The 125313-nt window shown below is 40.4% G+C and overlaps 1 protein-coding gene across 3 annotated transcripts; it reads left to right on the forward strand.

The window, feature by feature from the left end:
- Positions 1-1520: 1520 nt before the first annotated feature.
- Positions 1521-105465, forward strand: Kiz (kizuna centrosomal protein). Of its 3 annotated transcripts, XM_076929917.1 has the most exons (15): positions 1522-1707; positions 6391-6453; positions 9092-9254; positions 16612-16692; positions 32593-33238; positions 34245-34548; positions 69755-69836; positions 70043-70093; positions 76440-76605; positions 77280-77342; positions 83832-83897; positions 86546-86632; positions 89666-89762; positions 103609-103652; positions 105325-105465. In XM_076929917.1, exons 1-15 carry the CDS (start codon positions 1586-1588, stop codon positions 105426-105428), a joined length of 2139 nt encoding a protein of 712 aa, XP_076786032.1. In that variant the 5' UTR covers positions 1522-1585; the 3' UTR covers positions 105429-105465. The 3 variants fall into 3 exon arrangements, with proteins under 3 accessions (XP_076786033.1, XP_076786032.1, XP_034351910.1); XM_076929918.1 differs by lacking the exon at positions 16612-16692 and having other exon boundaries at positions 1521-1707; XM_034496019.2 differs by lacking the exon at positions 70043-70093 and having other exon boundaries at positions 1523-1707.
- The last annotated feature ends 19848 nt before the right edge of the window (positions 105466-125313 follow it).

Here is a 125313-nt window from a genome sequence, read left to right on the forward strand (position 1 = left end):
ATTTGATGGCTCCTATGTAAAGCTTTGTGGAATACCTAACATGTACAAGGCTCAATTAAAAAAATTAAAAAGAACATGATATTTTTTTAAAAGGTAAAATTCCAATTTCAACATACCCCCAAAAGCCATGTCCACACTTCATTAGATTAGAATAGTCTGGGGGTTGAGGTTGGGGCCTGGTCACCCACAGGCCTTGATGGGCTTACAAAAGTTGTTTAAGACAAGACATGGATACATGCTGCCAGAAGCAACTTGGATTCATTATGCTTTGATTTTCAGTTGAGTTTTGGTCATTACACATTCAGGAATGGTTTACCATTGCTGAACTTTTTGACACACAGCTCCCCACCCTCACCCCACTCAGATATGGAATAATCCCCATGGAGTCCTGACTCACTATTAAAGAAGCTTTGGTTTAAGTGACGTTTTGCATGAAAATAAAACTACTGACTTGAGAAAAGAAACCTTAAAAAAATGTCTAGAATAAGGGAACCACATTGACCACAAGTACTTGTGTACAACATTTTTTTTTCTCTTCCAAGTGGGTTTTAGAATACAGTTGTCTTTCTTCAGTAAGCTTTTTGTCATGTTGATGGAGGCAAGAATAAAAACTGATACTATGTTCTGGGCCCATAACCACTAGTTCCTCTGAAACGATCTAAGGTTAATTAGTCCCTTAGTCTTACCGCAGAAGCCTGTCCAATTCACTCTGGTGCACCCAGGCTTCTGTATGGTCACAGCTGAGCTGTGGGACACAGGGTTTGTGCCAATGCAGTCTGGCTGGGGGCCTTGTTGGAGGATTGACTGCAGAAGTAAATGGTTTGATTCACAAAAAACTAGTTAAGTAACTAGTTAGAAACCAAATCTTTCTCTCCTAAAAAGACTGATGGCAACCTGAGCATCGAAAACCATTCCAGTGTGGGATGGCATATATCTGAGTATTTGTATTTGGGTTTTTTGTTTGGTTGGTTGGTTTTTCTTTCTTTTTTTTGGGGGGGGGGGGTTGGTTTTTTGAGACTAGGTTTCTCTGCGTAGTCTTGGTTGTCCTGCAACTTACTCTATAAATCAGACTGGCCTCGAACTCTGAGATCCTACTGCCTCTGCCCGGAGTGCTAAAATTAAGGGCCTGTGCCACCACAGACCCGCATACTTGAGGTTCTTAAATTTTGTTTCCTTCTAGTTTTTTGTTTTGCTTTTTAAAGTGCTGGTATCAAAACAACCTTGTCACAAGGTCTCTCACTGCAAATTCTAGGAAGGTAAATAAGAAATTGCATCTGATAAAATGAATGCAGTTAGGACGGATTCTGCAGCAGAAGCAGGAAAGAGAAACACAGCTGTAGCAGAGAGAAAGTGACACAGCTCTCTTGTCTTCTCGTCCCTAAGTAGACTGTACCTCCTGGGCAGCTGCCGCCTTGCCAGGCTCTCTGCCTTCGCCCCTCCCGGATCCACACCGCAGCTAGCCCCGCCTCCTCGGCGCCCCGCCTCTGCCCCCGCCCTCTTCAGGCCGCTAGGCGCCTTGTTTACCCGCGGTGCATGTCGGGGCGGTCTCCTTGGGCAACGCTGGCCTGCCAGCTCCCCTGTGGCCATGCCGCGAGGGCGCGGTGGCGGTGGTAGTGGCCTGCGCCAGGCCCCCACCTTATCTGCGCCCTTGGCGAGCCCCAGCTACTACGAAAGGGTGGGCCAGCTCCAGCAGGCTCTGCGGGACAGGTACGGCCGCGGGACGGGGCAGGGAGTCAGCGGCGCCACTAAGAGCATGGGGTACCGTGTCCGGCCCATTTCCCGCCAGTGGTTGACTTGGCTCGGGACTCGCCTGCGACCCCCAACTAGCCCTAGATGGGGTCGGGAGTACAAGTTTACCTCAGATGCCCCTTGTTGATTAGGCGCAGAGAGACTATAATCTCTCATGGCAACCAAAGCCAGGTCACTCAGCCTGTGGATGCGGCCGGAAGTGAGAGTGGGGGTTCTTTTCTTTTGCCTGCCAGTCTTGATCAAACCTTGTGAATTTCTCTAGTCCTCTCTAGTCCTACACGCCCTCTCCTCACTCTCTCTTCAAATTGTCATCCTACTTTGACAGCCACACTGCATCAAAGATGACAGGTCTAGGAACGCAGGCTGGAATGGTGTGTGTGTGTGTGTGTGTGTGTGTGTGTGCGCGTGTGTGTGTGTGTGCGTGTGTGTGCGTGTGCGCGCGCGCGTTCTGTAGTCTTCTAGCAGTGTCTGGGGCTGCCCAAATTTCTAGAAAAGGAACGAAATTTTCGACGAGTTCAGCTTCGAGGGTTGGGATTGCTTTTGATTAAGACATGAAAGATGAGAACCATTGGAAACAGCTAGTTCTAAGAGTACATAAGTAGAAAAAAGAATAAAGCAATTGACTATAAATAACCACATGGAAAGATAAGTTATTGGAACACTTATTTAGCTGCCAAATTAATTGAACTTAGAAATCTCATTAGTTGACAAGAAAGGAAATAGATTTTTGGATCTCTTGATAAACAAAACATTTAATGAGTGTTAAAGTTACAGAATCATTCAGATGGAACAGAAGGGCTGTAACAATTCTAAGATGATAACAGTAATTGCAGGTGAGGTAAAGTGATTTTTCAAAGGAATTACATTTTACTCTAGACTTATTTTTTTTGTCAGTTATTTGTAAAGTATCTCCCATAGGCCTTAACTCTTCTTTCCATGTTTTATCTTCTTTCTGAATCCTGTTTTCTTTCTGACACAGTCCTGCTCACTTACTCTAGGGATCTCTTAATCTCCCACTTAAGAAAAAAAATTAACCAGTTGTGGGTATGCCAGTGGTGGTCTATGCTGAAGAGACAAAGATTGGAGAACCACAGGTTCAAGGCCAGCCTTGGATACGTGAGTTCTAGTCAGCCAGGGCAGTATAGTGAGACCCTATCTCAAAAAATATACACACACACACACACACACACACACACACACACACACACACACACACACACACACGCGCGCGCAGCATTTTCTACAGAGCTTTTTTTTCTCTCAATACTTCCTAATGATTGCACCTTCAGTGTGCTTACTGAGATCTCAGGGAGAATACAATATACTGTGTTTGTGTGTGTGTGTGTGTGTGTGTGTGTGTGTGTGTGTACATTCGAGCTCAAGTGTGCCTACACTGAGAATTTTAGTCAAGAAGAAACAAGATCTAGGATACTCTTTTGCTCACTGTGTAGTACAATGGTGGTGGTGGAGGAGTTTTGTAAAATATTTGAATTTATGGGTGAAATCCAAGAGTCAATTAACTAGTGTCTAGGTATTACGAATGCCTTATGTAGAATGCTGTGACCTCATTTTGTCACTAAATAATGATCTTTTTTCCAGACACCCAAGGTGATATTAGATCTCTACATACTCTATCAGATAATTTAAAAGCAAGAACTTTAGTTTCAGTGCCTTATTGTCTGTTGTAGTTCAAGAGTGGTGTAGTTACCTTGGGCCTTTACTTATTTGTGTTTTGTAGCCAAAGATCTGCTCTTAAAATGTTACTGACTTAAATGACATTCCTTTTGAACTAGGTTAACAGTGAGTTATTTTTGCCTCCTATGCTAGGAACACCTGGTTCTTTATGGTCCTTATGGCACAGTAACTGTGTAATGATTATCCACTTTATGTTTAGTACTTCCTTGCTTTAATTATTAAGCAAGGTAAGGTTGTTGAAGTTACATAAGAAATTGGAGTCAGATTTTATGGCTTGTTCATGGTCCTGCATTTGAAGATTTGTTTTATTTTTAAGTCAGTGTAAATCTGTTGCTCTGTGTGATCATTTTTCATTTTAAGAATCTGTAAGTAACTCTAATTAATGCATGCTGCCCACAAGATAGAAGCAAATAACTTTAGAGAAGGCGCTGTAGTAAATGCATAGTAAATAGTAAATGTATAGGAACATAGTTCTAGCCGGTGACAAATCATGAGACTTTCAACAAGGGTCATACACACATAGCACACACACACACACTAAATATAATAGTTTAAAAATTAAAGGCAGTCTCAGCATAGGGACCACTATTTCCTGAAAGTCCATGGTCATCTTAAATATTGTGAATTTCGTAGCAGTTGAAAATGCTTTTATCACTTTGGAAACTTTGGGAAATCAGGAGATTAATAGCAACAATAAATACAGGTCAGCCTTCTTGGCCCTTTTAGAGGCAGTCATTGAAATGTTAGCTGATCTGATAGCTGGGCTTTTTCATCAGAACTGTTGTATTTTAAACTCTAGTCATTTTCTGTGTATTCACACATAGGTGTAATTTTATAGCTGGAATGTTTTTCTATGTGTATTTAGTGCTTTCTCTCCATTGTTGTGAAAGTCAGTAATTGAATCTGAAAGAGTCTAATGGAGTGACATGTTGCAGTGTGTATAGTGCTCACAAGTGTGGTAGAAACATATAAGTGCAGCTGATACTTAACAATTACTGTATATAAAAACATCCTTTGAAAGGACCATTAACCAGCCCCGGTTTTTTTCAATGGTGATATCGATTCAGGGCAACATATCATAATGGTCCAGAATTGACACCAAGATATTAGTTGAGTACAGTTGAGAGTGATGGAAAATTGTGGTATGGAGGCACAAACAGAATAAGTGCCTTAAAATGTATAAAATTCAGCCTTGTAAGAATAGGCCAGCTGTAAAACCCAGATGAAGGCTACAAGTAACTGAAACATAGACTCTATAAGTATTTCAGGTTTGGGCATTTCAGAGATTCTGAAACAGAGATTTGATATGTAGGCATTACAAGGTGATTCCCACCAATAAGCCTTCCCTCTGACTTTTCACTGAGGTAAAGTGTTTAGGCCTTATGATTAAAAGTCATATGAAGCATTACCATTTGGAGATACAGCAGCATGGAGGAGGAGTCAGACAAGGAGTTGACAGGATGAGCACCATTTTTGCATGGAATAGAGAGCCACGATGTGTCTGTGGTTGCTAAGATATGAAGTGTTCAGAGAGGGACCAGCAGTGTGATCAGCAGGTGTCTGCACCCACGAGAGAGGGAACTGAGAACAGAGATCTTTACATCGTTATTAAAAAAGAATTTGCAATTTCGGAGGTGATGGAGTTTCAAAAAAGCAAAACAAACAAACAAACAAACAACAAAAAAAAAACATGCCCCCTTTCCCCTAGATTGAAAATTCAGTTTAAAAATTATCTTAAAATAAAGTCAAGTTTATTGCAAAGTTGACAAGTTTATGCAAACATGAGACAAAGACTCAGCATTTCCCTCACTAAGATTCTCCTGAAGTTCCAACGAAATTTTATTTTCCTTTCCCATATACCTATTTAAAATCAGTGCTCTTCTGTTAAATACTCGAAGCTGTGATGTGAGTATGTGATGGTCCACATCATGAAAACCTTCACTGTACTAAAAAAAAAAAAAAAAAAAAAAAAAAAAAAAAAAGACAAGGTGCTCTTTATCTAACTGTGGCTCAGCTCTCACAGTTACCCTTCAGCCTTGCTGTGTGTCCATCCACACACAGTGCCAGACACAAGTTGTCCCAGCAATGTCCCTTTTTCTTTGTGGTCCTTTCTGGTCTAGGGTTTAATTGAGAAACATGGCTTACATTTGGTGTGCCGTGTTGCTTCTGTCCTCTTGGAATAATTTTTTGGTCTGTCCCTGTCTGTCGTGTTCCTGACAATTTCTTAAGTATAACATGTCTTCTAGAAGGTGACCCCCCCAGGCTGGGCCCTTTAGTTAACTCTGTTTGATGAGATGTCAGTCATTCAGTCTTGCAGTACTACCATGGCAGCAGAGAGTCCTAGATGTACTTAAAGATCTTCCTGTCCTTTAATTTAAGCACAAAGTCCCTGTACCATCTAGCCATTCATTTTTCATGAGTTAGGCACCCAATTGGTTATAAAACTCATGTAGGTTTAATAATCAAGATGCCAATCAAGATTTCTAATGTGGAAATAAATGTACAATGTTCTTTCCACTTGTATTCTGAGTTCAGTCTTTTTGTTTGTTTGCTTTTTGAGACTAGGTCTCATGTATCTTTGGCCTCAAACGTTTTTTCTTACTTTGAGAATCTTTCTTAATTTTTGTTTTCCAGATAGGTTTTTCCCTATGTAGCCCAGGCTGGCCTCAGTGTACTGATCCTCTTCCCATAGCCTCTGAAGTGTGGGTCTACAGGCATGTATTACAGTGCTTTACTGATGTTGAAAGTCTTGACTTTTTGCTTCATACTGGTGTTCTCTTTGTTTCTTCTACTTGCTTGTTGATAGGTCTTTCAGCCACCTATGACATTTTCTCCTTTTTTAAATAGATGGATGGAATAGTCTAATAAAGATGTGGTTTCAGGGGACACCATGGTCTAAATCCATTAGTTAATACAATACAGTGACTTATATTTTCTGTATTACAGTGAAAAGAAGAGATTGGACCTGGAAGACAAGCTTTATGAATACAATAAGTCTGATAAGTGCAGGTAAGAGATGACAGTGATGGTTGTCCAGTTTTGTTTGTTTGTTTGATTGATTGATTTTTTTTGGTTTTGTTTTGTTTTCTGGTTTTTTTTTTTTTTTTGAGACAGGGTTTCTCTGTATAGCCCTGGCTGTCCTGGAACTCACTCTGTAGACCAGGCTGGCCTGGAACTCAGAAATCCGCCTGCCTCTGCCTCCCAAGTGCTGGGATTAAAGGCGTGCGCCACCACTGCCCGGCTGTTTGGTTGATTTTTTTTTGCAGCTGTTAGCCAAAATTTAATTGGTACCACAAAGACAGGTAGATCTCTGTGAGTTTGAGGCCAGCCTGGACTACATAGTGAGCTCCAGGACATCTACAACTACATAGAGAGACTATTTTTAAAAATACAAACAAACAACCCTACTATTATATCATAGTTTTTATAGTTAGAGTATTTTTATTATTCTTTTATTTTTAATGCATAATAATTTGAAGAAAATTCTATAGTTTTATATAACTTTTTAATAAACATTTTTATTATTTTGTTTTTATATTAGTTCAGGAATGTGGTTTTGCTTAAATATTTTAAAATGAAGCAGCATAGTCTTTCTTTCTTTCTTTCTTTCTTTCTTTCTTTCTTTTTTGGGTTTTTGAGACAGGGTTTCTTTGTGGAGCCCTGGAACTTGAGCAATAGACCAAGCTGGCCTTGAACTCAGAGATCCACCTGAGTTTGCCTCCAGGTACTGGGACTAAAGTCACACATGCACCCCAACCACCAAGGCTGTCTTTTTGCTTCTTATTTCAACATGTTTAGCTTCAGAAGAGAGTAAGGCATGTCATCATTACAGCTGATCTGTTAGCTTTTGTCCATCTTTTAGCCCTTTCCTGAACACTTGCTGCTGCTGGGAGGGCCTCCATGCTTCTTCAGCTAGGACAGGCAGGTTGTTTTGAAAGGCTCCTTTTACTTTCCCTCAGAGCATTCATCACACTGCAATAGCCTGTTTTCCTGTTGACTGTGGGTAGACAGTTTTTATACTTGCACAGCAGAATATATTAATGATTGCTTGGACAGATGGATGCCGCACATGGGCAGCTTTAGCAAGAATAGCAAGAATGAGGGCAAGCATTTGGGTGGAGAAGTCATGGTTACTAAGCAGCTTTACTAAGTACCTAGATAAGAGTATGTCAGGGTCTTCTCCACTACTGTCATTTGAGTCAAAAAAATGCAGATATGGGCAGCAGGGAAAACAGTGGCAGATTGTATTATCCATAAGGAAAACCAAAGTCAGCCAACCATAATCGAAGCACAGTGTCATTAGCATGATAAAAATTTTGTGGGCTGGGGAGATGTCTTAGTGAATAAGTCCTGGCCATGCAAGCCGGAGGACTAAAGTTCAGATCCTCAGAGTGCACCTAAATCTAGACATGGTGGTGCATGTCTGGAATCCCACATGGAGATGGTAGGCAGAGACCAGAACATCTCAGGAATTTGTGAGTCAACTAGTTTGTGTGGTGGTGAACAGCTAGAGACCCTGTCTCAAACAAGGTAGAAGGTGAGGACTGCCACCTGAGGCTGTCCTCTGACGTACACTGGAAAACACACACACACATTACCCCCCCCCCCCCCGAGATGGGGGGGATTTCTTAGAGCTTGTTAGCCTAGAGTTAGAGGCTTAAGGTCTGTTGTTGATTAATTTTAGAAATTTCTAGCATCTTGAAAAATTTGCTTGGAAGGTGAATATATATGTGATTGAGAGAATATAAAATATCTTACTGGATCAATAATATAAATGCTCCATAATAGGTGCTCATCTGTGGTTCAGATAGTTGTGAAGAAGGAAGAAAATTAGCATATTGGTCTGAGGAGAGAAGGTTGTGTACTTTGAACTCTTTAGTATGTCTTTTAGTATTACAATTTGGATAAGAGTCTCCAAGGTTTTCTCAGAGTTTATATATTATTACAAAATATTTCAGTAGTATGTTTGTTGTAATGTCTAATACATTTTTACATTATTTAAATGATAGATTTTTTTGTATTTTAGATTTTCAATTTTCTTGAATTTATGGACTATAGTTTATAGTTTCATTTTATATAAACAATTTAAAAATTGATTGTCATATTAAAACTGCTCATAGGCTATGTTTGCCTCTGAATATGGCCAAAGAGATGTCACTCTTGAATCCCTATTTCAGTTTAAGAAATAAATCTAGATCTGGGCATGGTGCTACACACCTTTAATCCCAGCCATCCCAGGAGGCAGAGACAGATGGCCAGCCTAGTCTACAGAAAGAGTTCTGGGACAGCTAGGGCTGCACAGAGAAGTCCTGTGTACAAGAAAAAAGTAAACCAGACAAAATAAGAAGATAGAAAGGAACCCAATCCATGTATCTGGGCATGCTACAGTTGGGCATGATACTGTGTACCTGTAATCTGTACACTGGGGAAACCAAGGAAGGAGGGTTGTACCAGGTTGTACAATGAAACCTGTCTCAACATTATCTAAGTCTTTATTGTTACCAAATGGTACTGTATGCATTCTATTTCTTGGGCTTTGAGTAAATTTCTTAGATTTTTAATTGTCTCATTAACACTTTTGTTAAAGAAAATTGTTTTTAAGTTTGTTTGAATTCTGTTATTAATTCTGTTCTTTTTTTCTTTTAAGAGCTAAGCTGAAATGTGCAAAACTAAAGAAATACCTGAAGGAAGTATGTGAGTCTGAAAGGAGGGCTCAGGTTCGAAACCAAGGATATTTAAAAAAGTTTGAGTGTGTCCAGACGTATGTTGAACACTTGACCACAAATACAGAGAAGCTTCAAAAAATGAAGGTAACATCTTGTTTTCTGCAGTGCATTTTGAAAAACTTTTCCAGATCAGTAGCAGGCACCACTTTCAGTTGTCTGAATAGGGTTATTTGTTGGTAGATTGTGTGGATTTAAGTAGCATTAAGTTCCTTTTTGAAACCAATTCCCCTAATATTGTGTCCTTGGGTTTGTTTGTTTGTTTGGTGTTCTTTGTTTTTTTCTATTTTTTGTTCTCTTTTGTCTGGGCTGCTCTCTTCAGGGCAGGAGTCCATCAGGGATGGGGAGCACTGAGAGTAGAAATGTTCCTGGGATATCACCTTCTTGCTCTGGGCTCTGGGGGTACAGTGACTGCTGTTGAAAGCTCCCTTTCATTCTGGCCCCTCAGTCCTTTCTATGCATGCCTGTGTGACCTTTGCAACTTACACCATCTGGAGGACCAGATGTTAAGACTTCTTGCTTGCTGTCTGCAGTGGTGGGGTCATTGTCCAGGTTAACCCAACAAAGTACTCAGAGAAGGTGGTTTGAGTGGGTTTTCTTTGTGCTCTATCAGTTCCTTCCTAGCCTATTATATTGCAAAAAATTCAAATAGGACTATGTGTAAAACTCAGAAGTCTATTTCATTACTAGTGACACAGAAGCTTTGGGATGGGCATGGTGGGTCAAGGTAGGAGGCAGACAGGGGCCTGAGATGGTCTAATGGAATCCATAGAGCCCAATTTATAGAAAAAGGAAAGGACTTATTCTAATGGACACTATCTCCACTAGATACAACAGTTATAAATATGCTTCTGTATTTGCTTTGTTATATTACGTTATCATCCTTAAACTAAATAACTAATCCACAGTGTCATTAAAAAAAAATATTCAGCTCATATTCAGAGTTTTCCATTTTCCTTAAAAAGTGAACCCATTAGAGTTTATATGTTATTTGAGATATATATTTGTTATCATCATGATCCTTTAAAGTCTATTTTAATCTAATTTCAAGTTTTTAAAAAACTATAAGATGTTTGTGGATTTAAAAGAAAATATAATGGAAAAGCATAAAAATCACGATAGGACATCAGTAAATCACTTTTACACATAAAGGAAGAAACATACACGCATATTTTACTAGCATGAACAATTATATTAATGACCATCACACACAGGTATGACAACTACCAACAGACAAACCATATTCATAATGGAATTAGGTCAAAACAAGTAGAATAAAATGACTGTGGCTTGTGACTGCTTTGAGCTCTTTTTATTTTTTTAATATTTATTTTTAATTAGGTATATGTGGGTCTTGGTCTGTGTGTGGGTTTGTGCATGAAGGTGCAGGAGACTAGAGACATTGGATCTCCAGGAGCTGGACCCACAGGTGGCTGTGATTCTCTCAAAGTAGGTTGTGGGAATCTGGGTCCTGTGCAGGAATAGTATCCACTGCTAACCACTGAGCCATCTCTCTAGATTTGTGACTGATCTTCTAGGTGACTGTGATAGTCAGCCTAAGCACTGGGAAGAGATCCCTTAGGAATCACTGTTGGTGACCTTGAACACATAGTGTTCAGAAAGCAAGGATCTCAAGGAACTGGGTTCTTTATAGAAGGCTGTCCCTTCCTTTATTAAGAGGATCTCAGTGTTTCTGTGGGTGCAGAATGCCTGTGCACAATCACAGGGCTCTGATAATGCATTTAAGGAGTCAGGCTTTTCTCATAAAGAGAAGAAAAATTACAGGGGCTTTGTTCATATGCTGATGTGCTAGAATCCTGATAGCAGCCCCTGAGAAAAGAGAACTGAGTATAAAAGCCAGCTGCTCCAGAAGTTACCGTATTGTAAGAAATAGAGGGGTGGGGGGTGGGGGGAACGACTGTCTAGTGAAATAAAACATATTCTAGCAATTTTCTTAGTTTACAAAACACAACTATAGGCTTCTCCATTCTTGGATTTTGTGTTATTATCTCATACATTTAACACCATTTATGTTGAGGTTTCCTGGTACAGAATCTGCCCCCACCTCCGACCCCATCCCCTGTGAACTGGAAATGAGGTTTAGACTAGCACTGCTCAGCAGAACTTTCTGCAGTCCTGAGAATGTTCTGTGTCTATGCAGTGTTCTCTGATACAGCATCAACTTAGCCAGCAGTACATATCTGTCAAACCTGATGGAGTAGCTTGCCCTATGCTGCAGCTTTAGTTGATTTGGGTTAATAGTCACAGGTGAATTATGCTTCCTGCAGTGTCCATTAAAAGAGTCCTGGTCTCGTGGTCCTATATGAGTGAGGCAATCTTTGAGTTGTTGGTTAAGATGGTAAATCTCTAGAGACCTGTTTTAAGGTCCCTTAGAATGTAGTAACTAGTCTGTGGAGTGATGGCTTGGCATCACTGGAAGATCCTGTTTCCACTAGCTTTTTACCCACTGGTTTGGGGATCTGTAGATGGGCCTTCCTGAGAGAGTTACTGTAATGGAGGATGTTGGAGTAGCAATTTTCAGTTGTACTTCCATTAACTGACTTTCTTCTGTAACAAAGAGAAATTACCTACTTGCTCCCTCCTTCCTTTTCAATAGCATGATGAACATGTAAGTTTTTATTTAATTAGCATATTATCAATAGTTACTTTTATTCCTACTGATCTAAACACTGCCAGTGGAACTCTATTTTTGGTCCCTGGGATTGAAGCTAGTACCTTAAACATGCTCAGCACATGTGCTGAGCAATACCTGCAGCCACTGGGAGTCCTTAGAAGGCTCCCGTGCCCTTTCTGTATGACCATTTGGATTCTGAGCCTTCTTTTCTTGGGGGCATAGCAAGATGCTCTAAGTGTGCCTCTGTCTTCTCTGTTTCAGACAAACTTAGCCTTTACCCAAAGAGTTGTAGTGTCTTTAAGTGGGGAGCAGAGTTTAGAAACCAGCTTCTGGGATTAACTGTGTTTAAACTTTAGCAAGTTTTGCCTCTTAGTATTCCAACCACATGCGTAAGGTTAAGAAGCAGTTTCCATTATCCACATTGTAAACTACTCAGAGATTTCACATAGAAAATAAAGCAGTGGGCAAAACAGGAATAAAGAAAGTAAAAGAAAATTCCCTCTTATTTTTATATCATGGCCTTATCCATTATTGATTTCTTCTTATAATCAAATGTAGGAGGAAAGATTTGGAATAATCTTTTTAAATATTTTAAAATTGAAAGTATTAGTTATATATAACAGATATGTCTTAGAAACTTGTATAATGAGCTAAGAAAGAGTATAAGCCCAGGGGACCATTTTTCAGAAAAGAACAACACTATATAAAAATATGGAAAGTTTTACTTATAAGATGCTTCAAAAATCACTTAGATTTATGTTGCTTTGAATTTTGGGTAAGAATTCCTTTTTTGAAACAACTCTGTTGATGAGATAAAAGAATAAACCATGTAGCTACAGATGGAAGGACTTGGTATTCATGTAGCACTGGGCTTTAGCAGTCACTCTGAATCCAAAGCTGTGTGCTTGCCACGTGTCCATGGAACCCAACACTAATGTCAGAAACCCAGCTAGTGACATCGTTAGTTTAGCTGTAAGCAGAGGTTTGTCGTGGGAGATGTTGATCTTTTAGGCCAGTCCCCAGCATTAGCCATAGGTACAGCACAGCCATCTGTTCCTTCTTAATGCTTTTCTACTTTGACGTCAAGATCTTTACCTCCTTTGCTGAGGACCTTAGGTAAATTTCTTAAAGAGAAAGATATGCAGAGCGCACTGCCCACATCTCCAAATGCTACAGAGTTTGTCCCCGACAAAATAGAGGACAGTTAGTGCACATGAACTTCAAATCAGTAGAATGCCAGGAAGGAGATATGCACAGCCTACCACACTGTACCAGATGTGGCACCAGCATGTCAGAGAATTCAGGAATGGTCATCACCAGGGCGAGACTCACCCGATTCCGTTTGTCCTCAGGTAGCCCAAGTGTCTTAGGACAGAGCCTAGGTGCTAGTCTCTCCTTGCACACTACCTCCAGCCTCAGCCTATGATGAACACCCCCCCCCCATACTTACATACACATATTCTCTTTCCCCCTCCCTTTCTCTCACTACCTTCTCTCTCTCTCTCATCCCTGTGTCCTCCCACTTTTTCTCTACATCTTTTTCTACTGGACATGTGCACCCTTTTTCATGGTCACACATACCCACAGCTTTAACCTGCTGAGCAATTTCCATTTCCTTGAATGTCCCGCATTATCTCATACCTGCCTTTGTTTCTTTGTCCTGACTTAAGTCTGTGTCACCTTTGTACTTCCTTCATAGTTTTCTAATTGTTGATGTATCTTTTTTTATTATTACTTCACTGTGGTTTCCTTGTCTTAGTATGTCAGTGCTTAGTATGTGTCCCACTCAGAATGTTATTCACAGTGAGCACTCAGTAAGCAATGAGACTTGATTAAATGTTAACTATTCTATGTTGTGGGGCTGATGCTCTTATGGATTGTAACCACCTATGTGGGAACGAATGTGGTGTTAATTACATCCTATGTATACCTTCCCGGGAAGCATTTATGTTTAATATCGAGTTATTCTGAAGATACAGTCTCATTGTTTAGAGATGTAATTTTCCTGGACAGTTATCAGGAGATTATTGTTGAAGAGGGAAAACATTTGAGGACAGATCTTTTGAGTTCTTACTTAGTTCCTGACTAAGCATGTAACAAATACTGTGGGCAAGCTATGATCTTAAGGGTCCTATAAGGCGAAATATGTAGCAAAGCTCATTTTCAGCAACCATAACGTCTTTCTTGTTGTGTTAGTTGAATGTTCTCTTGTGTCTTCTAGTGAGATTGCACTATCTAGGAAAAAGCATGCATAATGGAAGAACTAGTGGGAGAGAAAGCCAAAAATTCACCTAAGAATCAAATTGAACAATTTGTCACTGTGCCCATCTTGAGTTATAACATGTGGAAGTGGTCCTAAATATCTGTGTAGTTCAACTGTCCCCTGCCACCCCCAGTCTGTAACTGAGAATCAGCTGTGCAATTTCAGAAACCAGAGAGAGAAAGGAAGTCGTAAGGGAAAAGGGCAGTGAGTAATAGGTAGTGCAAGTGAGGATACAGAGGAGTGCAGTGGGAAGTGAGGTGTGCTGTGGGCACGGAGGGATATCTCAGACCTGAAATACCTGTAAGAATGCCTGTCTCTCTTCCCCGTGGTCCATCCTGTTAACAGCTCCCAGTGATCCAGCTGAAATCAATTGCTTGTGCATATGTGGAAGTGAACAGAGAGGTCCTCTTAAATTATGTGAGCAGCATCACTGGTACCATGTCATTCCCTGACAGAGTGAATCAGCACATGGGTTAACTCAGTGCTGTTCATTTATTAAAACAGGTTTCTCAGGTTGGAGAAAATGATAACAGGATCATCCTAGGGATTCTGGACTAGGCGATGCTACTGGAACATGAGTTTCCCTGCCCGTCAAATCAACAAATCTAACCATGAAAAGTCCATGTGTCAGAAAGAAAACAAAGGCTGCAGGGGTCTCTATTAGAAAGGATATAATTCTAAGCTCTGATGAGAGAAGAGATTGGGAATAAAACAAGAGAGTGACAGTTGGAGAAGATGCAAACAATGACATGTCCTCTGATGTCACATTAGACACTTTTAGCAAGAAAAGTCTTGGGATAATTAATTTGTATAATATTTTAGGACCAACCTAAAAAAGCAAAAATAAAAACAAAACTTTTCAAGACATGTCTTGTGCAGCCCAGGCACACTTGAATCCACCATCTTCCTGCTTTTGCATTCCCCTGAGTGCTAGGATGTGCTGGTGTGTGTTCATCCTTAAATGAGCTTTTAAAAAGAGTAGAACCCTTTGCTTAATTGCAGTGGGAGAGAAGGTGGAACTAGGGAGCTCATAGCTGCAGCTGGAGACTTTCTAGCATTCAGAAGATCTGGTAATTACTAAATGTCCTATAAAGGACAAAGAAAAAGAACAGAATATTTTAGGCGGTGATTTTTCTAAAGGGTACAGAGATATAGTTTATATTTACTGTCAATTTATGGTAGTATCACTCTGGTTTCAAAATTTATTAAACAGTTTTTGATCAATAATTTAGAAAGAGTTCAGTTTAATTTTCAAATGTGCTGAGAATAGTCTAGATCATGCTCTTGAGGATACATTTCTTACTGTTGTTTTGAAACTCTTATGCATATGCATTTTTCATATGCATTTTTATCATATGCATTTTTGCTTCAACATAGTAAATCAAATAAAAATCCTTGTGAGATAAACTTTCCTGTGAGGAAGTTGTCTGTGTTTGGGAGGTGTCTTTGAAATGATTCCCTAATGACCAGACAGGTCTAATACTGATCAAAACTGCCTTCTTTCATGATCTTTGTTTACTTTGTCATCTTACTGTATCATTTGTCCTGGTCCTTTTAAAATTTTAGCTACGTATCTATTTGATCATTACTGTCCTCTGTTATGTTAATAGCACCTGTTAGGAGAAAAAGTTCCTACATGTTATTAAAAAATGCAGAAATGAACACTATCATTTAAAATGTTAAGGCAAATGTTCAGTTTGGGTTATTGTTGCTTATGCATTTTTTTCCATTAAAATAAATTTCAGACCTATTTTCTGTTCAGACCAAAAGCTAAGAAACCAGCCTTTAATTCATTATCTCTTAGATATGTTTCAAATTGCTTGTCTAACTGCTTAATTCAGAAACATTCTGATACTTATCTGTGATGGGCCGCAATCAGTGGCTTTTTAAGGCTTTGAGTAGTAATATATTGAATCAAAGTACTTTTCATGCTGTGCATTTTGGAGAAAGACACTTTGTGTTTGAATCATTTTCATCGGTTATATGAGGTAATGATGCAGACCTCTTGAAGTTACCAGTGCCAGAGCAAACTTGATTCTGATGGTATTGGTGACTACTTATACTATAATCTTATTCTTAGAAAATAAAACTGATTTGCTATGACTTTGAGGATCATGATAATGTAAGATATAATATGTAATAACAAATGGTAGGACTTACTTTTTTCTTTTTTAGGCTTTGAAAATAGATACCTAATATCTAACTTTTATAATCAATTAAAGGGATTTTCATGATAGCTTAAAGAAAATATCAAGCTATTGGTATGTGTGTGTATTGAGGATTGAGGTTTTTATTTCATAAACAGATGGAAGACGAAGTAAAAATCCATTAAGCTTTGTTTTACTTTAAAATGTATGTAACATTTTATAGAGTTCAACTCTTGGTATATATTGTTTGAAATTGCCTGTTTTCCAAGGTAAGCTGAATTTCTTGGCAATGTCAGCTCTTTTTACTCTGTTGTACCTTTTATGTTGCAAAGGAGGCAAGATATAGGTGGGTTTACTTGCAATAGCATCTGCCACAAAACTCGACTGTTTTATATTTAGATGGAATATGAGGCTGAAATGAAGAGGATGCGCCTCCTGTCAAAGGACAGCCTGGGAACAAGTGACGAAGACCGAGCAAAGGTAGCTCAGGGAAGCGGGAAATTTTATGTTTCCAGAAAATTTTTAGAATGCTTATATGTTGAAATGTTTAAATAAAATCATCTTATTATAGAATTTTTTGTTTTTTGATAGAACCATGATTATCTAAAGAATTTTTACTTACAGGATATTGTTTTAATGTCTAATTTAATTAAATTTGTCAAAAAACAGTCACTTGGACTTAAGAGTTCAAAGAAAACCACAGGGTTGCAGAAGGTAAAATTGTATTTTCATGGTTAGTGTTTTGTAGCTACTTTTTATTGGATTGAGAAATGCTTTAAATGAAAATAAACTAAGTGTGGTGCTTTGATTTTTTTTTCCTTTGTATGTATAATTTTGTACATTTGAACCTTTTCACAGACAGAGTGGAAAGAAAAGATTGCATATCTAAGCAATAGACAAAAAGACCAGCAAGGAATACTTAAATAAATTCTGCTATATATCTGCTGTAATACAGGCTTCTAATCCTTCTGCCTATCTCCATATAAATGATTCTGCTCAAGACCATAGATGTTTTCTTCACTAAAAGCAGTAAAGCTCTTTTAGATGAAATGTCTAAAAACATCTTGTAATAACTTGGAGCATGCTGGCAAGAGTAGTCACTTGTGACTATGTGTGAAACCCCCTCAGCCAGTCGATATTGTAATAAGCAGAAATGGTAGCATCACTCCATTATTCAGAGAAGCCAACAGCGTGCTTGTTCCTTAGGCTGCAGCCTTCATTAAGAAAAGCTTACTGGGCTGAAAGCTGGAAACAGATGATAACGGGATATGATTTTCATATTTAATGCTTTCCTTGGAAGAGTATGTGTGCTACAGATTGATAGAAGAATCAACTGCTACTTTACTAAAAGACTTTCAGGTTTGCCCTATAGCTACCGATGGAATCATTCAGCCAAGAAATTAACTTTTTCTCCTTTTACCTGCTTTATATATCTGCTAAGCAGGCTGCCTGGCTGCCAGGAAATGTTATTATGCAGTTAACTGTTTGGTATTTAAGACTCTTATCAGAAAAGAAACAGAGGCCACACTATTTTGTTTTTATGGTAGAAGGAAGGTTTAGTTTTCCTTTCTTCCTTGCATTAGCAGGCATTAATCTGAGTTTACAGGAAGTTTTCGTTTTCTTTTCCCATAGATTAAAAAGTTAAAAAGCTAGAATTTAGAGCATTCTTTAAACAGTAAGATACAAAACACCAAGCCCTGCAACCTTGACCTATATAAAAAGGCCTTTAATGATAAGTGATTCATACACCATTAGATGTAAGGCAAATGTGGTGTGATGTGATAGACTTCTAAGCCAGACCAACAGAAACTGTTTGACGTTTGGTTGGGAAATAATTGACATACTTTTAATCTACAAACCAGTTTCTTCTTTCTCTGCTGTTCTTAATAGACATATTCCATATTCCAGTTTATTCTTTCTCTGTTGTTCCTGATAGACACATTTTTAGTGTGGCTGTATCAATGACACTTAAGTAAAATGGGAGAGAGCCTCCTCACCTCCCCCCCCCCCCCCATTTGCACTACTGACTCCTTACCTTGCCTGTAGTTATGGGGTCTCCACTTGATAATTAGAACAGGATATTTCCTTTGTACTGAGAGCTGTCATCTCCTCAAAAGCTTAGACTATTGGCTGCAATAAGAATCAATTAGATAACATTTCGAGGAACTTGTATTTCACCTTTTCTAATTTTCCCTTGATATCTAATCAATTAAAAGGTAAACACACTGTAGCAAAACATGGCTTAGTTAATCCTCATTAAATGCTAATTCCTGAATGAGTCCTTATCTTATGAATTAGGTTGTACTTTTTATTGGAATCCAAGCTCCTCCCCTTTAGGCAGTCAGAGGAATTTGTCTCTGTGCCCAGTCACTGGTATCTGGGACTTTCTAATGCACAGCATAGTTGTTATGCAACTGTTCTCTTGAGAAGCCATGGTAGGTGTCTTCAAGAATGTCTTAATTCTTGCTTTTAAGATGTTTCTCACAAAGCAGTGTTCTTTCTTTTTTTCTTGTGGTTTTTTTTTTTTTTTTTTTTTTTTTTTTGGTTTTTTTGTGTTTTTTGTTTTTTGTTTTTTGAGACATGATTTCTCTGTGTAGCCCTGGCTGTCCTGGAACTCACTCTGTAGACCAGGCTGGCCTCAAACTCAGAAATCCGCCTGCCTCTGCCTCCCAAGTGCTGGGATTAAAGGCGTGCGCCACCACTGCCCGGCAGCAGTGTTCTTTCTGAGGCACAGAGTTGCACGCAGTAAATGCCAGTTAGTTACGGGATGAACTTGAGCTGTAGGAGAAAGATGAGGCTGCTTCCTCTGCAGTGTGTAACACAAGCCTTAGTAGAGGGAATGGCGCTTGGCAGGCCCTGAAGAATGAGTAGGACGTTTGTCTTTGGCAATGTGTGGACACTATTGGTAGTGGTAGCACTACCAGTAAAAGAGTAGGAACAGGGAAGCCCAGAGGTCATTGCCTACCTAGTCAGGCTAAATCTAAAGAGATTGTAGGACACACTAGAAAATGAACTTGGACAGGTGTACCATGAAATTCAGGTACCCATAACTAAGGCTTCATGTTTAAGAACCGAGCTTTGCTTCTAGAACGATAGATAATGTGTATCTGTGTGTATACTTTTATGTGTTGGGACAGATAAGGAAGCATATCACAGGAGTGAAGCTGGCCAGGACAAACCTGGGGAAATCAGGGTCAGATGAGAAGAATGATCTGAGAGGCATTAGGGTAGCCGTTGCAGAGGAAGTCATTGGTGGAGGAGAGATCAAAGCTATAATACTATATCATAAAAAAGATGGTTTTAGGGATGCAGCTCAATTGTTAGAATGTTTCTCAGCATCAATACTCCCTGGTTTCAATCTACCAATACCCCATAAATTAGGTGTGGTACACACTGGTAATCCCTGTACTTGGGAGGTAGAGGCAGAAACATCAGAAGTTCAGGCAGTACAGATGATATTCTCCAGGGCTGGAGAACTGCAGAGGACCTAGGAAGCTCATCACAGGACTAAAGGCTACGTGGGGTATCAGCTCTGCTACTGTAGGGTTGTGGGAGGACAGCTCTGCAGATTGCTCCCCCCAGTTGTAAGAGCAGCCTTTGCTCTTCCTCCATGCCGACTGGGGTGCTGCAGTGGCTCTTTCTCTGCCGAAGTTCATTTAATCCTTTTGACAGCCATGGTCTTAGATGTGGTTGTTATCCCATTTTATAGCAAGAGTAAGAAAGGTTAGTTAACTTACCCAGGGCTATAGAGCTGGACTCAAAATTCAGACCCAGGGCATTTTGATATAATTCCTTCCAACAAAGTTTGGGAAAATGCTCATTGAGGTTAGGGCAGATTCTCAGTGAGATAAAGGAAGCTTTTGTGCTGTATTTTTACCTTAGGAATGAATTGATCTGTCTTGGTACTGTAAGTTCAACTGTATAGGATGAACTATAGTGAGCAGAGGGCCCACCTCCAAACTGTTGATGTTTCAACAATAGGATCATCTGTTCTAGTTGACTTGATTCCACAGAAGAAAGAGTTTGAATGAAGAAACGCTTCACTGACACCAGAGTCAAGGAGAGCCTGCTGGGCATGATAGAGCATTGCAGCAGCTTTAGCCACTGCCTTGAGCATATTAGCAAAGGTGACTTGCCTGCTATTAGGAGCAGCCCCACTGTAGGAGAGGCAGCACCTTAGTGTTACATGGTGAAGACCATTCTTTCTTGTTTGAGGACTGACTACTGTTGTGAGCATCTGAGTAGTGTTCATAAAATCAGGACAGTCTCTGCAGTGCCAGGTTCATCGCCAAGAGGTAAGGGAACAGATGGATACCTTGTGGAAGGGAAACTGGTATAAATACCCTGGGAAGAGGGAAAGGAATCCTAAAGCTGAAGTGCCCTCTCGAAAGAGCAAATAACTTGGGAATCCTCTGGAAGCAAATCCCAAGACAAGGATTTATTACAAGGAGTTACTTAAAGAGGTGGTTCCAGAGGCACAACTAAGGAGGGAGGGTAGTGACAGAGGGAGGGAAAGCAGCCAGTGGGTGTGTGATTGAATAGGTTATCACTGTGAGCACCTGGCACTCAGCCCTACTGGGGACCCTGGGAAGACTGAACAAAACATGTTCCAGAAGTATCCTGAGTATCCTGCCCTAGGAGAAGGGAGGGAAGGTATTTGTCCTCCAGCTTAGCCACTGAGCTGTGTGTTTGACTCCACTTCTGGTTGCTACGTAGCTGTCAACAGAAGCTCACAGGCCAAGAAGCATAGGTATGGTACAGGATAACAGTAGGCTCATACCTAGGATAATGAGAGCCCAGGACTTTGGGGCTGGCCCTCTTCTAGCTGCTGAGGAAAATAAGCAGAGAAGGTTACTATCAACAGATATCTAGAAAAGCCAGTTTCTTACCTACCAGTTCACAGTGCTACCCTCATCAACGGCTTCCTGAATAGTCACTGCTCAAAGGGAAACATACAGACTCTTTCTAGAGTGAGTCTCTGAGCAGTTGGTCTTTTAGGGGATGGTGACCTTCCCTTATGTCATCCTAAAAGTTAGAATGACCTTTGACTCTGAGCCATGATGAGTAAAGATAGTCATTCTGTGTTCATCTTGGTGTTTTTTCTATTAATACTTTTTTTGGTGCGAGGTCTGAACACAAGTTCTTAGAAGTGCTTTGGGAGCACACTGCCCCTGAGGTACTCCCCGGCCCTTTTCATAGCTTTTTAATTTGTATGCTGGTAATTCAGAAAACAAGATTGAGTTATTTAAAGAAATCCAAAGCCTTCTATAAACTAAGTACACAGACCCGTTTTTCAGGGTTGTGTAGGAAATGTTCTTCTGCCAGCACACAGACAGAAGGTGCTAATAGCCCCCTCAGAGAAAAGGAAAAAGTTCTGAGGGCCATTCTCTCTGTGTAAAAGGTGTGTCCTGTTTCACCTTAGTAACAGGCCAGATGGAGCCTGCACTATTGGCACCCTGCTTCCTTTTGGATGTGCCTACTGTGAAGTGTCTACTGGGGAGTGTGGGTGTCGTCAGAGCTAACATTTGCATTGCTCTTACTTTATTTCTGCTCTTGTTCTAGGGATTTGTGTGTGGGTATGTATCATTTTGTGTGTGTGTGTGTGTGTGTGTGTGTGTGTGTGTGTACACATCCCTACAAACAGCCTTATAAAACCCAAAGTATTTTACTATTTACTTTGTAGATTAGGAAATGACAGCTCAAAGCAGTTAAGTATCTTGTCCCCAGGTCCCACACTGGTGAGTGCTAGAGCCTGAATCCAGATCCCAACAGAACAGACTCATCTGAAGTCTAAAAAGGAAAGAAAGAAAAGAAAGAAAAAAACATTATTTTTGTTTTTAAAGTTTATTTTGGTCAAGAGTCTCAATATGTCCATCAACCTACTTTTTAGTTACTGTATAAAATAATTTGCTTGAGAAAACAGTGGGAAAGGGCCACTCTTAAAGGAACTTCTTTCCCACAGTGCAAACACCTGTTGTAGGGACTTTTTGCTAGATAGTTATCTTCCTTTGCTCACCTCAGTGGTGGGAATGTGTGGAAGCATGTGAAGTTGCAAAGGCTCGTACGAGTGGGAAACTTACTCTCATAGATACAGGGCGTGTCCTGTGGAATGAGGGGAAAGTGAAAAGAGTGTGGGGAGGGCAAGGGAAGCAGGAGCCAGCCTAACAAAGATAGCTGTGTGCTGTGGGAAACTGTTCTTTCCTCTTCTGACCTAGTACAAGGGAAGATCTATTGTTTTGTTTTGTTAAATAATTGTTAACAATTTGTTAACAATTAACAATTGTTAAATACTTGCTGGCTTGGGTGTAGAACAGTGAAGCCACTTTAGGAAACAGTTTAACAGCTCCTAAAGATAGACGACTGTTAGCCAGAAATTCCACACCTATTTACATATCTTCCCTAGATCTTGAACTGAAGTGCACAGCAGCAGCATTTTCAATAGCCACAATAGGAATGACTCAAATGTATATCATTTGGTGAAAGGACAAACAAAATATGATATACATATATATGATACACACACACATACATATGTTGGTTAAGCCATGAAAAGGATTGAAATACTGATACATGTTGCACCATGAATGAAACTTGAAAACATTGTTCTAAGTGAAAAAAGTAAAAAAGATTATATACTATATAATTTCATGTATACAAATTGCCCAGTATAGGCAAATCCATAAAATGAGAAAAGTTAACTGTTACCAAGGCAGGGAGCTGGGTGAAGAGTATTGAGGAAGACTGCTAGAACATGTGCGGTTTCTTCTTGGAGTGATCCAAAAGGCTCTAAAATTATAACAGTAGTTATGTAATTCTATGAAGACACTAAATACTAGACTATCCGAATGTGTAGATTTTATGATATGTAAGTTCTATTTTGATAAAACTAGTTTTAAAAGTTCAAATCAAGTTGAATTTATTAAGTTGAAAGAACAAGACAATAACTATATTTACATTCCTGACAGTCTTACACGAACACATTTTATTACTGTTTAGAATGATCTTTACTTAGGTACAGCTTTGTTTCTTTGTTGGTTTTCATTCACCACATCTGAGCATTTTTCTCATTATTTCATTAACCTTTATGTGTCTCATTTTGATATCATAATGCTTCCTGATCATGTATTTATAGGTTGTGTCCAAGTTCTCTTGATTATAAATGATCTCTATGTGAATTAGTATGTCTCTGTAGTGTTTTTTGTTGTTGTTTTTGTTGGTTGGTTTTTTTGTTTGTTTATATGGTTTTTCTGTTAGGTTTGTTTCCTTAAGAATTTTCACATTGAATTACTGAATCAAAAAGAAGTATGTTTAGGACTCTCAATGCTAGATTTTTTTTCAAATATAAATGCATGTGGGGTAGGCCTCAAATTTACAGTCTTCCTGCCTCTACTTCCCTTCCAAGTGCTAGGAAATGTTACAAAACATGATTATGGTCATCTTATAATTTAAAAAATTTTCAGATTTTCAGAAAAGTTACAGAACTAGTGTATGGAAGGCCTTTGTTCCTACACCCTGTTCTTACCACCGTTAGCATCTCATGTTACAGTGTCAGAAGCTGCTGATCTAAGAAACACAGGACCATGGTTTGCTAACAAGTAAACTTCTGACTTCAGTTAAATTTTTACCAGGTTTTCTGTTAATATCCCTGGGCCCAATACAGTATTTAACATAATCTTATTTCTGCTTGCTTATTTATTTATTTATTTATTTATTTATTATATGTATGTGCATGTGTTTAATGTGTAAAAGCATGCATCCACCATGGTGCACATGTGGGAATCAGAGGATAGCTTATGGGAGTTGGTTCTCTCCTTCTACACAGTGAGTCTCAGGGATTGAACTTGGGCTATCAGATTCAGTGGCAGGCACTTTTCCTCAATATGATTTTTGAAAGTTTAATATAACACAGATAAAATGGTTTTACATTGTTTTCAGTCTTGTTTAATACTTTAGACAGTATTTCTGATTATTTTGTTTACTAGTAAGAAAACTAGGACTCAATCTCTCTCTCTCTCTCTCTCTCTCTCTCTCTCTCTCTCTCTCTCTTTCTTCTTCCTTCTTCCAAAGTAGAAACAAAATGCATGTAACCTTAAGGAACCATCAAATACACTGAGAAACAATATGCAGGCAGACAACCTATATTCTTGAACAATGTCAAGGTCAAGAATGAGATAGAAAGGCTAGCCATCTACTGCAGATTAATGGAGACTCAGGAGACACGAGCCTAAACTGAGTCTTCAACCTAGAACAAAGGTAACTAGCTATATAGGACATTATTTGGGCAATTGACATGAACTATGAACTACAAAATAATATCTGCATTAAATTTTCTGATTGTAGTAATGAAGCCCACCCACTGGGACAAAGTGCCCTTGAACACAGAAGTACCTCAGGAAACACAGAGCAGACACACACACGTGTGTGTGTGTGTCTGTGTGTGTGTGTGTGTGTGTGTCTGTGTGTCTGTGTGTGTATACATGTACATATGTACAGAACATGGAAGAATAGCTAAGAAATAAGGAAAATGCAAACAATTGGTCAATCTTGTTAAAGCGTGTTAGGCTACTGTTTTCCAAGACTGTTGTAACTCTTCTGTAAGCTTGAAATTGTATCAGATTCTAAAATCTCATGTAGATAATACATATGCAGTCACACACTCACTTCAAATGGACAATGACAGCTAGACATTCAACAGACCAAATTAAAAACTTAGGAACTCCCTCTTGAGGCTTCATAGATCCTCAAGAGTTGCCTGTTTGAATGATGTCCCACTGTGGACTTTCATTTTTATGAAACTCCTAATTTATCACAGGCCTCTAAAATCTGATATCTTCATTCATTAGTATATTGCTAGAGTTTGTGAAGAACTCAGAATTCAGTATTCTGGGAATTCTGGCCATGCTTGGATGAATCAGAGAGCACTGAACCACTGCTGCTGTGAGCTGTGGCTTCCCTTTGCTAGGAGTAAACTTCTGGTAACAAGGCATTCATTGCTTTCACTTCCTGCGCTTCCTTCATGTGCTACTTTCCCTCATTGTACAATGGACATCTTGTTTCTGGCATTTGGGTTGGTTCTCTGGGTTTTGTCCAATGGGAATGGACCTGAAGTCTTTTATTTCTCTTAGTGGGTCAGAGAGAGATTTGAGAATCACTGGTTGTGTGGAATTACTCAGTTGACACTTCAGTTTTGTCTTTGCCATGTGACTTTTTACACCTGAGGTAGAGTTGGTCTTTTGTTTAGTGTCTTGGTCTGTCTTAGAACCAAAAAAAAAAAAAAAAAAAAAAAAAAAAAGAGAGAGACCATTAGAACTGCTGTATCCTCTGTGTGTCCTTGGGTTGGTAGACAGTCTGGTAACTCCCTAAATTGGTCTTAAAAGTGAAAAACCAAAGGCCTCTGAGACTTAGATTTGCAATCCATGATTTGCCTCAGATCACTGTTAAATAGCTACTGCTGTGCCTCCAATCAAGACCTTGGCAAGGCTGGTTAGTAGTAGCCCATTCCTTGGAACCATCTATTTGAACAGTTTGTTTAGAATAAGGAAAGAATTTGTTGAGCTAGAGTAATAGTAACAGGTAATTTTTACTTACCAGGGATGCTGTCTTTGGGTTGAAACTGAAGAACGGAAGGGAGACTTTTTCTCTTTCTTCTAGACAGCTTGTCTGTCCCACATTTTCATATTCTTCCACATCATCAATTGGCACAAGCATACTTTTCCTAATCTCTCTTTTTTTTTTTTTTTTTTTTTTTTAGATTTATGTATGAGCACTCTTTGTGCATGTCCACTTGCATGCCGGAAGAGGGGATCAGATCCTATTAGAGATGGTTGTGAGCCACCATGTGGTTTCTGGGGATTGAACTCAAGACCTCTGGAAGGGCAGACAATGCCCTTAACTGCTGAGCCATCTCTCCAGCCATCCCCTCCCTTTTTAATTTATATATTATGTATACAGTGTTCTGCCTGCATATAGGCCTGCAGGCCAGAAGAGGGCATCATATCTCATTATATATGGTTATGAGCGACCATCTAGTTACTGGGAATTGAACTCTGGACCTCTGGAAGAGCAGCCAGTGCTCTCAACCTCTGAGCCATCTCTCTTTTTCTAATCTTAAATTAGATATACCAGTTGTTTCTTGGTAAGATCTTGTTTCTTCACCCCTCCCTAACTTTTTATCTAAGGTGGCTGCACCTTTTTATATTCCTCAGTGATAACTCTACTGTCCTCACATCCTTAGCCACACTTGTTATTGCTTGAATTCCTACTGTAGCAGTTACTGTGGTCTGATTCTTTGTGTTCTTTCCCCAGTGCATATGCTGAAAACCTTACCCCGAGACCATGGTATTGAAGGTGTGGTTAAATTAGGAGTGCAGAGCCTTCATACTTGGTTCTAGTGCTCTCTTGAAAAGGCCCCTCAAGAGTTTGAGCCTTGCACCATGTGCAGACACAGTGAAAAGGCACAGTCCATGAAAAAGAGAAGCCTTATTGGACCCTAAATCTGCTACTATGTTTGATCTTGCTCTTTGCAGCCTCTTTGACTGTGGACAGAGATCTGATATTCTGAGCTCCCTACTCTTTTTTTATGTGTTGCTTGGTTCCATTTGCTCTATTTCACTGGGAATTATTCACCTACAAGCATGGTAGTGATCTTTAGTTTCTTTGTGAGTCCTTGCTTCATTTTAGTGTGAAGAATCAGCTTCAGAGAGTGAATATTTCTTCCTTGTCTGTTTTTACAAAAGGTTGGAAATGATTGGCCTCCTTTAAACATGTAGTAAAATTCACTGTTCCTGGATTTGTCTTTGTGGGAAATTGCGATCACTGAGTCAATCACCTGACTTATAAGTCTGTACAGATTCTGTACTTCTTTTTGAGTCAGTTTTGGTAGTACCTTTCTAAGAATTTATGGAATTCGCTGCAATGTTTCTATTTATTAGTGTAAACTTACTCCTGAATTTCTCCTCTAAATTTTTTAATGAAAGATTAGTAGCAAATTACCTACCCACTTACATTTCTGATTGTAATGAATAGAGTCATTGCTCTTTTCTCTTGACGAACCTATTCAAAAGGTTTTTAATTGGTTGATCTTTTCAAAGACTCCCCATTTGGCTTGCTGCTTCCCCTTTCGTGTCTTTGTTCTCTGAATGACATCTTTGCTGTTATCTTTACTATTTCTTGCCTTTTGTTTTGCTTTGGATTTAATTTTCCTTTGGAAGCTAATGAGTATAGATATTTTTTTTGGTTTATCCTTTGTTGAGCTCTGTTATGTAGGGTCATGTCTTTCATCTTATTTGGGAAGTTTTCCTGTTATTTCTTCAGAACTCTATTGTTGGAAAGCATTGTGTGGAACCGTGCTGCTTGACCACCTTCAGAATAGTGGGTTTTCCTGGCCTAGCTAAGCCAAGTCTTTTCCTGAGCCTGCAAAGAAGACTGATTCAGTTTCAGAGGGAGATAGAACAGGTTTGCCAATATTCAACAAAGCAGAAATATCAAGAAAAACATTACTGGGGCTGCAGAGATGGCTGTCAGAATACTTGGTTGTACACGTGAGGCCCTGAGTTTAGATCCCTTGTATCTAATGTTAAAAAAGCCCACACAGTGCTATACATGTGCAATCCCAGCACTAGTGAATAGAGACAATGGAAATCCCTGGAGTTTACTAGTCAGACAGTCCCAGGTTCTGACAGACTTTGTCTCAAAAAAAATAAGAAAAAAAACAAGGAAGACATCTGACATCGATCTCTGGCCTTCTTGTGCATACATACATAGGCACACAAACATGTACACATATGCATATGACTCCCCCATTTCCTAAGCAAGCTGGAACGCCTCCCTCCAGCACTTCGTAAAAGCTAGATCCATGCATATTTCTCCCACTTTGGCACTATTACAAGATTCAGACTGTCCAGAAGTAAAAGGATTTGGAAATAGCTGTAGCTCTGCCTTTGTGGAGTGGGAGTCTGAGGATGTTGCCAAGATGGTTGTGGAAATAACGAACAACTACCGTTTCGGTGAAAGACTTCAGCTGTGTTGTTTTATGCCAACAGAAAAAGTACATGTAAGAGCTTTTTAGAGAGTAGAATGTGCTATTTCCTTCGCCATCATATCCAGCAGTGAAAAGGAATAATCAGAATTGGAAATGTGGGCCAAAAATAGAAGAGTGATTTAAAAGGAAACAAAAGTTACTCCGGAAGAGATTAGCTGAAGAAAGAATTCATTATAGTGTTCCCCATCTGCTTTACCTTATATGAAAGAGGAGGCTTCAGGCTTCTAGAAGGAAAAAGAGAAAAAGGCTTCACAGGGCGCTCCTGACCCTCCTGTGAAGCCCTGCGTCAGCCAGGGCCCAGCCAGTTTGTATGCCATTTTTAGAAAGACAAAAATCAGAAGTGGCTGAAACAAATGATGATGAAGATAATGGGATTGTTTTTAAACAGTCTGTGTCCGTTGTAAAAGAAAATGTCCAAGAGCCTCCACACCTCTCCACTCAGAGACAGAAAGACAAAGAGAAAAGGTCTTCAGAGATTCTGAGTGCATGCATATAGCATGTATTCTGAAAAACTGTGATGCTCCCATCATGGGGGCAAACTATTTTGCTACAATAAAAGACAAGCATTGACAAGACTTTTGAGGAAACCATACTGTTTGTTCTTGTGAGGAAGGAGAGTAGAGAGTTTTGACTGCTGCACTCCTTCTGAAGTCTAGGGCCGGGCTGTGTTCCAGTGCAGTGGTAGGGCTTGCTTTGTCCTTATCCTGCTATCTTCTAGTTTTCAGATGTCATAGTTCCCCTTAAGCCATAAAAGGATCAACAATAACTATAACCTTTCATGACCAGCAAGGAAAGATCCCCAGTCCCCTTTGACCATCACTGCAGTGGTTGTGACTACTTAACCCAGAACCTATTGAGATGTCAGCACCTGGTGGCTGGAGCCATAAGGTATGTGGGAGTGAGAAGACAGTTCAGATGTTAGTACAGTTTGATTTTGTAGTCAAATACTAATACAGATTCAGAAAGAGTCTGCTTTCAATGAAACATTACTTCGAGTTTTGGTGGGCTAGCCTGATTTGGTAACTATCATATTGTGTCAATATTGTTAGTATGGATTGTGCTTTAGATTCAAACCATGACTGAAAAATAAACATTTTTCATAAGATTCGTATACTGGTCAGGCTTAAGGTTTGTAGAAAATAATACCTATTCATTTGTATTTAAGTTTTTGGTACCCTTGAAATGTGCTTGTTCCAAAGTTATAAAGATTATCACTGCCTGATTCCCCCATAGCCTTTCCTTTCATCTGGATTTTAATGTACTTGATGTTATAAATGATGTTCTGAGGCTCGAAGTTTTCTTTGTCCTTTTTTGTCTCAGATTACATAATTTCAATATACCTATTTCAGCATTGCTAATTCTGTCTGTTTAGATCTGCTGCCGAGCCCTTCTAATTCTTCATTTCAGTGATCGGACTTTCCTTTTTAAGTGATTTATGTCTCTTACATATGGTTTAAACCTAGGTTTTACTCACACTTAGCAAGTAAGCTATATCTCTAGCTCCATAATTTATTTGTTTTGAGACAGTACTTCACTGTGTAGACAGTACCTCACTGTGTAGGCCTGGCTGGCCTGGAATTCTCCACATAGACCAGGCTGTCCTTGAAACCACAATCTGCCTGTCTCTGCCAGAGTGCTGGGATTAAAGGCATGTCCTACCATACCCAAGCTAGCCCTAAAATTTTTAAAAATTCTTTTGAGATAGTATCTCATGTATCTCAGGCTGACTTTTGAGTTCTCTATGTAGCTAGACTGGCATTGAACTACTTATTCTCCTGCCTCTACCTTCTAACTTCTGGGATTACAGATATACCTGGCTTCAGCCCTAGAATGTAAGCATCTTTATAATGTTCTCTACTTGAGAACATTGTATTCTCATATTTAAAATCTTTGTCTCTCCCTCTCCCTCTCCCCTGTTCATCCCACTTTTGAGGTAGGTTTCAGTAAACATATCTACTGGCTCCAAGGTCATTCATTCATCTGGGTGCCTCAAGAGTCAGCCTCTGGATGTTAGGATACTTTAATTCTATGGACATGATTTTCTTTAACTGTTTATGCTTATTTAGCTAACTCTAGATAATTTAATGTCTTTATCTAGTAAGTTTAACACCTGGATTTCTTCAGAGATAGTTTTTATTGATCATAAATGCCCACTGTCTGTATTTATTTATTTATTTATTTATTTTTTCATTTCATTTTTAAGTAATAATTAAATGTGGCAATTGTGACAGTTCTACCCTCTCTGAATCCTTTGTTAATTGCTGTGACCTAGTTATGTTGAATGTGTATTATTTTTCATGTATGGTCACTGAGGTTTCTGTTAAATTTACTTAATAACCATCAGCTTTCTTTGATGCCTGAGCCTATGATTCTTATCGTCTTTGCCAAGAGGTTCTAGGTACACATTGGACATACCCACACTCCACTGAGCAGTTCACAGCTCCACCTTGGCCTTCGCTTCTTGCTTAGAGCCTCAGACTGAGCTAGAGGTGAGAGCTCAGGCACTTACTTCATGGAAATTTTTCTTCAACATTTCCTACAGCTGGGGCATGTAGTTGGTCATCTGGATAGAGTCCCAGGAGTATACTAGAACCTTCCAGGGTTCCTTAAGCCAATAGGCAGCACTTTGACCAGCTTTTTCTTTAAAATATATGTAGCCTTTTATTTACTTTGAGTGGTATTGCCTACTTTGGGCAGCTTCCACATTTAAAAACTGGTTCTGATTATTTTCAACAAACTTGGCTTGGGATCACAGCTATTTGCACTGGGTCAGTTCAAAGCTGGGTCAAGTGAAAACAGTCTTCTGCATAGAGTACCCCAAGGAGCTACCAGATAGTCAAATGATGACTGTTGTCTGGAAATGGGACTTCAAAAGAATTCTGACTCCATTCCTTTTCCATTGGCTGCCTGGCTGGGTTTTTTTCTGTGAGTACAGTGGTCATGTTGGCCAGAACCTGAGAACCCAGAAGCTTCCTGGTTTTTCAAGATCTAACTGGCTCTCTTAAATAAATGCTTCCCAGATTTCTAGAAAGCTGGTCAAGTTCCAGAGTTCTGAAGAGCTGTTCGGGGTTCCTCACCTCTGCTACAGAGCAGAGGTTATCGGTGCTCTTTATTCCATTGCCTTGCTCTGGCGTCCTTGATTTGTTGACTGTGTGTGGGGTGGAGGAACTAGTGTTGTTATTCCAGGATTAGAAGAGACAACATTTGAAGAGAAATATGGCCTGGATTCTATTGTTGTTCTCTCTTGACATTTCTAATTTTTTTTATTAAAATCTCCTTAATGTATATGAGCATCCTGTTGCTGACACATCAGAAGAGGGCATCAGATCCAATTACAGATGGTTTGAGCCACCATGTGGTTGCTGGGAATTGAACTCATGACCTTTGGAAGAATGGACAGTACTCTTAACCAATGAGCCATCTCTCCAGCCCGCTCTCTTAACATTTCTTATCTTGCAGTTTGGATCTTGGTATTTCCATCTGTGGAAGAAAGGTGCAGATACATTTTACACATCCCCACCTACAGTGTGAGCCTCTGGGAAGGAGTTCACGTGTGGGAGTGCTCTGCTCCTTCTGGAAGAAAAGCACTTAACTTCTGGAAGACTTCAGCTTGTTACTTCTAGTTCAGCTTGGCACCATGTCCCCAGTCCCAGCCATGTTCTCTGCTCAGCTTGCCTCTGTCTTCTCTCCTTTCTCCTACCCTTCAAAGACCAGGCTCAGATTTTCTCATACTAGTAAATTTATCATACATGCTAGTAAATTAAATTATTTAAAAATTTCTTGAAGATGTTCAGGAAATTTTGATGTTAATATCCTATATATGTTGTGATATGCTTTACTCTCATTATGAAGGTCACCACTGGTAGTTTTTATTTTCTATATAGCACTGGAAATAGAATTTGAACCCTCTTACTCTCTGTCCTATATATTCCCTTGGTTTGCTTTTTTCTTTTTTTTTCTGTCAATTTTCTTTATAGCAGTGCTGAATGAGTCTGTATAGAGTGCATTTAGAACTCACCACTTTTCAGGGATTGGCACTGGGGTACGATGTGCATAACCTAAAATTTACTAATGCCATTTCCTTTTAGCCACATACTTCATTCAGCTGGGCTAAACACATGCATTTTGTTCTTCAGAAACGAGTTCCATAGTTCATTGGCAATGGTTGCTGTGTACAGCAATGTTGTTATTACAGTAACAATCTGGGTTGTAGCAGAGCTGGCTAACTCATGAAGTGGGAAGGAATGTTTGTCAGTGGTAGGAGTTGATATCCGTGGTCATGCTTCCTCTCCCTCCTTCCCTCTCAACTTCACTGCTCATATGCAACATGTCTTTTGCAGGATGCAGTGCAGGCAGGAATTAACTCGGGGACAGCTATGTCAAGAGGATTGTATCAACCAGCAACAATCTTTATGGGCCGCCAAATGTCAGCCATCTCAAGCATTGAAGATTTCAGTACAGAGCAGAAATCTAACCAACCCACAAAGAACTTTTCAATCTCTGACCCACATTCACACCAACAGACAGCCCAGAACAGCTGTGTGACAGACAGCTGTGTAGTGCAGACTAATGGTGACATACAGTGCTTAAATAAGTCTGACAAAATACATGGAAAGACATCTCTTCAGACTGGTAAGAAAACGCCAGTCACAAGCTGTGTATTGTCTGAGAAAGAACAAACTCATTGCTTGGAGATAGGAAGCAGCACACGTCATAGCAAGAGTAATTTATCTGAAGGAAGAAAGTCTGCTGAACTCCATTCCTCGTTACAGGAAAGATTAAGTCCAGAGAACAGAATCACTGATTTAAAGTGTGACAGTTCCAGCAGATCAGAGGGATCAGACAGAGAAATACTGACACAAGAACATATTGAAGTCAGGGAAGAAAGAGCCAGCCCGCTGGTCCCCGTGATAGCAGTTTCAGAACACTATACATCTGCAAATAAGTGGGCTAGAGAGAAGCATTCTGCTTGGGAAGCTTTTTCAGGTGAGATGACAGACTGAGTTTGTTTGTTGATTTTTCTTAATGCCTAGCTTTTCTCATCGTGATCTACAAATTTATCTCTTTGAACAAAGAAGTAACTTCATCAATGAGTCCTATCCAAATGACTTCTTATATGTGTTTATGGAAATGTTTCAAAAGATGAATTCACTAATTTTAAAAATCATGTTTAGAAAGCATTTAAAATATTTTTGAGAGTTGAGAGTGTTCAGCTCAGTGGTATTTATTATGAGGCCCTGAGTTCATTTGATCTTCACTTTCTAAAAGAGTAATTTTTTAAAGATTTAAATACTGTTAATTGTAAATTGTTTCTACATTTTTAATGCATTTGTATATGTGTGTATAAATATATTTATCTGGGGGCAGTACGTGTGTGTGTGTGTGTGTGTGTGTGTGTGTGTGTGTGTGCAGGGAAACTAGAGAACAAGCCTGCGTGTTAACTTTAGAAAGAAAGGCTACCTAGTTCCTTTGAGACTGGGATTCTTATTGACCTGGAGTTCACCAGTTAGTCTAGACTGAATGGCCAGTGAACCACAGAATCTTCCTGTCTCCGCCTCACCAGCGCTGGGATCATAAGCATACCATGGAGCCTGCATCTTTATGTGCATGTGCAAAGTATTGAACTCAGGGCTTCATGCTTCTGAGGCAAGCACTTTGTTGACTGAGCTGTCTTCCAGTCCTGTGCTTCTGCATATTTGTTGCTTTGGGGTTTTTTTTGTTTTGTTTTGTTTTATTTATTTATTTTTTTTTTTGTTTCTGGTTTTGTTTTTTTCTTCTTGCAACAGAGTCTCATTGTGTAGTCCTGGGAGGCCTTGAACTCTCTAAGTAGACCAAGTTGACCTTGAACTCAAAAAATCTTCTTGCCTCTGCTGAGACCAAAGGTACACCAGACAGGTTTCTATAAGTTTTTTAAAGGGATGAAATTCTGTTCTGTTTTCTTTGGACTCTGAGAACTTTGTGACCAGCAATGCCCACACTTCTCCTCTTGCAGATGATCTTGACCATGGGGACCAAAAGTCACAGAAGGCCTTCCCAAAAGTTCAGGAAGAGCAGGAGGAGGAAAGCTCATGCAGCAGCAGTGACCTCACAGTCTCTGTAAGTGAAGATGATCTGATTTTAGAGAGTCTGGAGGCACTGTCGAATCCTGGAGCCAAGATAGCTGGTAAAGATGGAATGCAGGCCTCACGATCAGTCTACACTGAACCGAGACAAAATTCACTCTTCACTGAATGTGTTTTGCAGACCCAAAGCTTTCCTGGTTCAAAAAGTGAACCCTCCCCAGATTCACCAAGACAGTAAGCCATTCCTTTTTGCATAGTCATTGTTTTTGTGTCTTTTAGAGTCTGTTTCGAGCGGAAAATATTGAACACCCAGCAAAGCTCGTTTAGGTTACCTAATCTTATAAGTAGGCTTTTGGGTAAACTCTCATTTGCTTTCTTTCCTTTTTAATTCCTTTCCTTTTTTATAAGTTTTAAGGTAGCTTTTAAAAGTCAGAGTGGTGATTCACAGTTTATAATTATACCCACGCAATCCTAGTAAATGTACAAGTCACTTGACCTAACCCTTACTTACCTATTTTTTTTTTTCAATCCCTTACCATTAAATGTTGACATTTACCCCCAACAAAAGAAAAAAAGTAACCTAACTTACTAGGAAATTTAACTTTGGGAACTCAAAGCTTTATACACTTTATATACTTTATACTTTATAAGTGTATCTAAATATACACTTAATCTTTGTATTGCTTCTCAGGATATCTTTTATTTCCCCATGCCATTAAATGAGGTAATACTTGGCCAAAGATATAGCTCAGTGGTTAAGAGCACTGACTACTCTTCCAGAGGAGACCCAGGTTCAGTTCCCAGCATCCACATGGCAGCTCACAACTGTATGTAACTCCAGTATCTGACACCCTCACACATACATCAAGCAAAATACCAATGCACATAAAATAAAAACAAATTATTAAAAACATTGAGGTAATACTTATCCTTGTTTTTGTAAGTCAGACTTCCCTTTTTGGGTGTAAATATGAGAATCCCTGGTATTCAATTAGAGCTTCAGTGTGATACATTTTGAGCACTTAACAAATGTCCAACTCATAAAAGGCAAGGTATGTGTTTTTACAATTAATTGGAAATTTTGGACCAAATAAAAGAAGTTTTTCTGTATTCTCTGAGTAGAAAACTTACTAGGTATTGAAGACAAATTCTCTAATTGAAATCAATCAATCAATCAATTTTCTTTTAGGAGAAGAAAGAGCCTGAATAAATAGCTTAAGATAGGCCTTTCTTTTATAAGTGAATAAACTAAGACCAGGAATGCAGCAGTGTCACATAGACCTGGGAGCAGAACACACACACACACACACACACACACACACACACACACAAAGAGAGAGAGAGAGAGAGAGAGAGAACTTACCTCCCTAACTTCTATCCCCAGCTTTCAGTTGCACCACATGTTGATTGCCTTCCGTCCTAGCAGTGTGGGGCAATGAATGTCAGAGTGAATCTTCTTCTAAGAGCAGGTACAGAATACAAGCCCTATGCACAGAATTAGCTGGTTGCTCTCCTTGAGAAACTGGATCCTTAGAGAGAGAAGCCTGGAGGATTTTTCTATTATTGTGCTTCTCACATCAAAGAACTTGTAGGTGTTACATCATATAGAAGTACATGAGAAACTTTTTGATTAGAGAGAGAATGTGTCTGTTTTGTGTTTGCAGGCTCTTTCTTCTGGTAACATACTGAGCAGTGTTATACCTCAGTAGGCTAACTTAGGACTGTTAAGGTAACCTTTTTTCACATTGTGTGAAGGTGTGCCTCTATGTTTTCAGTTGTAAATTCTAAATGCTAAATGTTAGCAGGATTTTGGTATTGTCATTTCTATGTCCCATCACCAGATTTTCTATTTTGTAAATATTTGTCCTTCCTCACCTGCCTAAGGCAATGGTCTGTATCAGATTGTCTCACTACTGATTGGTTGTAGTAAAGAGTTGATGGCCAGTAGCTGGACAGGAAGGGGGCAAGCAGAACTTTCCAGACAGAGAGAGTGACACAGGGGAAGAAAACATAGTTAGAGATTCAAGAACAGACAGAGAGGAACAGACACCAACTGCAGCAGAACAGAGAAAGATATAGACCTAGCCACAAGATAGGTTGTAGACTAGAATAGTTTAAGTTAAACACTAGCTGGAGATTGTCTCAGCTAAAGACCTGAGCTTTACATTAATAGTCTCTGGGCCATTATTTATACCAGTGGTAGCTGGCAAAAAGCCCCACTATATAGGACTTGATAACTTTCTGAGGTAAAAGAGTTGGAAGATGGTAAAATCAAGAATATTCTTTGTCCTAATCTCCTGCCCAAATGACTTTTTCCTATAATTCAAAATCTAAGTACCTGAGTTTTTCAAGATAGTTTTCAAATAATTGTTGGAAAATATGGGCATTTGGTGAATTTTTCAGTATTAGTGCTGATAACCTCCCCTCCTCAAAATGAAGAGGTCAGTCATTTAACAGTGGTCAATTACTATCTGTGCTGTTAAATTTGAGACTATTGATTTTTGGTGGTGAAAGCACTTTCTAGAAATTAGGTTGAAGGTTGTTTTTTTTTAATTACTTTTATTTATTTAGTATGCATGTGGAAATGGCTTGCACATGCTATGGCACAAATATAGAGGTCAGAGGACAACTTGTAGGAATCAGTTCTTTCCTTCCATCATGGGGGTACTGGGGGGTGAACAGGTCAACCATCAGGTTTGGCTGTAAGCACCTTTACCCAATGAGTCTGGTGTGCTGATTTTTATGCTTTTAATTAAAAAAAAAATAGTTTTATTAAGATATAGTTCACAAGCTATTCAAGTCTCCTGAGTATACAGTTCAATGGATTTGAATATGTTACATCATTAATTTTAAGTCCTGTAAATAAATATATAACATAAAATTTGCCATTGTAAAATATACAATTCAGTAACACTAATTACATTCATGGTGTATAGGTAAAATTGGTACTCTAAATAATTCTTGTAAGTGCAGTTATTCTTGCTCCTTTTATGTCTACCTAATTCTAGTTAGTGTATGGTTTTGAGGTTCATCCATGTTATATCATGTATCAAAATCTCATTTCTTTTTATGGTTGAATAATATTTCTATATATGGACATACCACATATCATTTGTGTATTTAACTCTTAATGATACTTGAGTTGGTAATCAAGTGCTTTGAGAGTCTGGAGAGATGGCTTAGTAGTTAAGAGGATATAATGCTCTTGCAGAGAACCCGAGTTCAGTTTCTAGCCTGTTTTAGGCAGCTCACCACCTCCTGTAACTCCAGCTCCGGGGTATCTAGTACCCTCTTCTGGCCTCTATAGGCACAAACCTACACAACAGGCACACATATACATATAAGTGGAAAAATAAAATAAAATCTTGCGCCAGGCAGTGGTGGCGCACACCTTTAATCCCAGCACTTGGGAGGCAGAGGCAGGCAGATTTCTGAGTTCGAGACCAACCCGTGTTGCCGCCCGAGCTACCCCAAGTCTGGGGACCAAACTGTTGAGGACCACTCTATTAATGTTTTAACCCGCACTGCCAAAAGCCTTGGGGGCTAAACTGTTAGAGCCTGCACTACCCCAAGCTGCTCTGGTCTGCAGGTCGGGGTTCAGCAAGAGAGAGAGTGAGGACGGACTCGAAGAATGGAGACCAGAGAGAGTGTGATTCAACCCCATTTATTCTTCAGTCTCTCTTTTCTCTCCAAGTCCCAAGTCTTGAGTTCCTAGTCCCTAGTTCCTAGTCCCTAGTGCCTCCAAGTTCCAAGTTACTTCTTCCAAGTGCTAAGTGCCTAATGTCTAATGCCTAATTCTCTGTTCTTCCTCCAAGTGCCTAGTGCCTAATAACTAATAATGATAATCTGTTTTCTTCCTGAGTGCCTAATTCCTACTCCAAGTTGTACTGAACTCTTCTGTCTGCCTCTTGCCTTTTATATGTCTCACTTCTAAGCCACTCCTCTAAGTCACACCTTTAAGTCATGCATTAGGCCTTGTCTCTAAATCTGATCTCTAAGTCACACCCTTAAATCTAAATTACACCCTTAAGTCTCACACACCCAAGGGAAGATCCTGGGTATCTAAAACAAGATGTTATCAGAGTGTGCTCAGCTGTTGTAGGCTGATGTAATCAAGTCTCTTGCCAGGGTATATGGCTCAAGATGGCTGCATTCTGTTGCTTCTGTTTACTTTCTGTTGGCTCCCCACAAACCTGGTCCACAAAGTGAGTTCCAGGACAGCCAGGGCTACACAGAGAAACCCTGTCTTGAAAAACCAAAATAAAATAAAATAAAATAAAATAAAATAAAATAAAATAAAATAAAATAAAATAAAATCTTGCTGGGTATGGTAGTGCACACCTTTAAATCCAGCACTTTCGAGACAGAGACAGATAAATCTCTTTGAGTTAGAGGCTGTTCTGGTTGATGTAGTGAGTTCTAGGCCAGTAGGAGCTACATGGTGAAACCCTGTCTCACAGATAAATAATAAGCAAATAAATAAAATCTCTCTTTTTTTTAAGCCAAGTGTTTGGGTAAGTTTCCAGACCCAGTTCCATAGATGCTTTCAGATATTAAAAACTGGTTCATACAGTTTCTTCAGCATAAGTCTAATGAACTTACTCTTCTTCCAAGAAAACATGCCAAAGACTGGACAGATAGGGCCCTCACCATTAAACTACCTCTGCTATTGCATCAAGAAGGTCTCTCGTGTGTCTTTGGGTGCGCGCTAATCCAGACTTGAGTGAGGGTCTCCCTTTGGGGGTCTTTCAGTTCAGCATTTAAAGGTGCTTGCTCTAAAAGCCTGACAATCAAAGTTCAATCCTTGAAACCCACCTAAAGTTGGAAGGAAAGGATCAGCTCCACAAGTTTTCCCCTGACATGTACATGCACTCTGTGTCATGCTATCTTTCACACCATACATGCATGCATGTGTGCATAAACACACACACACGAATAGTAAATAAATTAAAAAAAATAAAATATATACTAAAATGAAACAGTAAAGTAATTGTTACTAAAAAGGGTGATTTTGAATCTCCTTATTTTAAAGAATAAATAAATTGAAGTACAAGTTGGTATATAACCCCATGATTTGAAGTACTACCTTTGTTATTTTTCATGTGACAGACCCATGGTTACTTGGGGGCCACAGGAGTGACTTGGCCTCATGTCTCTCATTATTTGGAAGGTCAGTATGGCCTGTCACTAATGGTGGCATAGCCTCAAGACAGCACGAAGGAAAGCCTTATTTCCCCAGTGCTTGCTTTGTCTTTGTTCTGTGCTTTTGGCTAGAATCTGGCCTCTTCATGTTAGGCAAGTGCTCTGCTACAGAGCTGCACTTAGCCCTGCACAGGTGCTGTGCAGGTGTCTTCTTGCATCATGTTTGCTGACATTGCATTGGATAAAGAGTCACATGATCCAGTCTATCTCTTAGGCTTTCAAAGTTGAGTTGCAAAGGCATGTGCACATGGGATGGGAAGTGTATGGTTTTCTTTTTCAGTCTGTTTTAGTACTTCAGAGCAAACTCAGATGAAGAAAAGTTCAACAAGGATCCAGAGTCTGGAAAGCTTTTGTAGGAGGCTCAGTGAAGCTTCTTGAAGTCTGAATAGGCTTTAAATTAGGAGGGAAAGAGTACAGACATAAAGGACACTAAAGACGTGGGCTTAGTCCCACTCCTGATTCCCTGTGAAAACTCACTGCTGAGGGATTCTGGAAGCTAAGGGTTCCAGCATCTACTAGGACAAGGGGAGATGGACCTTGAATAATGAATTTGGAGTTCAATTTCTGCGTCATGTGCAACAGTTGAAGATTATTTTAAAAGGACAGTGTGAGGAGTGGCCTACTTTACAAGGGTTAGACAGCATTGACTTCCTCAGGATTAGTTCTCTACGTGGTAGGCAGAATTCTAAGATAGCTCCAAGTTTCTTCTCCTGTGCTGCACATCCCCTGCATAATCCCATAGCCTCAAATGTCAGAGAGTTTGGTAGATTTTATTCCTGACTGTTCTATATTATATGACAGATAAAGGGTTGTGCAGATTTCCTGAAAGTCCTGAATCAATTGACTTTGGGCTAATCATGATTATTCAGGTGGGCCTGCCCTAATCAGAAGAGACTTTAAAAGAGATTGGATTTTGAGCAGGTGAGATAGACAAAGAGAAGCAAAATGCCATCTAGTAGCGTGGGATAGTTTTTATGCCTTCCAGGCATACAACATTTCAGTTCTCCAGAGGTAAGAAAAGGAATTCATGGATTTGGACCTTGGATAAGATTGCAACCCCAGCAGACACCTTAGTTTCAGGCTGGTGAGACTTGAGCAAAGGGCCTCAGTCACCCATATCAAGATCCTGATCCATAGAAACTGTGAGCTAATACATTTGTGTTAGGTTCCAGAGTTGTGATAATTTGCTACACAGCAGTAGAAGGTAAATAGAAGAATTGGAAGTGAGATTTGCATCTCTTCAAGGATTGTGTGAGCAGAAACATCTGTCCATAATGACAGAAGGTTGAGTCGTATGTTTAGGCTTCAGTGTGAAACCTGTGAGAGCACATGGTGACAATGAATATAGTCCAGGGGAGCCCGCCCTGTAGCCAAGATAACTCGGACTTTCCCTCACCTCTCATCGCCATGGTCAGATCTGAGTGAGTAGAGCATGGCAGGTAGAGACCAGAAAAGTAGTTGTGCACATCTGCATCAATAGCAGTTTTTCTCCTGTTGTGCTTCTCTGCTTTGTCTCTAGGAGGTGTGGTGTGTATTGAGCTTCTTTGTATTTTATTCTTCTTACAAACACATATATCCACAACATAGGAGTATACAGAATGAGTTAGAATACCTTCATTGTCTAGAACCCCCTGTGCTCCACCTACACAGCTCTCTTCTCCTTGAGCCTCAACCGTTGGCAAGTACTATCCATTCTTAAATATTGAATTTTTAAACATTTTTTGAGGTTATAATATAATTACACTATTCCCTTCTTCCTTTCCTGCACCTCCCATGTACCCCTCCCCTTGCTCTCCTTCAAATTCATAACTTGTGTGTGCCCCGGCCCGCGGGATTCGACGAGACCTTAGGAAAGGGGGCGAACGAATGAAAGGACAAGAGACATGAGAGCAAGTCTGGGTTCTGATCAAGCTCTGAAACTTTAATTTTGGGGGCAGGTTATAAAGACACAGCAAACCGGGAAGTTTGGGCGAGGGTCATTGCTTAGGGCTATCCTACTATGGAATCCTTATCGCCCTAGACCTTCCCACTGTCATAATCTTATCACCCTAGACCATCCCACTGTCATAATCAGCTCCAAGGAAATGCCAGACGTTCTTTAGGTTCCTAGGACCTGAGACCTGTGAATGTCCTTTCTTAACCTTGTACTGACTAGACTTTCTAAAACAGCAGGTAATTTCCTGAGTTTGGCTCCCGGCATATGTGTGTGTGTGTGTGTGTGTGTGTGTGTGTGTGTGTGTGTGTGTGTGGTGTATCCCTAAACTCATAAATATAACCTATTTTGTCTGTATAATGTTAGTTCTCTGTATGTTTCCTGGGATGACCATTTGGTGTTGAATAACCAATTGATCTGGTCTTCCCTGGGGAAGACTGTTTCTCTCATTTTCAGTATTCCTTAGTTGCCTGATGTTCTTAGTCTAGGAATGAGGCTTTGTGGGCTCTCCCCTGACTACTTTGTCATGTATATTATTGTTCTTGTTCAGGTCATATTTTAACAGCCATGTTGATGAGACATTGTGGGTATAGCTTTGAACATTCCTAGGAGTCACTATCTCATAGCAAACTCCCTGTTCTCCCAGCCCTTAGAGCCTTCCTGCCCCACTTCTGCAATGATCCCTGAACCTTAGGTTCAGTTACTGTGTTGTAGATACAGCCATCACACTAGCTATATCTGTGCATTCTGATTGGTGTGGTTTTCAAGCACTGTTCTAACTATCTCTATAGTTTTGGCTATTCAGTGTACCAGAGGCAAAAGAATGTGGCATGCAGCCTTTCAGACTGGCTTTTTGAGCAGCATTCATCTTAAGTTTCTTCTTGTCATTCTGTGGCTTTCTGGCTTATTTTCTTTCAAACAATGAATTATATTCTAGTATATGGATATGTCACAATTTATTTGTCCACTTACTTATTACTGGACACTGTAATGGCTTATAGGTTTTGTCAGTTATAAAGAAAACTACTGTGAAAGTCCATGTACAGTTTTTTTTTGTTTGTTTTTTTGTTGTGTTTTGTTTTGTTTTAGACATACACACTTTCAACTTAATTGGGTAATCAAGAGAGCAACCACTGGGCTGTTGAGCTCAGCTAAGTCTCTGTTTAGCTTTAAAAGAAACTTCCAAATTACTGTACCAGTTTACATTATCACTATCAGTGAACGAGAATACTAATTGCTCCAGTTTGTATCAGCATTTGCATTTGGCTTTCTTGTATTTTGTTTTGTTGGTTCTGTTTTTAATTTTAGTTATTAAGTGGATGTCTAGTATCTCATTAATTTGCAGTTTATTAATGTGAAATGATATTGGGATTCTTTTCATTTACTTATTTTGTACCTAAGTAACTTTAAAGAATCTATATAGATCTTTTGTCCATTTAAACTTTTGTAATTTAAAAAAAAATTATACGTATGATGTTCTGCCTACATGTATGTTTCTGTATTACAAGTATCCACACAGAGGCTAGAAGAGTGCATTGGATTTCCTGTAACTGGACTTACTGATGATTTTGAGCCACCATGTGACCACTGAAAATTGAACCTAAGTCCTCTTGAAGAGCAGCAACTGCCCTTAACTACTGAGCCATCTCTCCAGCCCTCTCTGTTCCATTTTTAATTCTGACTTTATTCTTCTTATTGTTGAATTTTAATTAAAAATTTTCTCTTTTGAGTACTAGCTTTACATTTGAAGTTCTAGTTCTTTATGAAAAGGGAGTATGTCTTCTCTTGGGCTTCGGTGTTCGTTTGTTGTTATTTGTTTTGTTCATTATTTTATTTCCAGGAAGAGATTCTAGAGACTTGGTAAAATTCATTTTCTTACTGTTTGCTAGCATTCACTAGTGAAACAATTTGGAAGTTTAAACATTGATTCAGCTTATTCAATGGCTGTAGGCCTATTTAAGTGACGTATTTCTTCTTGTATGGGATAGTTTCTGTCCTTTAAGTCATCAGTCCATTTTCTCTAATTATCATATTGGTAGACATATACTTGCTCATATTCTGTTCTCTTATTCTCCTTTTGATATTTGTAACACAGAAATAAATGACAGAAAAGACCTGTCATTTATGAATTTTATCTGATGTTTTTTTCCCTATCCTCTGTTAGCCTGATATAAATATTTGTCTTCTAACTCCCCCTTCCCACATACCAGTTCTTTTGTTGAAACTCTTAACTACCAACATATGGAATAAGGCCTGTGAGAAAGTCCCAAAGGTTACCTGAGGTCATAAAGGTGGCACCTTAATCTCAGGGCTGGTGCCTTTATAGAATACCAGAGCTCTCTTCTGCACATGGGGATACATAGAAGGTGGCCACCTGCAGGCCTTCTCGGGAACTGAATTGGTCACCATGATCTTGGACTGTCCATCCCTAAAACTATGAAAAATACAATTGAGTTATACCCACCAAGTTTTTAGTATCTCTCATATTTGGCTTAAAATCATACTTCTTAATCATAATAATTATTTTATTATTTTAAATTTGTCAAGGTATGTGATGTTCTCAGTATATGCTCTATGCGAGTTTGAGAATGACTCATGGTGGTGTTGGATGAGTCCACACATTTTGGTTTATGTCACTAATGCTGCTGTTTAGTTTGTCCACGTCATGACTGACTGCACACTGGGCCAGTCCGCTACTGGATAGAAGTGGGTTCAAGTCTTAAACTGTAATTGTGGTTTTATCTTTTTAAGATTCTGCCAGTTTTAATCTATGCATTCTGATTTCATTAAGCATGTATACATTCCTATGTGTAGAATTTTTTGGCATTTATCTTGGCATTCTATGACTTTTCCAGATTCTGGTTTGAGGTGTGGTAGTTATTTTGGACTTCTTAGCCATTGTTACTTAGGTATTTTCTCTTTCTCTACTCATTTGCTCTCCTCCTGTTATCTTCACAGTGGGCATACATACCATTTGTGGTAGTTTCACAGTTCTTGTATACCCTGTTACCTTTTTTTCTTCTTCTTTCTCTTTACATGTCAATTCTGGGTTATTTTGATGTTATCTTCAAGTTCACTGAATCTCATGCTTTTCCTTCCTGTCTTCTCCATTTTGCCCATGTTGACTCCAAACTCTGGTGCTCAAGGAAGAGAGAAGCAATAACCTTTGTCTTGACATCTCACTTGGCCACTGATTGCTTGCTTTCTTTCTGATTATTTTTATAATGCTAGGAATCAAACCTAGACCATGTGCATTCTAGGTAAGCTGCCACTGAGCTACATCTTTAGCTGCTTGGATTTTTTTTTTCTTTTTAAAAAACATGTTAAAATTTTTATTCTCCACCACCACCCTGTGTATGTGTGTGCAGGTGTGTGCCAGTGCCACTGCACACTTGTGAAGCTCAGAGGACAACTTTTGGGTGTTAGTTTTCCTCCCCATTGTGAGATCCAAGGATTGAGATCAGGCAATCAGCTTTGTTCAGTGGGCACCTTTACCTTTGAAACCAGCTTGTAGCACCTCTTTTCCATTTTTTTAAAAAATTTTCTTCTTTCTACTAGCAAGCTCAGCACAGACTTTTTTAAAGGCAGAGTTGGGGCTTCTCACAAAGATTTTGATGTAAAGATTTAAGCATGAGCATGTACATAGAGGTGCTGGGGATAGGATAAAAGAAACTCAAGACTCAAGTGCTTCACAGGCCTCCCGCAGTGAGTTTGCCTCTTACCTAAGTTTCCGTTTTGAAATTATGTAGATGAAGTGGACATGGTGTAAGTACTTGGGAGGCTGAAACAGGCAGACTGAGCCAGCCTAGAATAATAATGTGGTGGAGGGTTGCCTAGGCTACACAGTGAGACCATGTTCCCATAAGTAACAGTAACAAAACCAAAGTAGTGGTGAGGAGGAAGATAGATCATTTAAAATTATTCTATGTCTATATATTAAAACTAAATTATTCTCTCTTCTAGTTATACTGTCATAATTAAAAGTTTAGTTTCTTTAAGTTTTTACTTTAATCTAACCAAAGTTTCCTGACATTTGCTAAGCCCAACACTCTGTACTGTGAGCTATGGGGTTTTGTGACTGTTCAAGCTGGCTTCTGATTCTTCAGTGTTCCTTTGAATCTAGGTGGCCTTATGTCTTCTTTAGACAAGTAAAGCATGATGGGATAGCTGCTACATGGCTTATAACAGCCATGTTTAACAAGCAGCTAAGTTATAATGGGCCATCCACCTTTCTACCATGTTTTCCAGAACACTCAGTTTTTAAGCCATGATCCATCCTATTAGAAATCTGACTTGTGATGCTGCTGTGCTAAAGGAATGATGATGTCTTCCCAGCTGAGCCATTCCATTTCAGCTGTTCCCACAAAGGTGCCAGATACAAAGGAGAAGCCTTCTGGGTCTTGGTTAACAGGTCACTCTACAATAATCAAATGATCTCTCAAGATAATGTCATACAAAAGCTCACTTAGCCAAGCTCTGACTGGTTCCTAACTTACAAAATTGTGAGATACAATAAGTTCTAGTTTTAACCTACTGAGTTTTGGGTGTAGCTGGTTAGGAACCTGTAAGTAACTGAGAAGGCAGTATGTTAATTGAACAGTAAGCATGAGCCTCTGATGTATATCAGGATTGTTTTTACCCATGTGTTAGTATTGATCATGTATGTATAGAAGTGGGAAGGTTAAAAATATATATGGGTGAACATTCTGCATAAAAAGTATTATGAAAAAGAATAATGATGCTGAGTAGCTAGGAAAGACATGGGCACCTTTAATAGAAGATAGGAAGAAAAAGTCCGTCTCTTTAGGCGGAATTTGAGTAGAGAGACCTGAAGTATATAGGGAAACATATTACTTGTGTTCAAATATTCTCTGTCCACTTAATCGCTCTGTTCTTTATCATTTTATTTTTGACCTATTGTATTTTTTCCTTTGTTTATAGTCCCTCTTTCCACATATATTGAGAAAGGGAAGGAAGAACATACCAAGTAAAAGAAACCACACAGTCAGAGGCTGTGAAGTAGAGTATTTGGGGTTTCCAAGAAGAGTAGAGACCAGTATAGCTGGCCCAGAAAAGGTGAGGGCAGAAGAAGCCAAGCAGGAGACAGCACCATCATGAAGGGTCTTATTGGACATGTGCAGAATTTTAGATTGTACTTTAGTGAAAATGAAGGACCACTGTTACAGAACCCAAATAACTATTCAAGTTGCCCGGCAATGGCTGTGCTGTACTTACTACCTGCCCCAATGTTCTAGGTCCCTGAACAGAACACACACACACACACACACACACACACACACACACACACACACACAGCTCAATGGCTGGAAGTTCCAAACCTCAACATGGCTAACACTTTCCTCTCCGATATCCCTAAGTTATTACTTACTAAAACCTATATTCCATCTTAGCTGCCCAGACCCAGACCTGCAGCCCTCTCTGGCTGAGTTCTATAGCACCTACATAGTTGCTGTGTTCTCTGTCTGGCATTTCTCAGGCGTGGCCTCTTCTCCTTTCCCAGCATGGAGGCTTTTACTATCTCCCTGCTCCTTTCTCAGTCCCTTGCCCAGGAATCCTAAAGTCCTGCTTCTGTCTCCCTGCCCCAGCCATTGGCCGCCAGCAACTTTATTTACTGATCAAACCAACTGAGGGTAGGGTCCCTCAATGTCTTATGTGCGGATTTTCATGCAATTTTGGGGACCAAATTAACATAATACATGTAGCATTAGACCAAATCCACAACCAACTACTGTGTTAGAAAGTAACTGAAGAAAGGGTACAAGCAGGGAGCCCTGTGGTCCAGAAAGAGACACTGATCTCGTGGACTAGGATCGCAGCAGAGGAATGGTGTCTGTCTCTGCCTCCCCAGCACTGCAATTGCAAGTACATTACTACCTTGGTGCTGGGGATTGGACCCAAGCCCTCAGGCTTGTCAGACAATTTACTCATCAAGCCATTGTCCCCAGCTTCCTCACCTCATTGCTTGATTTTTGTATGTTGATTAATCCTTGATTAAATTCCATTGAATATTGGTATATGGTCTTTTTAATATGTTATTGACAGTTGGGAGGGGGTTTTGTTTTGTTTTAGTTTTGGGGTGTTGTATTGTGTTTTGTTTTGTTTTGTTTTTGATGTTTTGAGATAAGGTTTCTCAGTATAGTCTGTGCTAGTTTGGAACTCTTTAGATGACCAGGCTTGCCTTGAAGTCATAAAATTCACTTGCCTCTCCCTCTGCTTCCTGAGTGCTGGGATTAAAGGCGTACACACCACACCCAGCTATTGACATGTTTGCATTAGGAATATCAGTTTGTACTTCTCTTTTTTGTTGTTTCTTTGTCTGGCTTTGGCATCAGGGTAATGCTGGCTTAATAAAATGAATTTCAGACTTTTCATTCTATAAGAGTTTGAGAAGGATTGGTGTTAAAATGTTTTGTAGAAACTACCAGTGAGGCATCAGGTCCTCAGCTCATGCTTTAGTGGGAAGCTGTGAGTACTGATACAGTCTTCTTACTGGATAATCTAGCCAGACTTTATGTCTTTCACGATTTGATCTTGGTAGTTGTCACACTTCCTCCTTTATTACTAATTTTTCTTGAGACTTTTTTCAATGTGGTATCATTGTTTTACTTAAAACATTTTAATAAAGTTAACATCTAAAGTATTAATAATACTCTTAGCACTTCTGCTCATGATTGCAGAGAGGATCTCACTGTATATCACAGGCTAGAGTTGAACTTCCACATCTTCCTTCCTTAGCTTCCTGAGTACTGGGTTTACAGGCATATATCACCACACCTGATTTTTAATTCTTTTATCTTTAGCTGGTGAATAATTGTAAATATTTTAATGGGTACAGTATGATATTTGAATATATGTAATGTTATAATATCAAGGTAATTGACATCATATTAAACATCCCTTTTTCTTAATTTACCTAGTAATTTATCAGTTTGGATGTATGCATGTGTGTGTGTGTGTGTGTGTGTGTGTGTGTGTGTACACACGTGCCTCGGAGTATGTAAATGCACTCTGTGTGTAGGTGCCTATGGTGGGGCACAGAAAAGGTTGTCAGATCCCATGAAACCAGAGGTATGGATGATGTGAATGCTAGGAACTGAACTAGGTCCTCTATAGATCAGCAAATGTTAACTGGTGAGCTATTTTGGTAGAGCAATTCTCTAGCCTCTCAGAGAGGTGTGTATATATATATATATATATATATATATATATATATATATATATATATATATATATATATATATATATATATATATCTGCATTACTACTGCATTTTTATTAAAGTACTCCATGCCAGCTTGAAGGGAATGAAGAGAAAAGGAAGAGAGAAGGCTTAAGGTGAACAAAGACCAGAGATTAATGAGTGAACAAAGCTGATTTCTATCTCTGTCTAACTGTGAACTAATCATCAGGCCAGATTCTTTTAGAGCTATAGCAAAAGTAGGCTTTTTCTAAAACAAATTTGAGTCTAAGAGTAGGAGAGAACAAAACATGGGCATATTTTCAAGAAATTTAACATGTAGAGTCATCCCTGCTTAGACTGCAAATAAAAGTATAGAAAGGCCCAAATACTTCTTATTCTTATATTTAAAAAAAGTCACTGAAATGTCAAATCTGGGCATCATACATTGTAGAGTAAGGGATAGGTCCAATCTGTACTATGCCTTACCCATTTCCAAATTCCTGATCCAAAGAAACCATAAGCTTCATAAAAAGTAGTTGGTTGTTTTCACCACTAAGTTTGGGTTTTTTTATGTCATGATAGATAACTAGAATAGCCATGATAGGTTAGTTTGGCTATTGAAAGAAGTTGGTCATTCTGAATTGCAGGAAAGGCCTGCTACATCAGCAAAGGCATGGAGACAGCCAGTATGGCTCTTGTCTGAGGAAATGCTGGCTACTTCCGCTCACATGCCAGTGCCCAGCACCACTATATACCAAAGGGATATCTTCAGGAGCAGCACAACTCTTCCCCATCCTTCCAGCCCCATCATATGAGCACTCACCCAGTCCTACTTCATGATGGCCAAGACATGCCAAGGACAAGGATTCTGCTGCTCATTAAAATTAAAACACAATTTTTTGTTTAATTTTTAAAATTTATACGTATGGCCAGTTTGCCTGCATATATGCCTGTGTACCACATGTGTGTAGTGTCCAGAGAGGTCAGAAGAGAACATCATATCCCCTGGGACTAGAGTTAAAGACAGTTCTGAGCCACCTTGTGGGTACTGGGAATAGAACCTGGGTCCTCTGGAGGAACAACCAGCTCTTAACCACTAAGCTATTTCTCCAGCCCTAGCTCACATCAAAAAGAAAAGAAAAATCAAGAGACACTTGACAGGGCAGAGGCAAGTCGTAGATTTGTTATTTAACATATTTCTTAAATTTGTTTTAAACAAAAATAATCTGAATTGCTGACAAGCTTTCCCATTAGCTTTCTAAGCTTGTACATTCAGCTCTTAACTACATTGATGTGTCAGGACACTATTAGAGTCACATAACAGGAGCACTGTGTCAGAATGTCTTAAAGAACAGGCACATTTGTTGTGCCAGAGGTGTGGTGTCCCTTGACTCTTTATTCACTTTTGCCCACAGAAACGCGGGTACTTGTGTTTCTCTGTCTAGTCATTTTCTGTTGGTCTCATCCTGAGGCCACGAGTAAAATGGCAATAGCAATTTTATTGTGAATGGAATCCGTGATCTCTTGTGTGATGGTATGTGGACGTGGGGCCTTTGAGAAGTAATTGGGATTAGATGAGGTCATAAGAGGAGGGTCCTCACCATAGAATTAAGTGCTCTTAAGAGATGAAGACACAGGAAAGCTCTTCCATCAATTCTGGGAGACCATAGGAAGACAGTATCCATTTGCAAATAAATCTAGGAATGGTTCCTCTCCAGGCCTCCCTTGATTTTCGGCTTCTCAGCCTGTGGAAATGAGAGGTGTAGATTTGGGTCACTGAAGCTCGATGTCTACAACACTTTATTGTAGTTCTCTGAGAAGTCTAATTTACTAGATGAGCCAAGGATCTCATGTAGGCTCTTCAACTTTCAAAGATAAGAAGTCTCTCTCTCTCTTTCACTCACTCTCTCCCTCCCTCCCTCCCTTCTTCCCTCCCTCTCTCTCTTTCCCTTCTTCCTCCTTCCTTCCCTCCCTTTCTCTCTCTCCCTTCTTCCTCCTTCCTTCCCTCCCTCTTCCTTCTCCTTTCTCTCTCTCTCTCTCTCTTTTTTTTTTTTTTTTGTGTGAAAAACAGGGAAAACCTTCAGCTGACATCTCTTCGTATCATATTTGGTCATAGGCCCATTATGAAAATAACCTGGGCAGTGTATATTATAATTGACTTGAAGTAGAAAAGACCTTTTTTTATAGAAAACTAAATATCTTCTACACTGATAGTTTCTTGACCCATGGCTGAGACTTTTTAGGATCTACATCTGACTCAAGCATGGAGCCTTTCTCCTCTGAGTATAATATGAGATGTTGATTACTAATCAAAGATGAGGTTCCATGAAAAGGAAAAAGGGGAAGGGACATTGAGTTGTCACACAGAAGAAAGAGGAGCTTGTAGGGCAAGGATGTGGTTGAGTGGCAGGATGTACACTAGCACACATGAGACCCTGGAGAAGAAAAGAGAAGTCATGGCTGCAGGAAGGAGCCAGACAGAGCAGCTCGCAATGATGACATGATATGAAGGCAGAACTCTACTTAGGGGGTTTTATTTTGCTTTTGGTACTGGACATTGAACCTAGAGCCTGCTCTTATACTGAGTCATTTAGACCAGCTTTAAACTCACCTAGCTCAAGCAGCCCTTGAACTTATAGTCCTATTGTCTTAGCCTGGTTTACAGGGACCTTGATTACAGGCCTGTGCCACCAGCCTCAGTTCTAGGAAGAATCTAAACTGAAATTGTATGGTAGCTGTACAACCCAGTAACTTATTGATAAAAATTGCTGACATGTTTACTTTAGATTTGTTAGTTTTATAGTATGTAAATTATATCTTCATAAAACTGTTTAATAAAAATAGTGTCTCCTGACACTGGAGATGTGGCTCAGCAGTTAAGAGCACTTGTTGCTCTTGACCTCTGCAAGAGGTTCAGTTCCAAGAATCCACATATACAGCTCACAACCATCTATAACTCCAAGGGATCCAGTGTCCTCTTCTGACCTCCATGGGCATGGGGCACACACATGATATGCTTACATATATGCAGGCAAAAGCCATTCATATACATAAAGCATATTTTTTAAAGATTTATTTATTTATTTGTTTGTTTGTTTTATGTATGAGTGCTGTGTTTTCATGCATACCAGAAGAGAGAATCAGATTCCAATACCATAGGCTTATGAGCCACCATGTGGTTGCTGGGAATTGAACTCAGGACCTCTAGAATAACAGTCAATGTTCTTGACTGCTGATCCATCTCTCCAGCCCTGCAAACAAATATTTTTTTTATATTAAATGAAACAAAACAAAAAAGAAAAAACTATCTCCTGAACCTAAAATTTAAATACATAGACCACAACTATTCGGTATTTGCTCATGGAGGCAAAAGCACTTTTGGTTCTGTGTTAGTAACATATCATAGGTTTCACTGGTGGCCTTGGAAATCATATAATGGGAATGCTTTTAATGATCATTAAACAGACACACACCCCAAATATTCTTCATGCTGTTCAAAACACACCATAGTTTATAGTCAGATGTTTAGCATGCATACAGTAAAAGTAAAACTGATGAAGAGACAATAAGTTATTATATATTTTAGCCTTGATCTCTTTTTATTCTTTATGTATCTATTGGGGCTTTTTCTGTTATGTATTGTAGAGAATCTATTTTGAGCTTTTTTAAGGCGGGGGGAGGCAAGTAGACAAGGCAAAGACTGTCAGTGAAACCCAGCAGTCCAGTCTTCAGACTGCCTTTGCCCAAGGCCCAGAAAGTAAGAATGAATGAACTCAGATTCCTGTCTGTCTCTTGGCTCCATTCTTCCTGGATATGGTCAGCTCTCGTGAACTGTAGCCTAAGGTCTTTGTCCTGCCATGCTAAATCAGAACCTCTCCTTGACTGTGAGCACAGCACATGTCCACCCCTACATAACCACACTAGCAAGGGGAGTACATCATCAGTTTATACCTGGACCTTATGGTTCACCTCTAGCCCTACCCAGTGTACATGGGTTTGGGGTGGGGGCACTGGGTAGCTCATCAGATTCTGCATTCTGCTCCTAGTGGCTGAATGGTAATGCATAGCACTTTATCCCTCTTCATCATGGCTTCACTCTGCTTTTTCATTGACATCCTCCTTTGGTTCCATGTGGCCCACCTTCCCTTTTATTCTCTGTTTAGTTATTACCTTTGAAGAAAAGTCTTGGAAGCCATTGGGGACAGACTTCTGTTTAAAAAAAAAAAAAAAAGATTTATTTTAAAGAAAGGATTTGATGTCTTCTATTAATGTCAGCTACTACTCCCATGAAGTCTTATCAACATGACTGCCCAATCATGAACTGAACAAGGATGGCATGCCAAAGTAGATGGGAAAAGCCCACCAGACCTCATCCTTACACAAAGGACAACAGTGACTCTCACATGCTGAGAGCTGAAGAAGTCTTCTCCAGGGAAGAGCACAGCAAGTGGTTGTCCAATACCAAATATCAGCCCTGAAAACGTGTGTGTGTGTGTGTATAGCATTACATAGGCAAGCAGGGTACATTTAGGAATATATATATGTGCATGTGTGTGCACGCGCATACACACACACACACGCATTTAATAGCAATGTAAATGAGACCATGAATTTGAAAAAGAGCAAGGAAAGATATATGGAGGGTTTGGAGGGAAGAAAGGGAGAAATGTTGTAATTATAATCTCAAATTTTTTTAAAGAAATAATCATGAGCATGGAAAACAATTGTTTTTAAAAGGGGGATTTGAAAAGAATATTCAAACTTGGTGGCTGGAATGGGAGCGCTACCCTTCAGTAAGAGGCAAGGGTAGGCAGGTAGGCCACATGGACAGACTGCAGCCTATTGTGTTTTCTGCACTTCTATACTGACTCTTACTACTTTGAATCTTGGTAAGGATAGAGCATTGCCCACAGGGGAGATGTGATGAGCAGTTCTGAAGGCTTGTCTTTCTCCACTTTCAAAGGTTGTCTAGTTTTTTCTTTTTCTTTTGCCAATGTAAATTAGTCAATGTGGCTGTCTTTGTAATAGGCTATATGAGTAAATGTGGTAAGGGTGATTTTAGATTTAAACTTGTTTCCTTTTTTTCATGGTTATTTTTAAATAAAGTCCTAAATTTTAAAGGAAACATATCTTTGTAATTTAGGAAATTTTGTCAAAATCACCCTACTAGAGTCAGAATTATTCATCGGTTCTTGGCATGACATCCTGAGGAGTTGTGAACAAATATCTATAAACCCCAGATAAGGTACCAACATAGACTAAAGGAATTATTCCATCCATGTGCAGCTTGATGAGCCAGTGACTTTATTGGGCTTAGTTACAGGAATATGAGTGAAGCCCCAAACAGCTGCACCATTGGAAGGAAACGTGGGTGAAGATGTCCCACAGCTCCGTAAGTGAAGCACAAATGCCCTCTTCAGTAAACCTACCTACTGTGCACTCTAGCACTGCCCAGAGGCTTCTTGCGTCTGGGGCAGGAGGGAGAGAGTGGCTCAGGTGAATGTCTAATGACTTCCCTGCTCTTCTCCAAGGGAGTGTTCATACACCCATTTTGCATGAGTAAGCATTGCCACTCCATTGCAAGGTGGGAAGAGCATTGTGTTGCCCTGAGGATCATGAGGATAGTGACCAACAACAGTGGTAGAAGAGTGCTTGCCTAGCCTGTGAAAGGCCCCACACTTTACTCACCTGAAAAAAATACCTTTACTAAAATCTTGGTACCTGCTAGAATTTACTTACTAGACGATAACAAAATAAATGAAAAAAATGAAAAAGAATAACATTCTGGAAATAGATGATTTTGTTAGCGTTGATAGATTCTTTTTTTTTTTTTTTTAAGAAATCATGGGCATATGTGCCAGTGGCTTGCTTCTTATAACACACACACACATACACACACTACCTGCTAGTAAATGTTTTCCCAATTTATGTATTCAGTGATATTGTGAATTTGAGTGTTCTGCATCTCAGTGATTGAAAAATCACTGCTTTCCAGACAATTGAATTTTCTTCCAGTGTTGGGTCCAGAGCCTTGATACTCTTTACTGCAAAGCTGGGCATGTTGCTGGTCATGGTTGCCTCAGTAGCATCATCCCATTTTCAGCTGAGGCTGCGTGTGAAATTGGTATCTGCCATTTTGAAAACTGAAAACGTTGGATCAACTAACCTGGACCATTAAGGGCTCACAGAGACTGAACCACCATCCACAGAGCCTGCATGGGCCTGACCTAGGCCCTTTGCACATATGTAACAGTTGTTCAGCTTGGTCTTCATGTGGGACTCTTAACAGCAAGAACAGGAGCTTGCTGTCTCTGACTCTGTTGCCTGCCTTTGGGACCTTTTCCTCTAACTGGGCTGTCTAGCCTCAGTAGGAAACAATGTGCCTAGTCCTGCTGCAACTGGATATGCCAAAGCAGATTGACTCCATGGGAGGACTCCTGTCTTCTGAAGAGAAAGGGAACAGGAATGGGGGAGGAGGTGGGAGGGGAGGACTGGGAGGAAAAGGAGTGAGGGGAAACAGTGGTAAGAATGTAAAGTTAATTAGTTAATTAATTAAATAATAAAAAAGAAAAATGGGAACATTTAGGCTGTGTTCACATTCCCTGAACTCTAATACTGATAGGAGCAGTGTGTTCATCTGGCTCTCAGACTCTTTACGGAGGAGAGCCAGTAGTTTCTGTTGTTTTCTTCCTACACTGGCCTGCTGTCTTTTACAATTCATCCATCTGTTTATTCACGACGATGTGGTTTTTCACTTGTTCCTTATCTTGCCTTTTTGTTGGTGGCTCCTTTTAGCAGCTTCTTAGGTGAATGAGCATTTGAATCATAAACTGATTTAGCGCTTTCAGTTTAGCACAGTGCTGACTGACTCTGAAGGGCTCAGCTGTAGCCCAGCAGTCTTTCCGCAGTCCTCCGTGTGCTTCTGCTGTGCTCAGCAGAGGCGGCAAAGGTTACTGGCATTCAGTCCTCTGGAGGGTACTTTCCCCTGGATGCTCTCACTTCCTTGTAACCCTGAAGGTTGGCCTAGCACAGAGTCAGAACACTGGGGAGCACTTGCCCCCCTTTTCTTATCACCACACCCCAGCAGAAGATGAGGCTCTATCTATGCTGGACTCATTCTCATCCCTTAGAGTTAATTGCCCTACATAGAGACAGACTCATATCCTGAAAAAGTGATGTATTTTGAGGATGTGTGCATTTCAGTTTTGTATCTTCATTTTGTTTTGTTTGAGATAGTGTCACTTATAACTCAGACTGGCTTTAAACTCACTATCCTACCTCCACCTCTGAAATGTTGGGATTATAGGCATGTACCACTGTGCCCATCTTCTTTAAGAGTTGTGAATGTTGCCTGAGGCCTCAGCCAGCCGACCTGCAATTCTCCTTTTCTACTTAGAGAGCATAACCTTCACACCTGCTCTGAGCACCCGGTCTTTTTCCTTTCCACATACACACGGGTGTGTATGTAGACACAGAGTGTAACAAAACAGCAGAGTCAGTTGCTTTACTTTTTGCTGCTGTATGAGTCACTAGGCCCCAACAAAGATGATTCTACCTTGACCATATGAGGTATCTTTTTCCCCACAAGGATCTTCTAGAGCAGTGGTTTTCAACCTCTTTGGGGGATGAATGACCTTTTTTTACAGGAGCCTCCTAAAACCATTAGAAAACAGTTGTTTACAGTGTGATTCACACAGTATAAAAATTACAGTTCTGAAGTAGTACCAAAAACAGTGTTATGGTCGGGGGTCACCATAGCATGAAGAACTATACTAAATGATCACAGCATTACAGAAAGGTTGAAACCACTGCTCTGGGTGAGCTTACAGAACCTCTTAAGATAGTATATAGTATATACTTAAAAGTTATATGACTATAGTGCTTTTAAGACCTTTCCAAAATACAGGGTTCAATTATGTTGAATTTTGGAAAGGTATGAAGTTCTATGATTATAAAACATTTACCCTGGATACTCTGTTTTTCATTAAATACTAAAGCAAGGTAAGATTAGCCTCTGCATGCCCCAGAGATCCATTTCTTCTTCCCTGGTGGAAAACTCAACTAACACCCTTATAATTAAACCCCTTTGCCAGTCAGTTCTGTTTTAAAAGAGACCCACAGAAGTAAGAATACACTTTTCCCATCTTCACTTGCAACTCTTCTGCAGCTAGGGTTTTGTCAACCTGTATATTAAGTGTGGAATCCATAGTTATCAAAGAGAATGGCCTGAAAACACTTATCTGTTCCTTAAAAGACATCTACAGCTGTCACTAATGATTCTTGGCTACTAGAAACAGTGACAGGTTCAGGCTGCTTATCTCTGCTCAAGGGTGGAGGGAAACATCCATTATAAATTCTCCCAGGCCTTCCAGCTCCTCATTAAGAAACTTGGGGGGGGGGGGTACAGGAGGGGGCTGGTTCTGAGGATGGGAGTGGAACAGAATGATGAGGTCTATTGGGAGGCCGAAGGCGGGGGAAGGCCAGGGTGTTGCCAGCGACAATGAAGGGGACCTTAGCACAGCCGGATGGCACCCTACAAAAGGTAGCCCATAATTCGAGCTGTCAGCTTAATCACAGTGCTTCCAGGTAAAGAGAAGGAGCCCTTGTTTCCTGGGTAAAGAGAAGCAGCGATGTTTGCTGACCCCTGCTCTTCAGCCTGCCACAGACCGCCCTGCTCTGTTGGCCTTTGTGTTGCTGTCCCCTCCTTCTCTCAGGGCATTGTGCTCCCTTCAAGTGGCCCCCTGGAAGGGACCACCCAGGGGGCTGTACAATAGGGACGAGGTAGCTACCAAAACATAGGTTTTTGTAAGAGAACCCGTCAAAAGAAAAATACTGTTTAACTATCTATGTGTTTGTCCTTTTTACAATCTTGTGTGTGTGTGTGTGTGTGTGTGTGTGTGTGTGTGTGTGTGTAGCAAACAAAACTGGGTATACAAACTTCACAGTGGCTTCACATACAGTGGTTCCAGCCATTGGGTGTCAGGCTTGAGATAGTCAACAACCAGTTTATTTTCCCAGGCACTGATTCTTGCTGTGGTTTTATTTATGTTCTTAAATTTATGGCTAGGAAATTTGATATCAAAACAAGCAAGTTCTGTTGGCTTCATTTAACTATTTTACCAGTAGTCCTCAGAGCTGGCGGCTGGACCTCCTCTCCAGTAAAATTTGTCTGTGATAGTACTCAACAAGCCTGTAGCCTGGAATTCAATTCTCAATGGCCATTTACACCTCTGTAAAAGGATTAGCTCTAGCCAATTGTTCCACTGTTTAAATCTTAATTTGCATCCTTACAGACCTCTTGGCCCTGTTGTATTTGTGTACCTGTGGGTGGGAGGTCACAAGACCTCTCCCTCTGACTGGTGAAGGTGCTAAACAGTTTTGGGTGACAGTATGCCACACAGATTGCATTAGTGTCTCAGACTTGCTTTGGCTCATTAGTTATATGTTATAGCAGGTGGGCCCCTTGTGTATGAATACATTCTACTACAAATATTTAAACGTAAGAACCTTCATGGTCTTTGGAGGATTTTAAATGTTGTGAATTATAGTCAGATTTCTTTGGGACTGAAAACGTAAGAAAAAGGAGAACTTGAGGGAATGGTAGTTTTAAAAAGTAATCCTTTCTGTCCAAATTATATCGTTTCAATTTAAATGTATCCCTTGTTTAGCATGTCCTGTAGACATCAGATGAAATTGTCTTCTCACCAACACAAAGCAGTGAGTGGCTCTGTGAGTCTTGGCAGTCCAGCACTGACCTGCAGTGATTCTGAATACAGAAGGGCTGCAAAGGAAGCTAGGTCATGAGTATAAAGGGGAAGACCCAGTTATGATTTATCTGGATTTAATAAAAGATACTTGGTGGGAATGGAAATATAAAACTTGGGATATTTTAATGGCTACTTTATCACCAATGCCATGATTTCTCCATCAAAAACAATTGGTCATTTATTCACAAAACATGTAATTGTGCCCACAGGAGACCCTGTTCTAGCCACTGAAATCATTGAGGTGAAAAGAATTGCATGGATTGTTGATATTATAGTATTCAGGATAGAAAATATAATTTAAATGGATCCTGCAGTCTCCAGGTTCTCTGTGTAACATAAGCCAGATAGAAGGAAGGAAGGAAGGAAGGAAGGAAGGAAGGAAGGAAGGAAGACACAGTTAGTTACTAAGTATGCTACGTAATTGCTCAGAGAACTGTGAGACATACTGACACTCACCCATCAACCCAGGACTAGGTAATCGGAGGCAGGGACAGTACTAGTCCCAAACTGCTCTGGAGTTGAATACATGAAGTGAAAGGATATTGGAGAGCTTAAGGGTATTTGGTGCACAGCAGTATCTTGGTGCACTGAGCCTTGGAGAGCCATCTTTGGGCTTTCCAGGAGAACTGAGCCAGGTAAAGAGCCTTTGGAGACTCCAAGTAAACAACTATAATTAGATTAGTTTTTTTTTTTTTTTTAACTTGTAGAGTTTGTGAGACAATGACTGAATCAGCCTCATAAAGGCAAGAGATTATGGTTTTTTTAGGAGTGAAATAATTATTAAAAAAATAATACCTGCTCTTTTTTCTTTTGTATATCTGTGCATATGGGCCAAATAAGAACAGAACATCGAGAAAAGAACCCATCTTCAATTTATACTTTAAAAAGAACTTCTATTATATGCGCCTGCCCAGAAAGTGTATTTTTAATTAAAAATTAATTAATTAAATTAATAAATAATAATAATATAATTAATTAATTAAAAACCAAAGACAGAAAACATGGACACACAGACCAAAGTTTCTCAACAGACCTTTAGTCTTTTTGTCTCTGTGAGGCTGAATGAAGTTTAGTGCAGAAAAGCAAACAAGCTTCCCAGAGCTTACAGGAAATATCCTAGTTTTCCACTTCTGACCTTTCCCTATTCCTGTTGAGAACTGTGCTGCTTACAGGTTTTGTCCCTCTCACAGAGACAGCTTGACAGAGGAAATGCTGATTTGGGTTCATAATTTTTAGTCCATAATTTTTAGTCCATTATATTTTTAGTCCATTAGGCCAGAGTCTGTAGCCGCAGGGACATGTGGCCGAGCTCCTTATGCCATGGTGAACATGAAGCAGAAAGGACAAGAAGTAAGGCCAGCTTTGAACTCTTAACTCCCCCCACCCCCGTTTAGTGGCCTCTGTCCCCTAGCTAGATCCAAAAGCAGCACCACCTGTGGGGATATTTCACAATCAAACTGCAACAGGAACCATTTGACCCCACCTCCAACCAAAGCAGAGCACCCCTTTCCTCATAGCTCTGCCTGTTAGTGGTTGGAGGGCAGGAGGATGGGGCTTATAGAATCTGGACCAGGAAGGAAGATGGGGCCAGAAATTCTTATCAAACACTGGAAGGTCAGTTGCTTTGTTACTTTCTTACCTCTGTGGATGTGGGCTGTTCTTAAACTTTTCACTCAGGACATTCTCTTTAAAAGATGATGCCTTTTGTTGTTGTTTATTTGGAAATTGAACTTGGCTGCAATTAGAGCACCAATATCACAGATTACAGTTAAGAGCAGGCTTGAATCTGGCGGCTCACTTATATTTTTTTTTCTCTAAAGACGTGCTTCAGAATTGGGGTGAACAAGTCTGCATGGTCCTCACCCTGTAGTAGCCACCCTGCATTCTTTATCTTTGTGATATCAAACACATATCACAGTAGTTAAAAAACATGCCACATTACTAAATTACCAACAAGCAGGTTCGAATAGTGCTTTAATAAGTGGTTTTATAAACAATCATCATTTTCTTTTCTGTTTATGTTTACTGGATATTCCCACCTCACAATGTGATTAGCTACTTCGAAATAAAAACACTGTTTTGGCTTTAATATTTTCTCCCATAGTAGTTCAGAATCATGCTTCCCACAAATAGACATAGTTTGAGGTAACAATTACCCAGTCTTCTGGGAGGCTTCTTGGTACAGTGGCATAGCTAATCTAAAGTAGTGGCCAAGTTGATTCTCCCAGTTAGTAAAATAGGCACTTTTACTCTTCCATACCTTCCAGTTCTTACTAAAATTAAAGAAACTTTACAGCAGGGGAATCTGAATGGAAAATAATAGTCATTTTCTGCACTTAGGAATAAAAGATATAACCCACACTTCAGCTAGAAATTGTGATTTCTTAGCAGTGACAATTTAAATAAATTTCATAGGCTGTGGAGATCTAACTTCATAATGATTGACAATAGAAAATTAGCCTTTTCTGCTGTTAAGATTATCAGCATTCCCATCAGTTATATGGAATGTGGAATGAGATTGCCTAGGTGGATTTGAACCTCATTAAAGTTATCAAAGAGTTAAAAGTTACTTCCTTCAGTGCATGTAAAACTGTCACAAACACACAAACAAGTTTTTCAAATTGCCTCATTTTACATCTTTGTGGAGAGACGTATAGTTGCTGCATTTTTTATGTCTAGATTATATTGCAGATATATTTCAATAAACCACAAAGAACCACCGGAGCCTCTAGAAACAGGCAGCCTGTGCTTAAATAAACATCTCTGGCAGCGCCTGTTTTATTTTTATAGGCTCTGTAATCACAGTGACATTCTGAAGGAAGACCTTGAAGTTTGCAGAACAGCTGTCCTTCACAACTTCCCAGACTTGAAGCTGGGGCAACAGCAGTGAAGAACAGGTACTTGGCATGAGATGGCTGCTGTGGCAAAGCATCTATCTTGTCTCAGTGTTTCAAAATCAACACTGACAAGTGGTGAAACTAGTCTACACTGCCAGCGTTTGTAACCACCAGTTTAATCTTTTGATGGACAGCCTCATCTATTTGTCTATAAATGCATTTGTTTCTTATTATTAGTGAACTTAGATACTCAGCACCTTCTTGTAGCAGTGTTTCTGAGATTGGATTTGTCCATAAATATAAAAACATTTACTTTAGTGGGCAGGGGGAGGGAGGTGTAGTCTTTGACTGATGTACAGTCAAGTGAGCAACCCAGGATTTATCCACCATAGCTATCAACAAGGAGGTCCTCAGCAGGTGGGGTTCCCAGATTTCCATTTTCACTCTAGATTTAGACCCAGTAGTCCAGAGCTGGTTCTTGAAATGTGGTTTCAGGACCAGCAGCATCAACAGGAGCTGGGAACTTCTTTTAAAATGATGCAGTGACTTGGGAACTTGAGGTTGGAGCCTAAATGAGCTCTTATTATTTAAGAACGTTAAACGAATGTAAAGCTGGGATGAGAGAAAGTGAGAAGGCTACTGGTTTCAAGAGTAGTTGCAGCATGAGCCAAGATTCATATATCTCCTTGCTGTGTCAGAAATCTATTCCTAGTTATTTTTCTATAACGATAGAAATGTTGTGTGAAACACCAATACAAAGGCAGCTTATATAAGGCAGGGTTTATTTCCAAAGGGATAGGAGCCATCATGGCAGGGAGCATGGCAGCAGGCAGAGAGGCAGACATGGCACCGAAGCAGCAGCTAAGAGTTTACATCTACATCCACAAAGCAGAGACAGATGCTAGAAATGATGAGAATCTTTAATACCTCAAAGTCAGACCCAAGTGACATACCTTATCTAATAAGACCACACCTCCTAATCCTTCCTAAAGAGTTCCATTATCTGGGGACTAAGTATTTAAACATATAAGTCTCCAGAGACCATTCTTATTTAGACCACCACAGTTGGACGCTATGAGCTAAGAAACAGAGTAGTTTTGTATCTGTTTGGCTTCCATCTAACACTGTCTTCTCTATCTTTTAGGGGCCACTTTGGCTATTTTATGTGATGTAAATAAGAAAGAGAAGTACATTTTTTTTAAGAGTAGAATTCACCTTAAGTCTAGATATGTGGTTCCATCATGGACTAGATAGAAGTCAGGATAATTGTCTCTGGAGAGATCTTGAGATAGAAAACTTAAGTGGATTAGGTGGCCCCAATTCACAATACTTCTCCATTTCCATTTATGATCTCTGAACTGGAAGAGGCTAGAAGTGACCTTCCTGGTCAGTAACTTTTCATTTTCTATCATATTTTTTATCATGTAGAATAAAACCTAATGTCTTAAAATCCTGCTTCACAAGGTGGTGAAAGAAGCTGACTTGGGAGGGGTCTTTCTGAGCATTGTGGGTTGTTTGGTAATTACAGGTTACAAGGTTCTCTCCGCTGCCTTTTATATCTCTTTATATACAATTTGCTATAATCCATATTTGTACATTAAAGTACATTTGCATTTATAATAAATGATGCACTTTGTAACTTTAAACCTGAGAATACAGTGATAAGATAGGTTTACATTGACTAAACTGGGATTGTTCATTCATAATAGGGCTGATTTCCATTATAAATGATTTCATATGACTTTCAGGCTACACTTACTCATACATCAGTCTTCTTCCATAAGATGTGACTCTTTATGACTGACACAAATTGTAAAATTAATAGTCTTCAAGATGTTTCTTTACTGTGATCATTTTTTAAAGACAGATGAAGTCAGAAATATCTGTCAACATTATGCTCTGTTACAGTGTATGTTGTCACCAAAGGTGCTGTTTATAAAACACTAATGATCACCAGCTCACTCTCTAGCCTTGGGAGGAAATATTGTTTGTGTCCTGTGGGAGACAAGCAGTCAGATTTTGAAACACAGTTTCTTTCTGGTGAATTTGAATCACCAGGCTCTCCTCTGCCTTCTTTGCAACAATCTTGCTGCACCCACTAGTACCCAGGAGTTGTAGTAGAGAGCTTCCCTAAATAAAATACTCCTGTGATCTTCCCAGGGCCCCAAAAGTCAGCAAGCCAGCTTGGTGAGCCATTCCAGAGATACAGACTTGGGGAGAATGATTTACTTCTGTTGTCTAATAGGTAATGACTCAAATGTCATAGAATTATAAGGCAGGAAAGGCAAAAAGGCTTAGCAGGTTATAAAATCCTTAAAGCCTTTGAATAGATGAATATTGGTATGATTGTGGCCCTGCCTGGCTCCTGGCAAAACATGGCACTCATAATGTCTTTTTAATCTTACCCATAAAATAGAACACCTACCCTAGAACATACTCCAGAAGAAAATGTGAAGATTTTGAATTCCTACTCACATAAAGAAGCAAATTAATAATAAGAAAAAAGATAAAACAACTGCTTTCATCATTACCGGTTTAAGCTAAGCCAAGGATTAATTTTGTGTTATGCCAAGAGCTTCATATAAAAGCTTACTATTACTAGGTAGAGGGCCAAGTTCTTATTTTAGACAATTAGGAATTAATATGATTCACATCGTTTGCATGTTGAATTATTTAAATTTGCTGAGTTCTTTTTTCAACAAAAACCTTTAAATAGTTTTATTATATGCAAAATGTAGTAAGATATTTATCATTTGCTGTAGTTTTTCCAGATGTATCTAATTCTTGTCTAGTATCTACTTTCAAATATAATTATTCTCTTAAGCTCATGGGGTAAGCTTTATCTTATTTGCAAAGAATACAAAATTTTCTTTGTTTTATTCTACGTAAGTTCAGAATAAAACTCAAGACAATTATTAGTGTATCTGCATTTAAAACATTGATCAAATTGTCAATGTGTAATAAGTCAGTTGTAGTTAAGGAAAAGCTGATACATTTGTTTGGATTATAATTAGAGAAGTATTTAAATTATGTGATATCAAACTTAAAATTTTGCATTATAAAGTAAATAAAATTTCTTTTAATTTTTTGTGCTGCTTTGTAAGTTTTTGCACTTAGTGTGTTTATGTAGAGACATGGGAAAGACTTCATTCAAGGACAGTTGTAAACTCCTTGACCTAGGTGTCCTAAACAAATCTGCAGGAAAGCTTAATGTTTTTTGAAGTCATAAAGCTCAGGGGCTCCAAGTTAGAACTGCACCATGCACATACTGAAAATCTGGTCTGAACCATCAGCCAAACTACAGTGAAACTTACTAGGTCTCTAGAAAAGGGACAAGCAGTCCTGGGTTTAAGACCCAGGCTTAAAAGTGCTAGGATCTAAGGAAGGCTAGCAGAAGGCTTACTGACAACCTTTTCAACATCCAGAGCTGGAAAGACACCTCTAATTATGGTACCCTCTGCCCAGCCCATATACCCTATGATTTCAGGGCCAACAATACAAAGGACAGCCCAGGAAGTGTAAGTACCACAGAAGTTCTGACCCAAATAACCAGAGAAAGAAAAGCAATGTGACTATAGATAGTCCATGTCTGCACTCAGGTGAGTGACCACAAAGAGACAGATACCATTTAATATCCAAAATGAAATATTGAAGATTACTTTGTCTTGTACATTTCTCTGTTTACAAACCTTTAAATATAGGCCTCCTCAAAGGGTACATGTTGGCCTGGAGCTGAGCAGCTCCCTGCTTTTTAGCCTCCTAGGTGTTTTGATTGTTTTAAGTTACATGATCATTATAAGATCAAAGCAGAAAGAAATGAAATGAAAACCAAAGTAGCAATACCAAGAATTAATGAAACAAAAAATTAGTTCTTTGAAAGATAAGATTGCTTAGCTCTTAACCAAACTAACAGTGAGAGACAGACACTTACCAGTTATGTTGTCTAGAATCCCAGTATACAAGAGGATAAAGCAGGAGGATTGCAGTAAGTTTGAGCTTAGCCAGGGTAATACAGTTATAGACCAGGGGTGTTAGTGGGGAAGCCAAATTAATAAAATTAGTAAACTTTAAGATGAAAAGTTAGAGCTGGGCGGTGGTGGGCCACGCCTTTAATCCCAGTACTTGGGAGGCAGAGGCAGGCGGATTTCTGAGTTTGAGGCCAGCCTGGTCTACAGAGTGAGTTCCAGGACAGCCAGGGCTACACAGAGAAATCCTGTCTCGAAAAACAAAACAAAAAAAAAGATGAAAAGTTAGACATTAAAATGAATACCAGTGATAAGTTGGGGGTTAATTAAAGCGTACTTTGAAAACCTGTATTCAAATGAACTAAAAAATGGACACTTATATCTATGAAAGGACACATATGATACACAAAAATTAAATCATCTGGATATAAGAGCTTAAGTCTTAGGGTTTCTATTTCTGTGGTAAAACACCATGACCAAGACCAAGTTGGGTATGAAAGGGTTTTTTCGTCTTATAACTTGTCCGTCATCCAAGAAAGTCAGGGTAGGAACTTGAGACAGAATCCTGAAGGCATGAATGAAGTATGGGCCACAGAGGGGCTGCTTTAGGCTTGCTCCTCTTAGTTATTATTATAATTAGTTTATATTAGTAATAACTAATAAGAAGTGAAATTGAAGTAGTTCTTTTCCTTTTGTTAAAAGAACAGTACTCATGTAGATTCATTGTTAAATTCTACCAGAGCCTTAAAAAAACTAAGATCAGTGCTCCTCAAACTATTCCATAAAACATAAAGGAAAGGCACTCAAAATCACAGAGGCAGAATTACCTGGATACCAAAAGCTTGTTTAAGCACTCAACAAAAAACAAAACAAAACAAAAAAAAAAAAAAAAAATTAAGGCGTAGGCCGGCCAGTCTTCTCATGAACATACGCAGAAAATTTCTCAATATATTACTTGCAAACTGAATTCTACTCCACCTTCCTTGACAGGTAGCCTTCATTTTCTGGCTACAGGGATGGTTGAACATATAAAAGTCAATGATTGTAACATAATGATTGTAACATTAATATTGTAACCAAAATCAACTTAGTCATTTAACATTACTGATTGTAACTCAAGAGCATTAATATTAACATTAAATAAGTTTAACAATAAAATAAAAATTAACAATAAAATTAGCATTAATATTGTAACCAAAATCATCTTAATCATTTAACATTACTAATTATAACTCAAGGACAGAAGTCCAGTGGTGACCTCAGGAGTTGCAGATAAAGCATTTGACAAAGTACAGTACTACTAAACATAACTCAACATGTTACAGGCTATGTATGACAAACATTACATGAAATGAAGAAAAACTCCCAGCATCCACTAAAATGAGGATAAAGTTAAAATGTCCCTTTCCATTCTTATTCAATCTAGGCATAGAGCAGTAAGGCAAGAGAAAGAAAAAAGGCATTCAGACAGGAGAGAGGGGTCAGATTGTCCATTTTTGTGGATGATATGATCCAGTATGTAACACACTCTAGAGACTTCATCAGGACACCTTAGAACTGAGAAAAATACTTTGAAAAAAGTAACAGGATGGAAAATCAACATGCAAACCCCAGAAATTTTCATATATAGTAATAAACATGTTAGAAGAAGGAAATATTCCATTAACAATATTATTTTTAAAAATACCTAGGAATAAATATAACCAAAGAAGCAAAGGAGTTTTATAATGAAAATTTTAATATACCGGGGAAAAGAAGACAAGTGAAGAAGTCACGAGAAGATGAAAAGACCTTCCATGGCCACAGATGAGCAGAATTAATATACTGAAAATGTATATTACTAAAAGCCATCTACAGATCCAAGTCCCTTCAAAATCCCAGTGAAATTCTTCAAATAGGAGCACATCTAAAATTTATATGAACGTACAGAAGACCTTGAATAGTCAAAACAATCCTGAGCAAAAAGAAGAATGCTAGTGGCGTCACAATCTCAGTGTACTACAAAGCCATGGAACAAAACAGACACATGGAGCCGCATAAGACCCATATAACACAGTCACTTGCTTTTTATAAAGTGTCCAAAAATGCACATTGTCTCAAATAGTGCTAGAAAACTGGATGTCCACATGTAGAAGAATAATACTTGAGCTCTGTCTCTCACCCTGCAGAGGGAAAAAGGATTTAAGTGTTTTAGTGTAATATTTGAAAGTCAGAAATTGCTATAGGAAACTATAGGGGGGGGGGGTGTGGGACTTAAGACATAGGCAAAAGCAAGGATTTTCTGGAAAGGTCTCCAGTGACTCAGTAACATTACTGCATGAACCAAAACGTTACACACTAAAGGAAATAATCATGTCAAGATGCAGCTACTGAATGGAGAAAACTGTCATCTATCATCTGACAGCGTTAGCATTTAAAATATATAACTACTAAACATATATGACTACTAAAACAAAATGAAACCCCTGTGGTGATTTGAATACGCTTGATGCAGGGAATGGCACTATTAGAAGGTATGGCCTTGTTGAAGGAAGTGTGTCACTGTGGGGGTGGGCTTTGAGACCCTCTTTCTAGCTGCTTAGAAGTCAGTCTGTTCCTGGCTTCCTTTAGATGAAGATGTGGGACTCCTGCATGCTGCCATGCTCCCGCCTTGATGATAGTGGACCGAACCTCTGAACCTGTAAGCCAGCCCCATTTAAATGTTGTCCTATAAGAGTTGCTTTAGTCATGATGCCTCTTCACAGCAATGGAAACCCTAACTAAGCAACACCTAAACAGTCAATAAACAAGTGAAATACAGGGTTCTCAAAAGATGAAGTGTCAAGGGCTAGTACACAGATGAAAAACAGTTAAGCATCCTTAGCCATGAGGGAAATGTAGTTAAAGTTACACTGAGAGTGTATGTTACCCAATGAGATAGGCTGTCACTAAGCAGACAGATGCAAGGATGGAGGGCATGGGAAGGTTGGAGGGAGGAACTCCTTTATACTGGTAGTGGAAATGAAAGTTACTCCAGCCACTGTGGAAGTCAGTGTGGAAGTTCCTCAAAAATAAAAACCCTAAAGATGGAGCTACCATAGAACCTCATGATACCATTCCTAGTATGTATCCAAAGGACTCATTAAGTCAGCATGCCACAAAGAAACTTGCCTGTAGGTGTTCACTGTAGCGCTTCACAATAGCCATTATGAAGTCAGCTGTCTGACAACAAATAACAGATAAACAGTGTAATATTGTGTAACACTCCACCATAAAGAATGAAATGATTATGTTCTTGGATGGGAAATAAATGCAGGTGGAGATCATCTTATTAAACAAAATAAGCCAGACTTAGACATGAGTCTATGCACATGCTTTTTCTCATTTCTAGATCTACTTCTGCATCTTAGATTATATAGAACTACATTAAATAAGTCTCCCCATACACCTCTGTGTGTGTGTGTGTGTGTGTGTGTGTGTGTGTAGTACAAAATTTTTTAAAGGTTTCTTTATATTTATTTTTAAATGAACCCGTGAGATTTTTTTTTTAATTTATTGTATTTCAGTGCATTGCAGTCAAATATCCCTTTTGCTATTCAAATTCTCCCACCACTAGCAGGTGGAAGCCCCTTCAACACAGGCTGTCTTCATTGTTGAGATCATCCTTAGTTTCTAGTACTGCATGATGCTGTGGGTCCATCTGATGTGTTTCCTGCAACCAGGCTGGAAGGGAGCCTCTTGTTAAAGGAGCTGCCTTTTAGTATTAATGTTGTGACTCACACATCCTTCTTTACTCGTCCATAATAATGCCTCACTTATTTTCAATGTAAGTAGGTCATAATAAAAATGCCACTAAAAGGTGTTGTTGAGATGAAGATATGATTGATGTCGCTTGCTGACACGTAAGAGACCAACCATGCCATGTTTTCAGGGTACATGTCTGTGCTTTAGAATGATGCTGTGAGTCTTAAAATAAACTATGTCTGGGTCACAGTATAGACCGTTTTGTGAGACTCAGTAGAGTGCCGTTAGGTATCCAGACTTGACAAAACTTGTTGGCTATTTCTATGTGCAGTCAAAGTTGAGAATGCTTGTTAGCAATAATATCACAACAAAATAAGTTTAAAAACAAAAAGAGGAGCTTGGGAAAGACTGCTTAATGGGGTCAGGTCAAAAGATATGTGGATCGGGACTTATCAGATAGCCAGTTTAGCTAGAACAGCAAATTCCAGATTCATTGAGAGACCATGTCTCAAAAATTAAGGTGGAGAGTAACAGAAGACACTCAATGGCCTCTGACCTACACATGTACATATATATGTGAGTACAGCCAGACATATATGCACACATATACACAGACATACACATACTCAACCTATGGAAGGGATTTGAACACAGTTTTGTAATTCCAAATATGTTAGACTCCAGATTTTTCTTGATAAACATTGTTCTAATAACTTGAATATAAGACCTTTAAAAATGTAAGAATATTCTAATCCACTCATTTATACATATATTTACAGATTTATAGTATCTTTCCTATTTCTATTTTACAGAGCTGAAAAAGTACCAGATTGTCACTTATTGATGACACGAGGGCAGTGTATGAAGGAACGTGATAATTCTCTTAAAGAAGAGGTATGTGTTGAGGCTATTTTCTTTCAAAAACAAGGGTTGGGGTTAGTAGAAACTTTTATTTAAATAAGTTCCAAGATTATACAAGCTATTTGTTTGGGAAAATAACATATTCTGAATGATAAACATTTGAAAAAAATGTTAACAGTGGTAAGTTATCATACCTGGCTGATAATATTTTTAACTTTCTGATCTTATATCTTTTACAGGTTTTGTGGAAGGATCTAACTTCTGACTTAATATTAATTCAGGTCCCAGAGGTAGTTTAAATATATCTACCACAACATCTTCAGAGTTTAGAAGCATCTGTAACATTCTGGTTTTTTGTCTACATGCCATACTTTAAAATAGTATTGATCTTAAGCCAACAAATACATTTTTGGCCATTATTGTACGTTATACACAGGTACTAGCCCAGATACATTAGAAGGAAAGGAATACATGAAATGTGTCCCTCTCCTTTTGAGAGCTGGTTACCAGCTCTCATGCACATAATAAAATGGCAAAGAATGTGTGCTCTCAGAAAGGGAGCCCAGCTACGTGAAGAAGCAATAGGAAGAGCTTATGATGGAAGAAGTATCAGGACATGTAAGGTGACCCTTTACAAATAGGCTTTTGACAAAGTGAGACTGGGGAAGATGTTTGGAGTGACATGGAAGGGCTGTTAGGAACCAAAACAGACTAGGAAGCCTGACACATGAGGCAATGGAACCATTCTTTTTTTTCTCATTTATTTTATTTTTAATTGTGTGAATATCTATATGTAGGTGTATGCAAGTGCATGCAGGTGCCTATGGAAACCAGAAGAAGGTTACATAGCTCCTAGAGTTTGAAACATTGCTGCAGACTTTTGAGCAGAGCTAGAATGGTTTCTCCTTAAAAATGGGAGTAAACAGGCAGTTTCTGAAATGTGTAGGTGTGGCACAATTCCAAAGAACAGTGTTATCACCAAAATGATGAAATGCCCTGTAAACTTCAGGACAAAAAGCTTTTGTAGTTTTCTGAAGCTTTTTGGTTTATGTAGTGTGCCTGTGTGCATGAAAGAGAAGGGTGAGGAAGGAGGGAGGCAAGATGGGGGTCGAGGCAGGGGGCTGGGAATTGAATTCAGAGTCTTGTTCATGTTAAGCACATTTTTACCATTATTCTCTGTATATTCCAGCCCTCATCATCCTTCCATGATTAACTAACTAGAATATCTGAGTTGTTTCTGTGTATTGAAAAAGGATAGATATTTAGTAGAAACCATAGGTTAAATAGCTCTCTCTTAAGAGAAAATCTTAAAAGTAAGTGATTTTGAAAATTTAAGAAAGCTCTATTAGAAAAAATCAAAGTCTAATGAAGCCTAGAAGTATTTACTTTGATCTCTTGGGTAAATGGCTAATTAAACAGCCGCATGTAAATTATGTTTACCTGTGGGTCTCTGTGCTGTCAGCTCTAGTCAATCCCTTCTCTTGAGTAAACACATGACCAAAGCCATAGAAACTCACTGTCCCCTGGAGACTAGATAAGATCTGTTAGCACTGCATAACCTGTTAGGCAATTACATAATTGAGCTACGTGCCTTTAATTCATAAAAATTTGTAATTACTTTATGTGGGGGGGGGGAAATGAGTTGAGATTGTCATTGAAATACGAAGTAGCTTAACACTCCTTTATTCTCATGAGGTCTGTTTCCACATGGGAGAGCTTTAACACAGAACAGCTTTCTGTTGTCACTCAGAATGGGTCTGGTCCTGCCCCCACACGGATTTTATTTACCGGAAGACATAGTTTCTAAATGATATATTGTTTTCTGATATCTCATACATATTCATATCCTGGCTCTTGGGATTATTTCTCCATCTTTTAATTGCTACATAAATAAAATCTCTTCCTTTAACTTAAATATAATCAGTATCAGTGCATGTGTTTTTCTTTAAACACTACAAAATATTTCTCTGTAACCAAGAGGAAAGATTTTGAGGACGTGGTAGTTAAATCTGGGAACTGTCCTCCACTGCTGTTATGTGTCAGTAGCTGTGTGAGTGGAATTGTCCAAGTAAAGACAAAATTTAATTCTGCTAAGTGCATTCACACTTAGTGTCTCTTTAGAGCTTTGCTGCCTTTATACAAATCATGTTTCTTTAGAATTAGATGTCATTTCTTTGAAGAAACAAGCAGAAAAATAAAACCAAAACCTTGAAATGTCAAACAGAAAAATGCTACTGTCCATAAACAGTTCTGTTGACATGAGGTATGGCTTTTAATGTTAAAGCATTTACAAATAGGGTTAAGAGTATAGCTTGGTGGTAGAGCGCTTGCTTAACATACACAAAGACCTGGGTTCAATCCTCAGTAAAATGTGCGCGTGTGCGCGCGCATGCGCGCGCACACACACACACACACACACACACACACACACACACACACACACACACACACACACACACACTGTACTGCCTGGGTATGAACCTCCCTTTCCTGCTTGCTACAAAGTGAGTTTCCTTTAATAGGTTCATGTATCCTTCTGTTTCATTTTGAATGGCTTTATGTACTCACTCCACTTTGTACAGTCCCCTGACTGCTTTTCTTTTAATTACCTGTTGAACATTTAAATTTATTATTTCCCCCCTACTAAGAGAGGCTCACAGAGCATCTATATAATTCAGGTTTTCAAATATTCATATTTCCTTATAATGAACTCATAGGTATAAAATATAGAATTGTCAGGTGTAGAATTGTTTTGCAATACTAGATCTTACTCTGAAAGGGTCACAGAGTTAAAATAATGGATGGATAAAGCATTTATTCAAGTTCTTTCTAAAATTAAATAATCAACTCCTTCTTAAGCCGTTTTGAGTGGTAAAAATGGCATTGCATTTCTTTGTGTTCACGTGACTGTCATGCTGCCATGTGCTTAGCTCCTTTCCTAGTTGTTCACTGTTTATTTTTCTACTAGGTAAACAATGTCTTTTTCTTATTGACTTATAAGAACTTTTAAATATAGATTTATACTTTCATTGTAGTATTTTTTGACAGCTTGATCTTTGCGTTTCATCAGGGGTGTTTTGGATATGATATCCTTTTCACTAATAGTTTCATTTATCTACTTCCACATTTTTAGGTACTTGACTATAGTACTTGACAAATTTGGGGATATATATTAAAGGTCATCCCACATTACTCTTGTAGTTCCAGACATAGCAGGATCCATATTTAAACTGAACTGATGAAAATCTGGAAGAATTGAGCCAGTGAGTTTAGAAATACTACTTAGAGAAGCTCAGAAGAGTTTAGACATCATCAGCTCTGAAAGACAGAAGTGTCAACGCTAGCTATTTTACAGATGGTGTGTGTCTGGGCATTTCATTCCCAAACCCTGTCTCCTGGCCCCAGGCAGACCAGGGACCCAGCTAAGGCTTCAGACTGCTGAGAGTAGCCAGAGACTCCCCAGATTCCTTCCTAGACTCCAAAGGTGCCTGGTTAAAAGAGAGCCTTTATTAATTGCAGACGATAAAAGCCTGTGCGTGGCTCTTCATAAGCATGATCCATGAAAACAAAGGCCAATACAAAACTTGTTTCAGGAGGTGAGTCACCAGTCTGCAGAGCCCATTCAATTCTAGTGTGCAGTGTGCAAAAAAGCTTGTTGTTCTAACGCTGCCACTCTGGGCCTGTGCTTCTTTGAGGGTATAAGAGTGTCTCAGTAATGGATAAGCTCCTTTGAATTGGGAGTTCCTCAGAAAGTGCTCATTTCTGGAACATCTGCAAAAGACATGCCTTAAGAATCATTACATAGCTGGGAGATGGCTCATTCAGTAAAGACAACCCAAGTTTCATCTCCAGAACCCATGTTTTTTTTAAAAAAAAAATCTGCGAATGGTGCTGCATACATAGAAATTTTGGTTTTTTAAATGTATGCTATGACTGTGTTATTAAGAGGTTAAGAAATTATTACCTCTGGGTGGTGGTGGCACATCATTAATTCCAGCACTCAGGAGGCAATGAAGGTGGATCTCTATAAAATCAAGGCCAGCCTGATCTACAAAGTGAGTTCCAGGGTAGCCAAGTCTATTAAAAAAAAAAAATGTCTTGAGAAGAAGAAAAAAAAGAAGAAAAAAATTATTACCAACTATATCACATATTATAATTTAGAAATATACACTCAAAGTTCTGTTAAAATGTATAGATTATTTTAAACCAAAGAAAATAAAAAGTTATAGATTTAACTATAAAATTTTTAAAGGTGAGGTTTTGTTTTTAATTCATATTTTAAAATGCTTTGCTAATATATATAGGATTTTTTGGCATTGGCAGATACGGTCAGGTTGGGTTTAAAATGCACCATGGGCTATATGAGGATACAGTCCAAGGAAGCTTGCTTTCTTCTATGCAGGCCTGAGGAGCATACACAGTGAAGATATTTAGGATGCTGGGCTGTCAGAATAATAGCTGATGGGAGCCAGCTTGGGCCTAGCTTCAGGGGCAAGGAACCATGTCTGTAGCCAGTCTGCCGAAACAGAAGTCCTGAGCAGTTCGCTGATATGGACTTATCAGAGCGGAAGTAAAATCCAGCGGCAGTTGATACAAATGAAGGCAAAGAACCTAATCATTAGCCCTGCAGCCCAGGTTTTAGCTACAAAGCTAACAACTCAGGGGCCTTTGGGCAAAAACTACAACTCTTTCACACACCACCCTAGACCAGTTTCTCTAGCTTCTGTCATAAGCCCTAGGTCCATGAGATCTACCTAAGTGATGTTAGTGTAAAGGATTTTCTGAGCTAAATGCTCAGGGCTGAATCTCCCGTTCTCTGCTTCTATGACTCTGAGGTCAGAGCATCTTTTCCTTTTGCTGTGCTAGCCACAAAGGATTGTTCATTTCCTCCTTGTTGACTGACCAATTGCTTGTTACCCAGTTAACTACATAGAACCTGAGGACCTTTGTCTAGTTCTAGTCATATTGGCTTCTGGTGTCTTGGGCCTATTTCTGGCAGATTGGGTGGACACTACCCATATACACATCAATCAACAGGCCACCACCACTGTCACCAGGATGGAGCAAGTCACTACTCTCTAGTAGAGAGTGTATACTCTGGCAGTGGAACACTGCTAGATAGTCACCTCTTGTTCCTAGCATATTTTAATGTCTTATGAGCAAAGTGCTGACCTACAAATTAAAAGACTGAGTTACCTCAGATCACATTCATTGCCAGTTTTCCTCACATTGCTTCTCAGGTAGGCTGAGATTAAATTTGATTTCCCTGTACAGATGTGTAGGTAAAAGTGGCTGGAGAACACAAGGTTCCTCATGCCAGGCTGTGGGTAGTTGGCTGGGAACGCTCTGGGTTCCTCCAGCTGGAAGTTAGGCCCGGCTGTTCACTAAAGGCCTCTCCACAGCTCCACAGTTCCTCACGGCAAGGCCCCAACACATGAGAAAGTCTTTGGGTTTCCAAAACGGGTTTATTGGCATGACGATAGTGGATGGATCTGGATGCACGCCCCCACCCCCCACCCCAACCCAGGGCAGTCCTGAGTTAAATAGCAGGAAGAGAGGGGGAAGGGGCTGGGGAGAAATGCTTAAATTGACTCTACCCTCTGGCCTTCAGGTACCTCATTAGTATGTAAATCTCTCTAGGGCCTGAGGCCTGTTTATCAGGCCCTCCATGTCCGGAGCCTGGGTTCTGGGGGCATGGCTGAACCCACAACCCAAGATCCAGGATACTCTTCCACAGCCCAACACAGATGGGATAGTTAATGTTCTTTGAAAAAAGATATTTGTTAGCAAGTGAGTTTCTCCAGCTTCTCAGAAGACTCAAAGGCAAGCGTAGACTTTTATCCTTGGCTAAAGATTAAGACTCAGGAACAGGTCACTTATCTTTTTGTTTAGTAGATTTCTTCATTTTGGTTTAGGTATATGTGCCTATATGTATGTCTATATGTTTATCACATGCAAGCAGCATCTGTAACGGTCTGAAGAGGGCATCAGATCCCCAGGAACTGAAATTTTAGGCTGCCTGATGTAGGTGCAGGGAACTACACCCAAATCCCAGCAAAAAGAGCAAGTGCTTTTCCCTGCCCTATCACCAGCCCCTGAACCAACGTTCTGTTACCAGTCTAGAAATCAGGATTCATGCAATGCAGGAAGAAATCTTCATTCAGAAAGGAGGTCTGAGGGTCTGCTTTTATGTATACCAAAGGGATAGGCTAGCTCAGATAAGCAGAGGTAATCTTGTCTCTCAGACCTACTTCTCAAGTTGTGTAGTACATGAGGTTAAGTCCTCAAAAACATTATTGTGAATGAAAATTGTTGTATAGAATTAAATTGTGCTGGAAAATAACCAAGTGTTACTTTTAATTAAATGTTTTTCATATATTTTGATCACAAACTCTTCCCAGATCCTTCCTATATCTCCCTGCCCATCCAACTTCATGTTGGTTCTCTCTCTCCCTCTGCCTTCCTCTGCTGTTTTGATCTTGAGGACATCTTAATGTCAGGAAAGAAATTAAATTCTAAGTAAAGCTTAACCTGAAATTGTATTTTAAATCTGAGTCTTTGAGAGCAAGAGGAACAGGGTTCCAGTTTGTTTTGATTTTTTTTTTGTGTGTGTGTGCTTTCTTTGAAACACTGTAGGCAACAACATTATTGAAAAAAGAGCTTACAGAAGAATGTGACCATAGGTCAGCTATTCACAGTAATGAATCATCTTGCAGCATGCCATCTATTCTGAATGACAATAATGGAATAAAGGAAGCAAAACCCGCTCTGCGGCTCAACAGTGTTCTTACAAGGGAACAAGGTAACTATTGTTTGCAGTGTCCACAGCAAAAAGGCATTCAGAGTCAATGCAACATCCTTTCTCAAGGCATACATATAAAATACCGTTAACCGAAGCCCATCTTAGGTTTTATGTGTATAGTATGTTGCTTGTTTTATGGTACCTTTTAGTTAATGTGTGTGTTCTCAGTGCAAACCCTAAGTATAGTTCTGTTGAGCTTCTAGCGGAGAAATCTTAAGCTAGTCACTTACACTAACAGTACCTTCTAGATAAGAAATAAATTAACAAAAACTGTAAGTGAGGAAAGAGTGAAAAAATAAAAGAATTATATTAAAAACTCCACATAGAGGGGCTGGAGAGATGGCTCAGTGGTTAAGAGCACTGGCTGCTCTTGGGGAAGACTCAGGTTCGGCTCCCAGAACTCACAAGGCAGTTCGAAGCTATCTGTTTACTCTTGCTTTCTTCGGCCTCTCACAGGTACCAGGCACAACATACACATGGTGCACATACATGCATACAGGCAAAATATTCTTGCACATAAAATAAATCTTAAAACAAAGCATGCAGGGCCAAGAGTGTAGCTCAGTGGAAGAGCGCTTGCCTAGCACATGGGAGACCCTACGTTCCAACTCCAGTGCCGAAGAACAAATGTTTCGTAATTTTGAAACATATTTATTATGTTTTTAATTTTTTAGAAGTTTCAAGTGGCTGTGGAGATGAGAGCAAGGAAGAGAGCATAGCTGCGGCCCCAGTCACAGGTAAAGCAACCAGTGCCTAACATTTTCAGTCACAGAATGCGGTCTCATTGCATGATCAGAAAATTCAGGGTTAGTCATTGTTGGGTCCAGTGACTTCACGAGGTGGAGAGACAATGCACTCAACTTCTGCATGCGAGCTGTGCTAATATAACCCAAGCTGGTGAACAACTGTGCCCACTGAGCCTCTCTGTCCATTTTAAGTGTTCAGTCTGCAACCATCCCCATCAGACAGCCCTTCAGCACGTGTAGCCACGAGAGGATATCAGTTGGCCCCGGTAAGAGACTAGATGACCAACTGTAGGTGTTTCTAATTTTACTTTTTTTCTTTTCTGTAGAAATTGAACTTAAAACTGATATTTTAAAAAATCACTAGATAGAGAGTGTGCTTGAGCTTCAAGTATAAAAGCCTGTCTAGCAGTTTAAAATTCTCACTAATCATGCTTCATCCATCAAGACCTATTAAGACTTGTGCACATGTATTAGGCGAGGCGTGTTTATAGGTGGAATCTGAATTGTGTCATTACAGGTTTTTTGGCTTGGAATATCAGCAAGCAGCAATTAGTATTCTGAACAGAACCTTATTTGTTGTACATCTAAATTTACTAGATCCTTATTTTATAAAGTGGTATGTTGCTTCATTATAAATTCAAAGGTCTGACTTTAAATATTTATACACATAAACACACCATTGCTGAGGTACTGAGGCATGCATCTGCATATGAGGTTGTTTTGTTCTTGTTTACAAGCAAAAGAGAATGGCTTGCTTTATGGTAATATAATTCATGGCATGATGATTAATTTTTAAACTCAAGTTTTAAAATTTCTGTAATGAACTCTTGTTTTGAAAATGGAGTTGACAGCAGAGCAGTTATTATGTATGTGTAATAGTTCACTCCAGTATACAAAAATGCTCTTTCCTTTTAAACTTTTTTCCCAATAATGTGTTTTGATTTGTCATTTTGAGGAAATGCTGATAGGGTTCCCTCTGACTTTTGTTTGTTTGTTTTTGTTGTTATTAAAAGAAGAAAGATAGGTAATCCCTAAGCTGCAGATATCCATGAAGTCATTTGGTTATATTTTTCTTATATTTACTTTTGAGTAAATACAAGAAATATTTTGAGTGCAGAAGTATTTAACTGAATGTATTTCAGTTAGGACTGTAAGCCTGTAATCACAAAGGTTCATCTGTAAACTTATTTAAAATAGGTGGTAATTCTAACAGCCCACCCTCCATCTATCAATAGTTGGCAGAGAATAGTATGCGTTAGCATACTAAAGCATTACCCATTATAAAGTACCACAGGAGAGTCAGGTCTGGTGGTGGTGCACACCTTTAATCACAGCACTCAGAAGACAGAGGCAAGTAGATCTCAGAGATGGAGGCCAGTCTGGTCTACAGAGCGAGTTCCAGGACAGCCAGGGCTACACAGAGAAACCCTGTCCCTAAACAAACAAACAAACAGCATGGGAGTCCTGGAAACTTTAAGATATTTTTACTACAGGATAGCTGTTCTGTCATCACCACGAAGGCCCTTGTCCCTCTAAGCATCCTGGAGCCTCCCAAAGATCCAGAGACTACAGCCTGATCGGTAAGGTCCCAGGAGCTAGCCTGCAGTTCATCACTATGTCTACCTTATGGACTACCTGGAATATCCATACATATTTAGAAATCTTTCAAGACTTTCTTCTGATGAGTTAAAAATATCTTTTTGGAGTCAAATCATAGGCTGTGTTCTCAAGTGACAATTTCTTGAAAGATCTAGCTCAGCAGTACTGCTGGAGGTGCCATCACCAAGGAATCACAGCAGCACTGTCCTCATTTACCTTGTGACTCGGGTACAAAGTAACAGGGTAACATTGAAGGCTAGACATCCTTCTGGAGGCCATGGGATGGCTATGCAGCAGGTATTTCATGATGTGCTGTCCTGTAAGTGTCGATGGACAATGCAGCATTATCCAAAATGTACCATGTGCAGAAAATACTTAGGGAAATAACATATTTTGAGGCCAACCCCTGGGTGCTCTCTTGTTTTCTGCAGTGTATATAATACATTGGATCACATTGAAGGCTCTCAGAATTTGAAGGAAACTGAAAATTGGGAGCTGCTATTTCATAATGTGTCATGTAGCTGAAAATAAAGTCCTTGTTTGTTTGTTGAGGCAGGGTTTTTCTGTGTAGCCCTGAATGTCCTAGAACTCCCTGTATAGACCAGGCTGGATGAAGTCCTTCTTAACGGCTAACAACTTTTTTGTGTGTGTTTGGAATAGGCTATGGAATATACATAGGCTCATATATGGGATCTTTACAAAAATAAATAAATAAATAAATAAATCAGGTCCAACCGGAATATCAGCTTTCTCTTAACATCTGAGCCATCTCTCCAGCTCCTATATCAGCTTTCTCGATACATTAAAATTATCTTTGTTGTTTCTCTGTGTCCCATATTTTGGAGGAAGCCTCCCTAGTAGATGAACTGCTTTCTAGTAAGACTGGGGCAACTTTAATCAAATCACATTGGAGTGTTAAGATTGAAAGCTACTGATAAAATTGTCCCTTGGTAGACCAGAAGGTTGTAATAGTAACTTTGGTATTCAGAAATTCTCTTTAGGGCTGGAGAGACAGCTCAGCAGTTAAGAGCACTGACTGCTCTTCCAGAGGTCCAGAGTTTAATTCCCAGCAACCACATGGTGGCTCACAAACATCTATAATGGGATCTGATGCCCTCTTCTGGTATGTCTGAAGAGAGTCACAGTATACCCGAATTGCTCTTCATTGTGGCTCTTTCTCTGTGTACCTCTTTGCTTTACATTCATTTTGGAAGGGCCTAGGAAAGCAAAAGGGCAAGGTGAAATCCAGGGCAGCTTCTAGGCTGAGTGGAAGGCTCGGACATTACACTGTGCTCAGAATAAGGGTCTTAAGACACTAACATGAGAAGGGCACATTAGCTCTCTCTGTATATTTGAGGAGCAAATGCAAAAACCAGAGTATTTACTGTGTGTAAAGGTGGAGTGTAGATCAGTAACAAAGGCTAGCTCTTCACTTAAAACAAAGCTAGGAGTCTTCAAGGTATGAGATTCTGGGCTAAGAACCTGAACACAACAAGCAAGGCCTCAAGAAGGAACATTTGTTTATAGAACATGTCACTCGTTCATGCTGAGGCTGTGCCTCTTGCTGTACGCTAAGGAAATCAGTGAACCAACATTCTAATGTCTTTACTTGCCCTTCTTACTTGTTTATATCCTCCCAAACTTAAGTCTCCTTAGTAGAGTTCATCCTTTAAGATTCACTATCCTTCCAAAGGCATCTGGTTCATTAGTCATCATAGAAAAAGTATTTTCTCCCCCAAGGTTTATATGGACTGTCCCTTGTACAGCACATATTTCCCGATTGACAAAATCAAGTATTCCCGCAGACTATCCTATTGTAACAGTCTACACCCTTCTTGTTTGCATAGTGTTTTTACTAAAGAATCCAGATAAAACAAAGATTAATGTTATATCTATAAATGTATTTCTATATATGATAGGTAATACACCATTTATATGTTTAATATACTTAGCCCATTACTAGGATTGAATCTTGGGATACCAAGGACAGAAAAGACTGCCCCTGCCTTCAGTAAGCCTCAGTCACTTCTAACTTTCATAATAGTCCCTTAGGGCTCAATTTGAATAACTCATCCTGCTGGTCAAATAGAAACTTAGAAAGGTTGGGATCAGCTCAGTGGATGTGGAATCCAATTCAAACTTGAGAATTCAATGTTTCCATTTCTCCACTCTGACTCTTTTTTTACTAACAGAAAGGCAGCTGTGTCAGGGCATCTGGGACAAGTAGACCTCAGTGTATATCACGGCAACAGATGAGTTTAACAAGGATGGTCTGGGGAACAGTGATGAGCAGCCATTCATTTCTTTTCTCTTTGGCTACACCAAGAGAAGTGAACAGCTTACAAAAATGTTCACTGCTATACTAAGAGGCTTGCTTTTTATAAAGTGGGACAAGCCTGAGCATAGCTGGACCTCTGAAACCATGTGAAGGATGAAGGATGTTGTGGTCAGTTTCCCTGGAAACATCAAGCAAGGAAGAAAGTAATGCTTAGTAAGATTATGGGAGAACATATCCCTCTGAAGTACGCACATCCACAGTGATGGCATTTTTAATGCATTCACACCAATGTCCCTTTCAGTACCAAGCAAATGATACAACTTATATTACACCATAAAAACCCAGCATTTTACATAGTATGTGCCACACAGTGGACCCTTAATGAGTCAAATAAATGAATAAAAGTGGGGAATTAAGGAGTTTCCTTAAATGCTTGTTGATTCAGGCCAGAACAGTATCTCTTTCAGTCAGTCACTCCACCAGCACTTTTCCCACCCCACGTGCCCATCCTGGCAAAACTCATCTCCTTAAGCTGCATGTGAAAAGGGCCGTCAGCTTTTATCTCAAGAGGATTAAGCCTCTAAGAATGTCCATTCAGCCTCTCATTCTCTTAACACCAATTCTGATGGTCAAGCTGTGTTAAAAGTATTGCTTTGCTGTGCCCTTCCTCCTCAGTATTCTTTGGTCAGCTGAAATACTCTACGTCATCACACTGAAGCATCCATGGGGAGGCTGTACAGGTCAGCATCTACTTGCAGGGTGCTGCTTGGGTTCCGAGTTCTGGCACCACCTCCCCAAACATTACAACTGAAAACATACAATGGCCAGGTTGTCATTGGTGACTGGATTTACCCCAGGAGGAAAGAATGAAGTGACAAGTTTGGGCCACCCAAGTGTAATGGCATATAACCTCCAGGACGGCAAGTTCACTAAAAATGTTTTTTTCTTGCCTTGTCTCAGAAGTGCTTTACTCGGAAGAATTAGTAGAGACATATTATCTGTTGTGCAGGTCAGGGACTTCCAACAAATGTGAAACCAGGGCATCATTTGTTGTATTGTCCATGGTAGTCAGCACCTCAGCCTCTAGGCAGGAGTCAGCCTGCCAGCACCTCTGCCTCTCTGCCATTGAGCCTATTGCCTGCTGCTCGCAGGTGGGGCACAGAGGCTTTTAACATGGATGTGAAAGAATAAAAGACCTTTCTGAGGAGAGCTGTTGGTTAGTGTCCTGCATTTGAGCAAACAAACTCCTAATTGAGGAGAGAGTCTCCCAGTGCATACGCAGTAAAATTCCATTTGGGCTTTCTATGCTGTGCTACATCAGAACTAGCCAGCATAGGTCCCAGGCATAAGCATTTTATCACATCCGAGTCAGTTTCTAGGTTGAGAATTGTGGAGGAGGTGTCTCAAAGCTGGGAGAGGCTCTGTGGGTCAGTTTGTAAAAGGACCTTTATTTTACACAAGCAATTCAAATTGAGAGACGAGGTGAGGATTTAGATAGTTTGATAAAATCGGGAGTCAGGGAGAGCATTGGGGTTTTTTTCCAAGCTGTTATGATGGTGCCATAAGCTTACCAGCTGCAGTGCCCTGCACTCGTAGTCCCAGATCTCAGCAGAAGCAGCATTGGTGTTAACAGGAAGCTTCCCTGAGCAACAAAATTTCAAAAGTGAAAACAAAAATAGTGGACTTGGTCTGTCACAGTTCAGGATGCAAAAAACCAAGGTACTATCAGAGCAAGCTCTGGGAAGATTTCTTCCCAGTGGTTCTGGTTTGTGATGACATCTCTTCAGTGTTTATGTTTGCCTCTGCTTTCACAGCCTCCTTTCTGTGTTTTTGTGTCTGCTGCTCCTATGGAATAGACATCAGTCTTTGGGCTCCAATGAAAGTGAAGGGCAATCTCATCTTGCCTTCCTTAACTGATGTGTCTATAATAATCTATTACCAAATAAGATCATGTTCTGAGGTTTGAGTGGATTTGATTTGGAGGTGAGGAAGGCAGTATTCAGCCTGCTATAGGGTTTGAGAAGAGTTTTCTTGATACTTTACATTGCTAGCATTTGGGTCACCTCATACCCATTATTCCTGGCCATTCTATAAGTAAGAAAGATATGTCAATATTTCTGATTCCTCCCACCATACAAATTATTGAGTACTGATTGCTAGAAACGTTTTTTTCAAAACTGTTTAGAATGAGAGTGTGGCTCAGTGGTAGAGCTCCTACTTAGCTTGCATGAGCCTATGGGAAATAATGAAAAGCACGGCATTTTACCATTAAACCCAGCTTTTAACAGAGGTCACTCAAGAGTTTTAAAAGTCAAATGTTTCCTGAGTTTGATGACTGAAAATTAACCTACTATGATTAAACAGTGGTAAGCAGCAAGCAGTACAGTTGTTACGTCTAATGGCTTGGCATTTCCATATTCTACAGACATCTTCCACATACTTCATAATGACTTTTAACATACTATATGATGTAAATGCTATAAGAGTGTATCATTTAGGATGTAATGACGAGAAAAAAAAGTTTGTATATACCCGGTACTAACACATTTCCCCAAATATTTTTAATCCATGTTTGGTTTTGGATTGGTGATGTGGGACTGAAGGACACAGAGAAGCGGATTTGGTACCCTCAGAACTGTTTCAGTTCAGCTTGGGAGCAGCCATGAAAGGTCAGTTACAAGCCTGGTATTGATTTTCAAGTTTAATTGTTGAATTGATTCACAGAGATTAAAACTAGAATGTAAATGTCTTCCTGACACTGCCCTAGTGCCCTGTGAATTAGGAGTGTTCCTTGTCTGTTAGCAGCATTCATGGGAAAAGCAGCTAGAGAAACCTCACAGTGGATTTGCTGACCCAAGGCTCCTGGTGGACAAGTTTAGCACCGGAAGTCCAGATATGAAGATTGCCCTGTGTAGACCTATGCTGAGTCTGCCCACATGTGGCCTTTTTTTCTCTGAAATCTTAAATATACAAGCATCTTCTGTTATATTTTCTAAATTATAAAGGCATCTATGTTCAATTTTTTTCATTTTTATTTGAGAAGATTATTAGATAACCAATTTATGGGGGCTTAAAGTGATAACATGTCTTTTGAATTAATTTTAGAAATACTATTTTGCCTTTAATGTTATTTTTTGCAAAAGCAACTGAGTTTGTTTCATCGGTGGTGCATCTAATATAATATGAAAAAACACTTTTAACATGTGTAGAAATATATGAAAAGTAATAAATAAAACCGTAGCATTCTTTCTACTGAAAGCATTCTTCAATTTTAATTTTAGAATTTCTGCCCACTTCATATAGGAACAGTACTTAAACATCCCTAGTTGAACGCCCTGGTTCTCTGTGGGTTCAAGGTCTGGTTCCCTTGCTGCGGTGATCGCATTGTCTGTGTCTCCCTTTGTTATTCCTTTCCAGACCCAACTCTTTTTTATTAAGGATTTCTGCAAAAGCAACGGGCAGTTCCTTGCCTCCATACACTCCTTAGAGGCTGGGGAAACATGTGTATCTTGTAATGGGCTGTTAAAAGCACTTGTTCATCAGATATTTTCTTTTTATTTGTAGATTTAGGAGTATTTTAGCAGGTGTACATTTGCATATAAAAGAGAATAAAAGATAAGAAGTTGAGGCTTTCTCTTTTTCCTCTCCTCAGCATCCTCTCTGTCCTACCCCCTTTATTCAGCACATTTTCACCTTTTTTTTCTCTAGCTGCTTCTATTTTCTAGACCCAAAATGCATATCAAAAAGGGGGAAAAAAAAAAAAAAAACCCTCTTAGTGCTCCCTCGGCTTTGCAGGAAGATGGATGATTGGGCTCCGGCAGCTTATGTAACAAAGTGGAGGAAATATATTTATCTCATTGTGTCATCAGCATGGAATTAATAAACAGAATAGGTTTTAATCTCTTGGCTGGATACAACGTGGGATGTAGACCCCTTGCCTTGTATGTTTTAAATTGCAATATTTTCTACGTCTTAAGCTAAAATTTGACATACAGTTGAATATATAATAATGCTTGACTACAGGATTTAGAACTGAAAACTTGAGGGTATGTGTGTTTGTGTGTGTATACATATATATGTTTCTGTATATGAAAAGAATTGGCTTCATTAAAAATGTTGGATTCACCTAATCATTTTAATTATTCCATAATTCTTGAGTGGTTAACATTATAAATGAGAGAAATGTTTCCCTGGAGTTCCAAGGCACAGGCGACAGTGTACATTAAGCCCTTTACAGCTGCCTAGTCCTCAGATTTTCAGATTTATACCTTGCTTGCAGCAGGGATGAGCTTAGATTCTTTGGCTCTTAGTCCTATGTTTACAGCAGACTAGCTTTTATTTCTGCGTGTGACTTTTTCTCCTTTATTCACTTACCCATTCACTCATAACCGGATTGGCAAGGCAGCAGCGCACTGCAGCTTTAACTTCTTTGCTCTCCTTTTTTCCTGCTAGAGGAGCCTGGGCCCAAGTTACAAAAAAAAAAAAAAAAAAAAAAAAAATATATGCATTGTTTGGCCTTTTTGCACTGTGAAGTTGGCTTCCTGGCCAAGCCTTCTAGACTGTTCTGGGAGGGTTCTGTACTGTTTGAGAAAAAAATATTCTCTAGTCTGCAGAGCCTGAAGCTGGCCCACCATCACTTAACATCTTATGGCTCACATAACCTCCTGATAGTGCTCAGGTCCTTGCCCTTTCAATGAGCGCTTTCCCTAGCATCTAATTTGTACCTGTGGCTGCAGCTTTGCCGATCCCTCTGTGCACCTAGCTTTGCTTTCTGTAGGCAGCCACCCTCTCCTTAGCCCTTAGGATTAGGTTTTTCACTGAATCTGACCAATAGGTCTGCCTGTAACCCTCCTGAGATCTTTGCATTCTCTCTCCCCTCTCTTGGAGCCCCACACGCTAGCATAAGAGCCTGAGAATCAGGGCCTGGAGCCCAGAGACCTTCCTACCAGGATGCTGCTTCTGCGAGCCTGGAATAGAGAAGCTGTTGATTTTGACAGTGAATCTACACACGGATCCACTGAAATGACGAATTTATGGCCTCAAATGAACTCTTAAAGTTTGTCCCTTAGTCTTAAAATTTAGGTGCAACTCATCTTTTATTTGAGACATACACTTATGAGGTAGAGGTAAGAAATTATAAATTTGAAGCTAACTTGGGTTTTATAGGGAGATAGTGCATTTGAGAAATATTTACCTTTTTATAGGGAGACTATTAAGGAGCCCATGCATCTGAGAAATGTTAGCCTCATAGAGGAATTTCAGAAACACTTATGAACAGTTGAAAGTAGAATGTTTCTTTGCTTTTCTTCATCTATAGAAACAAAAGCCTACCAGTTACTGAAGAAGTCTACCCTTCAGGACAATTCAAATCAAGCTGAAGAGAGATTTGAAAGTCAGTTTTCAAGTAAGTTGGGGCAGATTCAGCACTTGAACCCTGTGGCAGGGGCCGAGCGCAGCAGCCAGGATGATGCTTAGAGAAGTGTGATTTTAGAGTTTGCTTTATAGTGAGTATTACTGAGTCTGAGTGAGCAAGAACTTTTTCATCCTTAGCAGACAAGCATCTGGAAGGGCCCTCACTTCTGCATACATGGAGCCCAGCATGGTAATAGCTTTATAGACCCTATGATTCTATTTGGTGTTTCATGAAGGTCTCTTTTCATGAACTATCGCAGAAGATACTCCTAACTTCTCTTCCTACGTTTCCTCATCCCATAGGGAGGACAGCTTTGTGCTGCATGTCCACTCTTGTGGGAATTCTGGGAAATTCTCTGCTATTATAATGAAAGGACTGTAAATCCCAAGAAAGCTAACATTTAGGCTTAAACATACTTTGTTTAATCTAGGATTTTGTTTCAATTTTAATTTTCTTACATTCTCCCACGGTACATGTGATTTTCATTTTTATTATATCTTCTTTTCATGTGTTATTCAATTGAACACCCATTGTAAAAGGTACATAATATAGAGGAAAGTGTACAGTGATTTTTTAAATTTTAGACTTAAATGTTCTATTTTATGTGTATATGTGTTTTGCCAATGTAACTATGTATGATGTGATGCCTGGTGCCAGTGGATGTCAGAAGAGAATGTTGGAGTCTCTAGAACCATAATTACAGTTGAGTGTGAACCACTGTGGGGATACTTGGAATTGAACCCCAGGTCCTCTAGAAGAGGAACCAGTACTCACTCCTAACCACCAATTGAGCCATCTTTCCAGCTCTGTATGACTTTAATTTTCTATGATCAGTATACTCTATTTTTCCTATCAGCATTGTACAGTGAGTTCTTAATGTCATATAATTCATAGACCATATTCAGGTTTCCAATTGTCTCAAACTTGTCTTCCTCAGACAGATACTTTTTCAAGACATGTGCTATCTGTCTGTATTTGGAGAATACATTTTTAGTAATATCAGTGGCACTGTCATTTATTTTGGTTGCTTTAAAAATTCAGTGAGCCACTTTAGGTTAAAGACCAACCCAGGCCTGGAAGTGAAAGGCTCCTAAGGAGAGTCAACCATTTTGGTGACTATGATTTTGCTCCAAAAACATAGAAATTATAGTCTCTTGAAAGCAGGGAAGGAGATCCCCCTATTGTTTCAGAAAGATCTCAGTGTGGGTCAGCTTTCTGTCCACATTTGTGACATACAGTCTGAATCGAGATAGGTTGTAGATGGTGTTTGTCCAGCCCCCCCCCCCTTTTATAAATTAGGTCTCAAGAGAGTAATGCCTTGGCTCAGAGCATAACTGCTTAGCAGGTACACATAGTTGAGAAGGCAGTGCTAAAGATATTTTGGGCAAGTGTATTTTGGTGTTTGTTTGTTTGTTTGTTTGTTTGTTTGTTTTTTCAAGACAGTGTTTCTCTCTGTAACCCTGGCTGTCCTAGAACTCTCTTAGTAGACCAAGCTGGCCTTGAACTCAGAGATCCACCTGCCTCTGCCTCCCAAGTGCTGAGACTAAAGTTGTGTGCCAGATGGCAAGTGTATTTTGATACCTAATTAGCAGGTACAAAAGACAAGTATTTGGCATAAGTTGTCATCTCTTGGTTATCTATAAAAATTATGCTACTATTAAATATATTAATAGTGTATTTCAAATAATATTTATTCTTTGAGCAATTCATACACTTATACAATATATCTTGATCATATTCTGTTAAACTTTTCATACATGAAGTGGCACTTGACAGGTTGTACAGCTAAGCACAGGCAGGTTCAGTTTCCTGGGTCTATCTACACCTTGAAGGATCCCAGTAGTCTGATGATAGTATTGACAGGAGTTTCTGATGCTGTTGGCTGCTCTTAGAGTTGATAGTGCCCTGCATTCACTCTCCACTCACCACTGCCTTCTCCTTTCTACTCTCCTGTAGTCCCATGAGCTGCAGTGAGCAGAAAGTGAAGGGAAACTTGACTGCACTGAAAAGCAGAGGGTGGGAATCTCATCCTCACTTCTCACTCCTGTCTCAGTTACTTTCTGAGTTAGACGTTTTAGGTCTCTGTCTTCAGATCTGTTACTGAGAAAACCCACTTTAGTTCTGAACCCCACTTTTCATAATCCAAAGTCCTGTCCTATACAAATGTGGAGACTCTGTTTGGGTTGAGCGTGGGCATGGTGTGGAAAGAGTTATCCTGCTACAGAGATTACATGCAAGCAAACCATTCACAGGTTAGTAACTCAGCAAATTCATGGCAAAGCTGCCTGTACACTCTCTGGGATTTGGGGTGATTGCCCATTGAAAACAGAAGTGTCACAGAAATATCCAAGGCTGAGAACAGTAGGGACAGTCCAGCCTTCATTACCAGGGAAAAAGGTGTGTTGTGTATTCATGTCCTCAACACAGGCTGAGAGAGTGGCCTTGATGACTTTTAGTGGATATTTATTATTCTTTGTAGGATAAGAAACAGGATGTAACCAAAGGGCTTAAGAGTAGATAGTGTGGGAGCCTGTCGTCGTCCAGGAGTGTCAGTTTATGTCTGAGACCTGGTTCCCCGTACCTGCTGCCTTGGTGAGCCATCCCTGCCTGTGTCCTAACAAAGTGAATTATTCAACCTCTTATTTGTACCTCCTGGCCATTTCAAGCAGAGCTTGCCGAGGACTTTTACTTAGCTCTAGGTCATAGGAGGTCTCGGGTTCAGTCCCCATACCACAGAAAAGAACTGAGTAATTAAAGTGAAAAATAAAGCAGAATGCCTTGGGTAGTTTTAGCTTTGTTTTGTTTTGATTTGATTTGATTTTTAGTATTATAAATAAAATTCCCCATTTCTTTTCAGTGTTCTATGAGTATTTTGTCGTTGGGCCTAGAAGCCCTAAAACCTTCTGTGCGACTTGAACAGAATATTCCTCTTGATTTTCCAGTATTTCTGGAAGACTGCATGTGCATTTGTCTCTTGGCTGTATGGTGGCTAACTCTCACTCTCCTTGGCTGTGTTTGTCACAGGTTTGGATATTGGTGGCAGCACATTCAAGACAAAGACAGCCCACAAAATCGCCTCGGAAGCTAGTTTTTCATCTAGTGAAGGAAGTCCTTTGTCAAGGTAAAGTCGCGAAAGGCTTTCTGAATAGCAGTAACAAGATGAGAAATGTCACTACGCAATGAGTTCAGCCCTGGCTGTGTGTTATTTTGTGTGTGACTTGATGGAGGGTTATGGTTTGGGTTTTTTGTTTATCTAAAATAACAGTCGAAACTTTAGTCTACCTTTGAAAATATTTGCACCAGAGCCAAGTATTGTTTTGCAGCTGTTGTTTCCTTGGTTTAAGACTCAATTGACACCTCAGTGAACCACAAATTAGCGTCCACAGCTGCTCGCAGTAGGACTGCTTAGAGACCACACAAAGGAGGCTGTCAGGAAAAGGGCAGGGAGAAGACATCAGGCCTTAAGAGAAATAAAGTGGCATGTTTCTTCTTTCTGAGACAATTGATAGACGACAGGCAATTGCTCTGTATTAGTTTTTGTGTATGGGTTCCTTTTTTTTTTTTTTTTTAAAGCAAGTCTTACAGCCACATTACTCAGTCCTTTTCTGATGTGTTCTTGCTTATTCCCCTTAAAGGACAGAATGTATCTTTGTACACTTGTTAAAATGTAACACTTTTCTTTTACAAGCTTTGTGAGCTGTAATAAGTGAGTTCTGTACTGAATTTGCCGTAGCATCCAACACTCATCATGCAGTGACTTCCATTCACTTAGGAAGCATTTATAATGTGAATTTAAGCAATTGCCTGATGTAGCACCTTCTCTTTTACTTTGGACTAAATACTATTTCAAATAGCCTTGCAAGTCCCCTTTGCGCTAGTATTGCTCATTTAAAAAGTGTCCTTTAGATGACTGCATTACCTTTGAATTTACTACTTGACCCTGCTAAAATGTTAAAACATGACCTTTACATTACTTCTGCAGTGCATAATGTCCAAATAACAAAATGATCTGATCCAGAAATGTCATATTAAAAGGAAATGAAAATGGAAAAAAATCTGTTCATTTGTATTTTACAAAAGCATGGCAGTATTTTAGGACATGGACTATTCAAATGGGTTAGCTGTCTTAATTCTTGCTTATAGAAACTTGTTGAATATCCAAAATGCTTTCTTGTTTATAAGAAATTACCTTTAATACCCAGGATTTATTTGTATTTTTGAGATAGTAGGAGCACACTGGGTTTGGGGGAGTGCTGAATACTCTGTCATTGGAGTTACACAATACATTCAATTGTGGGTCTTTTAAGAGAATTTTTAAAGGTCAGTAAATTCAACAGATGGTTCCCAGGTTTAATGTTGCCATTTGTCTTTAAAATATATCACTTTAGTTTTTAAGATTGTTAGAAGTATTTGTCCCATTATATTTTAAAGACATTAAAACAAATCCTACCCCATGCAGAGACAGAGTTTCTTTCTCTGTTTAGCCCTGACTGTCCTGGAACTCAGTCTGTAGACCAGACTGGCCTCAAACTCACAGAGATGTGTATTAAAGGCAAGCACCACCAGCACCTAGCATTAAGACAAGTTCTTTATGTATGCTCTTTGAAAAGTTCTTATGCACACTTAGACAATAATAGGATCAGGTAGGACATTTTCTCAGCCTGGTCATTCATACCTGGCCACAGTTCACCAGACTAAAATTAAACTTATTTTTTCTACAAATTAAAGTAAGGAACCTCTTGTTATTATATTTCTATATGAAATTAATTTTCAAATAAATCATAAGTAATCTCCTCACCCCCTTTAAGAAAAAGAAACCCACTAAAAGGTCTTCCAGGACCTCTCGGTTCTAGACACTTGATAGTAATCTAGCATGAAAGGCTTGGAACACTAAGTGAGGACTGCCGTGCAGTGCAGTTCCACACAGTTGGTTCTTGTGCTGGGTCTCTCATTGTTAGTACCCCACCCTGGGCTATGGAGAGCTCAGGTTTTGCTGTTTGTGCCTGGCTTCACTGAAATTTCTTAGAGGCTTACATTTAAGGATCCCACTTACTGCAGTCACTCCGTGTGCTTTATTGCTTTTACAAGTGGTCTCGAAACCCAGTACTTGAGAATAAACATAACAGTGCTGCGCCGCTGTAGCACTTTTAAAAATTCTTCTTTGCTCTGTTTTGTCAGTGAGCTGATGAGCAATCTCAAAAAAAAAAAAAAAAAAAAAAACCCTGTCGGACCTTAAAAAAATGGCTTCCTCTGATGTCCTAGAGACAATAATTATGATGTGCTAGTTAAGCCCAAACTACAGCTGAGGGATTTTACTTTAAAGCAGGGGCTTGGGCGCAAAAATGCATTTATAGCTCTTTGTCTGCACCTCATTATGTGTGGGCCTGATTCATTAAGTAATTGGTTTGCAGTTGTTTACATGAGTATTAAGGCCTTCTTTTCAGCCGCCTTTGAGAGATACATTGTGCAAATGTTGCCTGTGATGAATGCAGAATGAGGGCCAGAGGGTCCCTCCTATTGGCTAAACAGTGCACTCTGTTGAAAAGCCAGAGAAAGGGATTGGGTGCTGCTTTGCATAGCAATGACTTTCTTAATAAGCGTTACAGATTAATACACACAAGCTATAAAAGATGCAAAGAGATACTCTTAGCACATTTATACATGCTCATTTCATTGTGATGGTGGCGGCGTCCCCGCGCTTTCATATTCCGTTTTGCAGAGCAGAGGCTTCAGTGTATGAGCCGTAATAGAATCCGATGTTTATTGTATTATAAATCACGGGCAAGTAGGCCGATCGGCAACAGTTTATTATTAAAGATTCTTTCAGTGTAAATCTTTTTCTACCATTGTATTTGCTTCAGTAAAATCATTTTGTGGTTGAGTGGGGATGAAAGGCATGATGTACGAAGGAGTGAGTCCTAATAGGAAGCTGTTCTCCGAGTAAAGACCACTTGTTCCCTTTTGTTCCGGGGTGCATGCCAGAGCTTCCTCTCCTCTGCAAACATTGTCTCTCTTTACCTTCCCCAGGAAGCGGCTTCACTCTCCAGGATCCATTTATTCAATGGAGAGTGTATCTTCACAATTCCCTTGTAAGTTCAGCTTACCGGTTCCCCTGTAACTGCAGCCTTCTGGTTGAATCAAGATAAGATTTTTGCCGAAAGAAAAGAGTGTGTGCTTACAACATAATTGCCTGGGGGAAAGGTACTAAAAGTCACCGGGCCACCCACGCCCGTTAACTGGGCCACCGTGGGTGGTATTCCTTGCCAGCCCTGCAGCCCTGGGATCGGCCAGCGGAGGGCGCCAGCATGCAGCTGATGATCAGATGGTAGCCGCAGCTTTTCTTTCTTGTCTGGTCATTTGTTATTTTCCCCGGAATGGTATAAAGATACTTAGACACTAGTTGTCCATTGAAATAAAAATGAAAATTTTCTGGCAGTCTTTCATGTACCTTTATAAAGTACACACCTCCATCTCTGGCTTAGGAAGTCTGCACTGACCTTACATTTTGCTAAATTAGAAGTTTCCTAGGCATTCCAAACTCACTGTCAAAAACCCATAAATTATTTTTTTTTCCTGCACAAAACACTTTTGCCTAAGAAAAATCACTATTTTACAGGAAGAAGTAAGCTAGCTGACCCAAGGACAGCAAAAATTACAGCATATGCTGTAGGAACTCCAACTGGCCATCAGGGGGCGCTCAGACTTTGTCAATTTAAACAGCCTCAGACTTTGGCGGCCTTTAAAACTTAAGACTGATATTTGTGGAGATTTGTTGGTATGGTCATTTGTACTTTTATTTCTTTCAGGATTGATTTTCTTCTATATTTTTCCCAGAAAAAAATGTCTATTTTTGAAAGAAAGAAAAATCCAGCCAAAGATGCTATTTGAAAATTTTTAATACTGATTACAAATCCACAGAAATTTTTGCGGTTCGCAGCCTAGATACCACATCTTCTCATAGGTTGGGCATGCCTCTGCTTGTGTGCGTGTGCGTGCGTGTGTGTGTGTGTGTGTGTGTGTGTGTGTGTGTGTAGGCCAGAGATTAATGATGGATGTTTTTCTTGATAGCGCTATGCCTTATTTTTCAACACAAGTTCTCTCATTGCTCTTGAAGCTCATCCATTTGCATAATTTCAGCCACTGAGTTCCAAGGAGCTGCCTAATTCCACCCCATCCTGACCCCAACGCTAGAGTTACAGACACACATCCAGTTTTGACATGGGCACTTGGGACCCAAACTCAGGTCTTCATGTTTCACAGTAGACATGTACTGACTGAACCATATCGCTGGCCCTCCAGTCTTATAATTAGGCCCTAGAACAGGATGATGCACCCCACTGACAGCCTTTTCTTAATTGTCCTCAACGTCACAAGCTGTATTCTTGGCAGAATCCTCAGAGTCAATTGCCAAATTCAAGTGGACCCCAAATGCAGTAATTTAAGTGTGTTTGTTAATGGGATGTGGATTCCCCCCCCCCCCGTGTGGGGGGATAGGCAATCAGTATATTGCTAACATTAGCATATTCCCCAGGTCTTCTGGTCTCCACATTTGTCCACCTCTCAGGACCAGAAGTGAGTAGCCCCATCCCAACTCTTCTGCTGTTGCCAGTCTTCAGGAGGCTTATTGCATGCAACCGCCTCCAGCTGGAACAGTCATATTCTAGTGCTTTTGCTGGCCTACTATGTAGACTTATGGGGTGTCCTTCATGGTACCAGTTCAGATGCCATGCCCTAAGGCAACATGCTATTCCATGTTTTTGGCCTTTTTGTTGTTTGGCTGGGATACACCTACCCAAATGCTTCCCGGGCAGAGGATAGCTGTCCCATATGCCCTTCTAGTGGCCTCATGGCATTTCTGTCACCACCTAGCTTGGTATAGGAGCTGTTCAGGTACCTTATTTCCCCTCCCCCATGTGGGCTTCTCATTGGTCTGGCAGGTTTATCGACAGAGCTGGGTAACTGCTGAACTTTCTGAGAGAGTGCTCAACCATTCACTCTAGCCTTCTTCATTATGCAAACCACTTGCAAAATGCCTCACCTTCCTGGTCTGAAGGGCAGTATGCATTCTGTCCAGTTATCTACAAGTGGTGTGTGTAGGAGAGGTGTACACATTTTCAAATGGAAATCTTAGCTCATTTCAAATTAGGTCTCCTTCCCAAACTGTTCCAATGCTGTCTGCAGTCACAGTTTCAAGAAACAAGGAGGTGGGCATGCTTACAGATAGCCTTAATGGAATATCTCCTGACTGTTGTCCTGTATGCTGATGGAGACTTGTCTTGGTCTTGACCTTCATGAGGATGTGTAGGCTCTTGACACATGTCAGGGACCTGAAACAGCATTCCCAGCTGTGCCCTTCTTCCGGTGCCCTTGTCTTCTTGTCTTCAGTGAGGAGGAGTACTTTTGAAGGCAGAGCTGGAATGTGTCCTACATTTTTTTCTTACAAAGTACCAAGTTTCCTATGGTGTTTTCATTTACACTTAGTGTACTGGTTAGTTTTTGTCAACTTGATACAAACTAGGGTCATTTGGAAGAAGGAACCTCAATTGAAAAACACCCACATCAGATTGGCTTATAGTCAAGCTTGTGGGGCATTTTCTTGATTGATGATTAATATGGGAGGGCCCAGCCCAGTGTAGACAGTGCTAAGCCTGGTCCTGGGATGAAAAAAAAAAAAAAGCAAGCTGAGTAAGCCATGGAGAGCAAGGCATGTAAGAAATGTAACTAGTAAGAAGTGTTTCTCTCCATGGCCTCTGCCTCAGTTTGTGCCTCCAGGTTTTTGTCTTGAGTTTGTTTTTTACATCCCAAAATCATATAGCTGTAGCTGTGGATCTGTGTGTCTGTTTTATGTCATTACCATGTTGTTCTTGTTACCATAGCTCTGAAGATACCTTGAAATTAGGTAGGATAATGCCTCTAAACCTTTTCCCCCTTCTCAGGATTGTTTTGGCTATCTGAGGTCTGTTGTGCTTTCAAATGAATTTTAAGATTGATTTTTCTATTTCCATAGAAAGCAACATATGAATTTTGATAAGGATTGCACTGAATCTGTAGATTGCTTTTGGTAAAACAGCAATTTTCATAATATTGATCCCACTGATCCATGAGCATGGATGCTCTTTCCATCTTCTGGTATCTTCTTCAGTTTCTCTGAAGTATTTTAAAGTTTTCATTAGAAAGGTCTCTAACTTCCTGGGCTAGATTTATTCCAAGTTTATATATGGTTGGAGGGCAATTGTGAATGGGATTGCTTCCCCTATTTCTCAATGTGTTGTTGTTGGTGATACATAGGAGGAGCTACTGATTTTCATACATTAATTTTGTATGTATTCTGCCACTTTGCTGAAAGTGCTAAGAGTTTTCTGGTGGAGTTTGTAGGGTCTCTTTTTTATAGTATCACAAACACAATAACTTGACTTTTTCATTTCCTATTTGTTCTCTGGTGTTTCTGCCCCACCTTAGACCTTCAGTACATTGAATAGAATTGGAGAAAGAAGACTGCTTTGTCTTTTGGTTTCACTGGAACTGCTTTAACGTTTCCCTGTGTAACAATGTTGGGTGTAGGTTGTGAGTGTTTTTGGTTTGATGTCTTGTTGAATTTGGTTTGCAAGCTTTTTGTAGTGCTTATGATGAGGGAGATTAGCCTATCATTTGTTTTGTTGTTGTAACTTTATTGATACAGGAAAATACTGGCATACAGAAAGAATTTGGAAGTGCTCCTTTCCTGTTTTATGGACTAGTTTAAGAAGCATTAGTATTAGTTCTCCTTTGAAAGTCTGGTAAAATTCACCAGTGAATCCATCTAGGCCTGGCCATTAGTAAATCAGACTTTTAAAAATGTATTTATATATTTTTGTGTGTATGATGTTGGCTTGCATATATGTGTGTGTACCACATGTGTGCCTGTTGTTTTCAGAGGTCAGAAGAGGGTGCGGGTCCTCTGGAAGTGGAATTACACATGGTCGTGAGTGCTGTGCAGATGCTGAGATGTGCAGATGCTGTAAGAGCACGTGTGCTCTGAACTGATGAGATGCCCACTCCTCGGGGGGTTTGTTTGTTTGTTTTTTCAGTCAGTCTCATTGTTTGTTATTGAGCTACTTAGTAATTGTTCTATTGCTATGATGAGACACAGTGACCAAGGCAACTCCTATAAAAGAAAGCATTTACTTGAGGGCTTAGTCCATTATGATCATGGCAGAGAACATGGTGTCAGGCAGGCTTGGCGCTGGAAAAGTAGCTGAGAGCTATACCCTGATCTGAAAGCAAAGCAAGAGAGACTGGGCCCGGCATGGGCTTTTGAGACCTCAAAGCCCACTCCCAGTGGTGTACTCCTTCCAACAAGGCCACACCTCCTAATCCTTCTAATCCTTTCAAACCATTCAACTCCTTGGTGACTAAGCATTCCAATATGTGCGTTTGTAGGAGCCATTCTTCCTTAAACCACCACCTTCCACTCCCTGGCCTCCATAGGCTTGTAGCTATATAGTAATCCAAAAATGTATTCAGTCCAACTTCAAAAGTCCCTGTAATCTATCACAGTCCTAGCACTGTTTAAATGTCCAAAGTCTATATTGAGACTCATGGCAATCTCTTAACTGTAACTCCTATAAAATCAAAATTAAAAAGCAGATCACATACTTCTAACATACAATAGCACAGAATACACTTTACCATTCCAAAAGGACTGAAAGCGAGCATGATAAGGAAATACTGGAGCAAAGCAAGAGCAAAAACCAGCAGGACAAGCTCCAAGTCCTGCATCTCCAAATGTGATCTCAAAGCATTCGTCAGCTCTCCAACTCCTTTCAGCTTTGTTGACTGCAACACACTTCTTCCTCTTAGGCCAGTCCCCACACCAATCTGCAGCTCTCCTTGGCAGGTATCCCACAAATCTGGCATCTCCAACACAATCCAGGCTTCGCCTTCACAGCTTCATGCAGTGGCTTCTCTCAGCCTCCAGGCAGGGACACCCCTACCACACGCCTGGACTTGGTCACTTTTTCTTTAGCTATGGAATGAGATTCCACAACCCCTTTCTTGTATCCTTGACTCTAAGCCAGAACCAAATGGCCAAAGCTGCCAAGTTCTGCTTGTTGGGGCTGGAACTCGGCCCCCTCTTTCAATGATACTGCACGGGCTTTCGGTTGTGAATGGGTGGGTCCCTTCACAGCTTTAGTGTTCCTTTAATTCCCTTTTACAAGTTGGAAGCTTAGTCAGACAGGTCTTGCCCTGAAGTCACACTCCTGTCGTTCCATTTAGCAACTGGCTTTTCTTTAGACTGTTTGTCTCCTTGAGTTCAGGACTTGTCTCCAGCACCCGCTTTCCTGATGTCCCTTTTCTCCTCATACTGTACAGTTTTATTTCTCCTTGCCCCACTTGCTCCTTTTCATTGAAAATCTGCGTAAAAGTAACCCCTAATAACCACAACCACGTGCCATAGTCAATACTAGGCTGTCTTGAAATCTCTGCCAACACTATTAGTTTTGGTAGGCTGTGTGTTTCTAAAAATGCATCTGTTTCTTTTAGATTTTCCAAGTTAGTGAGTGTATTAGTTTGCCTGGATAAACACCATGACCAAAAGCAACTTAGAGAGGAAAGGATTTGATTACACATTCCAGGCCTGTCACTTAAGGACATTAGGGCGGAAGCTCACAGCAGGAACCCAGAGACAGGACTGAAGCAGAGGCCATGGAGGAATGTAGCTTAGAGACTTACTTTCTAAGGCTTGTCCTGCTTTCTTATGCAACCTAGGAGCACCTGTCCAGGGGTGGCACCACCCACAGGGAGCTGGGCCCTCCCACATCAGTCCATCATTAGTGAAGATACATCACAGACCCGCCTACAGGCTCTTGAACTCATCCTCTTAATTTCACACTCATTCCCTAGTCTGCAGCTCCTGGTGTTAGATTTCTGAGGCAGCAGAATGAGTCTGACTTTTGACTGTGTTTATTGGCATCCAAAGCAAGGGAAATTGAGGGTCTGGGAGCAGGGAGGCTGCAGCCCTTTATACAAGTGCTTGGAAATGATGGAGGTGTTGCAGCCTTAAGTGGCTGTAGGTGTTCATAGTCTCTTTCTGGGAACTGTCTGCCTCTAACAGGACAGATTATTTTGGGAGACAGGCTATTTCTACAAACATTCTTTTCTGGATTGACCAATAATAGCTGATTAGGGTCATCTGTAATCTAGTGAGAATCCTCTAGACATCCCACTACCATGAGTTCCTCTGTCCTGGTCCCTGAGTCACTATGTACGCTTACACTTTGATTGCTTCTGGTTTTGATCTGTCTTCTTAGCTGCAGGAGTTTTCCAGCCTCTTACATTTTAGCATCTTACAGTGTTGAGTGTTTTTAAAGTTCAGGTGGTAATATGAAGTGCTGGGCGAGATTTTGCCCAGGTGGATCCTTAGAAGGCCAGGTTGCTTCCACCTTCTTTCCTGTCTTAATATTGTAATTTATACCTTCCTTGATGAGACCATCTGCTTCTCCATTACAGTAATGCCAGTGATGTTCTCTCTGAATCCTCGGCACTGCAACTTTCAATAACAACAAAACTGTAGTCTGCATTACTCCTCTGTGGACTAGTTCCCAGGGAATCCTGTTCTCTACTTGGAAGGTGCCTGGAATTTTGTTCCCTGCTGTCCCAGCTCAAAACGTGACTCCTGTTTTTTACACCATTCTATTTATTTGTTCTTGCTTAGAGAATGACTGACTGAGCAACAAGCTCAGACTAGATGCCATGTCCACCACTGGAGGAAGGCAGCGGGAGCAGCTTTCCACCTCTCAGAGTCTGACATGTCACCCTCAGTGCTCCTACCTATTGGGCTCCTTAAGAAGAAAATGTGTGTTAAACCTGTCTCCTCTCAGTTCAGCCCAAACCTTAGTTTTCTTTTGCTCTGTGCCTGATTTATCATCTTTACTTGGAATTCATACCTGCACACCAGAATGACCAGGGACTTTTGTTCATCCAGATGTATCAAAAATGCCATGTCACTGTTTGCTAAAGTCCACCTTATACAGGCTATCACATGGGATCATCTGTAAACTTCCCAGAACACTGGAAGGAAGGCATTACTGACCCATTCTATAGGTAACCAGACTGGTGGTCAGAGCACAGTAGAACTGGCCCAGGTCACATGGTGAACAGAGTTGGGTATTACAAGCTCTGCGCTGTTATGTCCCAGATCTGTAAGAGGCTCTGTAAATGACAACCAGGAGGGATTCTGTACCATGCACTGTGTGGTTTTTATACTTCTATTTTTTGCTTGTTTTTCTTTTTCTTTGAGATGGGATCTCTCTGTGTAGCCCTGGCTGTCCTAGAACTCACTATGTAGACCAGGCTGGTCTTAAACACACAGAGATCTGCCTGCTTCTGCCTTCCTCCAGTGCTGGGTTTAACCACCCTGCCTGGCAGCTTTTGTACTTCTAAATGATTGGAAAACTAACCCAAAGAAAAGTTCTGTTCCATGACATGTGAAAGTACATGACATTCAAGTGCCATTTTCCCTACATGAAGTTTCATTGATGTATAACCATATCCATTCATTTACAAACATCTGTGGCCACAGACCTGAGGAATTGTGACAGGCTAAGTAGCCCACAGAGACTGAACGTTTTGCTAACTAGTAACTTACAGAATTCCTTGGCCCACCTCCACCTTACAAGGTAGGTGTATTCCTTTCACACTTGTGGAGATTAGGCAGTCTGATTCCAAGCACTTTGATAGAGTGATAGGCTAATTGTGTGGCCTGGAGCCTCAAACCAGTTTCTTACTCTGAAAGGGGACGTTCACGTATGCTTTGCTCTATATGACTAACAAGCTGACCCTGTCCAGCACTTCAAGGAAAGTCCTTCCTCTGTTGGGTTTTTTTTTTGTTTGTTTGTTTTTTTGTTTTTTTGTTTTTTACATGTTTGGAGAGACACATGAAAGAAGTGTTGACCCTAAGAATTGTACATAATAAAAGTTGACCTTGAATCACAGTGTCACATCCATTTTTAGATATGGGTTTTTACAGAGAAACATTGTTTCTAAGTCACTGGGTAGAGTGGAAAACACTTGAGAGCATCCTCACCTTTCTCAGTGATGAACCATGGCATACGTAGTTATGAAGTAGGTTTCTTGTAAGAAATCTAATAAAACTGACAATTAAGAACCACTGTACAAGCCGGGCATTTGGGAGGCAGAGGCAGGCAGATTTCTGAGTTCAAGGCCAGCCTGGGCTACACAGAGAAACCATGTCTCGGGGAAAAAAAAAAAAAAAAAAAAAAAAAAAAAAAAAAAAAAACAAACAAACAAAACACTGTACAGTGAAGTCACATTTCACTCATGTTGTTTCTGGCTCCCAATGGTTTAAATGATTCAAAGCCACACAGCATAACCATAGAGCAAACAGAAAAAGTAAATTCAAGTTGCCTCATAGAGACATGACACCTTGTGCAAAGCAACAGGGTCCCTGGCATGCTCCCAGGGTCACCTCCCCACGGTGGGACCTGACCTTGCTGCTGGCTCAGTTCACTTGCTTTTGATGAGTTGAGTGATTGCAAGCATTCACTTGCATAGAGGACACTTAGAAAAGGCCATGGCCACTTTCAAAGCACTGTGTTGGACATTTTCTTTCCTCTTTTCCTCTCCTGGATATTTCACCCTGCATTGGCAGGGAGGACAACTCAAACAACTTGATTCTGAAGTCACATGCTAATCAGAAACATGCAGGTCGCATTCTGTATCATTGAACATGGATCAAGAGCCTTTCAGTAAGGCCCTGTGCTTAGTAAAGTTTATTTATCCATTTCGCCTCAGGTACCTGCTAATTGCTAAGTAGTGTGTTATCCAAGTGAACTGAAACACATGTGGTCTCTGCTTGCAGCCAAGAGGGTAAGGAGTAGCCTATCAGTTAGCAGAGGGAAGATGGCAAACAGCAACTTTGATGAGGACTGCAGTGGATGGGGCAGGGGATGCAGAACTAGGAAGCCCAGCATTGTTTGGGAGCCCACCTTGGGAAGCACCATTGAGTGTTTAGGTCTTTATGCAGAAAACAATGGGGGAAGTTATTAAAGAGTTTTCATCAGAAAATGTAAGATTTATGTGTCCAGCATCTCACTCTTGCTGCCAAGTGGAAGGTGGCTAATAGAGGGACAGATTAGATGTGGCGTCATCAGTGAAGCCATTGCAAACATCCATGTCGGAGTTTCTTGGTGTGCTTGCCAATGTGATAAAAGTGACGGATTGCTAAGGAGGCCACGTTGTCAGGACATAGCTGTTGGCAAGGGATATTGGGGAACCAGAAAGTTGGGGGTGCCACATACTGAGGTGAGAGAAAGGACCGCCCTGGTGGGGTGGAGACCACACTAGAAGGTGAGTTTGACTACCAGTTGCTTTGGAAGAAGGCAAGGGAGGCTACCAGGTGAACACCGGACTTGTTTCTGGAACTCAGAATAGGAACTCTGAAACTCACAGAAGCTGTAGGGACCTGGCCTGGACTTCCTGTCCCTGTCTTTTTTGCTCCTGCATCAAGACATTCAGCTGCCACATCCCACTCCTCAGTCCAGGCTTGCAGTGTCCTCTTTCTCAACTAGAAGCACCTTGCCTTCCGGGGACCTCCGCAGCTCTCAACCATCTCTTGTCAAGCTCTGCCCTCTCAGTTCCAGCCAACAACAGGTTTGACCTTCTTCCTGTGTGTCTCCTTATGCAGACCACAGCTGTCTGAAGACTGCCTGTCTCCCAACATTTTAATAATCTGCCTTCCAGCACCTAGTCCATCTACCTAGCACATGGGTAGTGAGAGTAGGTAAATGGTATCCCAGCCCACATGGGTTCATTGTGTATGTACATACTTTACATAAAAGGGATGCCCTGAGACTCACTTTGTTGATGCCTACCACCATGGTAGCTTGATTATTGGCTGTCTGTTGGCCCCTTTCAGATGGTCACAGGGATATTGTACTATTTGTGGAGAATGACCATGGGCACTACTGCTGGACCCTGGTCAGCAGCAGGTAGCAAATGCCAAGGGAGTATTGCAGGATACTGTAGAGCATGGAAAACGGGCCCCCCTAGAGCCTGTTTTACTACGATGAGTGTATTAGAAGGCATATGCATAAGCTGTAGGTTGACAACAGTTGGACGAAGGAGGGCATGAACCTGCAAAGTTCGCCCATCAAGATGAGCCATGAGAGGGCAGAGATGTCACCTTGTTTAGAAAAAGTAAGTTTCTCCCCTAGTGTCTCCATTGACCCCTTATCTCTCAGCATGAGACTTGGAGAATTTAGGTATAATACAAAATGTAAGTGATGCTCCCAGAAGGGCTCTTTGAAACTCTCTAAATTGCACAAGACCCTGAAAAGGCACACTGAGAAATTTCACTCCAAAGAGCCACTGTCTCGCCCTTTTACATTCCGCAGAGGAGGCTAGGTACCAAAAGCTATCAACTCTAGCATTTGTATCGGTGGATACACGGAAAGCTAAAGTTGGGTGCCTGCACCACTTGGCTGTTTCCTACAGTGTGTTTGCTGCACCTGCCTTTGCCACACTGTTAGTTAGCATTGTTGCTGATTTGACTGAGGTACTTTAACTTCCTCCCCAACATCTTGAATTCTCTTCAGGTTTTTCCACTCTGAGTTTGCTCGAAAGCACTGACACTTCGTACATAGTGTTTTCCAGAGGACTATTGAACAGACACCGTTCCCTGCCTACTGCTGGCATGATGACCCTCCAGCAGAGCCCACAGTACACCAGGCTCCCCCAGGGCAGGAGCTGCCGAGAGGAGTGCACTGTAGGCTGCTGAGGCTGTGGGAGGCCAGTGCTTTTTCAGCAGACACCTCTAGCCATCTGGAGCCTTGACACTTTTATGCTTTTCAAGCCTGGGAAGGACATATAAAACTTCTCTCCTTACCATAAACACCAGCGCTTCTTCCTCAACAGCTTCCTGTAAAACTCTCAGACCAGCTGTCAATTTTCACTTTCTTATTTTATAGGCACGAAAACAAAAGGGACCCAGTGACCACTAGAAAGTCAAATGGTAAGAAATAGACACTAATTTTCATTTCTCATCTTAACTAAAAGAGCTGTGTTGTCTGTTTGTCTTCTGTGTCCTTGTGTGAGGTCTCTGACTTGTCCTGTCAGCCTAGGGGCAACCCACATAGCTACCTGTGAACAGGGCCTTCAGTGAAAGGACCATGAAGGTGCCACGGGCCGAATGCTAGTGCAGGTTCTTTGGTGTTGACCATTGGTGCTCTCTGCCTGCTGAACACTTTGCAGCCCTTTCTCTTCCTTGTAGGTGGGGCCCACAAGTATCTGTCAATCATTCCCGGTAGGACTCCTGCAGCAACCCTAACTGATTTCTTCATATCCACTCCCTCCTGTTTCTCCCGGGCCACTAGCATTTTAAACTTGATTCACCCTATACACTTTCTACTAAGTAATTCCCAGTTTCTCATTAACTGCACCATAGAATCTAGGTTTTCTCAGGTGGTCTTCCTGGTTCCAGCTCTCTCCTTGCAAGGCCGTAGCCCCTCTGGTTTTGCTGTGCCCCTGCTCTGTGCCCTGGCTCGTGCTGTTCCTTTTATATGAACTTCTTTTTCTTTTGCCTGGAACTCGGAGCCCCCTTCATTCTTCAACACCCAACCCACACTGGTGCTGTAGTTCTCCTGTCACAGTAACACTGGGACACTTCCCTCCTGTGCCTGGTCACCTTGCCTCCCATCCCCCACTTGTAGTTGTGGAGAGCACAGGTATGAGTCAGGTGGGCTGGGTGTGACTGAGCTGGACCACCGTTGACACCAACATTGTGCCAGATACCCACCCCTGTTCAGCTTGCATTTGCACAGTAAGGTGCAGACATTAATAGTATTCTAACTAGGGTTAGTGAAAGGATCAACTCGGGTCCTATAAAAGAAACCACCTAAGAGCTACCAGGTTTTTCTCCAAAGATGTCAGTTATCTGATTGTCAAGGCAGAAGTTGCTGTTGGTACCTTACAATGCCCTGTCAGCTGCCTAAAGGTCACCTTAGCTCCAACTGACAGATATGCCCATGGCCTTCTACAGGAGACAGTTACACCTCTGCCCCAGGGCTTTTGCAGGCTGCACAAGGCTGTTCAGCCCTTACAGAGAGCCAGAAAGTTGGCAGCTATGGTTAGGACATAAAGGATCAGTAAACACTGTCTTACTCTGCACTGGAACGTGGGGAAACCTCTACAGAGTCTCTTGGAAGAGCCTCAGGAGGACTGAATCAATCCCAGTTGTTCACTGCCAGCACCCAGACCTTTCACCAGCTTCCTCTCTTCCTGGGCCACTCCTATTGTCCTCACCTGAGTGCCTCCCAAATAAGACGATAGGTATTTAGATCAACCAATCACCACTGCTAATTCCTCCACCTTTCCCTTTTCTGATCTACTCTTACAAAACTGCAAACAGGGAGACAAAAGTGAAGCAGCCACAATGGGGTGGTGACATTCCTGGGAACCTGGGTTTTAATGTCTATCCTATCATAAACAGTTGGACATAATGAAAAAGAGGATTCTGCAAGGATTTCTCTGGAACAATGCAAAGAACATAGCATGAAGTATGTAAATTCGTACAGGTGACACAGTGTTGTTAGACTGTGGTGCTCCAACTAAGTATTTACTTTGCTGTTTTGAAAATCCTCCATCAGAATGCAAAAGCTAACAAGCCATGTTCTTTTCTCTTCCAGCCTTCTGGGGGGAGTCTGATGACAGTAACTCTGAAATCGAAGCTGCTCTACGTCCTAGAGACCATGATATGCCTGATGATTTTGATGATTTTTATGACACATAAGCTGTTGCATACTTAGCAATAAAGCCTTTAAAACAAACCATGACTGTGATTATGTGTAATTCCCAACATAAACATATCCTTCTAAGTTTGCTAGTTGTGAAAGGGGAGAACAGACTATCATCATTCAAGCGAGATTTCATGATAGAAATGTGAACAAGGTTTGGGAAGTGGCTAAATAGTACACTTGCCTAGCATGAGAGAGGGTCAGGGTCTTGATCCCTAGTACCAGGGTGCCCTATGGGGAGCCAGTGTGATGGCACACAGCAACAGGATGGTGATTTCCAGGCCATCCTAAGCTATCTAGACAGACCCTGCCAGCCCAGCACTTGGGAGGTGGAGGCAGGAGGACTAGAAGTTCCAGGCTTGTATCAGCTATATAAGACACTCTGGTAGTTTGAATGGCATGGCTCCCATAGGCTTATATATTTGAATGCTCGGTCACAAGTTGGTGGAACTGTTTGGGAAGGATTGAGAGATGTGGTCTTGTTGGAGAAGATATGTCACTAGGGGTGGGATTTGAGATTTCAGAAGCCCATACCATTCCCAGCTAGGTTGGTCTCTTTCTCTGTTTCATGGTTGTTATCTCAACAGGTAAGCTCTCAGCTACTGCTCCAGCACCATGCCTGCCTGCTGGCTGCCATGCTGCCAGGCATGATGGCCATAGACTCTGTTACCCTCTGGGACCATGAGCCCCAAATTAAATGCTTTCTTTTATAATTTGCTCTGATCATGATGTTTTGTCACAGCAATAGAAAAGTAACTAAGGCAGACCCTGTCACACAGGATTCGACTAGACATCACTCCAAAGATATATTGGGCCAGTAAGCACACTAAAAAGCTATTAGTCTTCAGGGAAATGCAAGTCAAAAATCACAGAGAGATAACACTGGGATCTCAAGAGACAATACAAGTATTTATGCAGATGTGAAGAAAGCATATAAACTGCTGGTAGGGTTGGATAAGATATGGTACAGCAGTTTGGAAAACAGCCCTCAAAGGGTTAAACACAGACTTGCCCTGCCATCTAACCATTCCGCTCCAGGAGAAATTATATCTATGCCAAAATGTGTTTTAAAGTGCCCATAGAAGTGTTATTCATAGCAACTAAAATGGAAATAAATGCCCATCACCTGGTAAGTGATAAACAGTGAGGTCTGTCCACACAATGAACTGTCAGCACTCCATAGAAAGGAATGGAAACTGATGTTCTACATGGGTAACCCTTGAAAATACAACACTAAGGAAAACAAGCCACAGAAGAGTGCTAGTTTATAATTTGTTTATATAAAAATGTGTTCAAGGCTAGCCTGGTCTACATAGGGAGTTCTCAGCTAGATGGGGCTATGAAGTGAGATAAATACAGATTTTAATAATAATAATAATAATAATAATAATAATAATAATTAATAATTAATAATTAATTTTAAAATTAAAAGTTGAAGTATATGTGGTGGGTAGGTGTTTCAGTTGTCAACTTGACTACATCTAGAATTAACTAAAACTCAAAGCAACTAGATACAACTCTGTGGGGCTTTTAATTAAGTCATTTGAAATGGGAAGACCCACTTTTAATTCAGATCTTTCGAGGTGAGAAGATACACCTTTAATCTGGGCCATACCTTCTGCTGGCAGCTAGAATCATCTTGGAAGAGAAATCTCAGTTGAGAAAATGCCTCCTGTGGGCAAGCCTGTGGGGCACTTTCTTTATTAGTGATTGATATGGGAGAGTACATCCCATTGTGGGTAGTGACATCTCTGGGCCCATGGTCCTGGATGGTATAAGAAAGTCTACTGAAAAAGCCATGGGGAGTAACATATAGAACAGAAATTCTAACATTTCTACAGGTGCCAGCATCCGACAAGGTCTTTATGCAGTATCATATGATAGAGCAAATGGGTAGTGAGTCAGGGGATAGGGGGCGGGAGTAGGACCAAATTTAATCCTCTAGCCAAGCGGCATTGCTCCATGACCTCCGCTTTCATTCCTACCTCCATATTCCTGGGTTGTCTTCCCTGGACGATGGACTACAAACTGTAAGATGAAGTGGGCTTTGCTCATGGTGTTTTATCACGGTAATAGAAACCCTAACCAAAACAGAAGCTGAAACTAGGTTTGTGGAATATTGCTGTGACAGACCTGACCATGTTTTTTAAAGGGATTGTGGAAGGATTCTGGAACTTGGAGCTAGAAAATTGAGTGCTCATGGATTGAATGGCCTCTTCTGTGGGAGCCTGGAAGCCAAGGACGTTCAGAGCGATGCAGACGGACTTGTGAAGTTTTGGAGGGAAGCAAAGACTACTGAGGCCATTTGTAATATTTTGTGTTAAGACTGTGTGGTGCTAGGCAACTCATCTGCTGAATAACCTGCTGTGATTTACAAGAGACCAGTGAAAACCTTTGCAATGGATGCTGCTCAGCTGGGGCTGAAGAATCATCTGTGATTAAGAAGAGACCATCATTATTGAGGGAAAATCTAGGAATTATTTCCTCAGGGTCAGCATACAGAATCTGTAGTCCAGTCCAGAGAAGGTCAAGGCTGTACCTTGTGCTGACAGACAAACTTGGTCATGTCTAATAGACTCCCCCCCACCCCCAGGTAGTACTGGTTTTGAAGGCATGAATGGATCATAGACAGCAGCCAAGGGTTGACACTGGGGGAATAAAAGAGAGGCCACTCACTGGTGAAGAAGTTGCAGTAGAAGCTCCAGGATGAGAAGTTGAGGCTTAGTACTGCATGGTAACAGTGCAGCCCAATTGGAACAGGAGACTCCAGCACTGGAGAACCAGTATGATGAGACAGTGACCAAGCACAGCAGTAGCTGTGCAGCAGAGCTGGCTTAAACAAATGAGATAGAGGACAGAGCTGGAGAATAGAACTGTCCAAACCCATTGGAGCTCAGAAGACCAGGAATGGGTCCTAGAAGTCTGGACTGAGCTTCACATCATTGGACTTGTTTTGCTTGAATTCAATTAACTGCCCCTGTTATTCCCGCCTGGAATAAGAAAGTTTCTTACTTATTTTTTTATTTTACAGGAGTCCACAATTGAGACTTAGAACTTTTAAAGAGACTTTGGATTTGCAGAGAGAGTTTGGAATTTTAAGGAGACTTTGGATGTTTTAGAGAGACTGGATGTCAAAAAAGATTTAGATGCTTTAAAAAGACAACTTTAAAAGTATTTGGTTTTTTTTGTTTGTTTGTTTGTTTGTTTAAGACTGGTACAGGGAGTGCCACAGGACACAGGCCAGTAAGCAGCATTACGTCATGGTCTCTGCTTCAGTTCCTATCTCCGGTTCCTGTCATAACTTCCTTTGATGATGGACTGGGATGTGGAGGAGAGTAAGACAAATGAACTCCTTTTTCTGGAACTTTCTTTGGCTATGGTATTTTATCTCTTAGGTAGAAACCCTACAACAGACAGCCAAAAGAAGACAGCATAGGTACAAGAAGAAAACAAGGACGTGGGGCAGAGTTAGCAAGTGCTGAAGGGAAATATTTGACTTACTTTGAACAACTGTGAACAGAAATTTAAGAACCGTGTGTAAATCGCCATGTCCTCAGTTAGTAATCATAGACATGTAAAACAAAATGGAGACAGTCACTCCCAGCCCCTAAGTGACCAGGATGAGCGGATGTCCCTTGCTGATGGACAGTCAAACCAAAAGGCTAACCTGCCCTGACCAATACTCTTCCAATTATGCATAGACAGCTTGACATGTAGAGTTTAGATTTAGACTGATGAGACTCTCAACTCTTCCTAAGTCATCACTGAATAAATACCAAACTTTTGAATACAACTTTGAAAACAAGAAAATGAATCCTTAATTTTATTTATATATATATATGTGTGTGTGTGTGTGTGTGTGTGTGTGTGTGTGTGTGTGTGTGTAATATACGTATGTATATATTGTTTTTGCCATTGAGACCCTTGAGAATTGAACTTCCATGATGGGTGGTCTACTGGTGATGCAATTGTCTTTGAGCTAAACTACTTCTATAAGTAACACTCATAAGAAATTTTCCATAATAAAACATTGGTTCGCCAAGTAGGACTTTGGTGGTCTTCTGACTTTGGTCTGTAATCCATTCCCTATCTGGAGTGAATAGATGTTTGTTAACATCTGCCCAGGCATAGTGTCATACAATACTTGTTCTCAATAGAGAAACCCAATTCCAAGGTGAGTTATGTAAACCACTAAAATTAAGTTCACTGAATCCTATCCCTAGGAACCCATCCCTGTAACTGCCCACACCTCATCAAGGCACAAATCCTATGAAGATAAGTCTTAGCTGGAGACCTTAAGCCCCACACAGTTGCCTGTAGCTGCAGCCACTAGATCTTCGTTATTCTCAAATGTTTCATTTCAGTGAGTTGTTGTTCTATGTTCAAATTCCTTTAAAGTGATCAGCATGCCACCCTGTGCTCTCTGATTTTCTTCAGCACCACGGGGTTTGCTATGCTCAGCATTTAGTTGTGTTAGTGATTGACAAGATTCATTTAGGCTCCAGTTCTCTTTCTTCATCTTTTCCTCAAACAAGAAAGACAAGACTAAGCAACTGCAAATCCTAACTGCTTTCGTTTAATTCTCAAGCTTCTGTCCACTTTCAATATCCCTGTCACCAATGGTTGTGTCCTTAGCAAAGTGTTCTGGTGACAGTCAGATTTCATTGGATCAGTTGGATAAAGCTGGCAAAAAAAAAAAAAACCCCACATTAAAAATGATTGCAATAATTCCAGCCCCAAATCCAGGCAGATAAGAATGATATTACTCTATAACTTAACCCGACCGACAGGCAGGCCTCGTCCAGTGGAAAGACTCATTGGCATTCAGCAGCTAAGATTTCAAGTCCAACTGCTTTAGGTAGGTTGTAGATATTTGCTTCAAAAGCATCTGGAAATCTCTGGCTCCTTGAAGTAGCTCCCTTTAAGTCTTTTTGAAAGACATAGTGCTAACATGCACCTCCTTCTGCTGATGTTTTGCATTTTCTCAGGCCAGGCCAGCCATGGACACAAAGACTAATATTTGATGACAGATGGCTCTGGTAAGTCCATATCTCACTTTTGGAATGCAATTGATCGCCACGTTCCTCTAGAGCCTTATTTATTATACTATCATTGTGCACAGACTCATTAGATGTAAAGCATTCTGCCAGTCAACTTGATCCTACTCTCCCCCAGCTGTCAGGCTGGCAGCTCAAAGATGGTGACAGATGATACTGATGGACAGTACCTCTGCCATCTCTCGCTTTCCCAAATAAAGCTACTCAACTAGGAGAACATGTTGGAAAAAGAACTAGGAAGCCACTGTGCAGTATGCTACTTTTAATCACCACAGTGGTCACTAAACAGCACTCCTGGGGTCCTGCTGGCAGGCCTTCCTAGCACTGGCAAGTGCATACATTACCACCATATAAAGTAAACCCGAATCTGACTGCATTCCTCTCTCCAGTCCTGCAAAGATGCTGCCAGTTCCACATGTGGTCTGGACTCTGACTGAGGCAAATCTTTCTCCTGTTTCAGATATGCCTGCATCCAATCTCAGTGCAAAACACTTCCCGTTGGCATTTCAGCAACAGTGTAGTAATTATTTAGTTAACTACTCATTCCATAGGAGCATCCATCAAGGAGGACTTGTGGTTTGCCAGATTCTACTACAGGCTAGATGTAGAAATATGGATTTGCTCTCTGCCCCCATGGATTTGTCTGTTTCACAGGGGGAAAAAGAAGAATAGATCACCTGAATATGAATTGTTCAGAATGGTGTTTCAGTTGCTAGGACAAATGGGCAGCCAAATATAGTGACTTAGGGAATACTGGCGTTTGTTCTCTAATCACAGATTAGTGGCTCTGTCTGTCTTTTAGGCAGACTTCAGAACTTAGAACTCAGAGTCCTTTCCATTTTGTTCTTCTACCATCACCAGGTTACCATACTGGTCTATGTTGCTGTGGTGGTTTGAATGTGCTTGGCCCAGAGAGTAGTATTAGGAGGTCTTGTTGGAGGCCTTTTTGGAATGGGTCTGGCCTTGTTGGAGTGGGTATAGCCTTGTTGGAGGAAGTGCATCACTGTGGGGATGGGCTTTGAAGCTCTGCCTGGTTCAGAAGAGTCAGTCTCTCTTGGATGCAGTTGGATCAAGATTTAGAACTCTCAGCTCCTTCTCCAGCACCATGTCTTTCTGGATGCTACCATGCTTCTTGCCTTGATGATAATGGACTCAACCTCTGAACCTGTATGCTAACCCTGATTAAATGTTGTCATGGTGTCTGTTCACAAGCAATGGAAATCCTAAGACAGTTGCCAAGTTTGGCTATAGGCTCTAAAAGTAGGTGTCATAGAAAGGAGAGTTCCTTCTTGCATTCTGTCTTAAAATATGTCTGGAAACAATCTTCATCTGGGCACATGCTGCTGAGAAGAGGAAGGAATTTTGCTGGGCAATTGACCATCTGCTACATCATGCCATGTGCTTAGTATTGGAAGAGAAACACATCCAGAGAGGCTAAGCCATGCAGTGATTAAATGTTCAGGTTCAGGACCAGACAAATGTATACTGGAATCCTAGAGCTCTGCACATTATCTGACATCTGAAGGTATTTAATAGATTACCTGTGAATAGAGAATATCAAGCTTAGATAGGGACATAGCCTTTGGGCTGAATCTCAAAAGGCCAGCAGTTCAGCCAGAGGACAGCTGGGAGCTGAGTCACTGTGGGGGTGGATGTGCCACCTTAGCACACCATCTTCCCAGTAAATGATGAGAATGTTCTCATACCATAAGTGAGGGGGTCTGTCTCTTTGTGAAGGCAATATCTGAGGATAGAAGTGCCAGCAAACTGAAGTGTGGGTGACAGTGTGAGCCAAGAGCTAGGAAGACAGCCAGAACCAACCCCAAGATCACACAGAATATCACCGCAAAATGTAGACCACATTATTCCAGTTCATTCCAGGTCTGGTTTGGATAGGCCTACCAGGCTGAGAGATCTTCAAGAATCCCAAGTTGCTTAGCACGGACAATACTGTCCTTGTGGCTTTCAATCAATGGCTCTTTCCATGGGCCATGAAGACTTGAGTGAGCCAGTGAGCTGTTCTTCTGTCTTCTCTCTCACTGAAGCCTTTCCCCAGTTTCTGGCAAAACTGTTTTTTTGTAGGGTGGGGAAGAAACAGGTAAACCCTTGGGTCCCATTTAGTAGCTAGTGGGGTCCCTAGAGCACTGGATGAAGGAGAGGTGCTGTCTAACCCAACCTAAGCGTTATGGTCCTTTACCCTGCCATTCTAACTTTTTTCTAAACCCATTTTTGACAGCTCACAGAGCAGTAGCTTTCCACAGGACTCTTTCATGCATCCTTAGTTTGGGTTAACTATCGCACCCCCTCTCCTTCTTCCTCCAGACCCCATCCTCGCTTAAACATGTCTACCCCAGTACTCTTTCCCTCTAATTTCATATCACATTACATGCTCTACTGTAATACTCATCCTTAATGCCTTCTCCCATTCATTATTCCTGTCCAGGCTCTTACCTTCTACAGTCACTCCAACTTAAACATACAAATCTGAAATTTCAAACCTAGGATCCACCTATGAGAGAGAAGCAGCAATTGTCTCTCTGAGCCTGGATTCTTACTTAGGATATTTCCCAGCTCCATGCACGTGTCTGCAACGTCCACAGTTTTGTTTTTCATTGCAGCAGAATGAAATTCTGCGTGTATATTGTCACATTTCCATTAATGTCTCATCTGTCCATTGACATCTCAGCCTGTTCCATATTCTAGCTGTTGTGAACAGAGCTGTAGCAAACAGTATGAGCAAGTATCTCTGTGTTAGGATATAGAGTTCACTGGGAATTTGCCTTATGCCTAGGAGTGGTATAGCTAGATCATGTGTGTGTGTGTGTGTGTGTGTGTGTGCCATCACTGTGTTGTTTTGTTACTGAATCTCTCTCTCTCTGTCTCTCTCTCTCTCTCTGTCTCTCTCTCTCGCTCTCTCTCTCTCTCTCTTTTTTTTTTTTTTTTTTTTTTTTTTTTTTTTTTTTAGCTTTTTTTGATACAGGGTTTCTCTGTGTAGCCCTGGCTGTCCTGGAACTCACTCTGTAGACCAGGCTGGCCTCGAACTCAGAAATCCCCTGCCTCTGCCTCCCAAGTGCTGGGATTAAAGGCATGCGCCACCACTGCCCTGCTCTAAAACTGTCTTTAACTACAGTTCCAGGGCATCTGGCAGCCTCTTATGGACTCCAGAGGTATGCATGCACATGAAGCACATGACTCTGTCCTCCTCCCCAAATAAATCTTTAGAATGATTTTTTGTCTACTTCTGTAAAGTTTGAGGTGGATTGCTCTGAGTCTGAAGATCGCTTGTGGTAAGACAGCCATTTTCACAGTATTGATTCTTCTAACCCATGAAGACAGGAAGTCTTCTCATGGTCTAATTCATGTCTTCTTCAGTTTCCCTCCTGAGTTGTTTAAAAGGTTTCAGTGCAGAGCTCTTTTCCATCCCTGCTTAGGCTTATTACTAAATAGTAGCTTGTGTGTGTGTGTGTGTGTGTGTGTGTGTGTGTGTGTGTGTGTGAATCATGAATGAGACTGTTTCCCTGATTTCTTTCTGGACATGTTTGTTTTTGTGCTAATTTTGTATCCTGCCACTTGGCTAAAACTGTTTACCCATTGTAGGAATTTTCCGGTGGTATCTTACTTACTGTACCACCTTTCTACGTGACCTGGCATTTCTTCCTCGCTCTGCATGCATGTGATGTAAGGGTTTCCTTTTTTCTTCTTGGTGCTCTTTGTGCCTCTTAGGCCTGAACAGTTTCTCCTCTTATCCTAGGTTTTGGGAAACTTTCTGCTTCAGTTGCATTGAATATGGGTTTTATGCTTTTAATATGGAGGTCTTCTCCTCCTTCGATGGCCATAATTGTGAATTTGGCCTTTTCCTGATATCCCAAAGATCTCACATGTTCTATCCATGTGTTTGATATGTTTATCAGTATCTTTAACTAAGTATGTCAGTTCTTCCACTGTGCCTTTCTTGGGCACTTTTCCTTCTCAGTCTGTTCTGTTGGTGAGGTTTTCTACTGAGCTTTTGTTTAATTTATCACATGGTCTAGATCCAGTGTTTCAGGTTGAGTTTTCTTCATTGATTCTTTTTACCCTCTTCCTCTTTCTTTACATGTGCACATCTGTGTGGCGTGTGCATTTTGACACGTGTAGGTATGTGTGTGCACACTGCTGGAGGCCAGAGGTTGATGTTGGGTGTCTATTTTGCACTCACCAGTCACTTCTCCATCTGTAGCCTCTGCTTTGGATGTTGCCTCTCCTCCATCTTGTGGTATTTGAATGTTGTCTCTGCTTTTGTCTCAGGGCACTTTTGCATGAAAAAACTGCCTTTGTACTCTTCAAAGCTGCCTAATAAAAAATGTATTTGGTTCGAAGAATCAATCTCTTTTCTCTGAAACCATCAGAATTAAACTGTGCTAGTAGAAGAAACAGGAAGAACTACCGGGGACCTGACTGAAAAGGCCCAGAAGAACTATCTAGAATGCTGAAATTGTTCTGTTTCTGTTACCTATTTCTGAAAAGGAAATTGCCCTCAAAATGATTTGTAGAAAACAACTATATAAAGTGGAGACTGAAGCCTGCGATGCCTGGGGCGTCAGCTGGAGATCGTAAGGACCCTGGGACTTTGTGGTGACTCACTCACGACTCTGGCTATCAGGTGCTGTGCACTACTCAGCTTCTCACCACTGTAGCAAAATATCTGAAACAATCAGCTCACAGAGGAGAGGATTCTATTTTGCCTCGTGGTTTCAGAGTTACCAACACATGGTTCTTGGTCCTGTTGCTTTGAGTCTATGGCTATACACGACGTCATGGTAGGAATATGTAGTGGAAAAGACTATGGTGGACAGAGGGAGGGAGAGGGAGGAAGGGACAGCATTCCAACATCCTCTTCAAAGGCACATTCTCCAGAGTCCTAATTTCTTCCATGTAGGCCCCACCTCATAAAAGTTATAACACCTTCCAATAGTGCTATGGACTGGCTGCTAAACATTTAACACATGAAACTCTGTGGCATTTCAGAAGCAAAGTATAGCAAGCTGTCAGCAAGAGCATCTACACCTGGCTTCTCCTTGTGGCTTCCTGACTTCATTTACAGCACAGTGAATGGATTTTAAGAAACAAAGGGAGGGATGGAAAGAGGGAAGGAGAGGTAGAAAGGAGGGAATAATAGAGAGTGGACAGAGGGCAAGGGAGGGACAGAGAAACACTTCAAGGTAGAGTCAATGTCAAGCTGTTTAACTTAGTTTTAGAAATCATATCACATGGAAGAAAGTCACCAATGCTAGTTCAAATTAGAGAGAAAGGAACGATTGAGGGAGTGGCACATAATTTGCAGGCTTGTTTTAACTTTCATTTATATTTTTAGACTTATTTTATGTGTTTGGATGTTTTTGCCTGCCTTTATGCCTGTGTACCATGTGTGTGCCTGGTGCCCATGGTGGCCAAAAGAGGATACTGGGTCCCTAGAACTGAGTTACAGACAAATGTGAGTCACCGTATGGGAGGAGGGAATCAAACCCAGGCCATCTTGGAGAGCAACAGTTGCTTTTAGCAATCGAGGCATCTCTCCATCCCCTTCAAGAAGTTGTTAAATACCTGCAGGCCTATAAAACTGTCAGAGCTCCCTGAACAAACGCTTAACATGTGTATCTTGCAGTGTGCCAATTGTAGATTTTTTTTTTTTTTTAAAGATACGGTCTCACTATGTAGCCCCAGCTGGCCTGGAATATACCTCCATTTAAAAAAAAAAGAAAAGAAAAAACAACAAACATGATTGTCCCAAACTCTAAAATGAGAGTCCCTTTGCCTTGCTCTACATAGTGCTTGTCACAACCCATCAGAGCATTGGGTATTGACTCCATCATTTGTTTGCTGCCTCCTTCCCACTCGCCATCCCAACATGGTCATAACATCAAGGACTTTTATGCCAAACTCAAGTCAGAAACATGACAGCTACTCATCCAGCACTTGTGGAATGCACACAATAGCTCCAGGAAGGAAAGTGGAGGAGGCCTACACAACTGAAAAAAGGGGTTCAGGCAAACATGGAGATGAACCTCTGTCCCACCAACACTGACGAGTAGGTAAGATGATCTCCAGTTCAAGTTCAGTCTGGGATACTATGATATTTCATCCTCACTGCCAACTTCACTGGACTTGGTATCATGGAGGAAACACGCCTCTGCTCATATCTGCAAGACTCTTTCTAGACAGTTTTAACTGAAGAAAGAGATCCCACTTTGCATGTGGCCATTGCCATCCTATAGGCTGAAGCTCCAAAGAGAATACAAAGCAGCAAAGGATAAAAGTGAAAGAGTGCTAAGCAGGAAAAGTTCACTAAAAAACGACAGTTTATTATAGTTTAAAAGTCACCCCACCCCACTCCCCACTCAGAAGGTAGAGGCAGGTGGATCTCTGAGTTTGGAGCCAGCCTGGTCTACAAAGTGAGTTCTAGGACAGCCAGGACTATACAGGAGAACACGGTCTTGAGAAAACAAAAACAACAAACAAGCAAACAACATGGTAAGCTGTACATTTCTGCAGCTCCCTAGAGAACAGAAAGACTGAGTTAAGCTGGCATGGAGGTGCCCCATGGTAGACAAGTTACCACGTCACGAGCAAAGGGACATGTAGTAAGAAAAAGCCAAAAGTGGCAGAAAAAGCAAACTTTCAGACCACCATTTAAAACGAAAACAGAAAAAAAAGAGGGAGAGAGAAAGAAAAGTTGTCTCTTTCTTAGTAAGAAAGGTAGGCAGACCCAGAACTTATGGTAATTTGTATAACTGGGCTAGGGGGTAAGAATTCTGGGAGGGAAAAATCATGTAACCCCTTTAAAGGGATTATTCTGCTTATCTCTGTAGCATGGTTTAAGGCAAGCCCACCTTCCAAGGCGTGGCCTCCTGGCCAGGTGATCGTCCAACCTGTCTGAATTAATTCCTTTGTCATTTGGGTGACCCCGGCTAGACATTCCAACCTTTAATGGAACTTTACTGCTCCTTAGTCAACACGAATGTGAAAAGTAGCATTGCAATTACATAGTAAGACACAGTCTCAAAACAACACATCTGACTAAACCAAACCTGGGCTTAGGAGATAACACAGGCAGTGAAGTGCTTACAGGAGAACCTGAGCTCAGTTCTCAGAAGCTTCATTTAAAAGCCAGTCTAGGCAGACCCCTGGTGGCTCGCTGGCCAGCCAGCCAAGTCTAACTGGGGAGTTGCAGGCTAGTGAGAGATCCTATAACACGTAAAGGAAAAAAAAAAAAAAGGATCTAACTGTGTTAACCTTAAAAGGATATTGCAGCTAGAGGCTGGGAAGAGAGCTCGTGGCTAAGATCACTTACTGCTATTCTGTAAGACCTGAGTTCAGTTCCCAGCACCCATGTCAGGTGGTTCCCAGCTACCTGCCACTCCAGCTCCATGGCCTCCAGGTCATACACATCTGTGTCATACATCCATACATATACATATAAATAAAAATAAAATCTTTAAAGGAGAGACAGTGCCTGAGTATTTACACCTGAATTTGTCCTCTGACTTCCAATAGCATGCACATACACACAGACATGCACCCACAGGACACAGACAGTCATATATGTGCACATACACACAATTCTAAAAAAATAAACAAGGCTGTTTATTGTCAAAAGCCAGCTTTGTCATCTCAGGGTAAACTGAGGAGCACCAGGTGTGGAGTCAATGACTGATCACTCAGCAGACTTTTCTCTGAGGGAATAAAGCTTGATTCACTAGGGCCAGCGCTCCCTGTGACTGGTGGTGAGCTCTCTGAACTCTTTAAATACTTTGGGGGCCGGCAGGAAGGAAAGAAGAGAAAAGAAGGGGAATCATTCTCTCTCTCTCTCTCTCTCTCTCTCTCTCTCTCTCTCTCTCTCTCTCTCCCCTTTCCTCCCCCTCTCTGTCTTTCTCTGTCTCTCTCTATCTCTCTGTCTCTGTCTCTCTCTGTCTTGCTCTCTCTCTCTGTCACACATACACACACACTAAATGGATAAAGAAAAACAAGCTCTAACACTTTTACACATATGCAGACAGACAGACTGGATGGATGGATGGATGGATGGATGGATGGATGGATGGATGGATGGAGCAAAGCTCCAACAACTTTATTTTTTTTCTCTTGGACTTTTTATACCATCTAAAACAAAGTTCTCTGTGTAGGAAAAAGATCACTTCATAGCCATAAATTACTTATCCTCTAAAAAAAATCACCATAAAAACATAATCTTTAAAAACAGATAAATATAATCTTTAAAAACAGATTAAAATCATTAGAGCAGGGTTATTCGTTATGTATTCTTATTTTGAAACTCATACCTAACAAAACACTTTCCATCTATCTTTTTCTCCACATGTTCAACACAACCCTAAAACAATACTTCTTTTGTCATTGATTAACAAAGTTTAAGCAAGCCAGTCTATAGTAGCAAGTTTTCTCCTGTGCTCACTGACAACAATTTGTATTTACCAAGGAACAGATCACCATCTATCTTATATCTTATTTTTGAAGTCTTATTCAGCTTAACTAGATAATCATCTATTCTCTATTCTTATATTCATAATAGAATTATTTACTCTTTATTCATAACCCTGTCTTTTCCTGGTGCACACTGAAACCTATGACCATATCCCTAAATTGCAAGGAACTCAGAACCTACCTAGAATGAATGTTTTCTTTGATTGTTAACTTGTCCCAAACCCATTTTCCCTTCCAACTATAATTACGTGCCTGTGACCCATGCAAGAGCACTGTGTTTCTTTTCTCACCTATGCAGCCCTCAGTGTTCTACAGGGAAGGGGCACATTCTGCTCTTAGTTCTAACTTGGTTATATCTTTCTGGAAAAACAACTTAAACCATCTCCTTAAACTTTCTATCAACTACCCTAACTTCCTATAACTATTTAAATCAAATCCAGAATTCTATAAAATCATTAGTTCGTCTAAACAATATTATTTTGTGAAAGTTCACCTTCATATTGATCTGTAGGAAAATTGCCCAATAGAGGGTCTCTAGTTTTTTTACTCTTAACCCCAATGGCCTTGGTAACTGGGCTCCTAAATGAATTCAGACAGAACATAGTACTATATCAGTCAGTCAAGATTTTAACTAAGGAAGCAAGAATACACTCTGTATTCTTGAAATCTTTTGTACAGTGGTCACACCCAGCCCATCTCTACTTCTCCCCTTCTACTCTCTTCTGCCTCAAGAAAATTCCCTTCCAAATTCAGATCCTTTTTTTTAATGACAACCAATTTCTGTTAGCTCCTCAGGAGGGGTGGGGCACAGGAACCACACCCCATACACACTAAGAAAACACTTCAGAAAAGGAGTGGGCTGGGCAGAGTAGCATCTGCTGGAGCCTGGCAATCTATGGAATTATGCTTTTTCCTGTTATTTCTTCCCCATATCCCCATGTCATTCAGAGTTGGCACTTTGGGGAAAAGGACATGCTTTTCCCAGAAGCCCACTTTCTCCAGAATTCAGTCTGTTTTAAAACATAGACACACACACACACACACACACACACACATATATATATATACACACATACATACACACACACTAATATATGTATGTATACATACATACATATACACACAACACACACTAATATATATATGTATACATACATGCATATACACATACACACACACATATATATACATATATACATATATTATTGTACTTAACCTCCTACATATATTATTGTGTCATATATATGTATATGTTGTATCATACATATATATGACACAATAATATATGTAGGAGGTTAAGTATCCCTAAAATTGAAATCTTTATTGGCGAAAGGGGCAACAGCACTTTGCCATGTGCTTTCCTGTAGACTTTGTCTTGAACTTACTTTAAGCTAACCTAGGTAGCATGGGCCACTATCACCCACTGTCCCTTACATCTTGTTTTTTGAGGCCCTGAGCAGTCAAGGCTGGACTTGGCCACCACCTGTTTCAGGTGGACCATTGAACTGGTCCACCCAGTGTTCTTTATGTCCTATTTGGGGGGACCTCTTGTTCTATACTTCCGGAACTATCCTTTCTAACAGTACTAAATACAAGTCATAGATGTCACATTCAGATGTCACAAATGAGAGAGTGTCTCTTGGGCCTCCAGATCTGGAAGGGTCCTTGAAGACAAATTGGCTTAACTCTTCCATTTTTGAGGGCTGTGGGAATCTAACAGAGACTTGAAGGAGCTTCTCACAGGGTACACAGCAGTAGGTTTTAAAAGACCATGTTATCTGGGTCCTGAGACAAGGCTCTGCCCCACATCCCATGGATCGTCAGGAAGTTGTATTATAGTCTGCCCCTGCTACTGGATAGAAAATTAATGAGTCTGAATTGCACAATCAGTGTAAAGCTCACACTTTGTACCAAATGGAAAGGACTTGGTTTGCTTATGTACTTGCTATTATTATTTTTAGATTTGGGTGATTTGATTTGACTTTGGTGCTAGGACCAGCCATGTAAACAGTATTCTTGGCCATTCAGTGTCATTGCACCCCCCAACCCCCTTCTACCAATGTGCTCTCTGTAAAGGTAAAGATTTCTAAGCCAGCTCTCGCTCAACAACTGATCCCATGATAGGAACATAGGAACATGTTCCTGCCACTCACTGCAAGCAAAGCTTCTGGATCCTTATCTTTGTTGCATGCTGAGAGCACTAATTAATGTCAGGCATTCTCCTATTGTGCTCCTCTAAAGTCTGGAGTGGGAGGCGCTCCTGCATTGTGCAGCACAAGCCAGATAATGACTTGCTTTTGCATAATACGAGTGTTCAGTCCTGCGTTTTAGTTCTTATTCAAGGTTTTTGAATGACTCTATTTAAATAGAGACCCACATTGGGACAAGGAAACATACTGTTTCATATGGAAGATTTATTTCAGAAAAGTATAGAGATTTGCAGGACGGTGTACATTTGTTTGAAGAATGACAAATAGCATTAAATTATTAATGAGTTTTAGGGCTCATTGGCCTGGTAATGTATCATCATATTACTAAGCAAAAGTGGCTACTGGTAGTTTTTAAAATATACATCTTCTTCTCACCCATCCTTGTTTTCTACTTCCTGCTCCAAATCTCACCTGTGATGACTTAGTAATAGGTCCAGACTTCATGCATATTCAGCATCACCAAAAAGATTATTTATAATTAGTTGCTAAATGAATAACATGTCACGATGGGCTACAGTTGTATGTCTCCTTTCACTCTGTAATAATCATGAACCATACAGTCCAATTTTCTAGTTTGTATTTCAGCTAAAATTGCATCAGTGTACTTAGTCACTGTCTTAGATTGGGTTTTCATTGCTGTGAAGAGATACCATGACCCAAGCAGCTTTTATAAAGGCAAACATTTAACTGGAGCTAGCTTACAGTTTCGGAGACTCAGACCTTTATTATCATGGCAAGAAGTGTGGCAGCATCTGGGAAGACTTGGTGCTAGAGAAGGAGCCGAGAGTTCTACATCTTGACCTGACAGCAACCAGAAGAAACTGACTCTTTCCCTATGGGCGGAGCTTCAAAGCCCACCCCCAGAGTGATGCACTTCCTCCAACAGGGCCACATCTACTCCAACAAGGCCACACCTCCTGATAGCGCCACTTCCCATGGGCCAAGCAAATTCAAACCACCACATCACCTAAAGCTCTCTGACAGTAATCTGCTAGGATCTCACATTTAGGTACTGCAGTGAGTCTCATCAGGCAGAGATGCTGCACGTTTGAAAACGCTGCTCCCACTCCTCAAAGCTTTACATAGAGTAGATGCTCATTGAGTATTTATCAATTGAATTTTTAAAGACTAAATACTCTCGATACCTTTCTTTCTAGAAAATAAGATCTGAAAATCCAAGAAGCAGGCTTGGTGTGGTGATGATATCTGTGTAATTTGGCATGAGAACATGGTGAGTCGCACCTCCACTGTGGTGTCCAGCACTGGCCCTGTCGAACTCTACTGATCCCTGTGGCTGGTAATTGTGTGTCATGACCACACAGACAGCTGTATAGCTAGTGGAAACACTGTCACTGAGGTATGGCTCAGCCGTGGGCCAGCAAGTGGCTAACCATGTATGAGTGAAGGGAGTAAGCACAGTGGAGGATAGAACCTGAAAAGGGAAATATATGGAGGACAGCCAAGATCTGAGCATAGCACTATGAATTCAACCCTAGAGAAATCAATTCCATGTTTTCTGAAAATGGTGGTAATGATGTTCCTAGAAATATAAAGCATCACATGTAGAAAAAAAGTGTCACAAGTCCTTTTGAAACTAGTCTAGTAGTTCCTATAAGGTTCAATGTATTTCTTCCATGCAGCCTGATCCAAGGACATGGTAACACAGCTCACAAAGACTCATACACTAATATTCACAAATAGCCAACAGATGTTCCTATGGAATCCATGTGGAAAACCAGACTAGCTCTCAGGACACGATGGCTTCTGCTTCAGAATATAACTTTACCCTTCATGGACAATTGTTCCCACCTGTGGGATAAACTTTTATGCTCTGCTATTCTTGGAATCTAAAGATTTAAATTAAAAAAAAAAGACTTAGTTCTGTGCTTTCAGCTTTCTTTAAATAATACTCCCTTTAAGATTTTATGCTTATCAACATAATTGTTTATAGTTCCTACCAAGTATGTCATGTTCCTTATTAAGAACCAAGTCTTAAGTCAGGTTTACTTAACAATGTTTCCATCAAACTTTATCTAAGCATTATATAACAGCTAATTTTTAAGGCATGATTTGTTCGTCAATGCTGCTGTGAAACTAACCATACTTAACCAAGGCCTAAACTAATATGAACAGAAGGACAAGAAGGACAGCCAGTATTTTGGACCTTGCTCTCTGAGGTCAAGGAGGTGCCAGGGAACTGTGGTGCATGTCTTGCAAAGTCCTGTAAGGCAGCTTTAACTAAGTTCTGTCCTCTTGATCAGAGAGGCCATGGTATTGAGAAGCAGATAGGAAACTGTAACCCAGTGGTTCTCAACCTGTGGATTGTGAACCATTTGGGGGTCAAATGACCCTTTTACAGGGGTCACCTAAGACTACTGAAAAACATATATTTACATTGTGATTCATAAGAGTAGCAAAATTACAGTTATGAAGTAGCAACAAAATAATTTTGTGCTTGGGGTCATCACAACATGAGGAACTGTATTAAAGGGTCGCAGCATTAGGAAGGTTGAGAACCACTGCTGTGCCCACTGTACATTCTGCAAAGGAGAGAGACAACCCAGAGAGGAATGTTCCCTACAATAAGGCCTTGACTCATCCCAGCAGATGGCACAACTGACAAAAGAAAGATTAAAGGAGCCAGAGGTGCTTACCACACCCAAGTGACCCCTGAGGACCAGACCCTAAATGCCCTAAGTAAACCAAAACAAAACAAGGTTAGTTTTGGCTATCTACATGGGTTTTAAAAGCAGATTAAAATTATTGGTAAGAATATAAAACAAACAAATAAAATCTAAACTAGACTTTTAAAAAGACAACCAATGATCTAGGTCTTAAAGGGATCCCCAGTAAACCCTGAGTATGGGCTGCTCACATGCCAGGTAGAGTTATCAGCCTTCACAGGTAGAATCAGACTAATGACTCTCTTGCCCTTCCTAACTGTAAACAAACCGATCCTTGTAATGTTCCTGGTAATTCTGCTAATATTTTCTTTGTTTTTCAAGATCTACAAAACCAGACCAAAGCCACACCAAACTACTTAGAACCAGCTTCCTGGGCTCTTCTGTAGAAATGGGTTATACCTATTACAATTTATAGTGATTCTATTAATCTTTGTATTATGTGCACTTAACACTGCTTTAGTTCCTCATATTACAGTCAGTCTCCCACTCAGATGGTCCTGTGACAGTCTAACTTCAACCATCTGGGTCCCCTTGATTTCCCTTCAAAGCTTGAAAGTCTACAAGAATGGGAACCCTAAATCTTTCTGCACCTCAGTTCACTCAATGTAAATTTAACCCTCACTCCCCTTGCGTTGACTCTTCTTCCCTCATATCTCTAACTAGTCAGTTAAGGACTTCCTTTTCTTACCTCAGCTGAGTTTTATTCAAATTAAACTGCCTATGCACTCTCAAGGCTGCTTAGATAGGCTCACTGCAGGGGCATTCCAACCAGCACACCCAACAACTCTACCTAGCAAGAAAAATCCAGACATGTCACTGTCTAATTCCCTCATGGCAGTCAGGGCTATCTGTTCAGAGGGGGAACAATGAGAAGAGGAGATAAAAATGAGGCAGGCAGTTTAGGGATCTGGTCCTTGATTCATGCCTTTGGTCTGAAGCCAGAAATGACCTCAGTCCTGTTCTGACTGGAGACCAGAAATGCCAGAAGTATGTGGGAGCGTTGGCCTGTGGTCTGGTTCTTGTATGACTTTAGGGCTTCAACACTTGACAGGGAAATAGTTCTGGATGTACCCCCTTCCTCATCATCAGCTTTGGGCTCTATCTCCCATGTCTCACCTGGTAACTCCAGAAAGGTAAATTCCGACTTTGCCCCTTCTTAGAATTTAAATAGCCATAGAAGAATGGACCCATCTAGGCTTCCTTCTTCGAGGTTAAGGCAAAGCTACTTCTTCTTGGTCAATAATAGAATCTTATTCTACCTCTCGCCCTGGGTAGAGACTTGACATTCTAAGCCATTTAAAACATTATATCCCACTGTCTCCTGGTTTTAAGAGTTAATAATGAGGACCTTGACAATCCCCTAACCACATCTACCCCTCGACACCTAAAAACAGGCTAGAGGAGGGAAGACTAATTATCCCTCTCATGAGACGATGAGCTGGTCCTTTCCAGAAG

The sequence above is a fragment of the Arvicanthis niloticus genome, chromosome 2, assembly GCF_011762505.2.
Source record: "Arvicanthis niloticus isolate mArvNil1 chromosome 2, mArvNil1.pat.X, whole genome shotgun sequence".
NCBI lineage: Eukaryota > Metazoa > Chordata > Mammalia > Rodentia > Muridae > Arvicanthis > Arvicanthis niloticus.

Excerpts from the sequence above, each read along its gene's own strand:
- Kiz (XM_076929917.1), top strand. The coding sequence starts at position 1,586 with ATGCCGCGAGGGCGCGGTGGCGGTGGTAGTGGCCTGCGCCAGGCCCCC. Across the intron at positions 6,454-9,091 it reads AATAAGTCTGATAAGTGCAG|AGCTAAGCTGAAATGTGCAA; the intron begins GTAAGAGATGAC and ends TTTTCTTTTAAG. Across the intron at positions 16,693-32,592 it reads GTGACGAAGACCGAGCAAAG|GATGCAGTGCAGGCAGGAAT; the intron begins GTAGCTCAGGGA and ends TGTCTTTTGCAG.